Genomic DNA, 144,179 nt, shown 5'->3' with positions numbered 1-144,179 from the left:
TGTGCTAGTAATTCTAGTTGGGTACTTGTAGCTTCTGGCACAACCCTGACACTAGAGAGTATCTGAGTTGGTTATTGTGGAGTCGGTGTTTGTAAACTAAATCTCTCTTCTGGCATATTCTATATTTGACTTAAGCACTACAGATTTTTGAAACCTAGGAAGAATGTGAAAGTTATAGTTTGACAGTCATATGAACAGTTTATTGTTCGACATTTTTATCTTCTTTTGGGTTTTGTAGGTCAAGCGAACACTTGGCCAATTTACACCTGCACATTGGGATAAAGATGAATGGCGTCCCCTCCTTGGTCCCTGGCGATTCCTTCAAGTTCTCACTCTCTGTGTTATTTTCTTGACTGTGGAATTGAATACATTCTTTTTGAAGTTCTGTCTTTGGATTCCTCCTAGAAACCCTTTGATAGTGTATAGGTTGGTTCTGTGGTGGCTACTTGCAATACCAACAATTCGGGAGTACAACACTTACCTACAGGACAGGTATCTCCTACCTATTTTATTACAAGAATTATGAATTGCACTATATTTTTCTTCCATTTCCCAAATTCTGTTTTTAACGTGACTTCACTTTTCCCCCCAATACTCCACAATTATACGCAGGACACCCGTAAAAAAGGTGGGAGCATATTGCTGGCTTTCACTAGCTATTTGCATTGTTGAACTCTTAATCTGCGTCAAGTTCGGACATGGTCAGTACTCCACTCTATTCTTAGTTCCTCATTTTGGTGTCTTATCAATTTGTGTATTAACAGTTAATCTCATCTTTTTCTGCTATCCTTCAGGATTGTTTCCTGACCCCATGCCCAATTGGTTAGTAATTTTCTGGACATGCACTAGCGTTGGCCTTGTGTTATGTTTGGCTGCATGGTCATGGCAATTACATCGTACAATGAGGAAAAAACAGCAATGAGTTTCTGCAGTAACTCCATTCTTTATTCCTTTGTGTTATTTCGGGTAACCAACCCTCTTGTAAATACCAATTACCTTTTAACTGTACATGTTTTCTTCCTAGTTTAGGTATTACAGTTGAAAATATAGTGAACCACAATTCTTTATCACTAGGTCACAGGTTGGTAAATGCCTTGTTTGTGCTGCCTCAGTTTGCAGGTTCTTTCCTAAATAATTTTTTTACAGAGTGTATGTTGTAACTTGAAAGTTTTGCAATTTCAGTTCTATATCCAGGTACTCGAAATTTACCCTCTCCTCATTGCAGTTGGACTTTATTATTCCCATCCAAATTGTGTCTACTTTGCATGGCTCTCAAAAGTTCTTAGAAACTCGTAAATCATGCTTACGAGTAGAGTTTTTATCTCTTTCTTCCTCCACTTCTTACCTCATTTCCCCCTCCAGGGCTATTGTTCTCTCGAAGATCATCGAGTCTATGGGTGGTACAAGTTTCTGAGAACTGCCTTGACCAATAGGAAGCACAGTTAATTTGGAACAAAGAGAGTTCAGACTATGTTTTCTTGCATGAGGTATGATACATCTAGCATCTTTGACAGTGCTTCTTGAAAGTAGATGCTGTTAATATTAGTGGTTTTCAAGCTAACATAGCTCTAGTCTACCATCAAGGGGAGTGCACTCACTACTATTTTTCTTGTGGTTGACTTGAGAAACAATACCCATAGTCTATAGAAATTGAAGGACAAGAAACTATAGGAGCAATATTACAAGTGCTAGTATGAGCGGATTTCGTTCTACCCTAATTTGTGTCTTTCATAACTTCTTACCTAAAGTTATGTCTTTGGTAAGTTGGAATTGCATCATGTCCTATCTAATCACCTCTATTCAATATTTCTTTGATTTACCCTGCCTTTTGTGAAACCATCTATAGAAAGTCAACTTCTTACACCTCCACCTTGCGGGATTCATACATCCCTTGTTAATATATTGGAATGATCTCAATCTCATTTTTCACATCTTGTCCTCCTCCGAAGTCGTTTTACAAATATCCTTACTTCTAATCCTATCTCCCTAGTTTGTCCTTTGCCCACACATCCATCGCAACATCCTCATTTTCGCAACTTTCAAGTTTTGAACGTGAGTTTTTGAGTGGCCAACCTTCCTTTCCATACAACATAGTTGTTTTAACTAATAGTATGTAGAACTTGCCTTAATGACATTTTCTTATTACACAATTCTCTAGAAGCGAGTCTCAATTTCATCCATTCTACACCAATACATTGAGTGACGTCCTTGTTTATCTCCCCTTTTTTTTTTTTTTTTTTTTTATAATAGATTCAAAATAGTTGAAACTTCCTCCCTTTTAAATGACTTATGTATCAAGTCTCACTTTCACACCCGTCTGATGTATTACGTCATTGAACATGCACTTCAAGTATTCAGTCTTGGTGTTGCTCAACTTGAATACTTTAAACTACAGGGTTTGTTTCCAAACTTTCCACTTGACGTTAGCTCCATCGCAAATCTCATTAATCGGACTGTCATCCACAAATAACATATACTTTTTGACACCTCACCTTGAATTTATTTAACAACAATGTAAAAAACAAAATCACGAATTACATTAAAATAGGTAGAATATTTTGTATAATCTCATCAAGAAAAAAAAACAATATAAAGCAATACAACAAAAGAAATAACGGAAATGAAGAAGCCATAACTAAGTAAAATCCTGAACGATATTAATAATCACAACAAATACAATAATCAAAATACAAAAAACATATAGTTACGAAACTTCTTATTGCAAAAGAAATACTGTAACTAATATTATGTATGAAAGAATAAGTGAGACAGATAAATAGTAAAAAAAACACTTCTAATTCTTCTCCCCTCTTAAATTAATTAAGTGGACCTTAAACTAAAGTTTTGGTCTTCTTATGATGCATCCAGAATTATGTTTACGGTCTATCGAAAATTATTTTTCTATCTCATAAGAAAATTAATATAGTCCGCATATATTTTACTTTCGTTTGATCTAACTTATAAAATTGTAGTGAGTATGTTATTATCGATGGTGATGCATCTAAAATTATATAAGTTGATAGTCTATCGAAAATTATCTTTCTACCTTGTGAGAATACAAATATTGTCTACATATATCTTACTTTCATCTGATCTAACTTATAAAATTGTAGTGAGTATGTTATTATCGTTGGAGATGCATCTAGAATTAAGTTGATAGTCTATCGAAAATTACCTTTCTACCTTATGAGAATACAAATATAATCTACGTATATTTTACTTTCATCTGATCTAGCTTATAAAATTGTAGTGAGTATGTTATTATTGTTGGTGATGCATCTAGAATTAAGTTGATAGTTTATCGAAAATTGTTTTTCTACCTTGTATGAATATAGATATAGTCTAAATATATCTTACTTTCATCCGATCTAACTTATAAAATTATAGCGAGTATGTTATTATAGAATTAAGTTGATAGTCTATCGCATATTGTTTTTCTACCTTATAAGAATATAAATATAGTCTACGTATATTTTACTTTCATCTGATTTAACTTATAAAATTGTACTGAATATGTTATTATCGTTGACGATACATCTAGAGAAAAGACGTTTATGTTGACCTTGAGGATGAACGTGATGATACTGTTGAGCAGCAAATTGAAAAGATAAGAGAACAACTCATTCTTGATTCTTCCATGGACAATTTATTTTTGTAGGCCAAAATTCTAAGATTGTGATCTCAAGTATTAATATCTAGATTTGAAATGTATTATTTATTTATATTTTTTTTGAATTTTTTAACACATAGAAGTAGGTGTTATTTAGAGTCATAATTTCATAACAGTGTTTGGATATACAGGATCGTGATTGATTTCAAATCTCATATTCTCCAAAAAGTATGACTTGAAATTCTAAATCGTGATTACACAAAAAAAAAATATTAAAGGTAAAACTTGAGTTACAGGTTTATATTTTGTAAAAAAAAACCATCAATTAAAAAAAAACTATTTACTACTATTATTGACTAGTGAAACTTTATGAAATTATGTATATTTGAAAGTTTTGTAATCGCAAATATTTATTTATAAAAGGAACATAGAGCTATTATTTATCAATGCGGCGCCTTAGGATATTTTTAATATCTTGTTTGTGAACTATGATTTGCTCATTTGATAAGATTATAAAAGAATTAAAAATTTTACAATAATTTTCACAACACATGAGATTTTTGTGTTTACAAAAAAAAATACGAACTTAAGAAATTCGAATTACATACCCTAATAATTAAAGACTCAAATTGAGTAGTGGATGAACAAATTTAAGTAGAATCTAACATAAATGAGGCCAATACATATTACTTGTCATGTGCAAATTGGTGAGTATACAAACAAGGACAAATCCCATATCAATCTTAAAAAATCTCACTCTTCAATAATGAAATTTGGTGACCACACAAGTGATACATCTAGATACAAATCTACATTAAAAGATTTATTACTTGTAGACCTTCACACTTCAAGACACAATTTTGTGATTATACAAATAAAATAAATTATAAGTTGTACTCTATAAAGATGTGATTGACCATATTACTTGTAGAAGATCACACTAGCTTGAAGATATAAACTTGATGACCACACAACAAATATTAGGTACAATCTCCAAAATATAAATTGTCAAAATTGAGCTCTCTTTTTTCTAATCTTTTTTACCCCATCATGTTGTTGTAAACTCATTTTAGCTCAAGAAGCCTCTCCTTTGCCATTTCTGCCTGTTAAATGAAATCAACACATAAGACTTAGCAATCATGGTGCATGGCAAGTCGGGAATTTCGTCAAGAATGTTCATGATTTAATATGTATTTATAAAAAAAAAAATGTTTGACCTATCTATACAGAATAATTTTCTAACGAAGGTGGAAAAGTACCTGTTTTTTCCAATTAGTGAAGCTTGTAATGATAGAAAGGAGAATAGTTTGAAGTGTTGCACCACATAATATGCCAATCCATAGACCTTTTCCCCTAAGTTCTAACCAAAAACCCAATAAAAGAGCTATAGGAATTCCAAATAGGTAAAATGAAGCAAGATTGACATAGGCTCCAATATGTTGCCAACCACACCCCCTAGCAACACCTACAAAAAAATAAAAAATAAAAATGAATCAATCCACATTAACAATATATTATATATAGAAACCACATTTTGCACCAACTCAATTCTAATCTTCACTAGTCTGAGACGATCATCTGTTCAAGTACCCCTTCTTCTACTCGAGCCTCATCATAACATTTTTTTTTCATCTCATTCATATTCTAAAGGACTCTTTCATATTGCATTTTCCCTAGCAACTAGCAACACAACATAAACTCTTCAAACGGATCCTTCTTTTCTCAACTCGCCTTTTCTTAAAGTTTCATACTACTACTATTCAAGTGATACGTGAATTGCTCAGGAGAGAGAGAGATTAAGAGTGCAAATAAAACATTAAAAGTACTACATAGAGAGATGATTAGTAAAATGTCTAACCTGAAAGAGAAGCTTGTAAGGCATCCATTATGACAGATAATGAAAGAAGTGGAGCAATCTTTGCTACATAGTTCACAACTTCCATCTCACTACTGTAAATGAAACCAAAAATGTTTCGACAACCAAATAGAGTCGCGCTTATTAGTATAGCCTCCATTACTGTAAGGAGCATCACTGTGAAAACAGAAATACGCGCTCTTTGTGAATTTCCAGCTCCTAACTCGTTGGAAACTCTCGTGCTGATAATTAAACGAAACGTTAGAACTTAGAACCTCAATGCTCAAATATAACATACCATTAGAATCTTATAAGTTCATACCTTACAGCACTAGAAAGACCATATGGAATTGAATAAAGTGTAGCAATAGTGTTGAGGCTGTAAAACAGAATGTCACAAGAAGAAAGTCAGAGAACGAACTTATTACAGTCTGTTTCATCTAAAAGCTTAAACTGTTACAGTGATCGATAAACTTACCATACAGATAGCACTGAAGTTTCAAGCTCAGGATTTGGCAATAGCCCGGATAACAACACAATGAACTCGAATGACCATCCTTCAAGACTACATCAAAGAAACACATTATACAATTGTCTAACAATTAGTCAATAAGTTTTGGTAACTAGTGAAACATACCATATCATGACAGCTGAAGGGATAGCAAAACGAAAGAACTCTTTCGTTCCATAGAAAATCTCTGATGAAATTGGCACACGAGTTTTCTCACAAGCAGGGGAAAACCTCATGTATGACGCGAGAATTGTGACATTTAACCAAATGGATATGTCCATTGCGAATGCAGCCCCAATATTCTTGAAGCCAGTGTGAAAAACTAGTAACCAACATAGTGGTACATGAATAGCTATTGTTACACATGAACTTATGATTAAAGGAAAGATCATACTTTGCATTAGATAATATCGAATGAGGGGCTGAAGAGCTGCACTACCAAAGAGAGTTGGGATTAAACACATTATGAATCTTCCAGCTTCATGTGAAATCTGAGGATCTTGTCCGATGAATACGAGTAATCGTCCTATGTATATCCATAACATGGACAGGGGAATGCAAACAATAAATAGACAGAAGATAGCTGTGTATGTTTGTGTTCCAATTTTCTTGTATTGTTTAGCTCCATATGCTTGTCCACATAGTGTTTCTAGTGCACTTGCCATTCCTAGCTGCAAAATTACAAGTGATTTTTTCAGCTAAGTATATGTGATATGCAACTTGATATTACATATTTTTTTCCCTCAAAACAGAGATTTTATTTTGTTTAGATATTTGTACGTCATTTCATTAAGAATATAACAGCAATAACCAGGATTTCTATAATATGAGTGCACTGCTGAAAGAACAAAAATACATTAAGTGGGAATTGATCCTATTGGTAAATAACTAAGCTTTTAAGTTTTAACTAAGTGCACCATCAAGTCTTTTTGAAGTGTGGTATTAGATCAATTCTAGAAATATGTACGTAAAATATCTAGTTGTGAAGAAAGTTCACGGGCTTGCGTGCCATATAAATTACACATAAATTTGTTCCTATCAACAAGAATATACCGCGTATATTTTCATAAGTGGGAATTGGGGAAGGTGGATATATGATCTTACTCCTATTTGTGGCATGAAGATTGTTAAGTTAAATTATTTCTAAATATAGAAAAATGTGATTCTCTTACCAATAAGAGTTGTGATGAAGTGGAAACCGATGCAGGTACCAAACAAACGGTGTGATACCCAAAAGAAAAAGAGGAAGAGAAGATGGCGCTCTTTTTAGGAGAGACCAAAAAAGAAAGTGCACAACAGAAATTGAAAAAGATATAGTACTCACTCCGTCTCAAATAATAATTATCTTAAATTATTATCATTTTACAAGTTCAACACAAAATTAATTATTCTTTCCCATTTTACCCTTTATAGTAATTGTTCTTGACAAGACTATAAACATCTAAATCATGAGGTAATAACATACAAATAGATTAAATAATCAACCAAGAGAGACTACACCCTATGACATAATTAAGGGTAAAAGAGTCAAATCTCCACCTAATAAATTGGAAAAAGAATAGTAGTACTATATTTGTGTACTCTCTATGTACAAGTTACAACAAATAATTAGGTGATTTAATTGTTTATTTAGTTCAAATTAGGACGAATTTGTTTCTAGATTTAAACATGGATAACGTGTAAAAACAAAAGTATTTGAACTTTATAAAAAAAAAAAAGCAGCCGATAATTATTGTCAATTGTTTTGACCATGACCAAATTGATAAACACGTCGTACAAAAATCTTAAGTTTGTCTACCTAACGTTATTATGCTGAATTTAATTTTATATAATCGATCGTTAGGCTGCGTATAAGAGTTATGTCAGTATTAGTATAATTTTTTTTTTATTTATGTTCTATTTATTAAATTTTATACATAGCAAATGAATGATAATATGCTACCGAATATGATATTACTTAGATAAATAACTTAGTTCCTAACCGGCTACCAAACGATTCATGTATAGTGGGAACTGCCAAAGAAACAGGAGACAACAAAAGCATAAATCTTTTGGGCCCTTTTCTCTGTTGATGCTTCTTTTTAGTACATTATTTCTACGTATTTTTAGTATAAGATTATAAATTTAAATGTCATTTTTATTTCGTCAAGTTACATTGAAATGAAAAAAAAATTAAAAAAATACTTTTTACTTTTTAAAATTTCGTATCAAGAGAAAATTAGACAAACAAATTAAAACGGATGAAGTACTCATTAATGATATGGCAGCTACCTGATAGCGATACTTTATTTTGCTTTCATATTTTAGTAATATATGAATATTTCAAACTCCTCTTCTTCTTTTTTTGTCTCTTTTATTTTGGAAAAAATAAATGATAGAGCAAAAAATAAAAAAACTTCATGATTTAAATTCAAATTCATCTCCATAGATTCATTAACCAGCACAAGTAGGCATTGTTTAATATGTTGAATGGTGTAACCTGCCATCTGATCTAACTAATCTTATTATTAATATTAATAATAATGAAATTGTTACTTATTTATCATATCTTCAACACATAGACAATGGTTTTGCACTATGTTGCTCAGATTCTTCAAAAATGTCATCAGACACGTACTATCAGATCCTTCAAAAATAGTGTATTTTTTAAAGATAAGATACATAACATAATTTTTGAAGCAATTATCATATCTTCAACACAAAAGATAATGGTTTTGTACTATGTTATTCAGACTCTTTAAAAATGTCAGTAGAAGATACGTACTGTCAGATCCTTTAAAGACAGTGCATCTTTAAAAGATCAGACACAGATGCGATGACAACAACATGAATTTTTGAAGAGTCCGAACAACGTGAAATAAAAAAGGAGGAGATGGATATACATACAAGAAGAGTTAAGCCAGTGACAGTAGCAAGAGAGACAGCAATAGCAGTGCTAGATAGGTAAAGTTGACCTAAATGACCAACCATCATCATAGATATAACTTGTAACAAATATTGTGATAGTGTTACTGATGCCATTGGCCCAGCCAAATAACCAATCTTCTTTATTTCCATCCATATAACATCCCATTTCACTTCTTGATCTGTCAACACAACTTCAATATTATTTTCCTCTAATAATTTCTCTTTTACTAACAATCCCTCTTCTAAATAACTTCCCATTTTTTTTTTCTATTTTTGTTGTGTGTGTTGTTGTGTTGCTCTAGTTTTCATTAAAAGTAATAGAATAGAGTACCATTTATATAAACCTTGCATGTGAGGAGGAGGAGGAGGGAGTTGTTGGAGACCACTAGACCTAATTATGTAGATGTGTTAATTAGGCCAGGTGTGAGGGGATGGAGAAAATGGTCTTATTGATTCATACTTATTCGCACCAGGTGTTTACATTACGTTAAATAAATGAAGGAAAAAATTATTTGTTTATTTTGAAAGTTACTTCTGGTATATAATCAATCTGACCTTTATAATAGTGATTATCTTCAATCGATAACAATATTTTATTATAATAATTACGTTTTTCATGGAGCTGATTGTTATTATGTGCAGAGGCAGAGCCAAAGTTAGGAGTTTGGGGGGTTCTAAATCAATTTTGTTTAGGGGTTCACATGTTGATAAATATATATTTAATTAATTTTCTAATATAAATATAGGGTCTATGAAAAAGCTAGTGAGTTCGTCCGAACTCATGAACCCCCACCTAACTCCGCCTCTGATTATATGTTCTAATAATAACATTTCCTATTATATACAAATAAACAATGATTTATAAAAAGGTTCGAGTGTACTATTTGAATAAAATAAAAATGTACATAGTTGGCAAAGTTTCATTGTTTGAATTTCTCTTAATTAACCCTCAATTAATCTCCACCAAATGGAGTTTTTATTTATTTTCTATATCTACCCTAACACCATAGAAATAAGCATCTCCATTTAATTAGAGCCCAAAGACCAAATCTACATCTATTAATTATATTAATTGGAGTTTTTATTGAAAATTTAATGTTTCCCCAAACTAGCTAAGAATTTAAGTATACAATGTATATATCATTAAACAAAAAAGTTTGTTTTCTTTTCGTTAAAAAAAAAAAATTGGTCTAATTTAGTTGTAATTTAATTTATTAAATATGTCTCGTGTCATTGCCAATTGCCATACCTATTTATCACTATTTGTAGCTTATTAAAATTTTATTTTCTAAAGCTAAATTGTTTGTTTGATATAAATACTGCATAATTTTGACATACATATATATTTTATAATATTCCTTCTGTCGTAAATCATTTGTTGTAATTTATTTTACACGCTTCTAAGAAACACAAGTTAAGACTTTAAAAATATATATATTATGTTCCTTATTAATATTTGAACAATCGTAATATCATCTCATAGTTAAAATATTTGTAATTTTCAAAAATAGTTATTATTAAGGATTAAATGAAAAAATTAACTATTCTTTTCTTAAAACTTCTAAAATGTAAATAAAGATAATTATATTTATGATAAAATTACGATAGATAATCTGAGACGAGATAACGAAGAAATCATAGATCCATGTTAGGCAAATGTTTCGCATTATGATTGGTGATTTATAAATAGTTGACTTGGCTGCAGATGAGAAAGTGACAAAAATTAATTATATTATCGCTGTACATTATATTTACTTAAAACCTTAATCGTGCAGACAAAATGGAGAATATCTACACATTTTTTATAATTAGATTTAAGTGTATTTTATAATTATAAGCCATCTTTAAGATCGAAATTTGACTTAGTTTAATTTGTTTATTATATTTTTTAATTCATTTGAAAAAATATTTATATTTTTGGTAAATTTTTTGTAATATATTTAAAATCATAAAATTTAAATTTTTATAGTATATCAATATACTTTGAAGACCAATTTTATTTGACTCTCATAAAATAAAACATAAATATTAATTTGAGACGGAAAAATATAGTTGAACATGTAAGTCAAATGACATCTTACTCTTCGAACACGTACACTATTTCTTTTAATTATAAAAATGAAAATGGACGGGAACAAATATTTGTTGACTTTTCCTTTTTTGACCAAAAATCTCAAGTTGTTCAGATTTGTATTTTTAAAATATATTTCCCTCAACAATGTAGTTTAGAAAAAGTAAGATTTCTCTAATTTCATAATTTGATAAATTATATTCTTGATTGATTTTACACCTGTATGTGTCATGTGTGTACATGTTATAGTCAAATCTCAAATAGAAAATGATTTTTTTAAACAAAAAATAAATTGCATCTAACTTGTTAGATAGGACATGTTTTTAATTAGGGGACCATGTATGAGTTGTAAAGTTGTAAAGTTTACTTGGTAAATAATAAAATTGTTTACCGAAAAATAAGTATAGATAATATAATAATTTTAAAGTTATCATTGTTTGCAACAAATTTTAAAGTGACAGAAAATAAATTACAATCACAAAAAAATAAGAAGAAACATAATTTTATTTATCAAGATTGTGGGTACAATTCTGTTGATCCCTTGATACTACTCTCCTAAGATGATTTATCCATGATTTGAGGGTCGTTAGTGGCGTATTTCTTGAACTAGGATGATTTAGATTTGACCTCTATATGAATATTCCATCAATTTGTGGAATATTCAAGATCTTCGATCTATTTAAAAATACCCAAGAGTTTATGGGATCTTTGAGATGCCTTTTAAGGGAATTTAGTACCCTTTATATAGGCATAAACTAGGGTTTAGGGGTTGAGTAGCCTTCAAGAATTCTAATTGAATCTGAACACACCTTCTAGAGTCCCAATTCGAATTGAACACGTCTTGTAGAGTCCGCAAAATTTCAATGTCTACAAATGTCCCCTGCTTCAAGGCTTGTCGGAGTGTAAACTCGATGAAACTCAAAGACGAGGCTTGAATTACTCATTATTCCACATTTGCAGCTTCAAATTTTCATATTTGATTTAAGAGAGAAGAGATGAAGGGCAGATTTGGTCCCACTGGGCGTGCCAATTTGTTTGCAACAAATTTCAAAGTGACAGAAAATAAATTACAATCACAAAAAAATAAGAAGAAACATAATTTTATTTATCAAGGTTGCGGGTACAATTATGTTGATCCCTTGATTCTACTCTCCCAAGATTTATCCATGATTCGAGGGCCGTTAGTGGTGTATTTCTTGAACTAGGATAATTTAGATTTGACCTCTATATGAAAATTCCATCAATTTGTGGAATATTCGAGATCTTCAATCTTTTTAAAAATACCCAAGAGTTTATGGGATCTTTGAGATGCCTTTTAAGGGAATTTAGTACCCTTTATATAGGCATAAACTAGGGTTTAAGGTTGAGTAGCCTCCAAAAATTCTAATTGAAACTGAACACACCTTCTAGAGTCCCAATTCGAATTGAACACGTCTTGTAGAGTCCGCAAAATTTCAATGTCTACAAATGCCCCCTGCTTCAAGGCTTGTCGGAGTGTAAACTCGATGAAACTCAAAGACGAGGCTTGAATTACTCATTATTCCACCTTTTCAGCTTCAGATTTTCATATTTGATTTAAGAGAGAAGAGATGAAGGGCAGATTTGGTCCCACTGGGCGTGCCAATTTGTTTGCAACAAATTTTTAAAATAAATTACAATCACAAAAAAATAAGAAGAAACATAATTTTACTTATCAAGATTGCGGGTACAATGAATATTCGAGATCTTCGATCTCTTTAAAAGTACCCAAGAGTTTATGGGATCTTTGAGATGTCTTTTAAGGGAATTTAGTACCCTTTATATAGGCATAAACTAGGGTTTAGGGTTGAGTAGCCTCCAAGAATTCTAATTGAAACTGAACACACCTTCTAGAATCCCAATTCAAATTGAACACGTCTTGTAGAGTCCGCAAAATTTCAATGTCTACAATCATAAGATACAAATTAACTACTTGTCTTAATTTTCAAACAATTGAAAATTCACATTAATTTTTTTTTATCAAACTATAAATATTACCTCCCTTAAAGTAAATAATCCATAAACATTATTAGTAGATAAATGTGCTTTTTAAATTTTTCTATTTAAAAGATAAAAGTGCTTTTTAAATAGCAAAATATAAAAGTCTCATAGTTTTGAGAAGCATAAATTAAAACATGAAAATCAATAGAAAATGTAGATATAAATTTTGTTATATATCTAACTATTTTTAGAAAAAAAATGTTCAAATGATATTCATTGTTATGATATTCTTAATTAGCAACTATGCAATTTGTTATTTGAGTTATTCTGAAACTTCATATTTCGTAAAATGAATTGAATTTTTAATTTTTTTGTTAAAGAATTTGAGCATCGCTAATTAGGAAATTTGACATATTATTTTGATAGAAGCTTATAAGCTAGTGAGCCTCAAACGAATGTTACGCTCACTATCATAACGTTTTATCAAATTTTATTTCATAGAATTCAGCAAAATATCACTTCATTTGTAAGTTTCAAATTTCAACTTCCAACTACATTACGCAGTTCAATTTTTGATTTTATTAAATAGTCATGCATGCATCCATTAAGGTTGCGTTAGCTTAAAGATTAGACATTTTAAAATTGTATTTCGTCTCAATTTATGTGAAGATAATATTATATTTGAGGAGGTCAAATATTTTTTACTATAACTTTTTCTTTTTTTTAAAAAAAATTAGTTATATTAACTTGTGTGTAATATTTTTAAAATATAATTTTCAAATATATAAAATTTTATTTATAAATATTTGAAGAATTTATATCCAAATTTATAATTAAATTTAGAAAGAATTGCCAAAAACATTCTTAATCTCGGCACGAATTATTAGTTTCATCCTCGTACTATTGACAACTTTAAAAATACCGTTTTACTTGACTAACTTAAATACACATCCGATCTTGCAACATATATAACTGAAATACAACCTTAATTTTTCGCCAAGTTTTGGGTATTTTCAACACTTCTCTTGACTTTTTATTAAGAGTTTCATGCTCGTATAAGAATTTGAAACCACTTGTTATGTCATGTGACAGATCAAGGGTGTATCTAAATTTAATTAAATAATTAGAAGATTCTTTTTAACTCTGTCAATAAGTGTTTGACTCTTGTGCTCTGAATATCTTTACATAAATTAAAATAAATGGGAGTAATAATTTTAACTCAATCTCAAAATGTATTTTGTAGACGCAATTATTTTTCAAATTAAAAAGGAACAAATAAAACCTTAAAATATGGCTAGGTTACAAATTCTTTTTATGTGTACCTACAAAAAATAAAAAAAAACTTTTCATGTAGCTGGAAATTGGAATTAGAACTTTTGTACTGTATCACGTGGAATCTGAATGAAAAAGAATGATGATGTGGAAATGACATAGAAAGAGAAGTAAATAAAAAAATCGAGACATGGAAGAAAATTTTCTCCGTCTTATATCAGTTAAATCATTTTTTTATACACGTATATTAAAAAATTACAAATAAAAAGATAATATTACTAATTCAATGTTTTCTTAATTTAATAAGGTGAACAACTAATATGGGATGGAAAGAGTAACTTTCAATTCAGTCGGATTCTAAATAAAATGTGGAGACCCCTTCTTCATCTTCTTTTTTTTTTCATACAATGTCCGGTTAAATTTAAATCACATACTATAGGGCTCTTTTGGGGATGATGCTTTCATCTTGATTTTCTCTATACCAAGACTCAAATCCGAAACTTTTAATTAAAAATGAAGCAATTTTACCACTGCACCACAATTCAGATCGGTGTGCCAACTCTCTTCGTCTTTAATGCATTAATTCATTCTCTCTCAATGATTAAATTAAAGTGGTTCTGCAACACCTAACACTTTTGGGTAACGATAGGCAATTCAAACACAAGTGGGAAACAAAGTCCAAATATTACTCGCTCTTCGTTTTAATTTATATGATATAATTTAATTGAATATTGAGTTGAGAAAGAAATTATAGATTAGAAATTTGTTTATTTATAATAACTCATAGATATGTTATATTTGTATAGCTATAAATTATTTCATAAAAAATTAAAAAAATTAAAATTAAATTATAAATAGTAAATATATATTTTGGACTAATTAAAAAGAAAGACGAAAGAAATATTATTATTTATGGAATAGACAGAGTAGAGACATGTCCACTCAATTTATTATTATTTTCTGGCCATTTAGTTCTTATTAATTGTAATTTGTAACGTGTAAACTTAAGAACGTTCGAGGGGTGTTTGTTGACACATTTTAAACCACATATCAATTATCTTAGGAAAAACTTAGAGGTTGACATGAATATGAGAAAATTGAAAAATGGGATTGAATCGAGTTAATTTGGTTTGATGTTGTTGTTTTTGTTTCTTCAACAGGTATATTCTTTGGTTTAGTGTTCAATGTAAGGGTTGGTTTCTAAAATTTTGTGCATCGAATAGTTGAGTTTTTAATTTAAAAATAATAATTACTGTATATATTTAAGGGCATTTAATACTATACACAACTGTGTTAGGTTTGGCATCCCCTTGCTCCATTATCCTAAACAAACTAAGAGCTGTTTGAGTATGCCCTTGTTTACAAAGCCCATTCATGACTGTACCAAACAAAACTTCATTCATTTCGTGGCGGAATCAAAAATTTTAATAAGGGGATTCGAAATGTAAAAAAATAGATACACGAAGTAGCTGAAGGGCGTTCGACATCTATTATATATACCTAAAAAATTATTTTAACCATGTATAAATTAACTAATTTTCCGCCGAATGGGATTCGGATGAACCCTAGGGTGGCTCCGCCACTGCATCCATCTTACAAATTTTCTCTTTCACCAGCTTCCTAAACAACCACATAGCATCCTGAATCTTATTTTGTTCAAAAAGTCCCCTCATAAGAGTATTTAAAGTAACCACATTAAATAAAGATAATTATTTTTTTAAGATTAAAATCACAATAGATAATCTGAGACGAGGCAAGAAATCATAGATCCGTGTTAAGCTAATTATTTGCATTGGATTGGTGATTTATAAATAGTAGAGTTGACTGCAGAGAAAGTGACAAAAATTAATTATATTATCGTGGTACATTATTTTTACTCAAAACCTAAATCATTGCAGACAAAATGGAGAATTATATAAGCGAAATTTTACTTAGTTTAATTTGTTTATTTAATTCATTTAAAAGAAATATTATATTTTTGGTAATTTTTTTGTTTTTAATTTTTTCGTGATATTTAAAAATTTTGGGAAAAATTATGCAGAATATTAAACATTTAGCCTATATTAAGTATTATAGCTATAGTTTAAAAAAATTGTAATTCGCGATTTTCCCAATTCTTACTATTCGCCTGATTTGTATAAATTCAGAATTTGTATAATTTTATTCCTGATTGTATAAATCCAGAATTTTATGTATGCTTATTATAGTTATTTGTATACGATTTATGAAAAATTCATAATAAATTACCCTGTTTGTATATTGCAAGAGAAATATACAAACGGAGCTCTGAAAAATTCATAAATGTATAAATACAGAATTCATATATACTTACCCTATTTGTATATTCGCAAGCAAAATATACAAACGGACAGAAATATATACAAATCGTAACCTCCATAGCAAATGAAATTATAGCTATGGAGTACAATTATCGAAACTATAGCTATAAAGCTTTATTATGTCGATTATTTTTTATATTTTTAAAATTTCCTCAAAAATTTTATAATATTTTAGTGTATTCTATATAATTTTTATTTAATCCAATTGACTTTGAAGATCAGTTGTATTTGACTCTCCAGAAAAAAAAACATAAATCCTAATTTGAGACGAAGGAAATATGAGTTGAACATGTAAGTCAAATGACATTTTACTCCTCAAACACGTACACTATTTTATTATTATTATTATAAATAAATGAAAATGGATTGGGAAGAAATGTTTATTTACTTTTCATTTGACCAAAAAAATCAAGTTGTTCAGATTTGTTTTTTTAAAATATATTTCCCTCAAGAATGTAGTTTAGAAAAAGTAGATCTCTTTAATTTCATAATTTGATAAAATATATTCTGGATTGATTTTACACCTGCATGTGTCACGTGTGTACATGTTATAGTCAAATCTCAACTAGAAAATTATTTTTTTTTAAAAATAAATTGCATCTAACTTGTTAGATAGGGCATGTTTTTAATTAGGGACCATTTATGAGTTGTAAAGTTTACTTGGTAAATAATAAAATTTGCTTACCAAAAAAATAATATTAATAGTATATTTGCATATTTTTATAAGTATAGATAATATAATAATGTTAAAGTTATCCTAACATACAAATTAACTACTTGTCTTAATTTTCAAACAATTGAAAATTCACATTAAAAAATATTATCAAACTATAAATATTACCTTCCTTAAAGTAAATAATCCATAAACATTATTAGTAGTATAATTTAAAACATTATTCTTTCATGAATAAAAAATAAAAGGGTTTTAAATAGCAAAATAGAAAAATTCTATTATTTTGAGAAGCATAAAATTAAGAAATGAAAATCAATAGAAAGTGAAGATATCAAATTTAATTATATTTCTGGCTATTTTTAAAAGAATGTTCAAATGGATTCATTCTCATGATATTCTCAATTAGTAATTATGCAATATTATAATTTTTTATTTGAGTTATTCTGAATCATTACATTTTTTTAAATGAATTGAACCTTTTATATATTTGTTAAAGAATTTGTGGGTCAATAATGCTAATATATTAGGGAATTTGACACATTATAAAACTAAACCCTACGTATAAATATATTATGACGTTTTATCAATACTTCACCAAAAAATAAGCCCCGAGTGAGTCCCAAAAAAATCTCTTACCAAACAAAGTGACAATTTAATATGAGAGAGTATTGGTAACACTCTAAAAAGTCAAATTTTATTTCATAGAATTTAGCAATATCACTTTATATCTAAGTTTTAAGTTTCAAATTTCGATTATACTATAATTCGATTTTTTATTTTATTAAACAGTCCTGCATGCATCCATTAAGGTAGCGTTTGCTTAAAGATTAGAGATTTTGTCTCAATTTATGTGAAGATAGAGTATTATATTTAAGGAGGTTAAATATATTTTTACTATAATTTTTTTTTTAAAAAAATAGTTATATTAATTGTTTGTAATATTTTTAAATATATAAATTTTATTTATAAATATTTGAAGAATTTATAACCAAATTTGTAATTAAATTTAGAAAGAAGTGTTGAAACAATCTTAATTTGGCACGAATTATTAGTTTTACCCTTGTACTATTGACAACCTTAAAAATACAGTTTTACTTGACTAACTTAAATACACCCCCAATCTTGCAACATATATAACTGAAATACACCCTTAAATTCTCGCCAAGTTTAGGGGTATTTTCAACACTTCTCTCAGCTTTTTATTAAGAGTCTCATGCTCCTACAAGAGTTTGAGACCACTTGTTATGTCATGAAACAAATCGAGGGTGTATCTAAGTTTAGTTAAATAAATAGAAGACTTTTTCCAGACGCACTGTCAATAAGTGTTTGACTCTAGTACTCTGAATATATATTTACATAAATTAATATAAATGGGAGTAATAATTTTAACTCAATCTCAAAATGTATTTTGTAGACTCAATTATTTTTCAAATTAAAAGGAACAAATATAACCTTAAAATATGGCTAGGTTACAAATCCTTTTTATGTGTACCTACAAAAAATAAAAAAAACGTTTCCTGTAGCTGGAAATTGGAATAAAAACTTTTGTACCGTATCACGTGGAATCAGAATGAAAAAGTTTGATGATGTGGAAATGACATAGAAAGAGAAGTAAAAAAAAATGGAGACATGGAAGAAAATTTTTCTCCGTCTCATATTAATTAATCATTATTTTATACACATTTATTAAGAAATTATAAATAAGAAGATAATTTTATTAATTCAATATTTTCTTAATTTAATAAGGTGAACAACTAATATGGGATGGAAAGAGTAACTTTCAATTCAGTTGGACTCTACATAAAATGTGGAGACCCCTTCTTCATCTTTTTTTTTTTTTTTTTCATACGATGTATTAGAGTCTCGGTTAAATTTAAATCACATACTATAGGGCCCTTTTGGGGGTGGTGCTTTCATCCTAATTTTCACTATACCAAGACTTAAGTCCGAAATCTTTAATGGAAAAACAAAGCAATCTTATCACTGCACCACAATTCAGATCGGTCTGCGAACCCCCTTCATCTTTCATGCATTAATTCAATCTCTCTCAATGATTAAATTAAAGTGGTACCTGCAACACCTAACACTTTTGGTTAACGATAGGCAATTCAAACACAAGTCGGAAACAAAGTCCAAATATTACTCGCTCTCTGTTTTAATTTATATGATATAATTTAATTGAATATTGAGTTGAGAAAGAAATTATAGTTTAGAAATTTGCTTATTTATAATAATTCATAGGTATTTTATATTTGTATAGCTATAAATTATTTCATAAAAAATTTTAAAAATTAAAATTAAATTATTAATAGTAAATATATATTTTGGACTAATTAAAAAGAAAGACGAAAGAAGTATTATTATTTATGAAATAGACAGAGTAGTCAGTAGAGACATGTCCACTCAATTTATTATTATTGTCTGCCCATTTAGTACTTAATAATTGTAATTTGTAACGTGTAAACTTAAGAAATGAAAGAACGTTCGAGGGGTGGTTGTTGATAGGGCTGGTCATAAACACCGAAAAACTAAAAAATCGAACCGAATTGAATTATTTTGATTTTTGGTTTGATATTCGATATATATTTTGTATTTTTCGGTATTTCGATTTACCGAAATATATTATATTATAATATATATTAATATTATATTAATTATTAATATTAAATAATAAATATTATAATTTAAAATTAAAAGCAGAAGTAGGTCAAAAGTTTGTTTTTTCAAACTTTTCCTACTTTTCAACGTTACAGACCCACTTCTCAAAAGGCAAAACTTACCGTTCCCACTTCCCACATCTAGTCATCTATAGACTACAGCAGCAGCGACCGTTCCGGCGACCAGCAGCACGCAGCAGCTGCCAGTCGACCAACAGGCAGCCGCAGCACAGCACAACAACGACCGGTAAATTTCAATGTTATAACAAGGGTAAATTTCAATGTTAACAGCAGTTTATTATTTTGAATCATACAATAATTTTAAAAAAAGAGTAAAATAATTTATTTATTTTTTAAATAAAAAAATAAAAAAAAAAAAAAAAAATATATATATATATAAAATAAACAAAAAAAATTACAAAATTTTAAAAAGCCCACTAAGCAGGCCCATAACAAAAAATCGAACCGAAATAACATAAACCAAACCAAAATAATAAAAACCGAACCGAATCAAATTATTTCGGTTCAATATTCGGTACATGTTGTACAAGAACTGAAAACCGAAAAAAACTGGAAAAAAATCCGAAACTGAATCGAAATACCGAATGCACAGCCCTATTTGTTGACACATTTTAAACCATATATCAATTATCTTAGGAAAAACGTAGGGGTTGACATAAATATGAGAAAATTGAAAAATCGGATCGAATCGAGTTAATTTGGTTCTTCAGTTTTTTGGTTTGATGTTGGTGTTTTTGTTTCTTCAATAGGTCGATTCTTTGGTTTGGTGTTCAATGTAAGGGTTGGTCTCCAAATTTTTGTGCATCGAATAGTTGAACGTGGAGTTTAAAAATAATAATTATATATTTAAGGGCATTTAATTAACCAAAAATAAAATTCAACTAGCAATTGAACAAATTAAAATAGCAATAGATTTATTCAGATAGTTAACTTCAATTATTAATTAATCCTCAAGTGAAACTCAAACAAATTTTTGCCGATATATGTATTGTAAATTAAAGGAACCCGTCTTCGTCCTTATTTTTTTGAGCACTAGTTGGAGGCACAATATTACGTTCTTGATAAAGATAAATATGATCTTTTAAGCACGATAAGTGTTTTATGGTGAGACACATCATCACTTAACATGATTTTAAATTTTTTAGTATCTTATATTTTGATTTTATCCTCATTTTATTTTTCATTCGCACCAAAAAAACATTTTAAAAAGACTTAACCAGTTCAATATGGTACTCAATGACACTTTTTCAAAATCAAATACCAAAGTTTAATAAAATTGAATTTAAAAAACCGAACATCCACTCCTAAAAACATTCATTCTTGTTTGTTTTATTATTAAGATAGGAAAATTGGTCAATTATATCCCTAAATTATGCAAAATGAAATGATTTTATTCCTTATTTCAGTTTTGTAGCACAAACATCTCTCGTTATAAGCAAATTAATTTGAAAAAATACCATTTTTACTAACGATTACAACAACTCAAATGGAGAAGAGTCAATTTTGCTCATAATCTAATCAATTAAATGTGTCGATTTTGTTTTTCTTCCTAACAAGTCAGGGTCATCTCGACCATAAGGCCACTAAAGTAATCACTTGGGGTCCCAAATATTTTAGGACCCCCAATTTTCCTAATGATATATATATAGATAGATAGATAGAATAGTGTTTAGTTAATTGTAATCTCCTTTCTTACGTGGCTACTATTTTGTTGACTTATTTATATTTTGACGATTATCATGAACCTACATTATTATTTTTATATTTACTTTTTATCATTCCCCTTTCTATTATTATTCTCTCGTAATTGAATATTCTAAAGTCTACCAAACCGTAGAATCTTTTGCATTATGCAAAATCTATTGTTGTGTGCTTATAAAAAGATCAAATTTATTTTCTTGGGGTATTATTTAAATTTCAAATACTGCAACAAATCAATACTATTATAATATCATTATATCAACTTATCAAATTCAGATCAACTACTTCAATATTACTATATAAGTTTTTAAAATTTTTGAGTTAAGTTTTATTATTCTAACTTTATATTATATTTCATTGAAAATTTCATCATTTATATTCTTACTTCATAAGGTCTACATAAATCCTTCCTTCTTGAGGCTTCACTTTTAAGATATACATGGTGTGTATTATAGTTATTGAATTTATATATGATAACCAAACAAGTAAGACTTCATTATGAAATTTCGCTTTAAGCCCTCAAGCTTGTTGAGACGGCATGAAGTCAGAGAACAAAATGATTTATACGTACTAACACATAATAATTGAGCACAACAATGTTCAAAAAGTTGCAGGGGTACATAATATGATGTTTAAGTAAAAAGAGTAATCATAGTAACACGTACGTAACGTAATTTCAAATGATCATATCTCTATTGCTACATAATAAATCGAGCTATGATGAAATTAAATTTCTCGAAGTCTAAGTTTTTAATTTGAACTATCATACAAATGTCAAATTACAGATTTGTACTAAAAAAAATGAATTGACCATTCGATCACCAAATACTATCAAAGTGTTCATGGAACTCGTGATAAGTGCTTATTAATCTATGTCTCTCAATATGGGATAAAAATAACATTACATAATTCCAGTATTTATTTCAATTAAATATAAAATAAGCTCATCCTAAAATTAATCTCAAAATTAGTTATCCCTTATCATTCACACCAAACGAGCTTTAACATTTAAATTAATATAGTCAACTTTTGAAGACACTGCAAGTTTACCTTTTTCCATCACCTAGATATGTACTCCCTCCGTCTCATTTTATGTGGCACCATTTTCTTTTTGGTCAGAATGTCACATTTCCTTGATAAGTATTTAAAGGTACAATTCCTCTTTACCCTTGTTGGTCTCATTTAATCTTAAAATAATACTCCAATACATTTATGAGGAGAGAGAAAAGTGAGTCTACTTTTTAAAGGACAATGTGGTAAACATTTCAAAGTCTTCATTTATTTCTTAAACTCCGTGTCCGATCAAATATTGCCACATAAAATGGGACGACGGGAGTAGCATTTAATTTACTTGTTCTCTTTATGGTCTTCAACTGCTTATTACCCAACACATTTTATTGTTCTGAGCTGTATGGAATGTATATATCGTAAGTAACAAAAACCAAGAAACAAAGATAAAATAACTTTGTGGATTTATAGTTGGTTGAGTAAATTTATGAGCCTTCGTACCGCTTTTAACGGTAATAAATATGCATATTAATAAAAAAAGGCAAAATCTTTACTGACAAAACACTATAAGTCTTAGAGAGAGAGAGATACTTTGTCACGACCCAAAAATGGATGTGATGGCACTCGTTTTATCTCACCAAGACAAGTCTACCTAAACTCAACCATTACAATAAAATGCGGAATTTTATAATAAACTCAAAAATACCCCAAAATCTAGTTGTCACGTGTACATGCTTCTAAAGTATTACAATTGATTCAAAAGAAAAACACAAGTCTCAAATGACATTGTTCCTAAAATAGGACAAAATCATAAATAAGAGTAAGAAGGTCTGCTGAAATGACAAGCAGCTACCTTACAAATCTCCATAAGAAGTCTCAGACAAGGAGAAGAGAAAATATCACAAAGGTCCAGGCTAGTAACCTACAAAAAATGTAGAAGCAAGGGGTGAGTATCAAACCACACAGTACTCAGCAAGTAAACTTCTAAACACAAGCTAAGAGAATAAAATACGGGTACTCCTTACACACCAACCGAACCTCCACAACTACAACCTACATAAAACCAGCCCAACCCAACAGTTCACAGTTATATAGCACCCAGCTCAACAACAATCACTTTAACAAATTACCTATCCTCAACAACAAACTCAATATTTATCAATCACAACTTCCACAAAAAGGCACTCACAATATCAGCAACACACAAAATCAAGTTCATCAAATAGAGATAATCAAATATCAAGTACTTTTCAACCACCAATAAAACACATAATCATCAAGAATGAAGGATGTCATGGGATGCAATGCAATATGACACCATGAAATGATATGCCTCAGAATACCAAGTACTCTCTCAACTATATATACATAATACTCCTTGGAAATACATCAAGAGTTCATGACCCATGGGGGACTCGCGAGGTCCATATACCGACACGGACGATCTCCACGTGTTTGTGCGGACGATCTCAACGCGCTATCTAAATCAAACAAATTTCGCATGGACGATCTCCACGTGCCCAAATTATAATCTTAACATCTCATCATCCCTAGCATGAACGATCTCCACGTGCCCAACTTATACTCAATTTCATCTCAATGCATGTGCACAACAATATGATTTCAATAAAAGGGATGATGCATCTCAATAAAAAATCAATATGATATGTAATCACCTCACCTATCACAAGTATACGGGTTCAATAAAGAACACAATCACCCATAATAAATCAAGTCAATTAATCACATTGCCTTTTATTACCCCTTTTTCATCATTAGAATCGATCAATGTGGACAAGTCAACCCATCACCAAGTCTCATTACCCCCAAATACATATTACAAGGAAATACACAAATTCCATACACTTAACAAGGGTTTAGAAATCCACTTGCCTCAATTAATCAACAATTCACTCCGGGACTTGAGCCTGCCCTTTTCGTTGAGCTTCCAAATTAATGCAATCCATTCAAGTACATGAACATGATAAGTTTTCGAAACTAACAACACCCATATTAGTATAGGTTCTAAGTTTCAAGCCTAGGGTTAAGCTTCAACTTCTCCAATATCACAATTCTAACGGTATTCATGTAATACAAAATACTCAATACTTAATTTAATACAAAAAAATAATAATTCCAACACCATTTTGTCTTAAAAGACAATTATATTATATTCCGACCCTCAATTTACATCTTATGGTTAATCCATAACCACGGAAAACATATAGTAATTCCTCAAAAATTTCGTGACCTAAACTAACTTGAAACTGTGGCGTAGCATGTATTGAAAATAATTATATATTTATACTCCAATAATTAGCAATGTTTCTTGTCCCCTAAATTTCAAAGCTGCCAAGAACAATACAACAACATCATATGCCTTCACAACTACCAACCTTCAATTCCTTATAACTATTATACTAATATAATGATAATAAATATTTATTACATCCACTACGCTCCAAAACTCCATGAATCATAACAATTATCGATCAATGAAGGAAATCAATACCTACTCTAATTAATTTCATACGACAATTGAATTTAATACTATAATCAACAATTGGAAACTAATGATTGTAAGGGTAGAGTTGAACTCCATTACAAAAATAAAGTTTACTTACTTGAAGGTGGCGCCCTTCTCTCTGTTCGTGTTCTCCGCACGAACAACTTAATTTATTTTCTAAATTAATTATATATTAAAAGTAATAATTCCTAAAAATCTATTTTAATATTTCAAATTTGGCCCATTATTATTAAAAATAAATAAATAAATTATCCGCAAATTAATTAACTACAGTTAAATGACCATTCAAAATTATCAAAATGATCTTTTGAGGTCTGGGTCATTACATACTTAAGCTATTATTGTCAATTAATTATCCCTAATTGATATGGAAAAAAAACAATCTTATCATTTTATTATTATTATTATTATTACTTAGATAGAATAGGGACCGCACTACACATATTATCAATACACTTAATAATACGACTCTGTTTTCTTTAATTTAATTAATTCTCACAAAGTCCAATTGTTGGTTGAGAATTTATGCACTTTACGACTTGTGGAAATAAATTGTCCTGTGACTATAGAGACAGGTAGACTTTTCTTTTCTAATTATATCTTTAATCTACGATCTACAAATAAAAATAGGAGTATCTAGCAAAGTAGCACTTACGCAAGAGTTTGCCTATATCAAATAAATAACTACGACGAAAATATATTTTGTATAATCATATAACTATGCGGGATTTAGAGAAATTAATGTTTACACCGATTTTATAACTATTACCTTGTGGAATGAAGTGATTGTTTCTGATAGAACATTAGCTCAAGCAAAAATATTATTAAATAGTTCTAAAAAGGAAAACAAGAAGTTAAAAGATAAAAGGCTAAGGAAAGCCTAACAACGTATTCTAATAAAAGGAAACAATTACTATACCAAAAGAATATTAATTACAATAATGTTATGATTCAAATCACCGTGATTGGCATCCACACTAATTCTCCATTGGCCGAACCATTACTACTAACCAACTAACCCCAAAGCTAGACATTTAAAAATACAAAAGCAGGTTTCAATGCAGAAATAAACTGGAGTTCCCCTAAACTCTGAAAGTTTGACAAAACAATAATCAAAACATTTGCCAAAAACAACGCTTAGAGCCTGAAAGTCAATGTACCAAAACTCTACTAACGACAAGTCTAAGAACAAGGGGTACAACCCCGAAACTAAACAAGCGAATATCTAAAGTACTAGTCTAAGTCCGAACAGAAATGGAGTAAAAAGAGTGAGAACACGTGACAGCCTGGAAGAACTGGCTCACCCTTGAATTCGATCTCGATCAGTGATCTCCTAAATGAGGTCGGTCAGTAGCCGCCTGAAGATGTCTTGTACTCAACAAAGAAATAGCAAGTGTGGTATTGGTACACAACCACAGTGTACTGGTAGGATCACATGGCTACTCCCATAATCACAATATACGAAGACAATCACAATATAATAAGCACACATATATCGGTTACAATTAGTTATCATTTCATGAACAATGTACTATTCCACATTCTCAATAGCAATAGATATAACAATACAATGGTCTTCTCATGGAACTTATACCCAAACTGTTAGTGTGCTGGAACGTGACACCCGATCCCAATTAGTGTGTCGGAATGTGACGCCCGATTCAATCAGCACAACCACAATCACAATCACATCCATAATGTACAATACTTAAATCATATAGTCAAGTACACAAGTTCATGGCATACATTGTTCATAGTCAATTCATTGGGGTCGTTTCGACATTTTCATTCTTTGCATACATGCATGCATACAATATACAATCAATCGACATACAAACACAAATAGGAAATCAAAACCATCACCTACCTCGAAATCTAGCTTGAATCCTCCTAAGACACTTGATTCTTCCCTTTTCGGATTCTTTACCTTGTTCGTGGTCTAAAAATAACAATTAAATATAAGGATCAATAATTGAGGCCTAATTACCCGGATTACAATCAACATTATCAATCCTATGCCAAACTCAAGATCCCAATACCCAATTTAGGGCTTTTCCACCATTAACTTCAGATCAAAACCTTCCCTCAATAATAATTACCCAAGAATCTAAGTTCTACGGATTGAAAGACGGATTAGGGGAGTAAAATCCTTACCTTTAGTGCTAGAAGAGGTGGAAAACCTTTAAGAAAAAGTCTTGGGTCGTCTCTTAGCTCTCAAGAACGAAACTTGCAGAAAAATAACGTTTTTGGGTTTTAATCCTGACGTAAGTCGCGTCTGGGTCGCTACGGCGGACCCCATCCCGCCACAGTGGCCCCGTCCTGGCGGCTTGCGCGGAGACAGAACGTCAGAATTAGAGTTTCAAATCCCTATTTCACAACACACCTTCAACCCATGACATTCAAAAACTCCCCGCTCACGCTAAGATCAGTTTCGGGAGTTCTACTCGCCCGAATTTGATTTGGTAAAGTCGTACGGTTTTCTTAACATCTCAGCTATCCACTCATGTTATCAAAATCATAATTAGATCTCTCATTCATTATCAGATTTCCCTAGACCTCACATGACTCAGATTTCGTCCAAATCTGGATTAGGCTAGGAATTTTCAAGTCACTACTCAAAAGTTTTTCTGGTCCAATTCTTTCCCCATTGATTTTTTTTATAACGACGAGATCAAGTCGTTACAAATAATCTCAATGCAAGAAATATAGAATAATCACAGAAATAAAATAACAAGAAACTCTCAAAGTAATACCATAATTATAATATAAAAAAATAATTAAGGAGAAAACTAAGCAGCCGTGCTCTTTCATTGAAAAAATGATTAAACAAAAAGGCATAATCAATAATCATGTCCAACAGGATTTAAGCATATTTCTGTTTAATTATCCACTAACCACATTGGCCATTCTGGTAGAGGTTGCCAAATTTATTATCCCTTTTCGCTTCATTTCATTAAAGAATTTAATTGAAGAATCTGTTGAATAATATATTATTATTATTATCTCAAAAATAATAAGAATGATATTTGCAATTAATTTTGGTCAAAATAATTAATTATGTATTTATTAGAATTAATAACAACATTATCTGCTCTTATTTTTGGTCAAAATCTAACTGATTGCAAGCCTGCCTTTATAAGTTGGGTTTTGGAGATGTCATGGGTCCTCATGGGCAGGCATACATAATTTGTATGCTTCTGAATGAAATAATTTGGTATAGCTAATTATGTATGAGATGCATTGAACATTATGTAGCTTTTTGAGTACATAATTTGTCTGCTTCTGAATGAAATAATTTGGTATAGCTAATTATGTATGAGATGCATTGAACATTATGTAGCTTTTTGAGTGTTTAGACACAGTTTCAGCTTATCGAGGACATGACCTTAGACATGAGATAGTGGACAACAAGGATTAGACTAGAAGATTAGTAGGTAATAGTGCGCTATAATTGCTATCCGCCCATACTTGTAGTTGTAGTAGTATTATTCCGGTAGTTTCTTGTCCTTAATTTGATTTCTTTTGTTACTATAAAGTTCCCTATTTGATTTCTAGTTCATTGGAGACCTGTTTAGCGTAATCTTACGCTGTTTTGTCAATCAATTTTACTAATAATTAGATATGTTTTTTTTGTTGAAGAGTTTTATTTTTTAAAGAAGATATCATAAGGTTTGTATGGTGAAAGTATGTGTAGGGATGTATGGTATGTAACCTGCTTGAATTTGATATATTGATGTTGAAGCAAAGAGAAGATCATTTTGATATTTTCAGGCTTTGGCATTAATCATGTAATGACCCGGACCCAAGAAGATCATTTTGATAATTTTGAATGGTCATTTAACTATAATTAATTAATTTGCGGATAATTTAATTATTTTTAATAATAATGGGTCAAGTTTGAGATATTAAAATAGGTTATTAGGAATTATTACTTTTAATATATAATAAATTTAGAAAAGAAAATAAGAGAAGAAAGAAATAAAGTTGTTCGTGCGGAGAACATGAACAGAGAGAACGGCGCCACCTTCAAGTAAGTAAACTTTATTTTTGTAATGGAGTTCAACTCTACCCTTACAATCATTAGTTTCCAATTATTGATTATAGTATTAAATTCAATTGTCATATGAAATTAATTAGAGTATGTATTGACTTTCTTCATTGATCGATAATTGTTATGATTCATGGAGTTTTGGAGTGTAGCGGATGCAATAAATATTTATAATCATTATATTAGTATAATAGTTATAAGGAATTGAATGTTGGCAGTTGTGAAGGCATATGATGTTGCTGTATCGTTCTTGGCGGCTTTGAGATTTAGGGGACAAGAAACATTGCTAACATTATTATTATTATTATTATTATTATTATTATTTTATTATTTTTGTTTGTTATCAATTTTTTGGGGAATTAAGGGAATTGAATTGTTAGGAGTATATATATAATTATTTTCAATACATGCTACACTATAGTTTCAAGTTAGTTTAGGTCACGAAATTTTTGAGGAATTACTATATGTTTTCTGTGGTTATGGATTAAGCATAAGATGTAAATTGAGGGTCGGAATATAATATAATTGTCTTTTAAGACAAAATGATGTTGGAATTATTATTTTTTTGTATAAAATTAAGTATTGAGTATTTTGTATTACATGAATACCGTTAGAATTGTGATATTGGAGAAGTTGAAGCTTAACCCTAGGCTTGAAACTTAGAATCTATACTAATATGGGTGTTGTTAGTTTCGAAATCTTATTATGTTCATGTACTTGAATAGATTGCATTAATTTGAAAGCTCAACGAAAAGGGAAGGCTCAAGTCCCGGAGTGAATTGTTGATTAATTGAGGCAAGTGGATTTCTAAACCCTTGTTAAGTGTATGAAATTCGTGTATTTCCTGGTAATATGTGTTTGGGGATAATGAGACTTGGTGATGGGTCGACTTGTCCACATTGATTGATTCTAATAATGAAAAAAGGGTAATAAAAGGCAATGTGATTAATTGACTTGATTTGATTTATTTTCTCTAATTGCACGGGCTAAGGAGGTATCTTCAGAGGGGTTGAGAATTGGGTTCAGAGACACATGGTTTCAACCATTTTGCTTTGGTCATGGTAATAATGTCATGAGTTAATCAGATTGGTTAAAACGTTTGGATAAGATTTGAGAAAGAAGTCTATAGGCGTTCGATTTGAGTGTGGTAATAAGTGTTTTTGTGTTTTTGAGTTTGATATCTGGCACAGTTGGAATCATAATTCAAGTTTTTCATTGCAAGTCTACGTTTGTGATAGTATGTTTTGTCAAGGTATGAATTGGTAAGGTAAGAATTGATCGCTCACATAGAGTATTGAGCATTTGGAAGAACAAGTGCAGGATTTGAGTCGTAGAATTTGTTGCTATTGATTGTTATAGAATCCAAGGAAGTGTTTCACGTAATATTTTGGTTTAGAGGATTAAGGTAAAAATGTCAAGGGTTGTTGGCCAATCCACTCATAAGTTAAATAATCATTATGAGTGTCATCTCTAATCCACTCATGAGTGGATTAGAGATGACAATATATAGTAGTGATCGATGACAGTGGCAGCACCACTCCTAAAACTCCACATGAAGAGAGTACTGCTCGAGTATATATCAATCTCAGATTAGCTATATGAATGAACTCCTACAGTATCCATTCTGCCTTTTCCAGTCTTATTTCACTTTCTGTTACAGCAACTAAGTCTAGAATTACTTCTTAACTATTTTTCTTCTTATGTTAACTCAGAAACATGCCTCATATTGGGCATCTCCCTTTTTCTAGTATTGTAATGAAAATGATGCTCTCAATACTTCATATTTCACTGTCCAGAAAATGTGAATCTACCAATGTTAAGAGATCATGATCATTGATTAGCAATATCATGATGTGAGTGGTATAAATAATAGCGTCAATAACACGCGATATAAACAACACCAACCAGCATTTAAGTACCAAGCACTAAACTTACTCAGGTGCAACACCCTAAACCACACTAATTGAGTAAAAACATTCATATATAAGTTCTACTTTGAAGTACCTAATGAGGAAATAACCTTTACAAACGTCAGCCAAGTAATTTGTAACTATTGCTCAAACAAATCCATGAAGTCAGTCTCATGCCAAACAGCAAGGGACAATACCAGTTTGTCATAGGATACCACAACACAGGGTCGAAGCTGCATCACAAACTCTAGTGCTAAAAGAAGTCAAGATGCCTAAATACCTAAACTAAATAATAGTCATCTAAAATGTCTATATGCATCATAATATCAAATAATAGCTATATGGCTTTAAATGAGGACGATAACTAAATAGGTTTGAAAGGTCTTTTGCAAACAGAGTCGTTACTTCAATGCCCTTGCTGCTCTGTGCTTCCAGTAGGCAGTAGCCAGCCACTCAAGAGACAAGATGAACCAAAGAATATATAATATGAGCAAGCCACAAAATAAGAAAGGAACAAACACTGCAAAATTTTCGAATAAAACTACTACTGTGGCGAAAGAGAATGTAGTTGGTATTACACATTGAGTTCTCAAAAAAAGAACACATTGATCCAAAAGGGGAATCAACTGAGCCTACCTGTATGAAAACACAAATAGCAAGACATGGAATATCACTGGCCTAGATCTCAATGGAAGGTCCATTTCAGCAGCTGCTACTATACAGAACCATCTGGGAATGCATCCAGAGCATCCTGCTTGCCGTTGACATAGTACTCAACAACTGCTTTCATTCTAGGAAATTTGTCCGGGTGATAGTTTACATGAACTATAACTCGTTTCAACTTCTTCAGATTAGCATCTTTTCGTACAGTCTTGAATAGGACCTTGCTATTCATGAACAGGTAGATATCCATTCTTCTCCTGGAAGCGTAAAGGCCAATATACCCAGGATGTGATGGAAAAGCCAGTTCTTCATTGAAAACTGCCTGGTCCCAGGAATTTGGCTGAGTAGCAACCCAATCTAAGAGCTCGATTGAAGGAATCGTTGGCCGAATATAAAAGAAACCAGAATTATAAACCCATATCCTCATTGTATGTGCATATCGAGCCCAACCCATTGATGGTTCATCAAAAACATCATTGTAACCATAAGCTGTCATATTATTGTGACCATCTGACATTGATTCAACATCTGAATCACGATATAAATGATCAAAGGGATTTTGCAAATACACAATATCGACATCAGACAGGAGGACACCGTAACCAAGCTGCAAAAACTCCCTCAAAATTCGGAACTTCACAGCGTGGTTGCCTCCACTTTTTCCAATAAAATCAACATTCTCATCAGGGTCCCTTTTATAAACTGGAATGTCATTTTCCTTGCAGAACTCCACTATAGCTTCATCTAAAGGCACGACTAGATAATTGGGAATAACCACTTTTTTAATACTGTTGAACCAAACCTCCAACATGGATTTCACATTTGAATTAGTAAGTGCAACTATGACCTCTTTGCCAACTGCAATCTCTGCCAAGAGCTTTGCTAATCTTGGGTTCACTGACTCATCAGGCATAACAGGAGGGTTAGTTCTCAAACTTTTGACAGTTCCAAAAGGCCCAGCTTTCTGAGGTTGACTCGACACCACCAGTTGCTCCTGTGTACGACCATTTCCCTGCTGAGCCGCCTGAAGCTTTTGATTTAGCTCTCTCACTTGCTTTTGCAACTCTGCATTCTTCTTAGACAACTTCCTATTTTCAGATTTCATCATGTTTACCCGCTCCGTGGATTCACAGTTGGGCGAGTCAACCATTATTGGAAGCTAACTAAACTTCGAGTGCTATCATCATTTGGTTTTCCCAATTGTAGTCAAGCTCTCAAGTAGTTCAATAGTGAGAGGAAAAGGAGCTTCATTTCTCATTTCTTAGATGAAGTTTTGGTATCATATTAAGCAAAAAAGGACCTTCCCCTATTAACAAGAGTAGTTCTATTAGCAATGACATAGTGACTTTATCAGCTGGAAAACCTCTCTGGATGATTTCCTTCAAAAGGGTCATTGCTTCATTAGTTTTATTACTCTTGAGAAATCCATGCACAATAAGATTGGAAGTGGCATTGTCCAGTAAGCACCCATTGTCCTCCATTTTTCTTAGCAACTCTTTGGCTTCATCTACTAAACCTTCAATACAAAGTCCATTTACTGTTACATTGTATCTTATAACATCAGGATGCAACCCTACGGAATAAAGCTTATCAAAAATAGAGCGAGCTCTATCAAGCTTTTGAATTTTAAAAAACCCATCATTGCCTGTATTGTAGATCAAAATATAAGTATCTTCTTTTTGTTTTTCCCACCTGTGAAAGAGGGACATTGCTTTTTCTACATGTCCATTTTTTAAATAACCATGAAGCATAATGCCACAAGTGTAAATGTCAGGACTATGGCCTGCATTTTGCATCTCAGTAAAGAAATTTTCAGAACACTCAACTCTACCAACTTCAAAAAGGCCTTGCAAGATAGTCGAATACGTAACAATGTCAGGTTTCAACCCCTTTTGCGAGATTTCACAATATAAATGCATGGCCTCATCTAATTTCTTCTGCTTGCAATATCCATTGACTAATATATTGTAACTAAAGATGTCAGGCTTGACACCAACATCAATCATAGAGTCTAAAACTCTCCTTGCTACATCTATTTCATCGCGCAAACAATACCCTTCCATTATAGTGTTAAAGGTAACCACATCGGGATGTTCACCTTTTTGGACCATTATCTTTAACACTTCCACAGCATCTTCAACCATCCCTTTTTTACAAAATGCATCTACCAACATGCTAAACGTGTGCACGTTCGGGAAAATATTAAGATACATCATCTCATCCAAAAGCATCCTAACTTTTTCCCACTGATCAAACTTACAGAAACCATCAACCAGTGAACTATACGTAAGTACATTCGGAGTAATCCCTTTTCGCTTCATTTCATTGAAAAGATTGAAAGCAGCACCTATCATTTGGTCTTTACAAAGCGCATCTACAACAATACTATACACAACTGTGTTAGGTTTGGCATCCCCTTGCTCCATTATCCTCAACAAACTAAGAGCTGTTTGAGTATGCCCTTGTTTACAAAGCCCATTCATGACTGTACCAAACATAATTTCATCCATCTTACAAATTTTCTCTTTCACCAGCTTCCTAAACAACCACATAGCATCCTGAATCTTATTTTGTTCAAAAAGTCCCCTCATAAGAGTACTGAAAGTAACCACATTAAACTGAACACCACTCTTGAAAAAAACACCCAATACCGAAAACCCATTTTCAGCACAACCCAGCAAGCAAAAAGAATTAATCACAATAGTCAAGATATAATCATCAAAGGGAATCCCTAACTTCCTCATCTCTTCGAAAAACGAAACAACAACAGCATATTCTTTCATATTAATCATCACCCTTAACAATTTTGCGAACTCTACAACAGAAGGAACTGGTTCTTTACGGACCAATTGATGAAAAACACAAACAGCATCGTTTAAATTATTCACATCTCTGAATTCCCTAAAAATTACAACTTTACGCTTCTTAGAAACCGATGGCTTTTTGCGAAACGAAGGATATTTAGAGGGAATAGAAGCGCACGAATGAAATATAGCTACATGGCCATGCGATAAAGCAGCAAACAGTTGGATTAAAGGGAAGAAATTACCTCTGTTGCATAAAGGTTTTCTCCATGAATGATAGAGCATGGCTGCTCTGTTTTCTCTAAGGTTAAAAGTAGCTCAAATTAAAGAACTTAAAAATGACGACAATAGGGCTAGAACAGAGGGAACAGAGGAGGGATTTTACTGGATAATCTTTCGCCCGATCCTTAATCATTTTCAGAATCATTGGCCTCAGCTTCCTCAAATCTACTTTCGGTTTCGAACTGAAGAATCTATAGTCACTTTGTAAATCATCTTCGTTTGCTGCCATAGCTGGCGATTTCTCAAAGCCATTGCAGCTCCGAGCTCAACATCAGAGAGAAGAAGAAGAACGAGCGACATACCTTAGCTTATGTGGGCTTGTATGAGAAAAGAGGCCCAACTCTGAATTATGTGAGAGCCCAACCTTTTGGATCTTCACAATATTCAAGACGACAATTATATTTTAGTATAAATTATAGGAACCACATATTATAAGTACTAAATAACATCTTATCCCTTCTAGTTTTCTATTTACCAAAAATCACTTAAAAATGATGTTTGCGGGATACATAGCGTTGTGCACGGGATACATTAGGTTTGATACATTTCACATAGCAATATACATAGCGTTGTGCACAAGATACATTAGGTTTGGTACATTTCACATAGCGGGATACATAGCGTTGTGTATGGGGTACACGCGGGATACATAGCGTTGTGCACGAGATACATAGCGCTTGATACATTCCACATAGCGACGGGATACATAGCGTTGTGCACGGGATACATAGGTAAATAAGAGATTTTTGAAATTTTTGAAATAAGTAGGGATAAATAGATATTAAGTTAAGTAAAGGAGTGTAGTTAAGTAATTTGTCCTATATTGTATCTTGAAAGTTTCTCCAAATTACAAAAAAAATCAAATTTGTCAGATGCATTTTTTGATTGTCCGATATATTTCAAATGATAGATTACTTAATTCGAGAGGGAGTAGGAATTATCCGAGAAGGGAGAGATGTAATTTTTTAAAATGTTAAGGAATTTTAGAGATTATGATATTTTAAATTGTATATTTATGTATTTTCCTGCTAAAGTAATCGATATATATTATACAATTGAATGGATAATTATTGGACAAATTATTTAAGTACACAACATTACTTTACCTATTCTCATTATTTCCCTACTCTTTTATTAAAATACAAAAATCCCTTATTTTCCTCCAATTCAACTTAACCGGATACTTTATTATTTGGAAGCCAAATCAGACCTTTCCCATTCCCTAATTTTCGCCCTCAATCTCTCCCATTACAATTTCAGTTATCAAATTCAAACAATTTTGAGTTTCAAAAGAATCCTATCACTATTCAACCGGATTTAGAGTTCAAATTAGGTTTTCTCATTTTCTCCATTGTGATTTCCGCCTTTATTTTTCTTTTATTGTGTATCAATCGTTTTGGCTCTTGCATTATGCATCTAACATCTAACAAATCTCTATTTTTTTATTGAGAAGATCCTAACAACAAAGAATTGAGTTCTAAAAGGTTGCACGACCACAAATCAAAGTTCTAGCAAGAGAAAATCGATAAAAGAAGTACATGCATCTACTTCAAAAGATCTAAAACCCCCCAAAAAAAGGGGTAGAAAGGTTGCCCCTCCCATTAATCGACCAACATTACCCATGGTATGCAATTTTTATCATATATGTATCCCCTGTTTTTTTTTTTTTTAATCTGATGATAAATAATTTCTTATTTTTTAATTAAGTATCCTCTTTGAAATATGCAGTTGTTTTTCAGATACATTAATTTTTTGCGAATTTGTTTATTAACTGTTATTGTATCAAAAGTGAAGAGAACTGTATCGAAGTTAAGTACTCAAATCACATTTACTTTGTAGGTTATTTTTTGTCACTGTATATAAGGAATAATTGAATTTGTGAACCTCTTATGTTTTCTTATGTTTTGTTGTTATTTAGTATCAAATGAAATGAACATTATTGTATCTAAGATACTTGCTTAATTCACAATTTGGCATCTAGGTTGATTTTGGTACTGTGCATCATAGTCAATGATAATTCTCTATATGATACTTAAAAGAATAAAAATGGTTATGAGAATTTATATTTGTATCACATTGAATTATGTCACTGTATATACAATATAATTGATTTTGTGTACCTCTTATGTATTCTTGTTATTTAGTATCAATTAAAGCGAAACATCATTATATTTCTGTAATAGTATAGCATTTCTAGCTGTAAGTATGAATGTATCATGTACTTTTTTTATGTTTGATAAAAATCATTTTTATATAATTGCAGAATATGATTTATGTAATTAAACATATTCCAAAGAACTCCCTAAAGTTTGGTCCTACCTACAACTCCAATTTTATTGAAGATTTAGTCTTGTCAATAAAGGACCAAGGTATTGAGTTATTCAAGGATACCATATTTGCCCCATACCTAAATATCCCCAAATGCAACTTGAGCTGAATACCTGAGAGACGAAATCAACATTCCATCTATTAGTTTTCGGAGTGACCATCTTCGCAATAGATATGCAACACTGTTATGGAAGTATGGTATGGACAAGTTCAAGGTGAGATATGTTAGCGATAATGACGATCCTACAAGGCCGAAGAGTGGCTACACTACACCAGCAGAAGGCGTAATGATTAATGTAGAATAGTTATGGTTTATTGTATTGAAGATACGTTAATTAGTATTTTGTAATATTTCTTCCCGTTTCAACACAATTATTCTAAGTAATTATTAATTTGAAGACTGTTTTTGTCAAAAATTGTATTTCAATTTTAATTATTGTTCCAATATATATAGTTTACTATATAGTATCTTGTTACAAATTGTATCTTATACACCAATACTGCTGATACAATATAACCATCAGATACAAAATATCTGATACTATATATTTTACACTTGGTAAACAACAACTAATTTTCAATTTATTTAATATCTATTAACATGTGGTTGCCTTGATGTAAAATACAACATATGATACTATATTATTATTAGATACACAATATTCATAAAATTATTATGTATATAATACACATTTTATTATCAAATAACAAATTTGTGTATATGTTACAATTGGTACAAAACAATTAAGTTTCAATATATTTAGTATCCTTTAACAGGTTGAATCTTGTAACATTGATTTAAATCATAACAACTAACATTTTTTTATTATCAGATACAAAATATAGTTGAACTATAACGTATATGATACTAAATAAATTATCAAATAACTTAATTGTTATATACCCCAACACATGATACAATATGTTTTACACTAGGTATAAAACAATTCAATATATTTAGTATCAAGTGGTTATGTTGTTGTAAAGTTTTTAGGTACTGACCATCAAATCAGCAATGAAATGATTTTTTTTTACATATTCCTTTCATACTCTCCATTTGTTACTTAATTACATATGGTGGTTATTATAGGCTATGGGGCTTTCAGAAGTTGTTGTTCAGAGACTCGAAAAGTAACATTAGGAGAGATCGAAAGTACGCCATACATGCAAAAAATGCATATTCAACAGTTTGTCGCTTGCAACATTTATATAAAGTTAAAATCACACCAAATGATAATATCTTATTAGCAGATTCAAAATATCTAGAAAATTAGTACACATGAAGCAAAAAAATTCTAAAAAAGTAATCATCAAGAATCTTTTGGAAAGAAAGTACATGTTCTTATATTGTGACCTTCTTGTCTACAACGTCCACAACAATTCGTTTTTGTACTTAGCTTTTTGTCTGGATTTTTCTTCCTCTTTTTTCTTGGTCTACCAGGCATTTTTTTGTATCTTGGTGGCAAGACGACTTCTTCCAAAACACATTCTGGAGCTGTCCAATCACTTTTGTCTGGCATTGGTCCCATTGGAACTGCATAAGTATTTGTTAATGCATCATGTTTATAGTAATCAGAGCAGTAGAGGTGTACATCTTTAATATTCTTCTTCTTCAAAACGGTCATTGCGTGCACACAAGGTATCTCGTCATATTGAAATCTACCACATGAACAAGTTTTTCTCTCAAGACAAACAATGTAAATAAGATTCACGAACGAAATATTTTCCCCAACTACTATCCCATCACTTCTGTATCGCTCGTAACATCACTTTCCCATGATCCAGAATATTTCGAATCTTCACAAAATTGCATTCCAAAATTGTTTGAATCAAACTTTTACTATTTTTTCAAAGAACAGGGAGAAGGTTTCATAATTTGAAATTTAAACATTATAATTCAGTTAGAGGTTTATGAACGACTGATTGGTTGAAAGAAGAAACGTGCGCGTGATTTGTGGGAGTCAATTATAATTTTCGTTTTAATCCCTTATTTAACGCATAAAGCTGATAACAACAACTTAATAATTTAAGTATCCGCCTGCAATATTATGTATCCGAAAGACACTAAAAAAGGAATTTTTGGTAATTAATGAAAGAGTAGGGATAGGAAGTAATTTCTTTCTTATACTATGTGATTTGCCTAATTTTTACATAATTATTTAGGTCCCTTCTTGGAAAAATTACTTAAAAGGTGTCTTTTAATAAATAATTACTGATTTTAGTGATAATTTTTATTTATTACCATTTGTAGCAATGTATAGCAATACTATGATAAATCTGCAATATGTATTAAAAGTGAATTATGTATGCAATATATATGTATTATAACTATTTTAAAACATATTATGCCTGTTTGGTAAGAAATTGACACATTATATACATGTATCATACATGAGAGAGAAGCAAGCGAGATTTGTTCTGTATCACAAATATATGTGGATCCAAATAGCGGATCAGAATTATCATTAAGGGGTGTAGTAAAAATATAATTATGAGGCTAGTAGGGCAAGAACATATGATCTCAAAGAATTTTTACAGTCACTATACTAAACTTCTAACTTATGTCAAGATATGTCAATACTTGTATATATATTTTTTAAACCAAAATTTGACCTTTACACACAATGTAATTTTTCGACTAAGGGGTATCGCTTGACACCCCTTACCCTAGAGTAGGTACACCCCTGATAAATCTATTTGGATATAATGTATTTAGAATAAATTAACCTGACACTATATATTACAAGATACATGTATCTACTAATAAGATACGTAACTATCGTATTTGACTTTTCCAAGTGGATATATCAATTATCAACCACGTGAATTGTGATTCATCCAACAAAAGGGGGATTGCTCTAGCTGCATCTATTTTTTCTATAATAATAGAAAATCTTGAGGCTGGTCAACAAAACCGTCACACTACTTAAATCGTCCTACCTATCAATTCAAGAGGCAAATTCGAAATTAAAAGTTTACGATTTTCAATTTTGTTAATAATCATCAATTAATTTTGTTAGAGACTTACAAATTAATATACATATATATTTAATTAATTGTCTAATACAAATATAGAATATACCGAAAAGCTAATGGATTCGTCCGAATCCATGAACCCCACCTAGCTCCTCCTTTGGCTATAGGAGATTCTCATCGGAAGCGGATTCAAAATTTATATTTTATAATTTAAACATTCAAATTTTTATCATAAATCTTATATTTTTAAAATTATAATTTTATATTTATTATTTACTAATTTTAATAATTTTTAGCAGATAAATTTATGTAAAATTGGCACGATAAAAGACAAAGCAACTCATCATTAGCACAATTTTGCAGTAAATTAAACTAAATCCAGAAAAATTGATAACATGTGCATCACGTGAACTTTTTTAATTGTTTTATTTCCTTTCAATATTGGTTGTTTGGTAGAGTAGTAAACATAGGTCACATCTTCATAAATCAAGTGTTTGACAGTAATTAATTTGAATTAAGTCCATTAATTAGTTAACCCCTAAAGTCAGGATGTAGTTGAAGTTATATATAGACATAATAATAGAGAATAATAATTGGAGTTATATTTCTACAATTATAGATGCAAATGGGCATCCATACTAAATTATTTCACACTTAATTCATTTATTTTTACTTGTATTGACTTGACACATCCCTTAAAAGCAATACATAAAATTATAAGTTTGTTGTGTTGCTCTTTGAATATAATACATTCGATGCTTTCATAAATACATTCAAAAATGATTATAACTGATAATAAGGATAACTAAATTACCTTTTGAACTTTTAAAGTGAACACCTATTTTTAGTATAGTAAATAAGTAAAACTAAGCGGAGAAAGTAATATTTATGTGTATTTGACCTTCTAATTGAATTTGATTATACAATCATCCTTCTTTCTACCTCGAAAACCATACAATATTATTATTTCCTATGTTTGCTTTTACTTATTCATTTTAGAGTTTATATGTCTATCAAGAAATAGCAATTAAAATAATCATTTTATCATAATGCTCATATTAATTGATGTTTAATATTATATCTTGAAAAATGATTTGAAGAATTATAAGTACACTACAATAAAAGAGACATTACAATAGATTTATTTTAGCGGCAATACTTAATATTGCCGCAAAAATATTTTAACGGCAATTGAAATATTATTATTATATTCAATGTCACTAAAGCCTTTAACGACATTTATACAAAATACTAGTTATAAATATTTATATTTATGGGTAATGCTCATTGGCCAGAAATTTAAAAAGTCTATAATATCCTTTTTATTTTAAAATAAACAGATTTTTTTCCTCATTTTTTAATTAAAAGGGATTAAAGTTAAAAGGGTAAAAATGTTCAAAAAAATAAATAACATAGTGTGAAATATGTTATTTTACCATTCTGGCCAAATTTTCAGGCTAAACTCCCCCTCCCCTATATATATTATAGTCGCTAAATATAATATAATGATAATTATAATATTAACTAGCTACCACATTAGTGTGCTTTAAAAGTCTAATAATTTGACATAAATGACTTTTTGTCGACAAGAAATAAGTATGCGATCCAAGAAAATTAAAAGGGATTGTGACTACCAAAGTCTACATTTGTTACCTGCTCTTAACTTGATGACAATTTTGTTTACTTTATCACTCAATTTTAGAATTACGATTTACGAGTGATAAAATTAAATCATGAAAATTTTAGATATATAAATGGCCTTTTCATTTATATTAGTATTGTTGATTTTGATATGATTAATTTGATATTTTGTTTGATTTATCATAAATAGTCAAACAATATATGTGTCTGTGTATCAATATATGTTTCAAATTCAAAACTAATATGAAATTAGGAAAGAGAGGAGAGAGGCGCGCGAAATTCGAGAGAGAGGAGTTGTGTGTATATGTGTCTCTCAATTCCAATTAAGATACAAATTATATATCTGAGATACAGTTTGTTCGCCTCTCTCCTTTTTAAAATAGTTGTTGTGAATTGTAATTAGATAAATTATAACTACTATTCATAAATATTGTGCAAACGATATTTATTTATGAAAAATCTTCTTTATAACTATTGTTCAAACTATAACTATTTTTGAAAATTCCTCTTCATAATTCCTGCCAAAGTTGTTGTTGTAATCTAGGGATTATCAGCCCAATTATCAATACAAAGAGCCCTGGTGAGACTGAGCGGCCCACCAAATCTACAACCCAGTAATCCCACAGGCCTTGATCAGCCCATTTTGAAGTCATATTTCCACCTTAATTTGAAGCAAAATGATTTGTGAAATTGACATGCATACATAAATATTAGAAAAACTTGCGTAAATCTCAAAAGTTAGAAGCTAATTACTTAGATATACTCTAATGGTGCGTTTAAATATATATATGTATCTCGAGATTCATGAGGTTAAAATTGAGTGTAATTTGTTCTTGATATATTGTATCCAAGTTGATGCACATGTATTTGGGATACATAGCAAATTTCGCTTGCCTCCCTTGCCTCTATCCCAGCTTGCTCGCTACTTTCCTATGTATCTAGTATCTCATATACATGTGAATTACACCACATACATATTTCTAGTGTGACCCACGTGTATTTAGAATACATAACAAAATCTCGCTTGTCTCTCTTTCTATTTTAGTGTATCTGATAGCAAAAATATATGTAATTAAGTATATTTTCCTCAATATATGGTAGGAAACTCTTAATTAGTGGTAAGATACTAAGATACATAATATTTTGAAAGTATATATATATATATATATATTATAATTCGAAAATGTTACCTTCTCTCCAAATGTCACACAACTAATCCACAGCCTTGAACTCTATTTACAGCTTTTCTGGCCTAATATCAAAGATTAAAAAAAAAAAAAGGTCTATGTTAGTCATAGATTCATAGAAAGCAAAAAAATAATAATTAATTGTTGTTTATTCATTAAAAGAAAGGCAGCATATCAAACAAAACTAAGTTTGCTTTCCGAACACGGGGTGGGAATAGTCACTCATTCATCCTTAGCCAGAAGTCTCGATGTCAAGACTTGGATATGAGAGTCACCTTTGTTAGAAAAAAATTTACCTTTCAATGTGGGACTTCCTGACGCGAATTTGGATTAGTCTGACTCAATGTAGGTACCAAAAACCAAAAGGTAAAAAGAGTTGCTTTCACAACTGGTGAGGATTGGATTACACTTATATTTCTACTAAGTAAAAGGGAATGAGCAATCTATATGCATATACCTCCTTATCCCAATTAGTGCATATATTTATCGCGATAAGCGCCACATTTTGCACCAGCAATGCACAAATGATCCCCATCCATAGTCCCTAAAAGTATGAACATAAATCAAAGACAACGATCGATGAGATTTGATTCGGGGTAGTTAGTTTAGGAGATGTTAAAAGTGTAATAGAGATGTACCATGCCTCCAGTATCGAAAACGAATGCAAAGAGAACAGAAGAAGGTAATCCCACAACATAATAAGCTCCAAGATTGATAAATGCACAGAGTTTTTGCCATCCACATCCTCTAGCAGCCCCTGGAAAAAAAAATAATGCAAAATGAGCATACTCCTCTAGCATGTAACGTTGTCGTTCTTAATACAGCAAACGAAAGATCAGTCGAGTACTTTTCCACCTGAAAGTACACATTGGAAGCCATCCAAGAAATCAGATAAGGCAAGCAAAGGCAGTATCTTGGCAACGTATTTGATCACTTCTTCTTCGTTGCTGTATAGTTTCCCCCACACAAAACGAACCAAAATGGTGGTGCTCGCGATTATCAATCCTACTGAGATGGCCACTATCACGACTACATGTAAAGCTAATCGTGCTCCTTGTGGACGACCAGCCCCCAATTCATTTGAAACTCTTGTGCTGATAGAAACAATTAGTTATAGTTCATACATATTAGATCATGTGAGCACCGTGCATCGACTTACCTTATAGCACCACCAAGTCCAACTGAAACCATGTACACCATCCAACAAGTATTGAGACTGAAATGAATTTCAAAAGAACCTGTGTAAAGTTATACAAAGCAAAGTAAACAATATAAAGGATGTTAATAGAACACGAACCTTATCGATAACACTGATGTCTCTAATTTAGGATTAGGGAGAAGGCCAGATAACAGAACAACCATCTCAAATGACCAATATTCGAAACTGAAACCAGAGCGATAATACGTTAAAAAGGCCAGTTAATCCATAACAGATATGGCTAGTAATGGATTGGAAAGAATAAGAACATCTATGCATAAGCACGTTAACGACTAACAAGTAAGTACATTGAACATATTGATTAATGAAAAAGAATGAGATTACACTTACCAAATCATAACAGCAGAAGGAATGGCAAGCTTGATAAAATCCAGAATGTCGTCCAAAGCTTCCTTTGAAAAACCAGTCCAAGTTTTTCAACAAGCCGGGGAAAATTTAACATAACCAGCTAATAAAAACACGTTAATCCAATACGAAATGGCATTAGCCAAAGCAGCTCCCTTGATTCCAAGATCAATCTTGAACACGAAAAGCCAACATATAAGAATGTGTAACAAAGCCGTGAAACCAGAAGTCAACATCATGGGCATCACTATATTTTGAGTCTGTAGAAATCTGTTGAGGCATTGAAGGATGCCATACGCGAAAAGGCCTGGGATCATCCATCGATTGAATTGTCCTGCTTCGTTAGATATATCACGGTCTTGACCACAAGCTATGAGAATTGTGCTAGTGTTGAACCATATCAGTAAAAGCAAAATGCTCAAGGAAAGAAGAACTAGCATTGCTCTTTGTGTGTAAATGCCAAGCATGTGGTATTGCTTAGCTCCATACGCTTGCCCACATAGTGTTTCCAGTGCACTTCCCATTCCTAACTACCAAAAAAATTGTGAACTAGCACCCAATTAGCTCATTCGGGCACAGAGGAGGACTCGTCTATTCTACGAGTTCAACTGAACCTATTACTTTACACTCGAATAATGTATACATATAACAAAAAAATGGAATTCCCTATCTATGATTGTGATTTGAACTATTGGTTTACATAATTAAATTACAGTTAGGTTTGCGAGCAAAACTATAAATCCATCAGTTCACTAATCCAATTTGAATAACTCTATAGGATAAACCTCAACACGAGAAAATGAAGAGCAACAACATCAAGTGAGTGAGTTCAGTAGTTCCTCATATAAAATTATCGACCCCGGAGATATAGTAATAACAAGAACGGGACAAAATTGTTTCAAGCACCGAAATCAGACACATTAATCACACTATGAATCCACTAACTCTCGATCATGGATTCACCCCTGTTCGAGCTGCACACAAAACCAATCAACAACCATACAATAGTAAATTGACACATGTTATCACATTTTGAATCCATTAACTCTTAGATCATGAATTCGCCTCTATACATTTACTAAGGTAAAAATTTTTAGTTTTATTTTTTAAGTGTATCTACTTCTTCTTTTTTAATATCATGACACCTTCATTAAAATTCCTAGCTTCGCCACTAAGTGCAACATACAAATCCAATCAATAACCATTAAGCATGATTTGAACAAACAATAGCAACATGAATTCACTTCACTCTAAATCATGAATTCGCCTCTATACATTTAGTCAAGTCAACTTTTAGTTTTATTTTTTTTAAGTGTGTCTACGACACCTCGGTAAAAATCTTGGCTCTGCCACTGCTGATGCAACATACACATCCAATCAATAACCATTCAAGATGATTTGAACAAACAATAGTAACTAACAAAAGAAGTTAACTTACCAAAACACTGAATCCAGTGACTGAAGCAAAAGAAGTAGCCATAGAAGCACCAGAGAGAGGCAATTGACCCAAATGACCAACAAACATGATGCTAATAACTTGAAGACAATATTGCAGAATATTAACTGCTATAAGAGGGACAGCAAGTCCTAATTGCCTCTTTATTTCTTCAATGATTTCTCCTCTACAATATTCTTGTTCATTATTAGTAATAATAGTATCAAAATCATGGTTTGTTTCTTGATTTGACAATAATGGAACTTGTAGACTTGAGCTTTGACCTTCCATTTTTTTTTTGTTGATTCAAGAAAGTAAGAGGGATCTTAATCATCAATTTACTGGTTGATCCTTAGTAAACATTTGGACAAGGATTTATCACATTATAAAATTGTGGGGTTCCTACCATAGATAGAGATCTAACAAGACCCTCAATAAATAATACTTCTTTCGTTTTATTTTATGTGACATTGTTTGAGTAGACGTATAATTTTATTATATTTATCAAATTGTTTTTATTAAAATTATTTTAGTGTTTACTTTTAGCTAATAGGACCGAATAAGAGTAAAGTGGGAATGATGTATTAAATAGTTGTCAAACAAGGAGATTGTGATGGACTTTTTTTAGACGAACTAAAGAGGAAATGACATGATATAAATTGGGATGAACGGAGTAATATATTTTTATATTTAATACTTTCATTTATAAAAAGATATATAAGGTTGATACAATATCATATCATATTTGTGTTAGATATGGAGTAATAAAAATATCTTTAATATGTTATTTGTATGTCAAAAAGATATTGAATTTAGTATTATGTCAATAGTAACAATAATATACCTAGTGAAAGAAATTTTGGATGGCTAGAATATGGTATGCTGACCTTATCGCTACCTCATGAATGTAGAAAAACTGTTTTCGAAAAACCCTTGATTCAAGTGTAACAATTTCAAGAATAAAGAAAAGGGAAACAATGAAGAGAACTCAACAACTTAGAAGAGAAACAATGCAAAGCCTACAAGAAAATAATAATATGAACAGTAACAAAATAGTGCAGTAGTCGAAACACAATAAACATATGATGATAGATATCAAAAACTAGAAACACAAAAATATAGCTAGTACAACGACATACACCAATGCTTGAATCCTTGAAAGCAAGACAATACTCCACTACCTACTAATCTTCTACTCTAATACGTGACCTCCACGTCCTTCTATCTAATGTCATATCTTTGATAATCTGAAGTTGCGTTGTGCCTTATTTATTCATTCATCTCTAATGTTTTTCCAATTTACTCTCCATCTCCTCGTGCTTATTGCATCCAAGTTCCAATCCTCTTCCACCTCCTTAGTGGGACGTTTGCACATCCCCACTTCACATGTCCAAACAATCTCAATCTTGTTTCCCACACATTCATCTCAACATTTTCATTTCACAATATACATCTTATGAACATGAGAGTTTTTAACTGGCCATCACTCTACCCCATACAACAAACGTTCATCTATCTATACTCTATAAAACTCTCATGTTCAGAAGACTCCGGAGGCAAGCTCCTCTTCATCCATGCCGGATCAATACGATGTGTGATATCATCATCAATTTCCATATCAATATTACTATGACAATAATATAACAATTTTATTATTATTATTATTATTATTATTATTATTTACACAAAATTATATTTATTTTAGCATTAATTTTTATTATTTTACAATAATATTTTATTAGTGATTGATTTAGTAAAAATAAGGACTTCCAAATTATTCGCCAAAAAAGTTGGAATAAAAGCTAAAAAGCTAAAAAAAGTAATTTAAAAAATGCAAATGCTCTTCGGTTTTTCAGCAGAGTAAAAGCAGTAAACGGATCTCACATACCCACACAGTGGGCTCTTGTTAAATCAACTCTTCACATTTCAAAACAAACCCTAGCTGTCCTTTTTTTCATTTTCTCTCTCTACTCTTTCTCTCTCTACACTTCCATGGCTTCCCGGAGGCTTATCGCCTCTCTCCTCCGTTCGTCGGCTCAACGTGGTGCCGGCAGCGGTGGTGGTCCAATTTCCCGATCATCAATAGCAAACTCCATTGCTAGACCTGCTTCACGTGCATCCCCTAAAGGATTTCTCTTAAACCGTGCTGTACAGTACGCTACCTCCGCAGCAGCTCCGGCGTCTAAGCCATCAACACCGCCGAAGTCATCTGGTACTGAAGCTAGTGGAAAAATTACAGATGAGTTTACAGGTGCTGGTGCGATCGGGAAGGTTTGTCAGGTTATTGGTGCTGTGGTGGATGTGAGATTTGATGATGGATTGCCTCCAATTCTTACTGCTCTTGAGGTGTTGGATAATCAGATCCGACTTGTGCTTGAGGTTGCTCAGCATTTGGGTGAGAATATGGTTAGGACTATCGCTATGGATGGTACTGAAGGACTTGTTCGTGGTCAACCTGTGCTCAATACTGGTTCTCCTATTACCGTGAGTGATCAGAATTCCTTATCGTTTTTTTTTCATTTTCAAATATTCGTGCTTTACTTGTTTAAAAGTTGCATTTTTTTTTCCTGAAGGGTCAAAACTTGAATATTAGCGTTGTGGGAGCTGTATATATTATACATTGTTGAAAGTGCTTTCAGATCTTAATGCAGGAGATCTGTAGTTCTATTATAGTTCACAAAACTGCAATACGGTTGAATCATCTAATGTAATAGTTATCTGTTTAGGAAGAGTAAATCAATGAACAGTCGATCACACTTCAATCCCAAGTTAGTTGGGGTAGTCATTCTGTTACATTTGGCACATTGCATCCGAACAGCTTCTGAGAGTTCCAAACAACCAATCCCAAGTTATAGATTTTTCTGCACAAAACCTATACCTATCCTTGTGATTTGTTGCGAGAGTTTTGAATAAAATAGTACCTTTAAGTGGAAAGTGGGCTATTACTACTCAAGGTGTTGAATTCATCTGTGCTCATGATTTAGTGTACAGTTTGAAAGAGACTTGGCACTGCTAAGCTGTAGGAGTTTACTACCATGGGAGTGGATCACTCATGTATCACTGTTATACTGTTGGAGTTTATTACTATGGGAGTGGATCACTCATGTGGCACTGTTAAGCTGTAGGAGTTTATTACTATGGGAGTGGATCACTCATGTGGCACTGTTAAACTGTTGGAGTTTATTACTATGGGAGTGGATCACTCGCGTGGCACTGTTAAACTGTTGGAGTTTATTACTATGGGAGTGGATCACTCATGTTTTCTTATGATCACCAGAAGACTTCCATCACTCATGTCTCCCCACATTATTTTGTTTTTTCTCTTAGAATTTATGCTGGGGTATGGTGACTGTGCTTTGGCTTCGTTGTAATGGTATCTTCTAATTGTTTTTGCTCTTAGTATCTTCATTTTGGCTGCCGCCTGTCTTGTCCAAGTTTTCCTTGTATAACAGATTGTTTACGTTTAGTTGAGGTTGGACCTATTTAGTTTGTTTTGAGCTTGATGGTTTCCCCTTCTTGTGATGACAGGTTCCTGTCGGTCGATCCACACTTGGCCGTATCATGAATGTCATTGGAGAGGCAATTGATGAGAGAGGCCCAATTAGTAAGTCGGAATTTCTGTGGATATGCCGTATTCTAATTTATCCATTGGACTAAAATTCTTATCTATCCATAAGAATGGTTCTGATAATTTGCATCTTAATCTGTAAAATGGTTACAGCAACCGATCACTTTTTGCCAATCCATCGTGAAGCTCCTGCCTTTGTTGAGCAAGCCACTGAACAACAAATTCTTGTCACTGGTATTAAGGTACTTGCTTCAGTTCATATTTTCTTGGGCGGTATATTTTTGCACTCCATCCAAATTGCTGCATTCACTAATGATTCCTCTTCTACTGCTTTTTATTGAACTTAATAATGATGACTATTCTATCATTATTGTACTTTTGGTCAGGTTGTTGATCTTCTTGCTCCATACCAAAGGGGAGGGAAAATTGGGCTGTTTGGTGGTGCTGGTGTTGGCAAAACTGTGCTTATTATGGAGCTTATTAACAATGTCGCCAAAGCACATGGTTAGGATTGGTTTCTTTGTACCTCCTTATAGGTCATATAAAAGTCACTGCAAAGCTGATCAGTTGGATGACTTGACTATACAGGTGGTTTCTCTGTCTTTGCCGGTGTTGGTGAACGAACTCGAGAGGGTAATGATTTGTACCGAGAAATGATTGAAAGTGGTGTCATCAAGCTAGGCGAGAAGCAAGTTAGTTTAATCAAAATTATTTTCTCTGCCTCTTTATCTCGTATTGTTTTTATCTTTGCGTTGCTGACATATTATGATCTCAAACTATTTCAGAGTGAAAGCAAGTGTGCCCTTGTATACGGTCAAATGAATGAGCCCCCTGGTGCTCGTGCACGTGTTGGACTTACTGGTTTGACCGTGGCTGAGCACTTCCGAGATGCCGAGGGGCAGGATGTGCTTCTCTTTATTGACAATATTTTCAGGTTTACTCAGGTAGGCTTATCTTTAAAAGTCCATGTATAAATTTTGCTTATTTTGTAAAACCTGACTGTGGCACTATCTGCATCTTGTATTGAAATAGGCTAACTCAGAAGTGTCTGCTTTGCTTGGTCGTATCCCATCTGCTGTGGGTTATCAACCAACTTTGGCTACGGATCTTGGAGGTCTTCAAGAACGTATTACCACCACCAAGAAAGGTTCTATTACATCCGTCCAAGCTATTTATGTGCCTGCTGATGACTTGACAGATCCAGCTCCCGCTACAACCTTTGCTCACTTGGATGCCACAACTGTCTTGTCCCGTCAGGTATAATGCCATTGTTTGACCTGGTGCTGTAGTTTTATCAACTTTCTCAGTTGATGGAGTTTATTTAAATTTGGTCATTACATTTCTTTTTGGATGCCAGATTTCTGAGCTTGGTATTTATCCTGCTGTCGATCCACTTGATTCTACATCCCGTATGCTCTCACCTCACATTTTGGGAGAGGATCACTACAATACTGCCCGTGGGGTGCAGAAAGTTCTTCAAAATTACAAGAATCTTCAAGATATTATTGCCATTTTGGGTATGGATGAGCTTAGTGAAGATGATAAGATGACTGTTGCCCGTGCACGTAAAATCCAAAGGTTCCTCAGTCAGCCTTTCCACGTTGCTGAAGTTTTCACTGGTGCCCCTGGAAAGTATGTCGACTTGAAGGAGAGCATTAATAGTTTCCAGGTAATTAATCTCCTCAATCTTTAACTTATTTGTCAGTTTATATTCATTGTCGTTTGAACTTTAAAATATGAGATATTGTATGTTTGTTGCATCTAATTGTTGTATGGAGGCTTTCTCATGCTGCTAGTATGCTATGTGACTAGAAGTTCCTTTTACCTTCCCTCTCTTTTGTATGTGATGAGCTACTGAATTTATTAGTCGCTCTCATATTATCATACATGCTATAAAACCTCGTTGACATGTTAAAATCTTAATTATTCATGTGATGCAACTTTCCCTGTTTTTCTGCTGATAATTGGAGTTGAGCATCTGCCATTACTTTCCCTTGTCTACTGCAAGAATGTGCAGTGCTGTAGTATGTAATTGACCTTTCTTCCTGATTTTTATGATGCTGATGAGTGCTTTTCAAATTTTTGCAACTCCCCATTCCAAAAAAAGAGGACTTTTTTTTCTTTCTTTTTTGCCCTTGATTGAAGATTGTCAACTACTTTAGGTACCTTCTTTCTGTTGGTTGATCTAACTTTGTTGCTGTTTGGTCCTATGTTGATGAACTCTTTGTTAATATCTTTTGACAGGGAGTGTTGGATGGCAAATACGATGACCTTTCAGAGCAATCGTTTTATATGGTTGGTGGTATCGATGAGGTCATTGCCAAGGCAGAGAAGATTGCAAAGGAATCTGCAGCCTAGATAGATCATAAAAATCAGTGACTTTCTTTTGTTCTCTTCACCAAAATAATTTAGTTTGTGACATTTTGCTTTCTTTTTGGGAGGGCCAAGGGGTCCAAAATCTACTTTTTGTTTCATCTTTTCCAACGCGGGATTGTTATAGAGAGACAAGCTGCAGCCAAGGACGTTGTCGCCAAACCCCCTGCTCTGTTATGTCACATAATAAGGGGGTAAATGGCGAACTTGTATATGTTACTTCCATGTCTTTTTCGAGAATTTTTGATGCTCCAATTATCAAATGTCTTCTAAATCAACTTCTTTTACCAATTATTCTTCATTTCATGGCCGATATCATCTTTCTTTGTGCAGTGATCATCTTGTCTACACTACTATCTACACTTTGGGAGTCATTTATCTCCAGTAATATTTGCTATTCTTTAAGAGTTGTACTGATTTTCTGGACATGTGTGTTGGTGCAGCCAACTTCTTGTCACTTCCTAAGTATGTTGTCATAGATAATATCTAGTTGATTCACATAGTGGTTTCATAGAGAAGTACAGAAAACTCCCATAAACTTAAAATTTGTTCGGATCCTCTTACATGTTCAATTTCTTTTTGGTGGTTTCTTTAGAGATCTTTATCATTAATGCAACCTTCATTTCGACGCAAATTATTAGTTTTATCTTGATTGTGAACTATTGATGGCCCTAGAAACATTCTTTTACATTTTCGATCTGCCACATAAAAATTATTGAATTTAAGGGTGTTTTCAATACTTTTTTGATTTCAGGCTATTAACAAAACACCACATAAATACCTATTGCCTTAATTTGTATCCCCACGACCTTCTACCCAAGTTTACATTAATAAGTTGAAAGTGTGTGTCTTAATTATTTATCTGCAATACTTTTCTGTCTATCTCTACCTGTTCGAAAATTATCCATAACCAATCTCTCACACCTCCACATTGGGCATTTGTGCATCTTCTCTCCTCAATACTTTTCGGCCTATCTCTATTAGCCCTTTTGAAACCATCCATAATCAACCTTTAACACCTTCATCATTGAGACATTCGTGCATCTCCTCTTCACATGTATGAACCATCTCAACTTTGCTTCTTGCTGTCTTTGTCCTCCACCAAATCCACTCCCACCTTGCCCGAATATTCTCATTTTTCATCACCCTCTATATATACTCATATATCCAATAAACATCCTCATTTCCACATCTTTCACATAAATTGAGACGTAAAGATCATATAAAATGATTGGACACCACGATTATTTTAAAAGCAAAAATAATAACAAAGGAAACGACTAGAAAAAACCCAATCTTACTTGGCACCCTCACCCCTTCTCTTATACATGACTTCCCCATTAAGCAAATAGCAAAATCACAACTTCCATTTTTTCTTCAATTGACTTCTTCTTCTTTCCAAACATACACATCACAGTGGTTCCACCGTTAACAATGGCAGCACCGTCGTCAATGACGGCGAAAACAGCCAACGTCATGCTTACAATCCCTGAGAAGAAAACTGTCTCTCTAGATCTCTACCGTCCACTCCGAAACTACATAGTCTACAATTACTCTGAACGCGAAGCTCAAAATCTCGAAGATGATCTTCAAACGCTTAAGCAATTCCGTTCCGATATCGAACGTGGCCCTAATGAGTCATCTCTTCCTGCTCGCCGTGATCTTTTGCAGAATTACTATAAAGCCCTTTGTGCTGTTGAGTCTCGTTTCCCCATTTCACCTGATCAAGACCATATTAATTCTGTTACATTTACTTGGTATGATGCTTTCAAGAACAAGCTCAAAGCTGCTCAGCAGAACATCTATTTAGGTATTTCCTGCAACTTTGTTCAATTGGTTTTTTTTTTTTTGAATTTTGTGTACTTTTGTTCTAATTGTATGCTTGTTGATTGTACAATTAATAATTCCTGGGATACAGCTTTCTATTGCGCGCATTTACTCTCAACTTCTAAAGTAGTCTCCTTTTCCTAAAGTAGTCTCCTTTTCCCTTCATTTTGTGCTTTTTGTTGTTCAGCTTCTTATGCTACTCACTTGCGCTTAGCTTCTACATTGGCCTTGTTTCCCCTTTTATTTTTCCAAGTATTCAGCATCTTCATTCAATTGGGTCTTAAATTTTGCATCTTTTGTTGTCAGTCCTTGCTTTTTTAGTTTCATAGTGCAGTTGATGTTGGATAGTGTATAGCTTTCCATTGCTATGAGTAGATACATTGGTGTCCCGTTCTCTTTTCTGGATAAACTTATCTAACCGTCATTGAAATTGGTGGTGGTGAAGATGCTCAAGGAATTTTCTTGAGAGTACTATCTAAACTTTAGTCCAGTACTATCTGGAAATTAAAGGCTTTATTTTTTTATCTGTGCTTGAGGGTAGTTATGTCTAGCGTAGGAAGTGTATTGAATACTTATTTGCTGCCAAAGCCTAGATGAACATTAAACACACAGCCATTTTCTTCACACAAATTGGCTATATTTACCTACGAGTAATTATAAAAGCATGGTGATAATTGTCACTTGGTTAGGAAAACAGGGGTACATTAGTCTTAATTATTACGAGTTTGGAGAAATCAATGTTAAGCTCGAACTATTGTCATCTTATCATACAGTTCTACTGGTCCTTTTTTTTTTCTTGGGGTGTCCACAGAAAAAGCTGCAGTTTTGTTCAATCTGGGGGCAGTGCACAGTCAGATGGGATTGGGTTTTGATCGTTCATCAGTTGAGGGGAGAAGACAGGGATCACATTCCTTTATTGCTGCTGCTGGGGCATTTGCCTTCTTGAGAGACAATGTGGCAATGAAGGCATCAATGGGTAGCTCCAACACTGTTGATGTCTCTGTCGAATGTGCTGGGATGCTGGAAAGACTCATGTTGGCTCAGGCTCAGGAGTGTGTTTTTGAGAATAGCATTGCCAAGGGAAATACTCCTGGTGTCTGTGCAAAGATTTCAAGACAGGTTCATTTCTCTATTCCTTCTCTTAGTCTATGCCACTCAATAACTTCTGTATGAGATTTACTTATAAAGTAAAAAACTTATCTGTGAGATTTAGTTGAGTTCTTGACATCAGTCATATTGCTACATCATTTTTTTCTTAGATAGCTCGAGTGAGTTAGTACTTTTTCTTCTCTTTATTAGAATCTTCCTAAGATTTTTTAAGGTAATAATTTAGTCCATGACAGATGAAGACCTCTAATTTTAACATTTCTATCAAAAATCTAGTCAGCGAGGAAAGCTCCTATGGTCTGTGCAACTTTGTATTGTTAATATGCACATTTTATATTAAGTAATAAATAATGACAATCCTACATGTAATGAGGCTTGGATTGGAGTTTGGTTGAATAAACTCATGTATAAATTATATTAGACTATTCTACAGGTGTGGCATATGCAGCTTGAGAATTAGGGTTTGGTGAGAACAATTTCATATATTTTTCTTTTTGAATTTTAATTTGAACTCTGTATAGTTCACTGAAGAAGGCATGTCTGAGTTGGGTTGGCTAGTTCCTTCAGATATTGGTTCTTAGTTAATTGCACATGTTATTTCCTGTAGATGGCATCTCAACACGTATTATTTGGCTTATAAGTTGTAAATAATCACATTTGGCCAAACCAGTGGAGTTTATTTTAGGTCTTATTAAGTGCTTGGACGTAGAGATGCAAAATTGATGTTAAAATGAAATGAATGCCCCATCACAGGTTGGATTGTTTTATGAGGAAGTTTTGGCAGCATTAAATGTTGCACCTCTGAACCAGCACTTTGACAAAGCTTGGCTAGCTCATGTTCAGCTTAAGGCATCACTGTTTTATGCTGAGGCCTGCTACAGGTACAGTCTAGAGCTCCATGAAAAAGAAGAAATTGCAGAGGAAATTGCAAGGTTGAAGAGTGGTGTTAATGCCTTGTCTGAGGCAAGAAAAACATCTCCAAGGGGAGCACCACAGCAGCTCTTGGATGCAATTACTAAGCTAGAAGCTAGTTCAAATCTAAACTTGGAGAAGGCTATTAAGGAAAATGACAGAGTCTACCTCATGAGGGTTCCACCAGCCAGTTCTCTGCCACCACTTGCAGCATTTTCCTTGGTCAAGCCTATGCAGATGAATGATATTCTGGATGCAAGCAAAGAGAAGATGTTTTCCAGTCTTGTCCCAGACAACAGTGCAAAAGCTCTTTCTAGGTACACTGAGATGGTTGATGATGTCATCAGAACTCAAGCCGAGAAGTTACAACAGGGGAGTGAGCTAGCTCGAGTGAGGCTCAGAGAAATGGACTTGCCTGATTCTATTCTGGCCTTGGAGGGAAACTTATCACTACCTGTGGCTTTAAAAGAAGATGTAGAGGCAGTGCAAATTTGTGGTGGTCCAGCTGGTTTGGATGCTGAGATGCAGCAACTCAGAGATCTGAAGAGGGTGAACCAGGAGTTGTTGGTCCAAACGGAGGAGCTTTTGCAAAAAGAAGCAACGGAAGATACACAGTTTAGAACTCAATTCGGAACCCGATGGGCAAGGCCTCAATCTACTACCTTAACAAAAAACCTGCAGGACAGGTTAAATAGGTTTGCAGCAAACCTGAAACAAGCCGCAGAAAGTGATGTCAGGATTGAGCGTTCAGTAAGGGATCATGCAGCACTCATGTCAATCCTTGACTGCCGTCCAGTACGTATTTATGATTTGGACCTTTTTTTTGCATAACTAGTCATGTCATGTCTCATTGTGCCACTTCTAGTTGACACCTAGGTTTGGCAAGGGCTTTACTCATCAAAGATAAGATAATCAAATGCTCTGGCTCTTGGATTTATTTGTAGATATATAGTATTCGGTGTTACTTCTGAAGATAACTATCAAACCTATCTGGTAATAAGATGGTGAATTAGATTAATCTCTTAACAAGCTTGTACCACCACTAGCTTAGTAAGATGGTCAATGCTTCGATACCATATAAGTTGTATCTTCTCTCATGGTTCACTTCCAAGGATTTTCAACAGGTCAAATGCATACTAGATTTGTAGTCCTTGATCCTTAAATTTTGATTTCATTTTGAAACTTGGCTCCATCTGTTGCTTATTGTACATGTAAGTCATGTTATTGTTGCAAAAATATTTTATCACTGCATCTAGTGCTTATCAAATACAATGTGACAACACTTCTATTTCTCTCTGTGATAGCTGTCAAGTTATGTCCTGAGATGTGCATTCTCTTTTATAGATCGAATCTGCTCTTCCAACCTTGGCAAGACCAATCTTGTCTTTGGACGCCACTGAAGATGCCATTGTGGGAGCCCTGAAGCAGAGCCTGGTAACAAGGAATTAGTGTCGTTACATTTGTGTTATTTGGTCTTTCTGTGTTCCTTAGCCAATGGTTTATGTTGCAACATGTTTCTTGAGTAACTAAAGCCTGTTCTGTTGGAAGGCCTTACAGGCCAACATATATATCATCTCCTTTTTTTTTGGGTTGGTGGGTGGTGGTGGGGTGGGTGGGGATGAAAGCATAACTTATTTCCGTTTGAGAAGTGTCTAAATTTTTTCTGATGACGTTTGTCTGCTTTTGCTTTTTCGTCACTAGGAGATAAATTGAAAATTGATGTCAGCCGTGCATTAACATAATACTTTATTAGTGAATATTAATCAACCTTCATGGATGATTTTTGAGCACTTACTGCACATTGTTTCTAGTTTGAAATTCCTATAATGCCCATTTTGTGATTGAGAAGTGGTCTTTGAATAGTAAATTAGTAGACAATTATACTATGCAGGCATCTTTGGATATTAAGTAACGTAATATTTAGTATATTGTGCATGACTGCATGTTACTAAAATTACGGAAGGAAATTGTCCATAAATATTTGGATATATGAACTGTAGAAAGGCACTTCAGAACTTCACTCCAATCTGTTTTAGAAAGAATTATTTGTCCTATTTCGACGTAGAAGCTTTACATTGTTGCAACTTAAATTATTTTAGTGGTCTCCTTCAAGTCATTGTTGCTTATATTTGCAGAGGCAACTAGAAACTCTTGGTGCTCAGCGTGCTGGTCTGGAAGATATGCTGAAAGATATGAAGAGGAAGGTATAATAAGATTCCTCTTAAAATATGCTCTGCAAAGTTGAATTCTATAAGGTAGAGTTGGACTTATTTTTAGGAATAAAGCTTCGGCCATCTTTGGTCCGTTCTCATAGGAGAGTTGGACAAGTATGATATCTTTCACCCTAGCAGGTGATGAAGATATAATCCTTTGCTAGTGCACATCCTCTTATTCTGCTGCTCTATAGTTATTGAGTTTATTAACATGATATTAATAAAGATAAGTTCATACTATAATGATGTAAGCCATGGATAAACATATTTTGGCGTCAAAACTCACTGTTGGCTGTTGCCACCCTGAATGAATCCTTGGGTTAGAGGGTTTACTCTGTGCAGGTTGTTCCACCGGTGGATTGGATTTTTGTCCAACGGTTTCATATGTTCTTATCTTATTGATGAGTGAAGGGCCAGGAGCTGCAGTAGTAGTAGCAATAAGCCCTTCAATGTAAAAGTAGGAATGAGGCCCGCTCTCTTAATAATTCTGTTAGAATGTCCCATGTTTGTTGAGGGAATGGACAATTGTCTCCTTGTATGATTTTGAGCAATCCTCACCTCATTAGCTAGCTTTTGGGGGTTGAATAAAGCCCATGTTTCATTTCTGTACGTGGTATTACCTAATGTTGAGCCGCATTGTTTATTGTTTATGCTCCAGATCCACCCCTGAGCTTTTAGGGGGTGGTAGAATGTCCCGCCTAGGTTGAGGGAACGAGATGTTGTCTCCTTGTATAATTTTGGGTAATCCTCACTTCATGTGCTAGTTGTTGGAACTGAGTTAGGTGTAGGGTCCATTTGCTTTACAAATTCAAATGGATAGTTCAATTATATCACATCAAGCGTAGCTCTTCATTAAATTGAGAAACTCATTATTGGGTGGGGGGAGGGAGGTTATTTGGTTACGCAGCTTGATAATTCTTTTAGTTATGTCTCAGAATGTGATCTCGCAACTTCCATTTCTAGGGAAGTCAAAAAGTATTTTTTTCAGAGTATATGAAAAAGAGGGATAGATCGGGCCTTTTTATAAAGAAGCGGTGACATAGTTAAGACTACTCCTCTGGCATTAGTCGCTGGTCTTCATCATCTCAGGAGCAGATAACGTAATATGAATTTGCCTTTGTGCTAAGTTGACATTTGTGTATCCATATGCAACATGCTTATTTCTTTTAGCATTTTCTTTGCCTCTGCTTCACCATGAAGGGGTCTAAACATGCAACTTGACTTTATATCTGTTGTGTGATATTACTCAGGATGATATACTTCCAAAATTGATGGCATTCACGGGCTCCCAGGAGGATCTTTTCAGGAAGGAGATAGCAAAATATGATCATCTTTGTGAAGAAATTTCTCAAAACCTCGAGGCACAAGAACAGTTGCTTCTGCAAATTCAGGTTCAGAATTCACGTCTTTTTCAGGGCTATACCTTTTTGTTTTGCTGCACTTTTTCATTTCGACTTGGGAGCTTCTCTTAAGCTTTAACTTAGGAATACTTGTGTGGTAAATGTGAGGTTGTGTCTATTGCACAGTCCTTAGTAGGAGTTCCTTTATATATTACCATATTGCTAGCTTCAGGATTGCTCTTCAGAATACAATTTATAGGTAACAAAGCAAGGGATGCCAGGCATTTTCCTTTTTTGTTTCTTTTAATCCTTTGTGTCATCGCCTGGTGTTTGTTTTCAACTATGATTCTCTATTTCTTTTTACGCTGTCCAACACGGGAAGTTGCATTTTTTTGATCTGGAAAGCATTACAGATGTAATATAATGAAATCTGTTGCAGAGCATTGGTGGAACCAGGAATTTGGCGAAGGGTGTGCAAATTTTCTTGTTAGTAATGTTAAGAGCGTGCAAAATTAAATACATACTCATAATAGCTTATATTTAACCTCTGTACACCACATAATTTTCAGCAAAGGGTGTGCACTGGACCACCCTTCACCTAAGGTGGCTCCGCCCATGTTGTGGAGTCCAACGTCAGGCTCTTATGGGATGGGTGGTGCGCTCTGGACCACCCTTCGCCTAAGGTGGCTCCACGCGGAGTTCAGCATCGGTCTCTTATGGGATGGGTAGTCTCTTTATATGGTCTTTGGCAATTTACCTCTTGAGCTAGCTTTTGGGGTTGAGATAGACCCCAAGATCCATTGCTTTACATGGTATCAGCGCAGGACCCATCCCAATTCTTGTTATCCGATGTTGGATCCCTATATTAAAAATTGCCCACACTCTAGATGTCCAACCTTGGGCGTGGTGGTGGTGGGGTGTTGAAGAGTCCCACACCGGGCTTTTATGGGAGGGGTGGTCTCCTTATATGGTTTGGACAATCCTCATCTCTTGAGCTTAACTTTTGGGGTTGCGTTAGGCTCAAGATCCATTTCTTTACAACATTCTTAATTGGGATATCACCCATGGCATGCCTTTCCGTTCTAAACTTTTTTGAGTTACACATGTTAATCCACTTGTTTGTATCTAGAAAGTGTTAAAGAGAAATGTTTGGTTGGGGGAGGGGGGGGGGGGGTAAAGAAGTTCATAGCATGAGTGTTATTTCCTTAATTGCAGTTATATTTGTGGTGTTTCTTTTCTTATTTGATACTTGTTATTTCATGTGTTTGAATCCTGTGATTTGCATGTCATAATTAGCGCCTGAAATGAGTTTATATGGATAAATATGGTCAATGAAGATTTATTTAGCCGACCCCAACTTGTTTGGGACTGAGGTGAAGTTGTATTTTTGGAAATTAAGAGTTGTAGTGCACAATTATTGCATAAAGGCATGCTTAACCAAAGCATTGTATTCCTTCGGACCAGAAATGCTTCATGTTGAGTTTCCTTTGTGCAAGCATAGAGAAAAAGTCCCTCTTTTGGGAAAGAACAATCTACTTGGGCTGGACTTCATTATTCAAGCTTCATCTCCTTGAATGCTCTCTAACAAGGTGGTGTTCCTTTTGCAGGCTCAAAATGATGAGTTTGCTTCTATTTTCAATCTTGAAGACTATAAAGGTGTGTTTTTAATTCCCATAATCATTTTGCAATGTCTGCTGACGAACAGTGAAGCTTAGATATTCTTGATACACAAAGATCTGCTGTCCCAAGTAACTTAGGTGGGATAAATTTGATGGGCTGATCCTTTCATTCAATTTTTGCATATCAAAATGACTTCTTACTGCTCATTATGTGTCCTGTGGTATAATCAAAGTAAGTTAGGTCCCTTGATGTCATTTTAAAGTGATGCTGCAATTATCAATTTTAAAATTGACATGGTGAAGTGCTGTCCAGCCCTTACTATGATATGTTAGCCATTTATCATCTGCATTCTCTACTAGTTTATATCTTATCTGTCTACTTTGAATTTTCTTCTCGGGGTGGCTTATTCATATTTCTTCTAGTATGGCTGCTGATTTCAGATGTTCTAGTTACTGTTAATTTGCTAAGCTCATTCTTGTCGATGCCACAGCTTCCCGCGAGAGAATTTATAAGCAGATTGAAGTTGCCATTATGAAATATCAAGAAATCAAGGAAAATATCAATGAGGGATTGAAGTTCTATGTAACCCTTCAGGTATGAGAATTTTCAACTCTTTTGAAACGGCTCTTTCTATTGGAGTGGTTTGGGGAGGGGGTGGAGATAGGAATATTTGCTCACCCAGTGTACAACACAAGGAGGATTCCAACCATTCACTTGCAGTGGAACCTCTGAGCATATTCCACTTGTGATATAGGATCATTTGTGTCCTAGATAAGATATTTTGTTGGGAGAAGAGGAAGCTGGGGTGGGGATAAAATGAGCTAGATTAGAGTCGGTGATCGCTTTCCTTTTGGTTCCATGGAATTATAATGCAATTGGCTTGTATTTCTGGGACCTATTTTATCCCGTTGAGAGGATTGAGATGTGACTATTCCGTGGGTTACATTTTGAACCCCTCCCCGATGGGGGAGGGTTGGGTTGTGACAATTCCATCGGATACATTATTCCTCTCTCTCCATCTCCCCTGCCTTTGGCTTTACTGTGCGGTCCTTTACCAGCTCCACCAATAAAGAAATTATCAAGGTGAATTATTAGAAGAACAATCTGAGTTGTAACCTCTCATCTAATCCATGAATTACGCACGATAATAATTTACGATCACATTCTCGATTTTCACTCTAATTCAACTGTATGATAATCTACACTCATGTGCAAAGTCAAAGAACCCCTTTGGATCTTCTCATATAAGCCTAGTCAATGATGTCAAAGCCCCCGGTACTCCTGCAAATCTGGCAACGATCTTCAATTGTCTAACCTCATTTGCTAATGGTTGTATCTGCTTAGGTTCTTTGGTATGAGGCTTGGTTTGAGCCTTGTCAGGGATGGGAACTTGTAACTCAAAATTGCTTTTCTGCAATTCAAAGATTCATTTTAGTTGTGCGCAGTGGGACAGATCACTAGTCTTATTCCAGTTCTTCCTGAATGTCAAGCTTCTTGGATCTATCTGCAAATTTCCAGGATATGAATTCATATAAATTTGTCTTTTGTTGCACAGGAGGCGATCACTAATGTGAAACAGCAATGTAGTGATTTTGTGATGACAAGAAACATGCAGTGCCGAGAAATGATGGAAGAGGTACAGAGGCAGATCTCAGGTCTCAGTTTCCAGGATAATAAAAGTTCAAGTGGGTATACTTATCCTTCAGTTGGGCATGCTCATCAGCCTCCAAGATCCAATCCCCAGATGTCGACCGAGACTGGACATATACCTAATTCTTCTCGACCACACCAGGCTCCTACATACCAGCCTCCTCCTCAGCAACCTACAATGTCGGGATATAGTCAAACTTCTCCTCCTTATAGTTCTCCACAACCGCCTGCACCTCCTCCTCAGCAACCAACAATGTCTGGATATAGTCAAACCTCTCCTCCTTATAGTTCTCCACAACCGCCTGCACCTCCTCCTCAGCAACCAACAATGTCTGGATATAGTCAAACCTCTCCTCCTTATAGTTCTCCACAACCGCCATACCATTTTCCAGGTCAAGGTCAAGGTCAAGGTCAACCATATTCGCATCCACAGCCCTATCCTCAACATCAACAACAACCTCCACCTAGCCACGAGTACGGCCAACCTGCATATCCTGGTTGGAGGGGTCCATACTATAATGCACCTCCTCAGCAACCCGGAGCAATGCCTCAGCCTCCTTACACAACCCCTTCTCCATATCCTCATCCTCCTCCCCATCAGAGTGGCTATTACAGGCAATGATAGTTTTCCAATAATTTTCTCAGTGTGCATGCATCTCATGTTCATTTTTTGTTGTTCTCAAGTCGACTAGACCGGACGTAACGAGACTTCTTTGTTGTACCAGGTTTTAGCAAACATTGTTATACATTTGTAAGTAAGTTTGAATGAAGCACACATGTACAGGGTATCTCCTTGTAAAATTGATTACCTAAACTACAAGATCAATAATTTTGGAACTCTATGAGATCTGATATCTCGTGAATGATTAAGAAAAAATGTGATCTTATTTTTTTGTGGGTCTATTTGTTGGTCTTGCATATACCAATAGTAATTTGATATGTTATCTGTTAAAAATTTGTCTTATTTATGCCATTGTGGTTACAAAACATGCTCATTCATGCCATTATTTTTTTAATGGTGGTTTTGTAAAACAACTTTGTCCCATGGCCTCTTGTTATAGGTCTGCTTACCAAATCGAACAGGGAAAAGACTCAAATATGTTATCGAATTTTGAAAAAAAGTTCATTTATATCATTTTCGTTTGAGAAAAAGCTCATGCTCAAGTCAAATTTGACTTTTTCTCTTGTAATACGTAATACTTGCTAACCACCCTCTAAAAATGACATACTGTTCTTTTTGATACAAAATCAAATGAAGACATCTATATCTCATCAGTAAGGTTATCTACAAAATAAATTAAAGAAACAAACAAAGGGAAATTAAATATTTGAGTACTAGAAAACAAAAAAATGTTAGTAGCTGTTGGCAGTAGACAAGTACTTAGTTCATTTTATTTGACGTAGTTTGACTCAACGCAGAGTTTAAAAAATATGAAAAAACTTTGTAATACTACATAATTACCTCCAAAATAAATAAATAAATTTAATAGAAAAGTACACCTTTATGGACTTTCTTGCCAAATAAGTGAGATCTAATATTACTAAAAATGTTGATTGTATCATTAAACGTTTGTCAAATAAGAAAATGTATCATTTTTTTATCGATTAAAAAGAAAAATGTGTCGTAACTTGGGACAGAAAAAATAATATCTTTATAACTAGTGGGGGTGTTCTTATCGGGCGGATCAAACGGATGACAATGACACATTATCCGTTCGATCTGCCCGATAAGCATTTATAAAGATTACCCCTACGCATGCATGCACTAAACTCGTACCATCTATTCTATTTATATATATATATATATATATATATATATATATATATCTAATTATTATTCTCTCTTTTGTACCAAATATATATTAGCTACTTGTAGTTATATGGAGAGAGTAAAAATATTTAAATTTATGTTTGTTGCCTATTTTTTGGTAATTAGTAGTTATATTAGTTGTGTTTTGGGATTTAATGTTCATTCAATTTTCATATTTGGAGATTCTATACTTGATGCTGGTAACAATCAATTCAAAAACAACCGCTCAGTACAAGCTAATTTTACACCTTATGGTTCTAATTTCTTTCACCATCCAACTGGTAGATTCACTAATGGTCGAACCGTCACCGACTTTATTTGTGAGTAAAAATATTGTATTAAGATCTGAATATCGTAAGAAATTAATTTTTTTATTACTTATATTTAGTTTGATGAAAAATTGCATGTAGGTGAATTTATTGGGATTCCTATGCAAAAGCCAGTCCTTGAATTAGTAAATGGAAATTGGAAAAATTATCCATCAAATGGCATCAACTTTGCTAGTGGTGGTAGTGGTGTTCTACAAACAACTAATCAAGATTTGGTAAGAAAAATATATCAACATTCTTTTATCTATCTACACAGTATAATTTCTAACGTATGATATTATTAATCGAATAATAAATTGCTATACTAATTTATTTATTTTTACATTTGAAACATATATAGGGAGTGACACCAATTCAAGAACAACTTCAACAATTCAAAACTTTAGTCCAACAAAACAAAATAAACAAGAAACAAATTCAAGAATCACTCTACATATGCACATCAGGCTCAAATGACATATTCACATATTTCAATCCATTTAATGTCCCAAAATTTACCCTAAATGCCTATGTTCAAGCCATGTTAACTCAAATGACAAAGTTTGTTGATCAAATTTGTAAGTTAGGGGCTCGTCGAATCGCGTTGATTTCGTTAGGCCCCGTTGGTTGTATCCCAGCCAGAGCCCTCTTGCCTAGTGCACCAATTGATAAATGTTATGGAAAGATGAATAAAATGGTGAAGAATTATAATGTGGGATTAGAAAATTTGGTGAAGAGGATACCTATTAAGTATCCTAGTTCTTTTGCTGTGTATGGAGCTGTGTACAAAACTGTTCAGAATTTTAGAGCTAATCCTCGAAGTTATGGTAATTTCTTACACTTTTTTAGTTCCATTTACTTATATATACTATAGAAATAATGCTAGTTAATTTTCTAATGCATTTAATCACTTGTTTTTTTTAATAATCTTAATTTGCAAGAGTTTTATGTTATGGGGTTTGGTAGTGAGAGGGAATTTTAAGGAGAAACTACATGATTACCTAACCATTCCTATTATATTTATTAATTTTCCTTCTAGTTTGAAATAATTACATTTTATATCACTATTTAATAATTTCATATAAGATTTTAAGTTAGATACATGTTTTTTGCTACAAGATACTGTGAAACATGAAAAGAGGCGAGCGAGATTTGTCTATGTATCCCATATACATAGGAGAGTGGCGAGCGAGATGAGAGGAAGGCAAACGATATTTGTTTGTGTATCACATATACATGTGAATCCACTTGGATACAGTGTATCTAGAACAAATTACACCTAATTTTGACCCCATATATCCAGAGATTTGATACATGTATTTTGAGGAACCAAAATCTGATAAGATTTGTAATATTACAAACTAGTGTGTATCTAACTAATTAGCTCCTAAACTAGTGGAATTTATACAAGTATGTCTATTTACAAGTCTATAGAGATTTATAAACTAACTCATAATGATTTGTTATGATCACATTTATAGGATTTTCAGATGTAACTAATGCATGTTGTGGTAATGGAACTCTTGGAGGAGCATTGCAATGTGGTAAAGAAGGTTACAAGTTATGTGCAAAGCCCAATGAATACTTGTTTTGGGATTACTTTCATCCATCAGAGCATACTTATAATCTCATCTCAAAGACATTGTGGAATGGAACTTATTCTCAAATTCGACCTGTGAATCTCAAAACACTAGCCAACATGACCCTTATTAAGCACTAATTAAGAAAATTAATTTGTGTTTTGGAATCTTTAAAATAAAAAGTGAGGTCCTTGTCTTTTTATTTCAAAAATATTTATGTTATGGTGTTCATATGTATATTTTGTTATGTTCATGTTGTTTTTGAGCCTATATCAAATAAGAAAAACAACATAGACAGATTCAAGATTTAAGTTCTTGTTCAATAATAAGAAATTACTTGTCTTTTGAAATTTTACAATAGAGTGTGTAGTCCTTGAAATTTTATTTTGGTTTGATCGGTTGGTTATTCTTTAAAAAAATTATACTATATTAATTTTTTGATTATTCTATGATATGTTGTATGATAAAAATCAGATTTTTTTGGAATCGTCTCAATTATCTCAATTTCTTTGATTTCGATAAAATTCAATTAATTTTCGAGTAACTACATGCGTAGGTAGATAAAGTGAGGCATTATAACGTTATCTACACAAAAATATAAGGCAATACAAACCAAATTAGTGAAATAAACTTTTTTCTCTTCTCTTATTAATGTCTTTTTTTGTTCCAATTCATCATTTTGGTTGTTTTCAACAACAAAAAAAAAAAAGATTGAAAATAATTAACTTTACACTTCTCTCATTTAATTCTTAACGAGATTTTTTTTTTATGACATGACATGTTTAAAGCCATAAGTTTCAAAATTAAGTTTTTGTCATACAAATGTTATATTGTACCTCAACGTAACATACATGAGTCTGAAAGGGATTTAAGAATCAATTTTCTTTTTATAAACACACATAAAATTTATTACTTATTTTGACTTTTTACCTGATATTATAAGATGAATCTCGAAAGATAAAGAAAGATCTTCCTTCAAACTCTACATATTTTATATTTTTTTAAGACTTTGAAACATGTGCTAACCACCTTCTAAAAACAACATACTTAAAGAAAAAAAGTTATAAATAAAGTGAATTAAAGTTAATGATAAAGTACTAATAGACAAAAAATTCTAGTAGTCGGCAGTAGCTTTATAATAAATAAGTTATTTTCTTAGGTCATATAATGCACTAAACTCGTGTGTTCCGTTTCATATTTTTAGCTAATTTTTCTTATATAAATAAAACTCACACCATATGTTATTTTCCAAATTAAAAGCTATATAACACATTTAGTTATAATGGAAAGAGTTAAAAAAATTCAATTTATTTTTGTTGCTTCTTTTTTGGTAATTAATAGTATTATTAGTTGTGTTTTGGGATTTAATGTTCCTTCAATTTTCATATTTGGTGACTCTATTTTTGATGCTGGTAACAATCATTATAACAAAAATTGCACAGCACAAGCTGATTTTCCACCTTATGGTTCCAATTTCTTTCATCATCCAACTGGTAGATTTACTAATGGAAGAACTGTTGCTGATTTCATTTGTAAGTTCTTGTTATAATTCCCTACATTTTTCGAATTTTATGAGTCGTGGGTTCGATTCCCAAGAACAACATTCTGTATGAGGCAGGTGTTAGGATTTGGGAAGGGAATTGTTGGGTAATGCCATTATCCTGCCTATGACAAGGCAAGGCTCATGCGGGACTGGAGTGGTTCTGGTCGGAATCATGATCGAACATGATGCTCGATTTCCAAGAGAAATATTCTGCTTGAGGCAGGTGTTGGGATTTGGGAGGGGAATTGTTGGGTCATGCCAGTATCCTGCCTATGGCAAGGCAAGGCTCATGCGGGACTGGAGTGATCCTGGTCCAAGTCGGAGTCATGATCTAACATGACGTTTGCTTGGTGGATTTAGTTAAAGAAGTGAAGTTACGTTTTTGCTATTAACTATAGCTTTTGGCATGCTGATAAATGTTTGATCTTTGATCACAAGTTCAACAATTTAATTTTAATATAAGATCATGTCATTTTAAATTAGTATTTATAACTAGAAGGGGGTTTAATCAAATTCTTTTTATTCGAAAATTTATTTCGTGTAAATAAAGTAAAAATAATAGTCTTTTTTTTCTTTCTTTTGTGAGGGTATATATAAATTAGCATGAGGGAAATGTTTATTGTAGCGTTAAAGGTGGTTCAAAAATTGCAATTTCATGTGAGGGAATCTTATATTGTTTTTAATCTCATTAGTAAAATTTCTGACTCTGTTACGTTTACGAATTGGTGGAATATTGCAGCTCAATTTATTGGGATTCCTTTGCAAAGGCCATTTTTGGAAGCACAACTTGAGTTAATAAATGGAAGTACAAAAGAGTATCCATCAAATGGCATTAACTTTGCTAGTGCTGGTAGTGGAGTTCTATCAACAACAAATCAGGATTTGGTAAGAAATTAATTAATTAAGGATGTATTTATCATATAGTTTTTGTTTTATCGTTTATTAATTTATTGTGATTAACCACTAGGTAATAATCCAAAATATATAGGCATAAGACATAACCGTGTCTTTTTAATTTGACACCATCTGATATTTACGTTCTTCAATTTTGAATGTGTAAAAATAGACATAGATATCGTACGTGATACAATATAAATCAATTCATCTCACGTGCGGACATATAGGATGCCATGTAAAAATATGTATGTCTACTTGTTAACAACAACATCTTGTCTACTTGTTCAGTAGCGATATCTTTTTTCTTTTTCTTTTTTTAGCTTTTTCACAACGCGTGATAATATTTTAACAAAGAAGTGTCGATTGTCACCTATAAACAAGGGTGATAATAAACCTTAAGTGGGAACCTAATTAATAAAGTCCTACAGTAGAAATCTAACCTTGAGTGAAAAAACAACAAAAAAGAAAAAAAATAAATTTAAATAGCTTATTATGAGGTGCATAAATGTCTCTTTTAAACCAAAATTTTATCAAAATTGAACTCAACTATCACAATTAATTGATTTTGACCTCATATGCAAATTAATTGAAAGTGGTCAAGTACTTCACTCTAAACAAATGCTAAGTATACTTTCTTTACGTTAACGAAGTATATAACTTAACCTTTTTCGTATATATCAACCTTGACTTTATTTTCTTTATGTTTATCGAAAATATAATCTTTCTACACCAATAAATAGAGGTATGTATGAAATTACACTGAATATATTATGTTGTTTGAACTAGTGATATTAATTCTTGACTTTTGATACATATAGGGAGTGACACCAATTCAAGATCAAATTCAACAATTCAAAACCTTAGTCCAACAAAACCATATAACCAAGAAACAAATCCAACAATCACTTTTTTTCTTTGAGTCAGGCTCCAATGACATCTTTAGCTACTTCTATCCCTTTGATGCCCCAACACTTACTCCAGATGCTTATGTTCAAGCCATGTTAGCTCAAGTTACAAATTTTGTTGATCAAATTTGCAAGCTAGGGGCACGTCGAATCGCGTTGTTTTCGTTAGGCCCCGTCGGTTGTGTCCCAGCCAGGACCCTCTTGCCTGGTGCACCAATTGATAAATGTTATGGAAAGATGAATAAAATGGTCAAAAATTATAATATGGGGTTAGAGAGTTTGGTAAAAATAATACCAACTAAGTATCCTGGTTCATTTGCTGTTTATGGAGATGTGTACAAGATTGTTCAAATCTTCAAAGCTAATCCTAAACGTTATGGTAATTTCTTACATTTCTTCACTCCTCCTTCAAATACTACTATTTTATAAATGTTACCCCCTTGATCTGTCTCATTTCATGTGACACACTTTTCTTTTTAGTCCATCTCAAAAAATAATGTTACCTTACTATTACTATAATTAGAAAAAATCTACTCCGTCTGTTTCAGATCATGACCTATTTTTCTTTTTATTCTATTTCAAAAAGAACGATCTCTTTCTTTTTTTTTGGCAACACTTTAGTTTCAGCTTTCCACGTGACATTTTTAATGCCACAAGATTAAAGAGCATTTTGGTACATTTGATATAACTTTAATTTAGAACCACAAGATTGAGAGGTCATTCTTATTTTCTTAAACTTCATGTCAAGTCAAACTAAATCATTCTTTTTTAAACAGAGAGAGTAACTCCTTTTATTTTTAATGAAATGATTTACAACCACACGCATAGATATTTGATGAATGTTTTAGACCACAAGTTAATTTCAAGAGTTCCCCTTTTTTCTTCTTAAAAGCAGTAGTTTCATAGCTACCTGAAAACACACTTTCTTTTTTCATAAACATCCTGAAACACCATGTCAAGTCAAATAGTGTTACGTAAAATCGAACGATCGGAGTTTTTTTTTATTTTTTTATGTCCACACATCCACTAAACTAACGCATTATGATTTGTTACATAGGATTTTCAGATGTGACTAATGCATGTTGTGGTGATGGAACACTTGGAGGATTATTGCAATGTGGTAAAGAAGGTTACAAGATATGTGCAAAGCCCAATGAATACTTGTTTTGGGATTACTTTCATCCATCAGAGCATACTTATAATCTCATCTCAAAGGCATTGTGGAATGGAATTCATACTCGAATTAGACCTATAAATCTCAAAACACTAGCAAACATGACCCTCACTCAACACTAATTAAGGAAATTATTAATTTGTGTTTTGAAAAATCTTAAAATAGAGAGCTAGTGGGGTCTTTGTCTTTTTTTTTTTTTTTAAAAAAATGTTATGGTGTTTATATGTATATTTCTCTATGTTAGTTGCTTTAAGCCTACATCAAATAAGTGTGTAAAAGAGCAGAGACGAAATCAAGATTTACCCTCGTCAATAAATACACCTTATACGAAAGGTCATCTCATATCAATAAGAGTATCATTACTTACACCTTATAATATGTAGTTTGTTTTCTTAATATTAAAACTTTTATGTGAAATTTGTTCGCATAGTTAATAATTTTTCCTTGAACAATAAGTTCCACATATGACCTATCACCATGAGCTTATATAGAGATTCAATATGTGTGATCCACATCATTCCAGTATTTATGATTAATTCGAGCATTTGTGATTATCAAAATTACAAAAACTATAGGTAAAGATGGTAGACCAGCCCATAGACGAACAAAGATACTTAAGTACGGGCCCATACAATATAATCACTTCTTAGTTAATATATAGTAGGGAAAATTGTATATAATAGCAAACTATTAATTCAAATTAAATGCTATAAATATAGTTTGATTTAATTGTACCCCATAGCAAACTATTGCTATTTAACCTCTCTCCTGGTAAATCTCGCTCGCCACTCTCGTTCTCTCCCTCGCCTCTCTCGTTTTTTATACAAACGCAAGTGTATAAAGTGTGTTTGTGTTTGTATAAAGTGAGAGAAAATTGTATAAATACATATATTTTCGTTCCCCTCTCTCCCCTCTCCCAGATCTCACTCTCTCACTCGCCTCTCTCACTTTATACAAAAACCGCAAATTGTATAAAATGCGTTTGTGTTTGTATAAAGCGAGAGAAAATTGTATATATACATATATTTTTGTTCCCCTCTCCTAGATCTCACTCGCCACTCTCCCAGATCTCGCTCTCTCACTTTATACAAAAACGCAAATGTATAAAATGCGTGAAAATTGTATATATACATATATTTTCGTTCTTCTCTCTCCCCTCTCCCAGATCTCACTCGCCACTCCGCTCGCTCACTCGCCTCTCTCACTTTATACAATTGATCTTTTTGTATATGTATACCAAAGCAGATTATACAACTGCTTTCTTTTGTATATGTATAGCGAAATATACATATTTATGTTTGTTATGGAGCGCAATTATGCAAAGTTTGCTATAGCATACAAATATGAATTTTGTGTTTGCTATATGTGAAAGTTGCTCTATATAGTATGATCATATTATTCGTTTTGAACCGAATTTGTAGAATATTTTTTCTTAAAAGGCCTAAGATTATTAAGAAAGTACTACATTTTAAATGTAGTTCACTACATCTAAAGTGATTTTTAGTAGCAATTAAATTAACAACAATAGCTTAACTATCACTAAATATGTGTTTTTAGTGGTAGTTAGTATTTTTTGTAAATGTCCCTAAAACCTATAATGATATTGGATCAAATGATAATTAACTAATGCTGATAAAGATTTTAACACTTTTTATTAATATGCAAATCTATTACTGTTAAAGGTTATTTTTGTTGTAATGGATTTTTTACTTATCGATTTCTAATATGAGATTTGTGTTCGCACAACTAATTAAAACTTTTGTTTGGGGATAGTGCAATATACCAAGCTAGGTAAGTAATGCTCTTTACTTTTTATGCAATGCATAAGATATATCGCTCAAATTACACAATTTGTTACAACTCGTATGTAGGGTGTACAAAATCGAATCGAAAATCGAACCAAATCGCAAATTGAGTCTATCCGGAAAAAAACCCGACTAGTGGTTTGGTTTGACTTGGTTTGGTATTGGGAAAAAAACCCGACTATATTTGGGTTGGTTTGGTTTTAACTAAAAAAAACCAACCCGAGACCAAATCAACCCGACATTATATATGTAATTTTAAAATTTTATTTTATACATAAAAATATTTACTTTGATATAATTTTAAAATATTTCTTATACTATTTCATAGTTTTTATCTTTTGATATAGTAATTCAAGTTTAAAACTTAGAATTCGGAAGGGTCCAATAAAGATTATAGTTCATAGATGTTGATAATTATAATAAAAACTTAAATCAAAATCAAATTAGTACTAATGCAAAAAAAAATCAATTCAACACTAAGAATGACAATAATATTGAATATTTGTTCTTTAGTTTTACATTGGTTTAGACAATTAAAATACATAATCTAATTTTAATTTTCCTTAAATATTTAGTAATGTAACTAATACTTATTAAACTTATTTTAGCATGATTTAGTACTTTTAAATTATGATCATTTTCATTATGACTTTGCAATATTTATTTTATATGATGATTTCATTATTATTTTTTATTGAATATTTTTGTGTCATCGGTACTAATATCATATTTTGTGTTATTTTTTTAAGAAACACCTTAGATAATTGTATTTTGGTTGGACTAAAGAAATATTTGGAGCACAAGTTAATTATATGCTTGTATGCAAACTTTACCGAAAAATCCAAAAATCTGAAAAAATCCGAGGTTTATTAGTTTGGTTTGATTTATAAATTTAAAAATTCGACACAATGGTTTGGTTTGGTATTTGAAAAACCCGAGAAAATCTAAATTTTATTAGTTTGGTTTGGTTTATAAATTTAAATTTTTTACACAAATGATTTGGTTTGATATTTGAAAAACCTGAACCAACCCGGTCATGTACACCCCTACTCCTATGTGGTCAATCAACTCTTTTAATGTTTTAAGTTACTAAATATCCAAAGGATTATGTGTCTTCTTAACAAATGTTTCAATACCGAGGATTTTGAACTTGAGACCTTCGATTATAAATGAATGCATTCTATCCATTCCACCATATTCCTTGTTAGTTATTTTTAAATTGGAGAAACTACCTAATTACACAAACATTCCCACCATATTTACTAATTCTCCATATAGTTTGAAATAATTACATTTTATCTCACTAATTTATAATTTCATAGTGGATTTCGAGTCTGATACACTTAAATACATGTTTTTTCGACTAAGTACACAACAATATAGGGAGAGATGCGAAGGTTAACAGGAGGGAGGCAAACGAAATTTGTCTATGTATCTCAGATACATGCAAATCCACTTGGATACGATGTATCTAGAATAAATTACACTTAACTTTAACCCCAATATCTCAAGATCCATATATCTGAACATATATGAACGCATCAAAATCTTGAGCTATGTGAATTGATTGGCTTTTAGACCTAGTTTGGCTAAGGATTATGTCCTAATCTTCTTGTTAAAGTGTCGATGTAATATTAATCAATTGGTTCTTCTTTATTTGAAGTGGTTATCTATCCTTGTTTCTTGTATTTATCTTATTATCTATGACTATTCTTTTTCTTTAAACAATTGAACTTAGTGTAATCTTCTTGTCTTTAAAGCAATTACAAATTAATCAGTTTGTTCTTTTTTTAGGCACTTACTACCCTTATTTCTTGTTAATTATCTCTGGTTTTTTTCTTTTCTTAAATTGAACTCATGAATAGAAAAAGTGGACCATTGAAAAAGGAAAACAATAGTTTTGCACATAACTCTAATCGCATTTTCTTCTATTATCATATTATTTGTTGATGATATTATTTTTTTCATCGTTATTTTTATATGTTTTCTTCATTACATATTGTATTTCTTTTTTTACTAATTTGAATATACTTTACTTCATATAAGGATTTATCGAAAATAATTTATTTATCTTCGTGACTAGAAATAAGACTGCACACATATTATCGAATTCGGCTCCAAAACATACACTTTTGAGACACTACCAACCAATAGAGAGAAACTTCTCAAATTATTTATTTAACATAAAAATATTTTCTAACAAGTTACATCTAAATTGTGTCAGAAGAGTTTGAATGAAACAAATTTTGAACAAGTAAGAACAATAAAAATATAAAATAATCGAATAACTTGAAGGAGAACGCACCCAGTATATTTTTATGAAAAAGTCAAAAGTAATTGCAGAAATTGTATACCACTTGTCAAGAAGTTAGGATCTGTTTGGTAAATGTTTCTTTGAAATTAAAGAATGGGATTTCTTATTTAAAATTTTCATGTTCGTTAAGTAATCGTAAATATTATCTCAAAAAATATTTATATATTACATGAACGAATACTATAAGGGTTGGGGTTAGGTGAAGGTAGTAAACGTCGGAGATACAAGGATAAGGGTGAGATGATCGGGTGTGTTGGAGGGTGGATAGGAGTAAGATTTTTTTCATCGTGAATCAGTAAAAAATTTATGTTATTCAAATTTAAACGTGATTTATCAATTTAATTTTCACCGAACTAGCTTATTACAAATTGATGTTGATTACCCTAAGGTGGAAAATACTCAAGTTGTTATGTAAGCACTAGATAAGCATTAAGCACATTATCTTCCAAGTTGTTACTTTTACTTTCTATATAAGTTTTTAAAATTATAATAGGTACTTATCCTCACTCCTCAATACTGAGATAAAAAGATAAAAAATGATTGAAAATTTATAGAATGTTAATTTTCTCATAATGTATCTTGATTACTTAGAATTATTAGTGTCGTGTGTTGTGCATGCACCATTTAAAAGATTAGATAACTATGAGTCAGTAGGATTAGTAGGTTCATTTGAATTTTAAAGTAGCTGATAAAATATTAAATGTTGAAATTGATTTTATAAATAAATAATTATATTTTTTGAAATACAAATAATAAGTATGTAAGTAATTTGCTTAGTATGAAAATAAAATATAGTAGTATTATTTGCAAAATGATTATTAATGGTAAAACAGAAAACATATATCACTATTTTTTTATATATCAAAAGTAACAAGTATTTTTTTTATTTAAAATATGTGAAAGAAAAATATAACAGATAATTTAAAACGAAAGAATATATTTTCAAATACCTTCAATCTAGAATTTTTAAGTATTGCTTTGATCATAAATTATGGTTGACATTTGTTGACTTGTCAATCAAATATTTCCTTAATTTGTCTAAAATGCATGTACCAAATTTAAGTTAAATAGATCAACCCTTTTATTTATTGTAAGATAAAAATAAAAATGGCAGCCACATACTAACATATTAGTAGTATATTGACACTTGAAGTCAAGTCTTTCAACACTTCCAACAACTTTCCTTAACGTGTGATTTCCTAATTATATTTTATGAATTCACACCTTAGTTATATTCATTGGTGTTAATTTATTTGTCCTATTTTTTTGTTAGTCGGATTAAAAAAACATATTTTTCTTTCTACATACAGGTTTATAGACACAAGATCAATAAAACATTTTAACAGTACTTCAACATGTCTTTAGTTAAAGATTTGAAGATTCAAAAATGGTTTTTTTCTTCTATGAACTTCGTAACAAGTCAAAACTCGACAATTAGGGAGTATAAAATATTAGTGCTCCAAAAATATTACACCTCCATTCTAATTTATATAATATACTTTTAGCACCAAATAATGGTGTGGCGGAGAGGTAAGTACTAGTTCCTTCATCCTTAATCAGAGGTCTCAGACTCTCGGGTTCGAGTCCCCTATTTATGAAATCGCCTTTGTTAAGGAACGTTTTACCCCCAATATGGACTTCCGACACGAATCTATATTTAGTCAGACTCCAATGTGAATATGAAGTCACATTTGTTAGGAAGCATTTTACCTCCCAAAGTGGACTTCTGGCACAATTTCATCACTCTAATGTAAGTATTGAACATTGTGGACTTCCGACACGATTTAATCAGACTCTAATATGAGTACTAAACACCAGATGAAAAAAAAATAAAAAATTACCAAAATAAACATGACAAATATACATCAAGAACACCTCAACTAAATGGTTTTCTCCGAAAACCCACAAAGAAAAGGACACACGTATTAGAAAAAGAAGAAAAAAGACGAGAACTTTCCACTACTTTTAAAATATTAAATTTCATCCACAATTTAGCCAACACAAATTTCTCGTATGCAACCCCACACGCATTATACATCGACAAGATATTTATATACTCCCACTAATTTTAGTTTGGCACAAATAAATTTAGTTAGCGTATGATCATAAATTTTTAAATATTTTTTAAAAAAAATTTTGATTGAAGTTTCAAAATGTGTAACAATATAATGATAGTAACTAAGTATTTTTTAATATAATTTTTCATATATCACAAACAATCATGGCGAACATGCATCTCGAGATCAAATAACCAAAAAGAATATAAAGGAATCAATAGGGTCATATATAGATGATTTTTTCTTTACGAGATACAAAAGCTTAAGGTACATTATAAAATTTAAAAAGATTTTGCCAAAAAACTTTGACTCAAAGTTAAGGTAGTGTTCGACTTTAGATTTTCAAATATTTTTTAAAAAGATAATTTAAAATTAAATAAAAAATCTTTTACAAATAACATTCGACACTGATCGTCTCTCTTTCATCTTTTAAAACAAACCATATCCCCACTCCAACTCCCCATAGTTCTTATTCCCCTCACCCCCACCCCACCTCCCTCATATCATAACTTATATGCATATATAACTTAGTGCATATATTTTTTACTTATATAAAAATATAAGAATATAATTTTAAAAAATATTTATTTTCAATAAAACATTTTCTTGTCCAATCAAACACCCTGAAAAAAATAATCAGTAAAACCATAAGTAAAATTTTAAAAAAACTAATATACACACAAAACCTTATACCTTATTACCTCGCAGCCTTGCCAAACACACCCTAAATAATATAAATTTCAAATTTTAAAACTTTGTTAAAAGATTTACACTTAACCCATTTCTTTTAGTATAAGTGACTTGTTCATAACCAAGTAATTGACTTGTTCTTACGGAGTCGTTTGGTTGGAAGCAACTTATTTCAAATAATTATTTTGAAATAAGTTATTCTATGTAATACTTTATTATAACATCATTATGTTAATAATATAATAACTATCTAATACCCTCCAATTCAACACATAATAAAATAATTATCATATTTTATACGTCACATCAAACGACTCGTTAGTGAATTTCATACCTTAGTTAGCTTCCTACTAATTCCTCCCCTTTTCTATGCCGTGTATTTCGTCAAACTATTTGACTCAATAGTCACAAAAACGTGGGAATTTCTAAATTCAAATACTACTATTTTTTTTTCCTCACATATATATAAATCACCCATTCACACACATTTCTTCAAAAAAATAAACCCCAAAACAAAAAACAAAAAAAAATCTCTCAATTGAAACTCAATTTTTTCCAACAATTTTCTATGGGAAATTTTACTTCATGCCCAATTTTACCGTCAATTAAGAATTCGAAAGCATCGAGAGTTGTTCTTCCCGGAGGAGAAATCAGGCAATTTCGAGAACCGATTAAAGCAGCAGAAATCATGATGGAGTATCCAAGTAATTTTTTAGTGGATTCGAGTTCGTTGAATATCGGACGGAGATTTTCAGCTTTATCAGCTGATGAAGATTTGGAATTCGGTAATGTTTATATTGTGTTTCCGATGAAGAGAGTCAATTCGGTTGTGACGGCGACTGATATGACGGTGATTTTACTGGCGGCTAATTCTGCTGCGAAGAGAATTTCCGGCGGAAATGGTAGGATTTCGCCGGAGGATTCGCCGGCGCCGGAAAGTAATGTTGCCGGAGATCGGGATTCAGGTGAGGTTGAGGTGTTTCCGGTGGGGAGAGAAATGAAGTATAGGTTGGCGTGTAGATCGAGGAAACCTTCGTTGGCTACGATTATGGAAGAACCTATTTCTTTTAGATGAGAAATTTAATTTTAAGAAAAAAATAGTTTTTTTTTTTTTTTTTAGAGATTTTTAGTGTGAAAAGAAAAATGAAATTTTAATTATTATATGTATACACCTTTTTTTTAATTATTAAAAAAATTGTGTGATCATATTTTTGGGAATATATGGATTATATTACAATTGAAATGTCGATATAGTCGATCTTAATTAAGATGTATTCTTATGTATATTTACTATTGTGGCATAAGTCTCATAATCTTATTTAATGTTTGTTTATGTTGATAATCATGTACGTGTTTATCAGTAATGACGTAATTGCTTTAAAATATTTTTTTTGGGAGCTTGATGAACTTATTTATTTGTTTCGATTACCACACAATTGTTAGCAAAGTAATTTTTGAATCGATTGAAAGCTTCTTGAACTCCTCTAATTTTTGTCAATAACATGATAAATATTTTTAAAATCTCATTTTGTTCGCCAATAAAATTTCCTCGAACAACGTGTAATGAATTGTGGAAGAGGGAGAATTATAGTGAAAATTGATTTTATATTTATTTTGTATGGGATCCCTTATTGATACGACTAAAGATAGATTAATAAAGTAAAATTATAATTCATGTCTTAAATTTTAAATCCACCTCTTAAACCTTCACAAGAGTGACTTGGTAAGTTAATTTTTCGAGAAGTAAAAGAATATTCAATATTAGGTCGGTATTAGGAGAACACTTCCTTTGACCTTAAAATATAGTACTGTACTTGATATTTTATGTAGTATCTTTGTCTTGTGGTTGTGAGGCTGATGACTACGTATCAAGCAGAGATGTAACACGAGGACTTTTCAAAATTATCATCCATCGCTAAAAAATATAATATCAGTAAATAGGTCATATTTTGACTTGCTATAGTGTTTAATTTATGATCTAAAATAATTTTTAGATATTTGTATGATTATAAACTATTTTTAAAAAAAAAATTAAAATTAAATTATTTCTAATTATAATAAGATAATATTATTTTAAAATGATTTACAAAAAACTTTAACTGACATTTTATGATGTATTTTTCATCATATTGATATGCAAACAATTGTAATTTATAGTACTTTTCGTATAGTTTTGAATATCTAAATTTTTTGTTTAAAATATCGAATTATTGTAATCTAATTTAACTTTGAAAATTAATCAAATTGACTTTCGAAAAGTGCAACATGACAAATAAAAGTGGATGTAGGGAGTAATAATTGAGCGGTAATTTGAGTTATGACCTGCTTTTTAGATCCTTCATTTAAGTTCAACTCTTTTGAATGAGTCAATAACTCACTCGTTTATTAAAACAACTTAGCTCTTTACCCTACAAAAATAACATAAAATCTACACCGTAACATCCTATCCTTCCGCACTCTACTTATAAAATTACACTTATATATTATTTTTATATTTTAATCAATTCAAATTCAGTCTAACTTTTTTCAATTATACACCGCTAATCTTATCATTGATTAGAACATGACAAAAATCAATGTTTGTTAGTTGCGTGATGTATCAAAAATGTTGTGAGTTATTTCTTCACTAATTATTATCTCACCTTTCTTCTAAATAAAACTTTAGAAGAGGTTATGATGTAAATATATTCTATTTTAGGACTATGGGCTATGGGAGAAAGTATAACAAACCAAAACAACCTACAAAATGTACGTACATGTTATAGTTTGTTATTTAACTCAAGCTTTTCTTTCTTTTTTTTCTTTATAACAAGATTATATTATATTTATAGCTAAGGGGTTACAAAAGGTTCATTAACCCTATATGGGTTAGTAGTTACAATAAGATTTTCGAAACGAGCTAACTTATTACAAGTAGTAAGCTTAACTAGTCTAGTGGAAGTTACTCCATCCTTGTCTTTAGCAAGCGGACTTTTGACAATATTTGGAGGAGATTGAAGTATGGTAGCCCTGTTATATCTTGTTAGCTTGGAACCTTGCTTAATTATAGCTAAATTATAGTATAAAGTCAATAATTAAAAGTGACAATTAAACTTTAGTTGGTAAAAGAATCGTTTTTAGTGACAATTAATTAAACTAGTTGTATGCGTCCAATAATAAGATCGAAAATGTCTTGATCGAATGAGAAATAGACCAAGTCGCATATAAAAAAATGAATAGACTAGTCTCTTTTTATATCGACTTGATCTAATTTTAAAAAAAAGGGTAAGTGAGTACTTGTCTGATTTTGAGAAATTCACTATTTGGTTTGGTCCATGTTCCACACTTCCATTACCTTCATTTTTTTTGGTCGATTTAGGATAGACGATGTTAATCATAAAAGTATTCGTTTTTACACTTTGTAAATAGATATTGTAATTACTATAACATTTTTATCTAAATAAACTTTGCAATATCTCATAATTTATTTAAATAAACAATTATAATATATTATAGGGTATTATATGATTGAATTTAATTACTTTGTTAATATTAATATCTTATAGTATAGAGCTATTTTTTATCCAATTTTTAAAGCTCAAAAGAAAATACTAGGAAAGAAAGAAATTCCAAACAAAGTCCAAAGACCAATTAATTGGATCAACCCAAATATACCAAATAAGACTACATAGTCATTTTAATTCGAGCCCAAATATGCAGCTCTCATACATAACATATTTTCAAATTTTCAAAAAAGTTGTATGCGTTCATACTTGATCCTTTAAAAATTACTAGTTCTTTAAAAAATATATACTCTAGCTCTATGTCTCATATTAAATGATCATCTTACTATAAATATTAGTCTCATATTATTTGATCACTTATCAAATCAGTAGAGAATTAATTAAATATAACCCCTATAATTAATATAACTTTCGAAAATTTAAGCAAATTTGATAATTTCTTTTTTAAGAGGCTAATTAATATGAACAAAGGGAAAAATAGTAAAGTTGATCAATCTATTAATGATTTCTTAATCCCCGTATAAAATAAAAAGTGCACATCTATCTAATATAGAACATAGGGAATTTTTTTTTTAAAATCTGACACAGACTATTAATAGTATTTTTTAAAAGTCCGAACAACATAGATCAACGTCCAGTGGTATGAAGTATGAGGGAAACAAGAAGCATGCAAGAATAACCACTTAGGAAAACAAATCCTATGTTGGTGCTTGCTAAACCTAGTAGCTCAATCAATTCCAATATTAAAGAATGTTTCTTGTTTTTGTCATGGTACTCCCATAAATAATTCCAACCATTTTCATGTTTGTAAATTGTGTTGATCAACTTGTCCTTCTTCCTTAGTACATCTATTCTTTGTCGTAGAGTATTTAAACTTGAATCAACAATACTATAAGATGAATTCCCTGCAAAATATTAGAAAATAATTAAGAGACAAAATTTGTCCTCTAATTAATTCATTTTCTTATTCCATTTTCTAGCATACTTTATGAAAAAAATAAAATCTTGATAAAAGAGACATATCTAGGGAGAGTTCTGTTGATTCAACTGAACTCGAATGTTTTTGTAATTTCTTTTATTACATTAGGAGAAAGAGAGGGTAGATAGAGATGCTACGTTACTGATGAGGTTTGATTAATCCACCATTTAAAGATAGAAGGAAGATAGGGTAAACCTCACTTTTTAGAGTTGAACTATATATTTACTCATTTTTGTATCTATATATATAGACTTTAAACTTTGGATTCGCCCCTCTCGTATGACTTCAAGAACATAACAAACATATGAAACAAAGTGAAAACAAATTGAGTATGAACAAGTTGATGATTATTGATGTAATTAAAGAAATTAAAAGCTAAAATTAATAATGAAATGGTGGAATTAATATATTAATTACCTTCATGACCACGAAAACTTCGAGACATTATAATTTGATAATTTTGTAACTTATGCATACGCAATTTTCTGAAGGAACAAAAGAGAGGTGTTGGAGAGGCAGCCATATTTTATAAAGAATTTTGTAACTAAATATTTGTTTAGTGACACTCATATATATAGAGAACATCATAAGATATTTTATTGCTAGAAATTTATCTTGTAGAAATAGAATCTCTAAATTAAATAATAATAAACCTAATACTTTTGGCCAAATTAATAGCTTGAAAATTTTAATACTTTATACAACTTTTGACAAAGAATATTACATCATTACATATTTAAGTAACTAAAAACAATTTTCATTAAATTAAAAGATCTCCACATATTTGTTTTCTATTGGACAAAAAAAATTAATTTTATAAGGATGAAAGTTTATTAATGATATATTAGATGCCTTTAATTTTTAATTACTGAAATATAAATGTCTCCTGAACTTTTTTGAATTTAAAGGATTTTTTATATTTTCTGGATAATTATTGAAAATTAAAATCAAATAAGATTTTAATTTATTATTTTGGTCCAATAAGATTTTAATACCAAATTTTATTATAGGTGTATAATAAATTATCCCTATATCAGTCAAAAATATGGAAACTAATATTATTATAGAAAAATTTGACGGTAATATAATTAAAAAATCTTATATACCATGACTTTTAAAATGGCTAGCTATAGGATAAATTTTGGTGAGCTAACGTGCTATATACCACCCCTATATAGCTCTCGTGTCATTCTGTATTTAAATTTGCTACATTATTTTTAAGATCACATTAAATATATTATTGTATTTTATTTTTAAAAAAAATCACACCAGATATGTTATTGTTTATAGAAAATATTTTGAATTCACACCAGATATGTTACTGTATTTAAAAAAATATTGTGAATCCATACCAAATATGTTATTGTATTTTATAAAAATATTTTAAATTCACACCAAATATATTAGAAATATCTTGAGAAGACTGACAATAAATTAAAATAAATTTACAACGGACCACAAAATGAATTGATCATTTTTCTATAAATTCAAGGACACGTGGATACACCAAATTGACATGAAAATTAATCTTAATTTATTCAACTTCTAATTTTTGGATAACAAAACTTACCACCTGTATAATGTACTTATCACATTTATGTATAAATATAATTAAATAAAGTTGAGACACAATAAATTACTCAAAAAAGTGACCCTCCTATTTTTCTTGAATAATTAACTAGTAGTTCAAACTTCAAAGACATCTATATTCAACACCTCACCCCAATAGAATAAAAGGGGAAGCAAAATGAGAGAATTAGTTGTCATGCCATTAATTCATTTATACCCCTTTCCTCCGTCCCTAATTACTTGTCCATTTTGATAAATTAAAAAAAGACAATTCTTTTTACCTATTATACCCTCAATTAATTATTTTTAAAAAAGTAGAACTTTTTTAAAATCTTAAGTTTTTAATTCACTCACTTCATAATTAATAGGGGTAAAATGGTAAACTCACTATGTCAATAATTATTTTCTTAATAGGGTACATCAATTCAAAAGTTGTGAAGTAATTATAGACAAAGAGAATATAATAGAGAGGTTAAAAGTAATTAGCAAAAGAATCACGGAAACAAATGAGAGAATTAGTTGCCATGCCATTAATTCATTTGATAGGAAGTTGACATCTCTTAATTTCTTTATTTCCCCTCCTCCTAGTTATGAGATTCGATTAATTCAAATTCATTTTAGAAAAAGAAAAAGGGTGGATATAAAGAGATTCAATGGTATTCACTGAAATCCCATTTTCTAGAGAAATTTATTTCTCATAAATATGGTTAAAATTATTATTTACGTATGTTTATATATTTTTTTTAGATAAGGTAGGGAAAGAGGAAACGGAAAGGAGATTACAATGTGGGGAATCAAATCTTCACCAATAAGATGAAAGTTTAGATAGCCAATCAACTTATCTATCAAAGTTTCTCGTATGTTTATATTATAAATATTGAATTTCTTTAATTAATTCGTATGTTTATTAATTTTTTTTATATTTATATCTCTTTTGTGAGTATCTTGATTTAATGATTTTGCCGTACTGATTAAAAAAAAAAGCTAATTGTAATCTTTTACAACATTGATATGTTTGTGCCATGTGCCATGTGCCATGCAAGCAAAAAAGTGCACGTAGAAAAAACGAAAAAAGCAAAAAAAAAAGTGCACGTAAAAGATTTGTAATGTGTGATTACGTTTTTTAATATATTAATTACTAGTTGGTGTAAATTATCTGTTTTTAAATTTGTTTGGCATAAAAGAGATTCGACAACTTGTCGTATAAATAGGTGTGACAAGTGTCATATTATCGATCGTAGCATATAAGAATCCTTCATTTCAGTATTATTTATTTGGGATCTCTATTCAAATAGCCGAGCAAATTTACTGTAGCATAATAAAACAAAAAAATTAAAAATAGATATAATGAAATTGAATATGTTATGAGTCTATGATTTCGTTAATTTTCTGAAGAAAATTGTAAATCTTCCTTCTAAAATATACAAAATAAAACTAAAAATCGAATATGAAACTTTTTTATTAGTAGTAATGTTGCTTTTAATAAAAATATATATATTGTGTTAAACTTTTTTCTTTTCTCATTGTTGATTGTGGAAACTAACAGGTGTATACAAAGAAAATCCATTCGAATAAGTTAGGCAAATATAAAGTGAAATTTTGTTAATAGAATATTAAAAAGCTTCACATGACATGTAATTGGCTACCTGTTAATGTTATGGCAGGTGTAAAAAGGTAATTTTAAAAAACAAATATTTTTTGGCTTAAGAAGATAGGAGAACATTTAATATATTTTAATTAGTCGTTACAAGATAAAATTATTCTCCTCAAAAACTTGAGTCATCAATATAATTATCATATACAAATGAATATATGAAAGTAGTAGTATTTTTCGATAAAAAATGTTCAACTAACTAAGAATGGAATATTTTATTTTTTTTTGCCATTGTAATGGAATATCTTTGTAAAAGTCTCAATGAATTGACTAGGAAGAAATAACTTAAATATAGGGAAAAGGCTTAAATATGCCATTAAACTTTGAGAAAAAAAATTATTTATATCTTTCGTTAAAGAATTAGTTTATCTATGCTATTTTTGTATGACAAAAAGGTTCATCTATGTCATTATTTATTAACTGAAAATAGTTTCGATCTTGCAATACCATTTTTTACAAGTGGTCAATAATGATCCAGCCACATCATTAATTAAATAATTTTTTAAATGGTAAAAGACTCAAATATATCATTAAACTTTGAGAAAAGGTTCATCTATGCCATTTCGATTAACAAATAATTGCATGAATGAACCTTTTCTCAAATGGAAATGACTTAGATAAGCTAAACTTTTAACAGATAACATAAATACGAGTTTTTTTTTTAAATTCGATGACATATTTAAGTTTTTTCACTTAAATATATCATATTCCAGGGTGTCCCAAAATGAGAATCAAACATTTTAGCTTTGCTGATGATTTACTACTATTTGCCAGAGGTTATATGAATTATGTTGAACTTACTTTAAACTAAATTGTCAAAAAAGTAGTGTTTATTTTGGAGGAGTAAGGGAACAGAAAAATTATAGTAATTTTGAATATCTAGGGGTACATTGACAACCTCTTAATATCAGGGGCGGATCTAGGAGACGGGAGGGTATATTTATCAGAGCTCTCTCGATAAAAAATTATATAGTATTATATAGGATAGAGATTTTTTGTGTTTATGCATATATATAAATTTGAATTTCTTGAACAATATGCAAAGGATCAATTAGCTTAGTTGTCTAGGAAATTCAAAATGCACCTATGAATGAAAATTTTAAATCTGTCACTGCTTCTTATCATGAGATAAGATGTGTTTATCAATAACTGTAGGGTGGGTCTTCAATTGATAAACATAAGATTATGGAACAAGTGGCTAATAAATGGGATAAATTATTAGTTGAATGAGCATATGAGAAATCAACTCAATCAGCAAATCTAAGGGCAATTGGACCAATTGGAAGATTCTAGCAAAGACTTCTATTTTAGTCTAGCATGGTGTCATGTCCCACCACTTCACTGTTCAAATTCGGCACTGAAATAGGGGAGAAGAATCTAGAACTCTAAGTCCGTGACAATATGCTGAGTATTAGGGTGTGTTTGGTATGAAGGAAAACACATTTTCCTCAAATTCATGGAAAATGACTTCCCTTCAAAAATCAAGGAAAACATTTTTCAAAACTTTCCACCAATTTCAAATTACAACTTTTTTATTGAAAAAATCAAAAAAAAAAATTGATGAAAAAGTAAATTTAAAGCTTATTTTTTTAAAATATTTTTCAACTTCATTTTTTTATCCCACCCTCACCCTCACCCCGACCCACCCCCCACCCCCACCCCCCAAAAAAAGTAAACTAAAGTTTATTTTTAGAAAATATTTTCAATTTCAAAATTTTACCACCCCCAATCACCAGCTCCACAGTCCCCCCTCCCCCCCAAAAAAAATAAAATTAAAAGTTTGTTTTTAAAAAATATTTCCAATTACAAATTTTTATTTTCACCTAACCCACCCTCAACCCCTCCACCAGCCCCTACCCCCCCCCCCCCCCCATAAAAATGAATTTTCAAAGTTTGTTTTTAAAAAATATTTTCAACTTCAAAATTTCATTTTTTCACCCCTACCCTCGACCCCCCACCCACCCCCCAGCCCCAAAAAAATAAAATTTAAGTTTGTTTTTAAAAAATATTTTCAATTTTAAAATTTCATTTTTTCACCCCTAGCCTCCCACCCAAAAAAAATAAGTTTAAGTTTGTTTTTAAAAAATATTTTCAGCTTCAAAATTTTATTTTTTCAGCCCAACCTTCGACCCCCCACCCCCTACCAGCCCCCCACCCCACCCGCCCCCCTACCAGACCCCACCCCCAAAAAAAAAATTAAGTTTGTTTTAAAAAAATATTTTCAACTTCAAAATATCAATTTTTCACCCCTACCCTCGACCTCCCCACCCCCCTCACCCCGCCCCAAAAAAAATTTAAGTTTGTTTTTAAAAAATATTTTCAATTTCAAAAATTATTTTATAGTAAAAATAAAAGATATTTCTCAAAAATATTTTTTCATTCATAAATCAAACACTAAAAATCTTTTTCGGAAAATATTTTCTACTCACCAACCAAAAATGAGAAAATAAGTCAAAAATCAACTTGTTTTCCAGGAAAACATTTTCCTTCGTACCAAACACACCCTTAGTTTCACAATTGTACATTACATCAGCACCATATATGTATTTATCAATGTTGTGAATAAGAATATATGTGTATATTATATGTTAGACATTATTGTGATAATTATATTATATGTTAGACATTATTGTGGATGATGGGAAGATTCTCTTTTACAAATTTGAACTTGTTAATAAACAGAACATAACTATTTGGACCCTTAGAAGGACACGTCGTGTTGATTACAATTAGATATTTCTATAACAGTCATCCTAAATATAAAGGCAAACTTTTTTTTTTTTGAACCAACTTTTCATGTTATGTTATAGTATATGTTTGTTATAACAGTCAAACAATATCTAGACAAATGATGTCATTATAGAAAGATTTAACTGTATAAAGAGCCATATTGGATATACACTTCTGGCATTATGTAACCTTCTTATGTATGAGATGGGCTGGAAGTAACAGGAAGTGTAGGCTGCACATTCTTTTCTGTTGTTGGAGAATTCTTCAAATTCTCTGCGTCTTTGCTTTTACCCCATAGAAGAATATACAAGCCAATAATAACCAAAATGGACCCCAAAATGCTGTTAAAGCAACAAAAAAGAAGAAGATATTTTAGTAGAGTAATAGTATCAAGGAAAAAGACTCAAATATGTCATCAAACTTTGAGAAAAGACTCATTGATGTCATTCGTTAAAAGTTTGGCTCATCTATGCCATTTTCGTTAAAGAAAAGGCTCATTCATGCCATAGTTGTTTGATGACATATTTGAGTCTTTTGTCAGTTTAGAAGATAATATTTTAAAAGGCTAAGCATCTATTCCCTCGGTTTCAATTTACTTGACATAGTCTGAAAGATTGGCTTGGAGTAACAATAAAGTTATCTCATGTAACCTATAGGTCATGGGTTCATGGGTTCGCGTCGTGGAAATAGTCATTAAATATGCTTGCATTAAGATAGGTATGGCAATTCACCAAACCCTGCATGTATGTGGGATATTTTGTTCTACCGGTTCCCTGACTTGACATGAAGTTTATTTAAGAAAAAAAAATGAGTTTTGAAATTTATGATGTTATATATGTGCGGTTATAAGTCCTTCAAAACTTGTGGTTTTATACCTTTCACATCGCTTGTGTGGCTACCTAAACTTCTTTTTAAGGGTAATATGAAAAATTAAAGTTATATTATTTTCAAATTTTAGAAATGTGTCATTCATTTTAGAATGATCAGCTGTGAAAATAGTGACACATAAACTAAAATTAAGTCTGTTCTTTTTTTTTTTTCCCTTTTCTTGATTCTTATTCCATTTTTTGGTAAAAAATAATTTGTTAAAGAAAAGTAGTTCCCACCTTCCAAGGTGAATTTGTTCATGAAGTATGGAGATGTCAATCACAGCAGCAAATATTTGAATCAATGGACTAAATGCAGAGGTGAATACTGCACCCTTTTGCTTTACACACCATGACATGACCACATAGCATAAACCTGATCCCACCATTCCCTGTATACACACACATAATAAACATTACTATGGTTATAATCGATTACAGTCAGACATTTCTTTATCAGTCATTCGTTATAGCAATATTTCACTATAACACTCATGTTTCCTATGGAACCAATCATGGTTATAAGCGATTACAGTCAGACCTTTCTATAACAGTCATTCGTTGTAACAATATTTCATTATAACACTCATGTTTCCTATGGAGCCAATCATGGTTATTATCGATTATAGTCAGACCTTTCTATAACAGTCATTCGTTAATAACAATATTTCACTATAACACTCATGTTTCCTATGGAACCGATCTTTCATGTCATGTTATATTATATGTTTTGTATAATGATATTTCGCTATAGCAGTCAAAAGGACAAACAATGTTGTTATAGAGAGGTTTGATTGTATAATACTCTCTATGTTTCAATTTGTTTGTCTGATTTTGACTGGACATGGAGTTTACGAATGGAAGGAGTAAGGCATTACTCACAGCATATATGACAGTTGAGATCTCTAAAGTTCCTTTGAGAAACCATGTAGATGTGTTTCTATCAATAACCAAGCTCAAGATTGCAGATTGAATGGCTCCAAGAAATGACATTATTGCTGTGCTTGAATACTGATAAGGATAGTCCTTCCCAATCCTAGCTTGTATAAGAAACCACGAAGACCACACGAGGCTCCCCGCGAATAGAAATGATGAACCAACAATCCAACTCTTTATATTGTGGTTCACTTCAACTTCTGGTGCTGATTCATTCATCAATGGCATTCCTTTGTATAGAGTAAGTATTAAGGCTCCTCCAAGACAACATAAGGTTCCTAATGCCTTAGCTCTCCCACTTTTGCACTTCATATTTATGTTATCTTGCCTGCAAGATCATTCATGCATATGGATATGATCATTATAATGATTTTGAGTTGTCAAAAGTTAAACTAGGAGCCCCACTATGTTGTTAGTACAACAATTTGCTCAGATGGTCACTCAGCTAATAGTTATTATCTCAAAAAGTCATGGTGATTCCAGTTTTCTTCAACAAAGGAAGCGACTTTCTGAGATAATAACTATCAGCTGAGTGACCATCTGAGAATCAATCGAGTGGTGCTTACCTGAGTAGCAATGACATGATGAATGTGTTGATAGGAACCATATTGATGAACGCGCAACTAAATGTTGTTGAGGTGTATTTAAGTCCAATTAGGAAGAAATATTGAGTGAGCGTACCCCTGAAAACAGCAATGTTTTTCCTCAGAGTTTTTTTCGTCATGATTACTTTACTAAATATGATGAAGATATATACTTAAGCATATAGAATGAGGAGAAAAGTACTCACCCCAAAAGCGCGCTGAAAAACAGAGAACACACAACACGACCTGTCAAATTCGATATAAAATTCCTGCAAAAAGGCAAACTAACTAACATCTTAAAATGTCATACATACCTGATATGGAAACTAAACTGTTCTAATCAGTACATGATGTGTAAAAAAAGGCCAATACCTCTCTAGGAAACACGCGATGGGAGTTAAGAAAATCGTAGAAATTGAAAACCTATACGTACTTATCACCAATTGATTCATTCCTCTATTGAGTACTTTTTTGAATAGAGCATTTACAACAGCCAGAGCAAATTCAACAACAATCATTGCAGATACTGCCTTCCATTTCTCAAAGAAACTCATTTCTAATTGGAACGAAACTAGCACTATTTATATTTCCAGTATGTTAGCTTGCTTGCTCACATTTGGTGCATCGACACACACCAAACTTCAGTATATATATAGTAAAATCATCATGAAACAGAGTGAATATAAGATATGATTCTCATAGACACATACATCACATCATTATTATTTTTTTTATGTCAAGGCCAAAATTTCCATGTTTATAGTGGTTCTTTAAGCCACTTTCAACTACTATTTAATTAAATATTCTATGCATAATCAGCTAATGACCTTAGAAATTATATGCAAATACAACATTAAGCATCTTATCCTTCTACTTGTGGAAAGAAAGAACTAGTTTCTTTGGTTTCGTGTATTAATAAGTAATATATTTAGAAAGTGGGAGAAGAACAATGTGTCTAATCTATTGGATTAATATGAACAATGTGCAAGTGGTCTTTCCGTTTCAGACACTTACAATATATATACTCTGATGGCATCAAGTTACGAGACTAATTACTAACACATAAAAGTTCACAAGATCAAGATTTGGCATAGGAAATGTTCCATTTTCCATGTTGTTTGATGGTACAAGACTGGCTAGAGTCACATCATTTACTTTTTATGTTAGGAGAGAATATGTATGGACGTCAGGGTTCAATTGATGGATGGAAGGCTCACTAATAACCTCATAAATTTGCACGTTTTGTATTTCAAATTTCGATCTTTAGCAATTGAGTTTATGCCTAGTAGGACTTAGGTTCCTTAGAAATTGAAGTCATGTCCAGACATAAAGTGTATCGATGGAATATTATGATATGAAATATAAATTTATACCTTGCGAAAACATTATTCTTTTTGTCTCAACTTATATGATACACTTTCTTTTTTAGTCTGTTCATTTTTTTTTAATTTGACAAATATTACATTTTACCAATGTTGGGTCTAATTATTTGGCAAAAAGTTCACAATGGTATACTCTTTTATTGAAAAAATCATTATTTTAATGGTAGTTTTAGAAAATTGCAAATTCTCCATATTTCTTAAATTTTGTATCTTTACAAACTACATCACATAAATTGAAATGGAAGAAATATTTGTTATGAAGGACATAAATTAAAGACTAGCACAAAATAAGGGCAAAAGTGCCCTGTCACACAAAGGCGGATGCAGTGTTTTAGTTATAGTTCATTCAAACTAGTAATTTTGACTCAAACCTATGTATATATGTTAAAAATTCACTAATCAACACAAATAATAAATCTTGAGCCTAGTAAACCAAATGAGTTACGGTTGAATTTCGAACTCAATATCCATAATATTGAAATCTTGGATCACCTTTATAATCACAGTCAAGGGCGGAGAGACGGTGAAATCTAGGGGTTCACTGTTTTCTATGTCAAACTCATATTCTTTGCCTTTTTCTTAAAAATTAAATATTATGTTTGATAAAGTGAATAGAGACTTATCTTCCTTCCTATTATATGTTAAGACTCAAATTCATGAGCTCTAATTAAAGACGGAGGGAGCATAAATATCCGACCACAACCTATATTGTTACTTAATTTGTATTGTCTTTTTTTTGTATATAATTAGTTTCACTTTTTAAAGTATGCACCACATCTTTTTCATATTCTGTTGCCTTTATTTCAACTGTTTTGGTATATAATAAAACAAGTTTGTTCGTCCAACGTTGGATGGAAATGTTATATACTAATTTAGCTAGTCAAACAATTAAATACCTTTGTCTTCTTTTAATTTTATTTAGTTAAACAAACATTTCTTTTGAATTATAGATTAGATAACTCATAAGATAACATTTTTTAATAGCTAATTGCGTCTTCTTGTTATTTATTACTAATTCCTCCTGTGCATGAATGAATGGAACTCTCAAGAAAAATAATACCGCGTCCATTTTTAATCTATTTGATCTATAAAGAGGATTTTTAAATTTTGTGATCTTAGACGGATTAAAAAGAAAAAGAAAAAAGAACACTTATATCTCAAAAAGAGAAACCACTATCCCTTTACTTTTCTGCCCCCTTGTTTTTAATTATTGATGCGCATTTACTCCTTGAAGTATATATATACTCTAATGGTATCAAAGATGAAGAAACAGTACTTCAGTGAAAACACTACCCAGTTATTCCTTGATACCATTAGAGTATCTATACTCTGATGGCATCAAGGAGAAACATACAATGTTTCAGTGAATAGATTGTTCAATTATTGATATCATCAGAGTGTATATATATATATATATATATATACTTTGATGGTATCAAGGATAAAGAAGTAATGGTTCACTGAATAGAATAAGGAGATAGTCGCGTAAAATATTTAAGTTGTAAGTCTAATAAGAATAAATATATTGAATTGAGTCCAATTTGGATAAATATTTTTTCTAGCAAGTACAATTTGTATAGTTTTCCCAAAAGATAAAAGAGAAAATTAAATAAATGACATATAACTTTTGAGAAAATTCATTAAATAGGTTAAACAAATTGAATGGAAAGAATATAATGATTAATTTATTTTATATTATTGAAATAATAAATAAAGAGCAAATAGACTAGTTGCACCAGCTCATGATTCTTGGAGAGCGTTTTTTCTTCCACCGATGAGTGATTTGATTACTGAATTATGAAAGGACGCCATTTACATTTTTAAATAATGATTAATATTGTCAAAATAAACAATGACCACCATATATTAAATTAATAATAATGAACAATAATAATAAGTAAACAGAAGTCAAAGATAATATAGTTTTCTTTCATATCATAGTACGGTTGTAGAATTTACACCCACACATTTCAACAAGGAGAATATCTTAGTAAATTAATCTTTAAATTAGTAGCCATAATTATATTATTAAAATTAATTAAAGTAGTCAAAGTTCTTTGAGAATCACTAATATATTGGAAGTAGAATGTCTTAGAAGGTGGTGGAAATTAGACTTAAAAGGGAACTATGTCATTTATTCATAAATTGTGTGGTATGGATGCTACAACTAGAGAAACAAGTAGCTTCATTTCCTTAACAATCACTTTTCTGACATCACTACAAAAAAAATGTTCAATTTATGGGGGTTGTTTTGTCAATTTATGGCGGCTTAGGGATCCCACAAATTAAATTATGACGGCTTTTAAAAGCGCATCAATTACCGTTGCCACGAGCATATTTGTAGCGGTTTTATTAAACCTCCACAACGTCCCCCGCAAAATAACTTTTAAATTGTGGAGGTTTTTTAGTGTTAGTTTGTGACGGTTTAAAACCTTTACAATATAATCTCAATATTTTAAAAATTAGATTTGCGTGGGTTTAAAAATGTCATAACATGAGATTAATATTTACATAATTTGTTCTGTGGATTGTACAAAATTATTATTTTTATTTTAATAATTAATGTGCGATTTGATATACATCAAGCCTTCAAAATAATAAATAATTTTACTAAATAACACATTTATAGCAAATCAAATTTCATTAAACAGGTCTATATTAATAAGTTCCACAAATTCAAATTCATGTCAAATAAAAGTAATATAAACTTGTGTATAATAACTTCAACATTACAATTCTAAATACTTTAAAATCCACATCAAATAAACATTAAAAAAAGCATCTATAGCATTTGCTTGGTGATTTAAGCTGTTTTCATCCAATCTTTTTATCCAAAGTGAAATAAGTTCAATCTCCGCATCAGGCTGAAACAATGAAAACAATATACATAATTAGATAAATATATATTAATACATATCGTTCTACTTCTTGATTAAAAAAATTAAAATTCAATTCATTTTAAAAGCAAATTCATATGAAGCTTTGGTTTGACAAAAAGTTATTACATATGAAAGAAATTTACTTTAGTATTCTATCATACACACTAATAATGTGAATAATAACGACTTCATGATTTTTCCTACATAAGAACAAACTAGATTAATGTTTTTCAAAATCATGTATTGATGTTCATTCTATTTAACATGTTGGTTCTATCATTTCTCACTTCTTTTAATTTATATGTCAGACTTCCTCCTTGACCTTATATTTTCCTTTTATTTACCAAAAATAAATTAACTTCAACTATTTACTGTATTGAATAAGAATACATGATTGTAAAATTATATTGATATCAATCTCAATTTAAGATGCAAAATTCTTCTTTAATTTGTAATAGTCAAATCCAATGAAGAATAAAATGATTATACAAACCTTAACTAAACAAAAATAAAATTGAGACTTACCAGAAATCAATCAAAAATTGGGTACAAATGACTTTACGATGTGGTGAGAATTTAAATAACTCCGGAAACAGGTAAAAGCATCGAAGCATTAAATTAAACAACTTGTAAAATTTAAGATACCTAGACATTAAATAAATAATATAACAATATTAATTTTAAAATCTAATATAAATCATCAAACTTATATAACAGAGAATTACCTTTATATTCAAATAATTATTTGCACTCTATTTCACTTTGCAGAGCCTACAAAAAAATTAGCAAAATCACACAAAAAAAAAATTGAACCAAAAAATGAAGAGAGAAGAGGGGAGGGGTTACGGATAGAAAATGGGTTTAAGGGAAAAAAGAAATGAAATTTTTGTGAGTGTGTGTGTTTGTCTTACGTGGGAATGGGTGGAAAAGAGGAGTGGTTATTTGAGAGATTTTAGGGGGAAATTATGATTTTTTTTTAAATATTTTGGAGGGAGAGATACATATATTTTAATTGGGTTGTGTCCAAATAAAAGATAAAATAGTATTTTTAGTGCATAAAACAAACTTTTTAAATTTTTAATTTTTATTGATTATATTAGTAATAACTATTAATTAAATGTTTCACCTTAAAAAATCAACAAGTATTATAAAAGCTCAAATACATTTAAAATACAAACAAAATTAAATATAAATGAATATGATTATTGATTTGGCATCCGAGTTTATATATATATATAATTTCTAAAAGTAATGAATTAAATAAATTTTTGGGGATTGATAATCGCCACAAAAAATATTAAATTGTGACAATTTTCTAACCTCCTTAATAAAACCACCACAAAAAGATTTATATTGTAGGAGTTACATTAAAACGTTTCAAAATGAACTATTAGTGGGATTTCTAAAAATTCCCACAAATTATCCGCCACAAACTGAGCTTTTTTTTGTAGTGCATACTTCACTAGCATATATACTATTATTACTGTTAATTAAGAGTTTCTTATATCATATATTGAGAAATATACTTTGATACATATATTTCTACTCCCAGCTACACTAAAATAGGGAAGAGGTGAGCAAGATTGGGAAGGAGGCAAGCGAGATTTTATTTTTTTATGCATCTCAGATACATGCAAATCACACTAGATACATACGAGATACATGTATTTGTATGTATCTGGTGTGATTCGCATGTATCTGGGATACCAAATACATAGGAGAGTGGCGAGGGAGAGCGGAGAGAGGCGAGCGAGATTTGCTACTTATCACAGATATATATGTGAATCCACTTGGATACAATGTATCTTGAACAAATTTGACCCCATGTATCTGGAGGTACATGTTTCTTGATGTATCAGAACATATCTGGATGCACCAAAATCTGATAAGATATGTAATATTGCAAACTAGAGTATATCTAAGTAATTAGCTTCTTAACTAGTGGGATTAATTACTTGAAACAGACTCTTTATCTACTTGTCCAAAATCCAATTATTCCATTTTTTTCTTCTTATTCATCATTCGAAAATCAAGACAAATTAGGCACTAAAATATACTACTCTATATCCTTTTCATAAATTAATACACTGAATTTATTGTTATTGTTATTATTGTAATTATGCTCGAAACTACATATACAATTATCGTAGCATCTACATTTTAGGTCGTCTTATCTATTGTATTTGCTTGTCCATTCCATCAAATAATTCAAACATTCTTCTTCATAATTTAACTCGATTACTAAAGAAGACCTCACCCACCAAGTTCATTAGTGTTGCTACAAGCACTCATGAATAAACATCTAAATAATTGTGAATCATATATATGACTAAAGATGGAATCAGTATTTAAAGTTTTTAAATTCAAATTTTTTAATTCTTTTAAAATCCTTCATACATAAAAAATGAAATTCTTAAAACCTATACAACTATATTGAATAAAAAATAATAGCTTTAGCTGAACTCGTAAGTTATACTCTAGCTCCGCCCGTATTAATTAAGAAGACAATGGTATCACCTCATAGAGAAGCTAAATCTCATTTAGGTTTCTGCTGTAGAAGCAGAAGTTTGTGTAGGACCATTTGTAGACACAAAAACCTATAACCAATGCGCTATGACTAGAAATATCAATAAGACATACCACTCGATTAATATCATGAGTTAATTGAGCAGGTGATCTTTCAAATTAGATTTTTAGATTTGAAATTTATTTACATGTTTTTTGGGTTGAGTTCGTTTCACAAGACTTATCTAATGTGATTTGCCTTTCTTGTATTATTTGTGGCTATATTACACTAGAGTGTGATTTACCTATGCAGTTTGTAGACATATACTTTATGTGATTTAGGGGTATATTCCACCGGAGTGGGTTTACCTATGTGGTTTGTGGGTTATATTACACGAAAGTGGTGTTTATTTGTGCACGTCCAGAAGATAATGACAACATATATTTTCGTATCAATAAATAAATTTAAAATCTTGCTTCCTCCATTTTATAATATATTTTAAAAGAAGAGAGTCAAGTAAAATGAAGTGAAGATATTTATTTTAAAATTTTAAATATAGAATTTAAATTTAATAATTATAAAAAAATATATTTCTTTTTTAAAAAGGGGTTGACTCGTCTAAGCCCGTAGCCCACATAGTAATGGGTTGAACTTGATGTTTTTCGGCCCATCATTTGGCTAGCCCATAAAATCCAAAGCCCGTATGAGTTAGACAGCTCTAGAAGGTTCCAATTTGGGCCAGCTCTAGACAAACTATTGAATTTGGGCCAAGTGAATTTTTGGCCCATGATTAGTTGAAACCTAATGTGCAAGTGCTAATGTCTCATGTATTTATCGGATTTCATTGGGGAAAATTACGTGTATAAGCAACATATACTAGTTAATTACTTAACATAGTTATAGTTTGCCTTAATTACAATTCGCGACCTGCTTTTAGCTATAATTACGCGGCTAAATTTTTAGTTTTGTATAATTCGCACGTTTGTATAATTCGGAATTTGTATAATATAATTTGTATAATTGTTTACACTTGTGATGTTTGTAATTGTATAAATTCTTTATTTCAAGTTGATACAAAAATAACTGAATTATACAAATCCGTGAATTATACAAACGATGTAGCTTAAACTGTAGCTACCGCCCATAAATATGCAAACTATAGGTATGGAGCATAATTAAGTTTATTATAGTGGCTATTTGAGAAAATTCCTCTTTTTCTTCTTTTATATTGCGTGATTGATTGTGTGACTTTTATTATGAGTTTCTCATGACAATTAATTTTGATCATCCTTATAGCTACTCCACAAGAAATTGAACAAGTTTTCCAGAAATTAAATAAGTATAATCTTTACTTAGCTTATATAAAGTTTATAACTCAGTATAATGAGTATAGTAATTGTAAAATATGTATATATAACTAAATATGTATAGTGAGACTATACATTTGGCTACATGGTCAAAAATATTTATAGCCAATAGTTAATATACATGCATATATTATAAACTAATTATACGTACATATGCCAAACTATTAAATTAATTTTCCATTTCTTTTAAGTTAGATTATTATAAACCTGAATACTAGCATACTAAAAGGACAATGAAGATCATCAATAATCAACATATTTGGGATGATTAAAATTCTTCCGCATAAAGGTCTCAGGTTTGAGTTCAGAAAAAAATAAATTATTAAACGCCAATTCCACGGAATTGGCCTTGTATCATGCAAATTTGAATTAGTCGGACTTCAATGCATGTATCTAATATTGAGTGAAACATCAAGAAAATAAGATCACCAATATAATAACATCATTTTTAGCACCACCATGAGTTGTAGTTAGATGATTGAGATTCCTCCACTCTTAATCATAAAAGTCTCATATTCAAGCCCCCGAAATGAAAAAAAAAATCTTAATAGTAATCCCCCCAAAATAAATGCGTGAATATCAGACACCGAGTAAAATATAGAAAATAAAACATCATCTTTGGCATTATGATGACTTACTCCAATGAATCTCAATTTCACCCTATGCAACTAAACTAGTTGGTCAACCATACCTAATACAATTTGCCTAAGCTTACCTCACTTTAGCCTCCACAACACACACACCAAAATAAACCTAGCTATTATTTCTAATTTTTGGACTTTATAAATTGAGTTGAAAAATCAACTCTGTAACAATATATTCATCCTACAAAGTAAAATCAAATTCTATAAGATACAATCGAAAATTAGAATATTTCGATAAAGTAATTAATCTTAAACTATTTTCCTCATCAGCACTTATAATCTTGTGATATTACGAGAGTACTCTTTCACACAATATATATGAGTTCAATTCACATCGTCCTCCTTTCCTTCTCACATACATGAAAAAGAAGTGTGTGACCAAATAAATTATGGAGTATTAAATAAAAGGAGGAATTAAGCATGATTTTGACTTCATGCATTATATGAGATATTGAGATTACTAATTGGTTTAGGAGGGTTACCAACCAAACCAATGAAAGAGCCATGACTTTAATTTAACATATATTGATTTAATAAAGTTATTTCAACACGTAAAACAAGATTTAGAAATAGTTAGCCAACTAATCAATTGCAACGTACACAAATAGTTTTTTTTGGAAGATAACCAATTAGTCAAATTAAGCCCATCATATATATATATGAAAATGATATTCAATATCTATATTTTACTATTTTTTTGGCATAATCATCTGTATTTAATTTATTGAACTGAATAATTTAGATTTATGTGGCATTTGGCTAAATAACAAACTTCATAATTAAGGACTGCCTAAATTGTTTGTTTATTTTAGGTTTTTCTTTATTGATAATTAATATATAATCCTAAAAGAGAGAGAATTTGGTCTTCCTTTCTATTGAGTTCCTAATTCTTAATTTATTGAGACTAATTAAGTCGTTTTTCTTCAATAGAAATGACGTTTAAGCAAAGCATAGAGCTCTTCCCTTCTCGAGTCCGGCTCGAAAACGTATCCATTTTGGACATCACATACTAAAATGGACCCTCACTAAAAATATAGATCAAAACGAACACTTGACCTACAAATTGACTAAATCTTATTTAAGATTAATAATATCATAAGAAGTCGATTATATATATATATATATATATATATATATATATATATATATATATATATATATAAATTAATTTATTGAGTTGCTCGTGATATTATCTTAACCAAATGAAAAAACTATTGAAAATGGAATTAAAGGGTAAATGTTTCGGTATATACTCTTCCTTTTTAGTTGTTATTATGAGTTTTCATTTTCTAGAGTTAATTTCACTAATTTTTCAAATTGCATTTTTTTATATCTATATGATGAAAAAATATATTTAAAATGTCAGTCAAAGTTCATATCGTTCAAATTTAAAAGAAATAAATCTTAGAATATTAGTCAAAGTCCATATAATTTGAATCTCAAAAAAAAAAAATACTATATCAATTAAAAGGAAACGGAGTGAGTATATTTTAACCAACATACACGGTACAAATACCATGATCACTAAATTAATGAAACCATTATTAAAGATGTGTTGCATTCATCATGGATATTGTAACCAAAAAAATGACAACTATTACTTTCTCTGTCTTAAATTAAAAGGAAAAAAGAATAAATATACCCCAAATTATCATAAATGATATGCATGGATGGTGGGTAAAGGTTGAAAAAAAACTTTGGCCTTAGCCCCCAATTTAGGGGGCTCCATTTTTTTAGTTTATTAGAAATGAATAAATTTTTAAAAAAATAGAACTAAGACTCCAAATTCAAACGACATTAATGAGATGATTTGATATGACTATTACTTTTTATCTTTTCAATAAAAAAAAAAGAAAGATAATGTGTACTTTTTTTTTTTAATTGTACAAGTTATCTTTCTTTTTTTTACCTTATTCTTTTTCTAATTTTATTTTTATATATTCTATCCTTCTCTCGTCCTCTCTTCTATTTCTTCTCTCTTTCTCTTTTCTAATCTTACATCTCTCTTAATTTATGTTTTAAATTTGGAGAAAAATATATCGCAGCACTCCAATTCATTTTCAAAAATCAAGTCTTTATAGTTCTTGAATCCGGTAATATCATTCTAATTTTAATATTATTTTTATTTTGTGTCTTATGTTTATTATTATTTTTTTATTTGATATTCTAAATAGTGTTTAAAATATTTGTTAGGTACTCAATCAAATAAAAAGGCTTGATTCTTTTTCAAATGCTTACATTGCTTATAGAATAATGTCAACAATTCATGTAGCAGTCGCCTCAGCTGAAAGAAGTTTTTCAAAATAAAAAATAATAAAATCTTATTTAAGATTAATAATGTCTCAAGAAAGATTAAGTGATTTAGCTATATTATCGATTGAAAAAGAATCATTAAAGAGATTGACTACACAAAAATTATTAACAACTTTTTCATCTCAAAAAACTAGAAAAATATATTTAAAATAAAAATATATATAATTGTTTAATTTTTTTAAGGCCTCTAGTTTGATTTTGGCCTTTGCCCACCAACGAATTTATGCCGCCCCTGATGGCATCATACTTTTGAGACATTTGTCCTTTTTCCCTAAATTAAATTGTGTCATGATTTTTAAAAATAATTAAATTAATTTTTATTTTATTTTATTCTTAGTAATAATTGATCTTGAACCCTATATATATATATATATATATATATATATACATATATTCCAATTAATAAAATTCCTAATGTATAGGTTACTAAATTAAGAATAATTAACTTAATTTGATTATTATATGTGTGGCCCTTAGAAGTGGCACAGTTCATGGAGAAGTGGGGGGACATGGTGGGGTGGAGGATTTTTCAAATTTAGTTCATTATAAAAATGGTGGATTACTGTGGAGTAAGCACACACTAAAACAAGAATCCCTTTTGAATCTAAATATACCCTGTAATATTTTACTATAATTGTGTTCTATTTTTTAGTATATAAATAAATACTGTATCCCCAGTTCCTATTTGCAATTAGTATTCTTTTGGTTCTTGCTAATATCTTGTTTCTTTCAAAAAGATTTGATTTTTATGAAGAAATTAGAATCCCACAGAGAGAATTCTAAGGTTGAAGATAGATAATCCCTTTCTTGTAAGTCTTTATCTTTTACTCTGCAGATTTTCTTGATTTTTCTTCTTTATTTTGATGTTTGCTTGGTTATAGCTTGGTATTTATGTGAAAGATCACTTTTTGGCAAATGGGGTTTGTTCAATTCCCCTCCTTTTTTACTCCTTAATTTGTTTTGGTATGGATTCAATGCTTATATGGTTTTGCCTAAAGTTTCTTCAATTTTGTTCTTTGCTAGGGTACTTTCTATATTCTTGCTTTTGTCTCCTTTTGGCAATGTTTATTCAGGGATTTTCTTGGGTGCCTTTTTTTGGTCCTTTGTTGATGTTGTAATCTGCTAAGCTTATGTTGTTGCTGATTAGAGTTCTCTCATTTTTCTAAGTTGAACTCTGATGAATGTAATGTTCCACATCTGGGAGTAAATGAAATCTTGAGCTCCTGAATAAGGTTTGAGCAATCATCCTACTTTTGAACTAGCTTTTGGGCTGTGAGTTAGGCTCGAGACCTAATTTGACAATATCTGAAGCTAATCAGCTGTTTTGCTTTGTTCTTGAATATTTGGTATTCTTGTATGACTTGCCTTTGCTTAGCTGTACTGCTCTTCGTATAGTATGTTAGCTTTTTGATCATTCTTTAGAAACATCTTTTTTTTTGTGTTCTAAGGGAACTTCTGTTATGTTCTAATTTCAGACAGTTCTGTTACAGAACATATTGTTCAAGGCATAAGTTTGTGTCTTCTTCATATCACCAAAAGGATGGGAGATCACTTTGTGTTTCTGGTTGATCGTTTGCTGACTGAATCAACTTTGGAGGCTGCAATTGAGAGCAGGAATCAGAATCTATTAGCATCATGGACAACTGATGACCCGACAGCTTATTGCTCCTCCCAAAGTGCTGATGCTGTTTTAACTCCAGGAAAAATGGTGGAATGTAGGATATGCCAAGATGAGGATATGGATTCAAATATGGAGGCTCCATGCTCTTGCTGTGGTAGCTTGAAGGTTTGTGGACCCTTGTTTATAAGTATTATCTTTCAGTTAAAGTATGCAAAGATGTTATCAATTGGTGTATTGGTCTTTTGTCATGCTTGTGCTTGTGAGGGATTGATGTAAAATAGCTGGTATTTTTTGCTCAAAAGCAAATTTCTGTTATGCAATGCACAGTCATAGTTAGTCTTTTTCTCTTCCTACTAATTAATAATTCTGTTTAAGATGGTGTGAGATTGAGAAAGGGAGCCTTTATGTAGCTAGTAAAGTTGCTTCCATGTGACCAAGAGGTCACGGGTTAGAGCCGTTGAGACGATGTCTTGAAAGAAATGCAGGGAAGGCTGCATACAATAGAACGTTGTGGTCCGGCCCTTCTCCGGATCCAGCACATAGCAGAAGCTTAGTACACCGGGCTGCCCTTTTTTAAGATTGTGTGAGATAGGTTTTACTTTCACAGGCATATTTAAATTCCGATGAGCCATCAAATATTGTGAGTACTAACACATTCTGCCTTAGAGTGGATGTGGCCATATATAGGATATGCTACTTCATATTTATGTTTGCTTGTCAAAGAATTTGTTTAGAATTGTGTTTGAATGTGCTGTTCTTATAACTGTTTAATGCCTTCCAAACAATTTCAATTTGTAACTCTCTAATATTGAAAGTTGGCTCGTCTGGATACTTCTTCATGTTCCTCCTTTTTTGGGCCCTTGAACCAGTTTATTATTGCAAATTACTGTCTGCCCACTTGAGAAAAAGGTTGAAGATCCTGAGTTCTACCTTTGTCCTCATTGTTTTGCTTTGAAGGTCCAGATCCTGTATGGATTTCTTTTGCGTGTTGAATATGCTTTGAAATTGTTCTGCTTTTACCTTATCCTTCTTTCCTCGCCCCAGCCCCAAGAGAGATGAGGTTTGCATTTGTTCCCTCGCTCCTTGTAGTAGACAAGGTGGAGCAAGTAGAAAAGAAGAAATTTGAGAAACTTGAACCTTCTAATTAGTGGGGTTAGTGGTTAAGTACTTGGCCAATCCAAGCAGGCATTTGAACTCTCAACTAGTATCATATGTCTAGATGTTTAATAGAAGTGAAAGTTGGCTGTGATGGCACGTGTGTGCTGATTCCCTTATCCTTTTGTCCCCACATAATTCTCTCGTGTCTTTCTATGTTTCTCCATGTTCCACATAGCATCAACAATATGTAACATCTATTAAAACTGATCAATGCCTTGCCAGAAATCTTTCGTGAATGGTAAAGTTGACACAAGTGAACTAAGTTGTATTTACTATTGGACTTACATGATTAGTTTTGCACAGTGCTCTGTTGCCATGCAATTCCACTGATCAGTTTCTCTCTTCATGAATGTCCCTATCTAATGTGATATTTGATATACTCAGAGCAAACTTTGAGAGGGGAAAGAAAAGGGGAGTTACATGTTCTAGCCTTATTCTAATTCTTGTTTTGTGTTCATATACTACTCATTAAGTAATTTCAGATTTAAACTTGATCGTCTCACTTGCACTGCTCCTCCCTCCCCCACCCCCTGAAGAAAAAATAAATTAGACCGAGATATTGATAGGGCGGTGCTATATTTCATTAAACTGTTCTCCTTCCATTTCTAATATTCTAATATTTTCTGTTTGAACATGTTTTCCAACTGCTTTTGGATTGTCTTTTTTCTTCCAGTATGCACATCGTAGATGCGTGCAAAGGTGGTGTAATGAGAAGGGTGATACCATTTGCGAAATCTGCCACCAGGTCAGATATGTTCGCTATTTTTTTTGTCTATCTTACAGGTTTAACATAGTTTGCAGCAAAGCAATCACTTTCGCTGCATCAAAATCATCATTAGTATTTCCTGTTTGATTATTTGGGTACATTCCAGTAGTTTAGCGCGTGCTTGATCAATTCAGTTACTGTTGATTGCTTATTTTCTTATTTTTGCATTTGTGTGAATAGCCTTTCAGGCCAGGTTACACAGCACCGCCCTCGATTTTTCGCCTTGGTGGCATTCCAATGAACTTAAGGTGTCTTTTCTTCTTTCACGCTTTTATACATGATAGAAATTTGAATATCCCTGTGTCACATTTCCATGTTGCTTTTCTCATTAGATCACTTGAGAACATATGTATATGGTGTTTCTATTAGGGGGAATTGGCGAATAGTCAGAAGGAACTTGAATAATCAACGTGTGATAGCAGTGGTTTCAACTGATCACAATCTCATTAACTCTGATGAAAATGAAGTTTATACACCAAGAAGCATGATGTATTGTCGTGTATTTGCCATGATAGTAATCTCTCTCTCTCTCTCTCTCTCCATATACACACACGTCTGTATACATGTACACTCACACACAGTAAAAAAACCTGCTTACGAGAACACGGGTTCAAGCCTTGGAAACAGCCTCTTGCCGAAATGCAAGGTAAGGTTGTGTACAATAGGCTAGGCACTTGTGGTCGGGCCCTTCCCCGGACCCTGTGCATAGCAGGAGTTTTAGTGCACCGGGTTGCCTTTTGCTTACGAGAACAGGAATGTAAATAAATTGATATGCAACACAAAAAGTGATCACTTGGGAGAACATGAAATTATACGAAGCACTAGTTCCCGTGCTTGGCTGGAACATATGTCATACTAGTAGCAGCATGTTTTTTTATATGCCATAAACAAGTAATAACATCACTCACCCATTTTGAATCTGGAAGGATTTCTTTGTACTTTGGGAACCATGTTTGATAATTTCTTAATTTATATGCTGCATTCTAACTTCTTTTTTTCATTTTGCTTTCTTAATAGTTTATGCTGCTTCTAGTTATACGTCACGCTCTTCCTCTCATAGTTGATCAAGCAGGGGACTACTCACTTCCATTGGTTATGGTAAGGTAGTTGAATAGGGAAAATGGTAACGTATTGCTATTACACATAATGTCATCTCACTTGTTACGCATTGCTTGCAGTTGCTACTTCTTAGAGTTATGGGCATTGTTCTGCCCGTCTACGTCATAATGAAAGCAGTGATTTCTTGCCACCACCGGCAACACCAACAGGTGTGTGAGAATCTTTTTTCCTATAAGTTTCGCCTTGACATAATTTGCCTCCTAAGTTAAAGACATTCTTTGTTCAACCTTCATGACAGGCTACTTTGCCCATCTCTTCGTCCCGTGAAGAAGCTAGCCTGGTGACTCTGCAACAAGAACCTCCCATAACTGCTATCCAATGAAATGAATTTCGTTGCTGAACAACAAAGAGAAGTTTTTCTCCGAGATATAGGATATGCATCTGACAGCAGTGTCTATCTGTTATTACTCTCTCTTCCAGCATATGTTGCGGGAGTTGGCACCCCACACTTAGACTCTTGTTTGTCCTCGAGAACTGCTCCAAAGTCGTGAAGGATTGACCAGTCGGCAAGAAGTTATATGCTGAAGAGATCTGTGAGGAGAATTCAAAATAGAAGCATAAAGGTAAAAAAGAAAGGACTCAAAAGAGATGAAAAATGTCCAATTTTACAACTAGAGATATCTGAAGTTGTGAATTAGTCAGAAAAATCTATGTAGAGTTATAATATGTATATGAACACTTTTGAAGGAATACAAAAACTAGCAAAAAAAAGTTGTTGCTTTTAGTACTGAAAATGTTCCAAGATCATATTTTCAAAATATGATCAAAGATATATTTCAAAAAATTTGATTCAAAATCTATGATCAAACGTTAGTTAAGTCATTGGACAACATTAGATTGATGTCACGTCCGGTAATTTACTTATTTTGAACCGGAGGGAGAGAGTAATTATCTTCACTTTGCATATACTCAAGTATATTCTTTGTCCAACCCAGTATTTGCAAATACAAATTTTAGGGCTTGTTTGGTAAGAGGGATAAGAGATAACTATTTCTGAGGTTAATTTTAAGATGAGTTTATCCCATGTTTGTTTATGACAATTACAATGTGCTTTTAACATCTCTACAGGTAAAATTAAGGATTTAATATCTCTTAATTGAAAAACAAGTTCTTTAAAAAATTGAGGAAAATGATTTCTCCATTAAAAGTAGGAAAACAAATTTCACAAAGTAATATTTCATATTGACCATGTCCTTCATACCCTCCAACACACTTCATTACACCCCACCCCTACCCCTCCCGTGCCTCGCATAATACTTATCTAGATTATATAAAAACGACTTTTAGGATAATATGTTTTGCTTATGTACAACACACACAAAAAACATAAAAACACTCACTTATTTTCCTAGAAATCATTTTGACCCGGAATGGCAAATCCACCAATGGATAGTGCTTCTAGGTCAAATCAAATATGCATGGGCAGAAAACAAGAATCTATGAAATTCCTTCTATCTCAACTCAGAACCTGCAACACTTAAATTCCAGATACACCATGACAGTCTCCACTTGTAAAATCAAAGCGGAAAATCACAAAATGCAACACAACAAGAAGGTTGTTAGACCGTAGCTTGCTCGAAGGAAGAAGCTAATCAAGACAGGGCAGAATCCAAGATCAGATGGAGAGAGTAGCAGGGGTTGAAAATGCAGGTTCTCAAAATAACATCTTTGTTCAGTTACACTTAAAAAGTAAATCTGTACACTCCATTTGGGAAAAATAGGAGATGAAAAAGAAGTATGATTAAAAATCTTTAGCAGTAGAGATCCACATATGAATCATCTCAGTTTGTTTCCTACTTCGCGCCTCGTTTGACCTGTATCTGAATTATACATACACCATGTGTAGATCTGTCCCTTTAACACACTCAGTTCCAGCTTCTTCTTGGCCTGAAATGTTCGCGGAAGAGAAAAAAAACAATAAGACAGCAAGAATGTCAACCTCCAATGATCTCAAACTCCACCTCTTGAAAAATCTTTCAACTTTTTAAACTTCCTTCTACATTTCAAATTTTGCTTTAAAATTATGTTGTTTTTGTTGTTATACCGACTTGAATGATGTCATAAGTAATAGTCATATATTCTTCAAAGAGTGTAGATGTTTATACTTCCGATTCTTTTGCTGAGAACGCCAAAAGCAAGCCAACGCTCCAAATGCACAGCTCGCAACTGCAATTGCCAATGCAGCTCCTAGTGGAACCACAACTGCATTTGTTGAAGCTACCAGCTCCTCATTAACTGTTTTTTCAGTCCCACCACCTGCTTGCAGCTCTTTGTCCTTGTAGAGATTCACTAGCTCTTTCCCGTAGTAACTAACCAGAAACTTAAAGACCTCATTCTCGTTCCAATCAATCTTACTATTTTCATCGCTCGTTTTGCGTGGGTTGAGATAACATGACGGACAAAGTTGCTTTGGAGGCCAAGTAACTTTGGGAAATTCAGGATCACCTCCTCCTAGTGATTCATCTTTCATTAGTCGCTCATTAACTTGGTTGTGGGCACTCCACAACCAGAGGGCAAAATCACGTGCTTTCTTGAAAGGACTAGATACACTGGAATTGCAAACATTTAAAACATAACAGTTACTCGACCAGCCTGGACGGTCAGATAAAAAAATGTAACATTCAGAAAGATAAGTTGAGACACAAAAAGAACCTCTTCGATGTTTTACCTTGAACACATGCCATGAAAGTGTTGCCTACATTCCTCACAGACGAAAAAGTTGTATATAAAATCACAGGTAGTTCTGAATGCCAAGTCACTTTCTCCATCCTCAACTCTGACAGAGAGTGAGTGTAACAACACCCACAAACCGCAACTGCAAAAGGTATAAGCATGTGGGTGAGAAACTGCCAAAATAAATTAATATCATAACATCAGTTGATTAACTTTTGACATCCAATACCCTTTGCTACTATATCTTTTTAGCAAAAGCATTTTTAGCACTGAACTAAATAGAACCACTTTTTTGGGTTGCTGATTTACATTCTGCTACTTATCAAAAGAAGATGCATAAAAGACAGTGGTAGAGGCCGGCAAGAAAGTAACAGACAATTTATTAACGATACTTCGACCGTGTCAATCAACTGTGTTGCTGCAGGAGCACTGATCAATCCGTCACTGCCAATTGAAGTTAATATTAACCCCATCCTCCCTCCCTGTCTGCGACCGAACCGACCTAATTGTCCGTCTCCTTCTCATCGTCTCTCTCAACGTTTAACAAAACCCCGGACCATACATTTGCAGACGCAAACTTCACGCTCTAGGTATTAAGGCTATCAATGAAGCAAAGTGCTTTGAATTCATAGTATGCAGGCATTTAAGAAGAAAATGAACCGCAGTTTCCAGCTACAAGTGCTTTGGAGATTTCAGATTTGGGTCCACCTATAGATTATGCATCCACCATTTTAAGGTTTAAAATTTACCAGACTTCTACACCACAAGATAAACAAACCCAATTCTTCAACTTCGTCTGTAATTTACTATTTTAGTTTTTTCCAAATCCTCTGCATCTCTAACAGTAGGCTATTCTCAACATGTGTGTCAGTCAGGGTTCCAAGGAATTCTACAGAGGACTTCCTAAGTAGAATGACAAAAATATCATTCTACATCCTTTTCAAAAAAACTTTTATAACATTGAACTGTTTGGGAATTTCAATTATTTGCCATTGTAAAAAGTTTCGAGTCTGAAAAATAATCAAGAAAAGAAAAGTTAAAAACAAATAACAATGTTTAATATGAAGAAACAATATGGATTACATTCTTTAGGATGTCACAGCATTTACAAAGGATGTCCACTGATTCTTCTCCTCAACCAAGTCATGTTCACTAGACGTACATCAAAGTTCGAACCAGTGACGTGTGCATAACCCATACATCACAAGTTACGCTCTTACTACTAGACCAAAGCCTTGGGGGCATGCTGGAGTTATAAGTAAATCCATGTCTTGGATTTAAATAATTGATCTTGTTTTGGTCCAACATCTCTTGTATTTGGAATCACGACCAATTTTATATGGACTAAATCCACTAAATTTTACAGCCTTTCTACCTCCAGAAGGTAGAGGTAAGGACTAAGGTTTGCGTACACTCTACCCTCCCCAAACCCCACCTGTAGGATTTCAGTGGGTATGTTGTTGTACTGCCATTACAGCCTTCCTCCTGCAAATAATACTACTTTTTTTTTGGATAAAGGTGATGACCCAGCCAACTTGTGCACACCTCAAATATTCCACCGGGTACCAACTATTTCCCACCACCACATACACTGGGTAACTCCGTCTACCAAAGGCACATGGGAAGAACTCACCTCGCATTTTTTTTTGTCTTTATTGAGATTTGAATCCTGGTCTCCCAGGATTTTCACCTCTTCATTGACTGTTAGGACACACCCTTGGATGCAAACCAACATCAGAAGCAAAAGATAAAATTCAACCATACATGTTGACATTTCAAATACCCTAGCCACTGCCCCACTTGGCCCTTTAGGCCGACTAAACATGCTTCATCTGACACTTACATCGAAAAAATAGCTTAAAGAAATTTACAGAATGCAAATCCTCAACTTTAACATCTCAGTAATGAATTATCTGGCTATGAGTTTATCTACTTTACTATATTCTTCTAAACAACTTTTCTACAATCATAAAATCGTAAAAGTTTCACATATGATAAAGAGTACATGAATGATCCATTACCTGAAACCTCTGGTATCATTCTTGCTGCCACGACAATACATCTGCATGAAATAGACTGTCATAAAACGAATCGGAAATGCTTTGCATGGCACAGCAAAGCAAAATGCAGAATTCCTTCAAGCTATTAATATGTAAAAAGATGGGAGTATCTTCGTGCACAAGACAATTCCACTTTTACAAATTCCACCAAAATAGTGAAAGCTAGGGATCTGATGTAAGTCAAAATTAGAGGTAGGGTGAGGGGAGGAGCTATAGAACCACTAAGATATGTACAAGCTCAATCAAACTGAAAATTATTTATACATGTGGAGCACATCTCATCTAACTAACCCCTCCCCTTTCCCTATCTACCACCCACATCCCAAAAGAAAAATACTAAGGAAATGAAAAAGGGACTCAAAACTAAAACACAAAAAAGGTTGGGCAAGCAAAAGGTTAGCATTCTTATGCAGCCAATAGATAGTTACTGAAAAAAATAATCTAAAATAAGTTTATTAGTCCAACCACGGAAGATAAATGAGCTAAATCAAACTCAAAGACACATATCGCAGATTATTCTTTTTTTGACAAGGTACATATCACAGATACTTTTTTTTTTTGAAAAACTTAACATTCACAGATACTTATTTTATTCAACATATAGCAGCAATTCCTCCCCTTCCCACAACCTGCACCCACGAGAAAGGACAAAAAGAAAAAGGACCGAAATATAAACACAGAAAAAGAGATGGTTGGACGAGCAAAAGGCTAGCTATCATATATTACCAAGAGAACATTATGAAAAGAATAAATACTATGATAGTGTAGTTTCCCAGCCACAAAAGTATTTCAGAAACATTTTTCAGGATTCATTAACCTGCTCGGCAGAAGGACAATAAAGTTAACAATTTATTGTCTCGTAACACCATGATTTCTAATGACCAGTAACTACTATGTCATAAAACCTGTGTTTTCAGAATTAGTCCTGTTAAGATTTATGCTGAAGTTTTTCCAGAGAACTACAACTAGATTTAAGAATAATTGGTATAAGTACACTCCAAACGGAAGCACTTATAGATATAACGAGGGATGCACACATTCCTGTTAAATGTTAGGATATAGTAATAGTAGTGTATCTACTTCCTAGAATAAATAGATAATACATCTACTCAAATTATGGGGCACTCTTTCCACAGTAGAACATCCCAAAACATTTGCTCCATTTCAATAATAAAATTCTATATAGTTTCTAAAACTAAAAGAATTCAAATTCATGTACCAAATCATTTTAAAACTTTGATGTGATATTTCATCTTTCAAATATTCTTTTCAACCATTACCTTAACATTTTCTGCCATTACCACTAATATAATTACATAAGTAGAATTAATATTTAAAACACCTTGTCCATTTAAATGTCATGTATAACAAGACATAAAGCAGAACTGCAGAAGAAATAAACAAGGATTCTGCCTTGAGAAATCCCTGTACTTGACTCCATTTGTCAGTTGGACCCTTCTACTCATTACTTTGCCAAATGAATACTTAAACTCAATGAAACTCTATTTTTTGAACTCCTCTGACCATTGACCAAACTTATATGGCATTAAATTGACTGAGTTGGACAACTACGTGACTACACGCGTTTTGTAGCAAGTGACTACAATATTTCTATTTTTAAAATATTAAATTAACACAAGAAAACAATAGTAATATTTTTTTTAAAAAAAAAAAACTCAAATCATCTCACCTTCTTCTTCAGCCCCACCCACCCCTTCTCTCTCCATCTTCAGTCCCCAGCCCACCCCTTCCTCTTTTCTTCTTCTTCTTCAGATGAGTACTCACCCACTCATCCATCATTCTTTCTTTGTTTTCAACACCCACCTCATTCTATTTTTTTTCATCGCCTTCTTCGATAAACAGTACCCTTCACAACTGCCACCATTACCATAAAAAAATATTAAAAAGTTACCGAAACATCTAGCTAATCCATTTTCATTTTTATGTTCTTATATAAAATTTTCAAGATCTACTATATTTCTTAGATTATTCACAAACCAGTTTTTTTTAATTCAAAATTTCTGTGATATTTGAGTTTATCGATTCAAAATAAATGGAACAGATCCTCAAGTAAACCTAATGGCTAATGAATTTTTGTGTTTGAATTTTTTTTTGGGACAATGCAATTTTTTTCAGGGATGAGGAGTGCAAATGGAGAAGACGATGAAGTGGGGAATTGGGGGAGAGGAATTGCACCTTTTTAAAAATATTATTTATCTTTTTTAACAATAAATTTCTGATGTGTCATTAAATATTTAAAAAAGTTATGACGTGTCACTAAAAAAAATGGTGTGGAGTTCCACGTGTAGCTGCGTGTATCACACTTCCACAGATTATGTGAGAAAAAGGTTTAAAATATTGTGTTTAGTGGAGTGTCTCTCAGGTCATTCCGCCAATAAACAATAATATATGTTGCTGTTGTAGAAAAAAAAGGTGGATATGAAGAAAACTGCTTTATAATTAAGGTGTATTTGATTGATCGATTGATTGTGTGACAGTACAAGAACCCGTTTGGATTAGGTGATTAAAAGTAGTTGGTAAGTATCAAGTTCTTTAAAGCACTTTTAGGTGTTGAACCTAACTTTATAAATAAGTAGTTACATGTTTAGATCAAAGTACTGAAACTGGTACTAAGCTAATAAGCAATTAATGTGCTTGGTAAAGAGATATTGATTAGTTTTTCTCAAAAAAAAAAAGAGAGACATTGATTAGCATTTCTCCATAAAAATGATATAGAATGCCCCTAAAACTATAAATTTTTGGAAGTATTTCTACTTAAAAAAGGATGTATGTTGATTGTTGAGTGCAGAATAGAGATACAATTAAAGTTGTGTTTTTGGAGTAGTATTTTGGAGATAACATAAGGTATTAAGAATAAAATTGTAGAGATATTGATTAGCGTTTCTCCATAAAAATGATCTAAAATGCCCCTAAAACTATTTATAAAATATACATACAATTTTTGGAAGTATTTCTACTTAAAACAGGATTTATGATGAGTACAGAATAGATCTACAATAAACAAAGTTATGTTTTCGGAGTAGTTATTTGGAGATTACATAAGGTATTAAGAACAAAATTGTAGATAGCACGGTCAAACCAAAAGTGCTTATAAGTTATAAGACCATAAGGCGAGGGTGACCAACTTATGGCTTTTGACTTACTTTTGGATTTTAAACACCTTCGGTATTTATCAAACACATAGATAAGCCAAAAAGTGCTTATAAACTGGTTTAACTAGCTTATGAGTTATCAGTTTAGCCAAATACCCTCTAAGTTTCTTGCTCTAGAATAGAGAACCCTCCACTTCCAGAAAAGGGCATTGTCCAACTTCAACTAAATAAAGAAGTGAACAATGAACTAAGCAGTGTTATCAAAGGCGCGCTTTAAGCGCGCTTTAAGCGCGCTTAAGCCCTAAAGCGAGGCTCAAAACGTGTTGAGCGCTTCGCCTCGCTTTATGTGCGCTTCAGTGCTGTCATCAAAGTTCCAAGACAAACTTTTCCTTGTCAATGTGTCTCTTATGAAGAAGTGACACTAAACAATTGATATTTCACTTTATCATTAAAAAAATTCAATTTCCTTGGTCATATATTTGTCATTCATGTTTATAGTTATTAGTTTTGGACTAAACATACACATTTTATTTTTTTCTCCCTTTGCGCCTTTTTTCATTAAAGCCCACGCTTTATTTGCACTTTGCGCTTAAAGCCCCCACGGACCTTAGAGCTTTTTTGCGCTTTTCGCTTTTAATAACACTGGAACTAAGTATGCATCATCTAAAAATAATATTTATGTACTCACCCAATATCCACGAGGAACCTCTTCCCCACAAATTTGGTAATTTCCCAGTGTACCCTTTTTGCTGCAGCTGTCAGCTTCATTATTCGCTAGCAATATCTCTGAAGGACACAGATTATCAAAGTCAACTAGTATATCCGCACTTCCCTTCCGGCACCTAGCACAAATATCCAAATTTAACAAGTCAACAAAAGGCAGGATATGCTTTTACAATTCACAGAACACTGCAATGTAGGAGCTAACCTCTTAGAAGGATGATGAGCCACCAAAAGTTGAAGGAATTTTATAAGTGAAGCCCGAGTCTCTGATTTAATCATCTGCATTAATTGAGGACCAAAGCCATTGAAACTAAGTCATGCAGACCAAAGTTATCCATGAGAGGGAGGGAGAGAGAGAGAGAGTTAGATTTTTTACTCTTTGGTCTAGAATGATGCCAAAGGCAGTAGAGGTTGCCTCCTCAACGTCATATATAGCTTTGGCAATCTTCATAAGAAAGTTTTTACAGCAGTGAGAGACGCACATAAAATGAACAGCTTAAATTTGTGAAACTAGAAATCAGAACAATATCATATGCTCTCCAAGTAACCTGGCCAGGATCCGAAAAGTTCCTCTGAAGATGCTCATTCTCATACTTCTCATCATCGAAGCCATATGAGCTGAAAGTTCAAAGTCAATGCAATGGGAAAAAATAGTTGATTGAGTACAAAACTAGTGTAAAACTCAGATGTGAAAACAAATTTGAAGTGAAAACGGAACACACACAAACAAATGCTTGTCTTCTAATTTCAAGAGTCCAACTCAAGTCCCATACAACATCAGCCTATGGGGTGAGAATTTAGGATATGAAATCAGTCGAATACAATACGGAGTTGATTCTTTTTGGTGAATTTAAGATACGGGAGAAGACCAAACAACAGAGAAATTTATCCATGTCAGAACAATTTTTTGTGCAGTACATAATTCATAAACTCTGCCCGAGCTCTATGTGACACTTCCCAACAACATATATTTTACAGCTGATACAACATTAACGAAAAGCCACATGGAACTGGCTTTTATACTTGTCAAACAATTCTTTACCTTTTTATCCTTAAAACCCAAAAGTAACTTATCAGCTTTACAGGCTTCCTATGGCTATTTCATGTATTTAAGGAACCCTTCTTAGTGGATATTTCTATAATGTCAATGGCAATTACTATTAGAGATAATATAGTTAAAACAGCTTTTTTAACAACCATAATAGCTTAAGATAGCACACTTTATTTGTAACAACTAACTTCCCTAGATCCCAATGACCCAAAAGAAGGCAGCTCAATTGAATTATTAAGACAGATAAATGATCTAATTCTCAAAATTATTACTTCGTTACAGTAGCTACCACAAACACAATCAGCTTAAGAGGTTTCAACACCATAAGACAGCTAACTTTAGGAAATGACTTCACCAATAACTACAAAACCTATGAAGGAGATCATATATACCTTCCCAGTTGTTTGTTGATCCAACCTAAAAGGATATCAGCTGTGCGTCCTCTTTCAATGGTGAGTATTTCACTATTTTCTTGTTTTGGATCCCAACCTACAAACTTCTTAGGAGGGCCCCAGAGAAGCATTGGGTAATACTTCACAGAGAACTTATCACAAAGTTTAGAATTTATCTGTGCTGCCAAAAAGATGAAATAAGAGGAAAAATCAGTTAGGGGTATCATGTACGGTAAGAAAAAAGGTTACTTAGTAGAGTGAAAAAAGAAAAGGCAAATGACAAAAGAACGAAATATTGAAGAAAAGCATCTGCATAAATGGGAGGTATCAAGCAGTAAGTACATTAAAAACTCACTACAGGAGAGAAACTGTGACGATGTGAAATGATTAAAAAAGCAAGAATCCCCAATCAACGCGATATTGACTGAGCCCACCCGAACCAATTTAAATGAGAAGAGCAGAAAAATAAAGAAAGACTGATCGTTCGAAAGACTGATCGTTCAAAAGACTGACTGATTAAACTTGTCCCTTGTGGCAAAAGATATTAGTACTCATTTGGATAACTACAACACCATTAGAATAGCTTCGAATTGTCTTGTTATCGGTCCTTGCAGACTGATCTACACTCTCTTCTTCGTGGAGGGTGGGAAGTCCACCCAGAGACGCAGACAGAGAGACTATGACCTCAAGGCAACTTCCATTATAATTTTCAGACATACAAAACGGTGAATAAGAGGGAAAGAGAGAGCATAATCCATGGATTACAGTTGATTGAAACAACTACAAAGTTTGGAAAAAGAACATCAGAGAAGGATGAACACTTCTTATAAATCTCAGTAACCACCAGAAAAAAGGGAAAATATAATACACTTACTGACCATTGAAAAAATCCCATTATAAAGACGAGATTATGTACACAAATAGCGGATAAAGTAATTTTTGGAAGCATAAATGAAGCATAGAGTAATACCGTTAATGCACAGTCTACCCTCGTCATTAATATGATCCCTGGATGACTGGCATCTGCTCCATTGAAGAGTTTTGCAACTTTCTCATATTGTGGCTGCAAAAGTATTGCCTCATCATTAGAAATATCACAATGGAAGTTCATATAATAAGAAACAGATTCATACCTTATAATTTCTGCAAGCAGGGCACCTACGAGACGAATAAAAGAGCTTTAAGTGAGAATCACATGGATGCAGACTTGGTTCAAAATAATATATTACGAACTTAAGATAGAAGTTGAACACACATGGAAAAGTTGGTCAAACTATTGGTAAGCACACAGCAATGAAACAAGTATAGGTAACATCTTACTTTTCCTCAAAGTCATGTGGATGCTTAACTTTCTAATCTTTTCCTACTTCTATAGAATTTTGATATGAATTCCACCAGTGTCGCATATTACATTGCCCAGCAAAAAGAAGAACTAGAATATACAATGAACAGTTATTAGAATTCCTGGATTACGCAAACACATTGCTCGGTGAATAAAAAGAACACAACTAACAATTTACGAATCTAAAAATTAACCAAATTGACGGAGTCTGATGACCATAACAAGCTTCTCTTACTCCTACCAAGTAAAACTTTTTCGTCATTATGATGTCTATATTCAGACTACTCAAACTTTGTATGGGACAAACCGAATCCAAATACTCAGATCCAAAAAGCTACGATCTTTATAATTCCCTCAGAATCCTCTCAGTACATGGTTCCCCAAACTTAAAAAAGATCCTTTTAACATGTCCAGCAACCAGAACCAAGACAAGGAAGAAAGAAGTTTGCCTCATGAAATGAAATGGGTCATTCCAAAACTTCTCTTCTCCCAACAACTATTGAAATTTAACATTTTTCTGTTCTTTGAATACATATAAACATGCTAAAACCAGCACCAGCAATTTTCTCTCCAACTATGAATGTTTTTCACTTTCCAATTTGGATCTTTACTGGTATTTCCAATAGGACCCATGATCATTTGAACTATGTCTTGCATTCTATTTTATCATCAATCGAACCCCCTTTGCGTTTTTTTCTTTTTGTTATCAATGAACTTAGATGTCTCGTATTTCTCGAAAAAAGCCCATTGGACAGCGAAGCTGGAACTAAAATCATGTGAGATAAGGGTTCAAATCCCTTATGTGGTAAAACAAGCTAGGCCACTTTACTCCCATATGCAAGATTTATGGCCAGATTTATCCAGTATCCCCACTACTTAGACACAGGTAACCATGAGTACAGTCAACCCAAGTTTATCAGGACACCACAGGGTATAAATAAAACTAATTTAGGAATAAAGGGGTTGTTACAATTGAGATTACATAAAGCAACAAGCAAAAAAACTTCTAATTCTCAAAAAAGTAGCTAACCCATTGACAAAAACAAGGTAAAAAACTAACCAGTGTGCAAAAAATTCAACAATAGCATAAGGGGCAGGAGTCTCTTTGAGTACTGAATCAAAGTTGGTGGCGTTCAATTCAACAGCAAAGTCAGGCTTTTCACCATCTTGGCCACTAATCGCCCGAAGAATTACCCGCTGCGATCCGTTCGAAACTGAAACCGATTGTTCCAAAATTGACACAAATAGAGCCAAAAAGAGCAAAAATATTGAACAAGACATGGCCAAGATTCAGTAGAAGAGAAAAAGGTGTCTGTAGAAATAGATTTTCGAAGTTTCAGAGCTGAGAAAATCGATCTGAGTAATTTGGGTTAAAGAATCGATTTTTTTAAGATTTTGTTAGGACAGAGGAACAGCTTTACCTAACTCACTACTGTCCCTTTGCCCTCATAGGAATTTTCCTTTGAATTTTCTTTTAGGGGCTCTCTTATGTGGTATATGCATTAGGTTTTCTTTTCTAAAAAGAATAATTGTAATGTTCGGATTAACTCGCATATACCTCGATTAATTTAGGGAAAGGAGCAATAAATATGTTTCTCTTTTCTCAACACTTTTTTTTAGGTTAACTTGAAGAAGTTGAGGAGTAAGGTGTTTTTACGGTTTTCGTCGAGTTAATAAAGTAGCAGATATTTTGTCTAGATTAGGTTAAACTAACAATGACACAACTAAAGGCAAATTAAGATGGTATACATGTAATAAGTTTATTCGTTTTGACAATCTATCTATAATATAATAATCGTTTAACTATATATAATATATATGTATCCCTTCTATAAAAAATAATAATTTGTTGTATTGTTTTAAGTAAAAAGACTCAAATATTTCATTGAAATTTGAGGAAAAAAACTCATCTATGTCACTTTCGTGTGAGAAAAAGTTCATCGATGTCATTATTTTATCAACTAAAACGACATATATGAGTCTTTTCTTAAAGTTCGATGACATATTTGAGTCTTTTTCCTGTAAGAAAAATGATTTTATTAATGACGTAGCCAATTTATAATTGACCACGTGTAAATGGTTTTGCAAAAGCGATACCGTTTTCTATTAACAAAAAAAATGAAATGGATGAATCTTTTCTCAAACAAAAATAATATAGATTAGCCTAATTCCAAAATTTGATGACATATTTAAGTATTTCCCTTATTTTAATGAACATAACGTCTCAATAAATTGTATCATTTTTCATTAATATATAATATCACACATCAACGATTTAATTAACGAACATACAAGAAAAGAAAAGTATGGTATGAACTAGAAGCGTCTACTTGGGCCGTACCGTACAAGCCCAACACCTCACATCTTCCTTCAATACTGAAACCAGCATAACAAAGGTAATGTATGCCATTACTCTATCCCTCTTCGAATTTTTTTAGCCGTATGTTTATCGAAAATAGTCTTTAGGTTAAGGTATGTGTATATTGTATCTATCTTTCTTAGATGTTATTTGTGAGATTAACCTTCTTTTTTTTTTATCGAAAATAGTCTTTAACCTAAAACTTCAATCAATTTTTGTGACATTTTCTTTTATGGATTTCATACTCTGAAAAGCTGGTTGGACTACTTAATAAGTGTTATCACTTGCACACATTGAAAACTCTTTTTCTTAGTCATTGCACAGGATATGACACAATTTTAGCTTATCGAAGACATGACATTAGATACGAGAGCGTGGTGGGGAGGGGGGGGGGGACCAGGGTAGAATGGTTATAGGTGGAAGTGTGTTGTTTTGTTGTCCGTTCATATTAGTGGTCGTAGTATTGCTCATATAGTTTTTGTCATTCATTTGTTTCTTATATATACCTCGATTATCATCGTATTGTTTTGTTGTAGTTTCTGTTCTATTACTAGCTGCTATTGTTGTTAGTGTTTGTTATTTCATGTACTTGCATTACTTTCCTTTTTGGGACTGCTTTGGATTGTCTTCTTGAGCCCTCGGCCTATTGGAAACAACATATCTACCACTAAGGTAGCTAGAGGAGGTAGAGGTAAGGTCCGGATAAACTCGTACCCTCCCCAACCCCCACTTTGTGAGCCTACTCTTGGAACATTACTTTCTCCCTCTCCCATTTCTTTTCAGTACTCTTATCAACCATAATAGGTCTACGAAGCTTCCAATCTTACTGAAAGTTGTAGGTCTTCACTTTCCAGTATTTGAAATCTAGGCCAGGTAACATCACCCAAATAGGAACTGAATACAGTTCATACCATATCTGGAGTCCATGCCTTCACAATGAAAGTTTGTTGTCAAAATGAAATATCCCCTCCTGGATGACTTTGTTTTTCCCAATTCCAGTGTTAAATCAAACTAAAACAATTCTATTTTGCAGCATTGAGATTTCGTTATAGTCATTGAATGTAGCCATTCAATATAGTAAAATGGGGGTTGATCCCCTAACACATAGACGCTCAGCTCAAAACAGATGAAAAAGATGACAACAACAACAAGAAAATACAATAATCAAGGCTAAAGAATCAAGCAATAGGAATACAAATCTAAGAATACGAAAAATACAAAGACTAATATTGATCAAAACTCTAAGTATACTCAAGCAAATGCATGACATGAAAAAATAACACTTATAAGTGGTGAGTAGCATGAAACATTCATTCTTTAAAGATGTCACCAAGTTTCTCTCAAAAAGATTGCAAATTTAAGGCAAATACCCCAAATAATTCAATATATAAGTTTTTTGCAAATGCACCTACATTGTCCTTGCCACATAAATAGTTCAGCAAGACTTCTCCAATTGGATTGCTACAATACCAATACTTACATATCCTAATATCTTAGTCAAAATTTATATAGAAAACTAAGGTTGCTAAAAGAACACATGATCACATTAACCTTGATCCTACTTATTAGTCACGAAGACGCCAAGCTTTCCTGCAACGATCACAGTAGTCGCCATATCGAGAAACATCCCATGTTCAACCACACCTGCAAGCCTCAAAATTGCATCACTAGCTTCCTTTAAATCACCCATATCACTCTTGAAATACAAGTCAACAATATAATTCCCATTATCAGTAACATATGGTTCACTACTTTCCCTAACTACTCTCAGCTTCCCAACACAACCAGCTTCAATAAACAACATCTCAAGCCTTCTCAATGTAAATTCCCAACAAAAGGGTACAATCTCAACTGGCATAGCAAGGCCAGTTCCACCCAAATGACTCACCAATTTTGACTCATCAACAATAACAATAAATTTCTTAGAAGCAGCTTCCACCATTTTCTCCCTTAGTAATGACCCCCCTCTTCCTTTAACCAAATTCATTTGTGGGTCAACTTCATCAGCACCATCAATTGCCAAATCAAGAATTGGGTGTGCATTCAAATCTGATAAAGGTATCCCTAATGAAACAGCTTGTTCATGGGTAATACTTGATGTGGGTATTCCTACAATGTTCTTCAATTTCCCAATCCTTAACAATTCTGCTATACGGTCTATAGCATGTTTAGCTGTGGACCCTGTTCCAAGACCCAAAACCATGCCAGACTCAACAAACTCAACAGCCTTATATGCAGCAATTTTCTTTAACTCATCTTGGGATAAAATGACAGGTGATGGGGTAGGAGTAACCATCAAAGATGGCTTCAAATTCTTGGTTTTTTCAGACCCAAAGAAATGTGGGTATGCAATAGCCATATCTCTAAATTGCAAAATCAAGAATCAAATGTTGGTTTTCAAGAAAAAATTAAAGCTTTCACCTTTAAGGGTAAAATCAAGAATCAAGTGTTTGTTTTCAAGAAAAAGATTAAAGCTTTCACCTTTAAGGGTAAAATCAAGAATCAAGTGTTTGTTTTCAAGAAAAAAGATTAAAGCTTTCACCTTTAAGGGCAAAATCAAGAATCAAGTGTTTATTTTCAAGAAAAAAGATTTTAGCTTTCACCTTTAAGGGCAAAATCAAGAATCAAGTGTTTGTTTTCAAGAAAAAAGATTAAAGCTTTCACCTTTAAGGGCAAAATCAAGAATCAAGTGTTTGTTTTCAAGAAAAAAAGATTAAAGCTTTCACCTTTAAGGGCAAAATCAAGAATCAAGTGTCTGTTTTCAAGAAAAAAGATTAAAGTTTTTACCTTTAATGTGTATAAGGGTTCTCCAAGGAGAAAAGGGGTTAGTGGGTATGTTTGATTTGTAGGCTGGTAAAGAGAGATAAGAGGAGATTTAGGGCTAAAAGATGTGAAGTGAGGAGAACCAAGAAAGTAGGAAAGGGATATATATTGGAAAGGTTAAGAGAAAAAAAGAGGGAAAAAGCTTAAAGATGGGATAAGAAGAAATCTTGAAAATGGAGGGGGCATTTATGGCCTTATTTGGCAAAATAAAAGGAGAGAGAGGAACATAAGCGGATGAGGTAGCTTCTCCTTTAATTACAGATCTCAAATTCAAATTCCGAATATGAAAGAATTTAGTAAGGAGCGGTTTCATCTAAACAGGGTCTTACATGAAATGAATAATATTTATTCTCAAACATAGGTGGACTTAGAAGATTGTATGGGGTTCATCTAAACCTTTTCGATAAAAAAAAACTACACTATAATATTTAAGGTATTATATATATTAATTTTGAATCTTTTAATTAAAAATTAACTTAAAAATTTATTTTTTTTAAGAGAAAAGGGGAGGAAATTGAGAAGCCTAGGGAAGGAGCGTATATAAATAGAGGCCAGCTAGAAAGCGCGGAGGTGGGGAGTGATCTTTTTGTGACCATACAACAAAATTTAGTTACCAAAACAATTCAATTTATGTGTTTTAAGAATTCAAAGCATGTGTGGTACAATAAACTCCATTGGAAGTGTGTTAATAGAGGACGTTGATTAACCTTTCTTATGAAATACAACATGTTGCATCAACTTAATAATTTGTAGAATATGTTGTTACATTTTATTTTGTATTAATATTATTGGATGATAAGGTTGAAGTGCATAAATACATGATTTCTGGATCATCATTTAAGGGATATTCATTGTGCATAAAATTTATAAGTTTATCCATTTTAAAATTACTTCAAACATGTGGTATTTGAAATCTTATATGATTGAGGTTTAATTATTATTGTCTAAACTTTATGCACATTTGATATATGATTGAATTCAGTTACTTTTCACTAAATTAAGATACATGTCTGATTTAAGTTATTTTTATTTGAACTTCAACTTGTGATAATCATCTTCTTGTTAAATTAGGTCTTAGGCCTAACTCACACCCCTAAGACCTAATTTAACACTTCTTGACAATACATTTTAATTATATTTAGTCTTTCAAAAAAAACAAAAAAGAATTTGTGGTGACACAATAATTATGCTCGACACTCTCTTTATGTTTTACTTCAAGATGTCGAGAAACTTCTTTTCAAATCACCATCATTAACATGTTTAATTTTTTATCTGATGACTAGTATATATATTGAGCTTTTTTAATCGATCAATAATCACTGTTAATCACTATTTTTCGCAACTCATAAGCTAGTGATATATCTCTCCAATACTTATTTGATAAGATAAATGCATAAACAAATAAATAAATAAATACTGTAGTATTCATTGGCTGTCACTTAGCTTTAGTACAATCAATTCCCAGCATCTTCCACAAATAAGCAAAGAAATAAGTTAACCATCTTTTTCCAGCTTAGTACGCGTATCAATAAATCCACTATCAAGTGTTTGCATTTTTTATACGAGCTATCATCATTTGTTAATTAAAATACGTTTCGAAAGTAATGAGTCAGCTTGACATGTACTGGATGAAATGTTATGGGCAAATTAAGTTATCACACGACTTTTAGTGATGATATTCAAATACTTGATCTAGTCAGCTTCGAGGTGTGTTTTGATAAATAATTAGTATAGTTCATGTAAATGTGTTTTGAATAACGCAAACATTTCATATTAGAGATAGTAAATTTGCAAATTAAAGATGTTTTTGACAATTATCTCTATATTATATTATGTTTTTTGAGTTTAAATGAAACTGATCTTTTTTATCTTGAATTTATTTGAGTTGTCATCACTAGGGCCTACACGTGATGAGATAGATTTTGAATTCTTGGGGAAATTTGAGTGGTGATCTTTTTCAATTTTCTCGTTTGGTCAGAAATTTTGAAAACATTTTCTCGAAGAAAACAAGCTAGAAAATGATTAGTCTAATGAAAGCAGGAGAAACAAATTCTACAAATAACATTCTGTATTTATTGTGTCATCCTACCCTTCAACATATCTTATTTTCACTACACCGGTCCACTCAGCCTCCATCACACTATCCCACAACTTTATCACCCCACCCCCATCTTCCATATTGTTTGTCTAAATTATATACAAATATTTTTAAAGTAACTTTTTATTATTATGTATCGAACACAAGAAATTAAGCCAAAAACACACTAACTTTTCTAGAGTACATTTTCTAAGAAAATATTTTTCCTTTCATAGAACACATCCTAAAGATTCAAACTTTTTTAAAAATGTACACTTTTTTGGGATAAATCTTGACTTGGGGTTCTCTTGTTTCTTAAAATGTTTCAATCTTGAATTGGGATTTTCTTATTGTTCTCAAGGACACTGAAAAATATTAGGAATATTGTAATTTTTATTTATTTATGAGCTACTTTAGTGATTCTTTATTTGCTTTGTACTAAGTAGACGAGATGAAGATTAGAAACAGCTTAGTTTTGTACCAAATTCTTATGAATCAATGGAATGATAATCTTTATGTTATTTTACTATAATACTATGTCATAAATTAATACTCCCTCCGTTCCATATTATAAGTCACTTTTTCCATTTACACTTGCATTAAGAAATAAGGTAATTTTACCCTTATGCCCTTATTTAATGTTTGTTTATGACAACTTTATAATAAATGATGAAATGTTAGATTTCAAAAATAAATGCATTTCGATGACTTTAGATTTTACTTTTTGGAGCCAAATTTTTTCACCAATTGATCCAAAAAAAATTTAAAAACAAGTTTTTCCCACCTCAATTTTCCTATATATTTTGTGTAAAATGTTTTTTTTTTTATATATATAAATCCTCAAAGCAAACATGACAACAACACAAAATATTCAAATTTCATTACTTCAAATTGATCTAAATTTTCCTTCTGAATATGATGTTATTGATAATGAAATTAGACGACAAATGAATTTTAGTTCTAGTTCGACAAATCATTTGTTTTTTTATTTAAATGATGCATAACTCCTTTCTTTGGATCTTGATTTTTCTCAATTTGGCCTTCACATGTTTTGGTTGAGTCTTCTAGTTTTACATCCTTTGAGCTTTTTGAAATGTCATCTTCCTTGATAAAATTTGTTGAAATTTCAACTTTCAAGATTATTTTTGAAATTTTTTTCATCTTTTATTTTTAATTTGTTTGTTGATAATTTTTTTCAAAATCAAATTTTATAGAATAAGTAGTGAATAAAGAAAGTAGTTAATTAATGAATGAAGTACAATGAAATTAATTACTTGTAAATTTCCTAGGTTAGTCAAAGTAAATACATTTTCAAGATTAATTAATTAATCAATCAAGGGTATAATGGGCAAAATATGGTAATTTATGCGTAAATTTTATAAAATGACAAATATTATGGTCAAACTATTTTTAGAAAGAGGTGACTTATAATATGAGACGGAGGGAGTAACATTAAAGACTCATAGTACCTCAAGACTTATATTTTACCTGACGCTCAGTAAAGTGTCCTGCTTCGATTTTTTCTTCAATGTAGGTAATGGATTCACACCAATTCTTCGAATTTTTATAGAAAAATTACAGATTTAAATCGTCATTAATCATTTGATATAATATTCAATACAGGTGTATATACGTCTTTTAAAATACCAATGCATAAGTGCTTGGAAGATCGCTTTTTAAATACTTAATAACTAAAGATTATAAAGTATTTAATATTGAGTCACTTCAAAATTAAATTCAAACACATGAGACTGAACCTCAAATTTGCGGGTATAAAATTTCAAACTTCATACATAAAAATATGAATCTTTAATGTCCAACTCTATCACGCACAAAATAGAATAAATAATTAGCACAAAATTAAATAATTCACACCATGAATGGAACTTTAAAAAATCACAACAAATTAAAAAGAATCAATTCTAAAACCATATATATGCACTCGAAAACGAAGAACGTTTTCTACTTTCACATTAATGAAATTTCAAAAGATAACTCAAATAATTAAAAAAAACAATCTTAAAACCATATACTAATTTTAAAAAATTCATCAAAATAACATTTTTTCTTCTTCATCCCCTTCTATTGTTTTCTTTTATTGTTGCTTTAACTAATATGAATACTTGCCATTAGCCAAAACCCCTTTAGTAAACTCTTAGGGGTCGTTTGGTGTGAAGGATTACATAAAATAGTCCTGAGGTTAAATTGTAGTGACACTTAATTTGTTGTTTGGTTGCATGTTCAATATAACTTATCTCGGGATTATAATTAGTACCGGGATAAGTTATCCCTCCCCTTGGTTGATATAGTAATCCGAGATAACTTATCCCGGGATAAAATAAGTAAATGACAAAAATATCCTTTTAAATCTTTTTTATACATCACTTTTCACATTTATAAAGGATACTTTTGTAAACAAATAAATTGTTCTTAAAATTTATGCAAAGCCTATTATTTTGAATACAACAAACCAAACACTCAATAAAAATAATTTTAACATAATTTATCTCATCATAACTAATCTCATCATAACTAATTTCATCATAAATGATCCCATCATAACTTGAATTCAAACCAAACGCGTGAAGACATGTAAAAGCACAACAATAGTTGATGTGGGCACACTCAATATAACAAGTACAACCATGCCTAAAACCAATCTTGGCCTTGTATTCATCAACAAATATTGCAATAATCCCATGGCTTCACAAATACTTGCATTATAATTTCCATAAAAATTCTTCTCCGAATCCATCCATTCATCTGGTGGCTCATAATTCCTTTCGATCATCTTCATATCTTGAATTCTTTTTCGAAGAACAATCATGTTCTCATCCACATTCCTATCATTATAATAGTTTTGATCATGTGCTTCATCTCTTCTCATAGCCAAAGTAGTCATTGTTCTTATTATATTTGTTGATAATCTTCTTATTTGAGGAAAAAATGGTTTGGTTGGAAGAATATGTGATGTTGAAAGAATAGAAGAAGTTGATGATGATGCCATTTTTGGATTTTTTTGTGTCCTTTGAGAATATTGTTTTTTTCGAAGATTATTTATCATCGTTAGTCTATTTCATAAAGAATTTCCTATATATTTTAATTTATGTGAGAATGGAGTACAAAAGTCAAAATACATATTTGAAAGCTATACGAAAAATCTTACAAGTCAATATAATGCTAATGTAACAAAATATTATTTTTGACAGGTTTCCAAACGGTAACATCTTCAGATAAAATGAGATCAACAGAATATCTGTTTATTCAAAAATAATTTAACTTTAATGAGAGGATCTATAACTATATGAACTTATTTAACTTATTTGAGATCATAATAACAAAAAATCCCTGATAAGTTAAATATCGCAACATAAATTGAGACGGAAAAATGTGTCTTAAGAAATAAGGAAGGTGGCAAAACCGTGTTTTACAAGAAGAAACAGCCAATAATGAGCCAAATTAGTCACATCATTAAGTTAACGTGAAGTATATTGATTGCGTGCTCCAAAATGCATCAATTAAGTTATGTTTCCTCAGGTTTAATTTATTTATATATCTGATTTTAATTTAATATGAAATTTTAAAAAATATTACTAAATTCTATGATCAGAAACTAAAGATACGTGAGAAATTAAAATTTAAAAGTTGTTACAGAAAGAAAAATACTTTTATTTTTGATGTTTTTTTTAGTTTGACATGTGAAGCAATTTAATAAGGTACTATCATTTTTTTTATGAGGTTAGTAATCAATAGTAATTGTATTAGGGATTTATCTATAATTATTTTATAAATAATATATAATTATGTAATTTTCTTTTATACTGTCGATATATAAAATTTAAACTCGATTTATGTCTTTGCTAGGGGGGTGAAACATTTGAATTAACTCTCAAATAATTAGTCACACTAATACCTGCCTTCTAGCCTTCTTTCTTATTTTTAATTATTCAAATTGTTTATTATAAGCATTTTATACAAAATTAAAATTAATTTTAGGGATTTTAACGATCAAACTCCATGCACAAATTTCCCATTATCATCCTATATATGTTCAAACAAATATAATAAGCTTCTAGATTAGAGTTTCAATATTTCCAGTGTTATACATTAATTAAAACAACTTTTTTTAATCCAATTCTCACGTTTTAAAATAGTGTCTTTTTTTCTAGAAACTTTTTTTTTGTACCATAATTTAGATATGGTCAAAATAATTATACTGATTCTAGAAATATATGCATAGACTAGTATAATTGTTCATGTTCTTATGATTAGTGTGTCCTAAGACCTTGTCAAAAAAAGAAAAATAAGTGGAAGAACTTGTTAATTATTTAATCATTTGATAATTATATTTTTTAAAAATTTATTTGTTTCTTTAGTTCGTTTAAAAAAAATGTTTCTTTTGTGACTTTATAAACTCTTTAATTTTTTATTTTTCATGTGACATGTTATTTAAGACTATAAAATTAAATAAATAAATAATATATTTTATTTATTTTTAATTTCAGATTACGAGATTCAAAAAATTTATATAACACAACCATAGATTTTTGAAGGCACATATATAACTCTTCTTTTTAACGATTATAGATGCACCTTTCTTAATCAAAAGTTTCAGATTTGTGTTTTGGGTATAAAAAAATATATGGAGCGCTATCCTCTGAATAGGGCCCTACCAGACACAAATTCATATTAATCAAACTGTAATATGGATATCATATACTAAATAAAAAATATAAAAAAGAAGGTTGTAGATGCACCTGTATCAGTGCTGGAAATCAATTTAAGGGACTTAATTTTATTTAATGTGTTATAATCTTTGGGTTGACTTTTGATGATTTGATGAGGAAATCACTATCTTGGAATGATGTGTTCTAATTTTAAAATTTTATAGTTATACCCTCTGATAGTCATATTTTTATTACATGTCTTTAAAAAAATGTTCTTAATAATAATTATTATTATTATTGTTATATATGAGTATTATTTTTCGTTCACTTTTATTTGTCATGTTTGGATTCAGCACAATCATTAAAAAAAGTAATTGACATGACTTTTTCGGTGTACTGCCTCTATTAATTGATATTTAGTACTATTAGATCATGAAAAATAATTTAAAAAATCTTGGTACGTTAAAAATGACAAGTAACAAGTGAAAATCTTTTTTAAAATCTCGACAAATAAAAGTAAACAGAGAGGGAGTACTAATTAAAAATATAATTTCGTTAAAAAATAATCATATTAATCATTATTTTTTAAAGACATGTAAGACTCTAAATAGACAAATAAATATAAACGAAATAAAAAAATATACATCTAATTAAAAATATTTTAAAATATGTATTTAATCAATAAGGATCGAGTAATATGAAACAGATTCAATTCCTCAATTCAATAGTGAAAGAAAAAAAAAACGCGCACCAATCAAGTTGGCTGCTTGCCTTTTTTCACGCGGCTATATATGCTTCACGCCTTATTGCTAAAAGACTTTAATACCCTCACATGAAACCAATATCTATAAATACATATATATCTAAGTTTAAACAAAATTCAAAACTCATTCCTCAACACAAAAAATCAAACAAAATGTCAATGTCAATATCAATATCAACTTCTTCTCTACTTCTTCCTTCACAATTTTCACCAAAAAGAAGGTCATCAAGAGCTTCGAGAAGAACTACGATGATGGCAATAAGAAGAGAAACACATGATCAGAACTACAACTCTAATGATTCTGGTCGTGTAGACAAGAACTTAATAGTCCTTCGAAAGAGAATCCATGAGATGGAGATGATAGAGAAGAATTACGAGCCTCCTACTGAATGGATGGATTGGGAGAAGAGTCTTTACGTAGATTACGATTCGAATATTTGTGAGTTAATGGGATTATTGCAAGCCCAACTGATGGATACAAGGCCAAGTTTGGTTTTGGGCATGGTTGGGCTCATTGCATTAAGTGTACCCACTTCAACTGTTGTGGTTTTGTTTCATTTGTTAGAGTTGGCAAAAGGGATTTTGGCTAATGGACTACATATTACTTAAATAACTTCCTTCGAGGCATGCAATAGCTGGTCTGGACATTACGGTAAAAAAAAATCTTTCATGGGATCTTTTTAAGGCTAGCTTTCCATGTTGAAGACTAAAGTTCTTTTTATATGTACATTCTACAAGCATTAATTAGGATTTTAAAAAAAAACACTATTTTTTTCATTCTTTATTCAAATATTGTATTTGTATGTGTAAGCTCTACCTGGTTTGGGAATTAATAATGCTTCTATTTTTTGTTATATACATAGTTAGAATGAGAACTTTTATAATAATATAGCTAAGTAAATCTCTTTGAGAACACTTTTCTTTCCTAGTATAACCATCTGGTATTCAGTATTTAATTACTCCGATTAATTTAAATTAATATTGTATACGACACATTTTAAGAAGGAAACATTATAATTACTAGGAGTATTCTTCCTATTATTCCTCGGACTCGCACTCTAGACCTTTGTTCAAGGGTGTTGCACCACCCTTCTTTAGTGTTTGAATGCACTAGAGACTTCAATGTCAAAAAAAAAAAAAAAAAAATACCTACAAAATTTTTTATTTCGTATAAGTTTTGTCAAACATAAAAACAACAATCGTTAAAATACATAAAATACTTCAATCGATTGTCGTCTATGAAAAATATATAAATAAATATTTCCACCTCGTAAAACGAGAATATTTACCTATTAACACAACAACAAACACCATCATCCTGACCAAAAATAAGACTGGGTATACATAGAGCCACAAAATAATCCAAACGCTTGCATTTTTTGCTACAATCTCGATTACTTGTACATGTCCCTAATAATTTGCCACATATATCACTTGAATCCTTCACCTGCTTTTCTACATTAAAAAAATAAAATAAAAAAAGAGTCACAATCAAAGAAAATTAAAAATAATAATATATACATCATTAAGATTTTTTAATTATATATATTGTCAAATAAAAACATGTTAAAATATTGATATCGTAATAATTACCTTTGGCTTGACAAAGAAGAAGAGAAAATAAAATAAAAAGAGCAGCAATTTGATGTTTGTATGATGCCATTTTTAATATTATTTTTGGGTTTAATAGTTGCTCTTTTGTCACCAAAATTCTATGAAAAATAATGTTATTAAATTGAACGTAGTTGTGATGAATTTATAAGAATGTAGGGTCGAAATTTTAGTAACTTTTTTTTTTGTTTACCATGATACAGCATTACTATACTTTTTTAAAAAGGAAAAATATTTAAATAATGAGTTAGTTTAAAGTGTAATTTTCCTTCTATGATAAATTCTATAATTTATTATAACAAATTTACTTATCTCCAAATATGGTGCAGATCTTTTGATTAAAGAAAGTAAATAATAGAGCTTTTGATTTGCCGTCAAACTCTTGATTTGTCATCAAACTTTTCTTTTTTAAATTAAAATAAGAGGTTCATTAAATCGATTTCACGTGCAATAGTATAAAATTTTCTTTTCTTACAATGTCACATGTCAATAATAAATTGATATAGTTCAACAAATAAGTATAGCTTCTTAGTTTAACTAACAAAAAAATATGAAGTGTTACGTTCTTCTTTTAACCCCTGTATCACATGAAGTTATTATTTCTACTAAACATATAAAAAGACGATTAAGTATTCCATGACGATTAATACGTCTTTATTAAACACAAAAGATAGAGATCACCAAACCTAAAATTAAAGGATGAAATATGGCAATGGCTTTGTTAAGCTACAAAATTTATTTGGTAATATAGGATATGAATGATTCAACTTCCTTGGTTGTCACAGCTCCGGGACTAAAGGAACTCTTGATCTTATTGCTCAACTCGACCGCCCTCTTTCGCATCTCTTCTCCTTCTGTTGTATCCATCAAAACTTTGATAGATTTTTCGATTGAATCAGATGTCACTAACTCATCCTTATGAGTCCAATTACAAAGTGAGATTCCAATTTTTAAAACTTTAGTTACAAGGACAGCATTATAGGGTTGGTCCCACTCATTTGGCCAAGCTATTATTGGAACTCCCATACTAATGCTCTCCATACAAGAATTCCACCCGCAATGACTTATAAATCCACCAGTAGACGGATGCCCCAATATTTCCAATTGGGGCACCCAATTTCTCACCATCATTCCTCTTCCTTTCACCCTTTCTTCGAACCCTTGTGGTAATTCAACCGTGTTATCATTATCATTATTATTACTATGATCCCCTTTTCCTATTACCCAAATAAATCTTTGATTACACTTTTCTAGACCAAATGCAAGCTCATTTAGTTGCTCTTGTGATAATTTAGTCCCCGTACCAAACGAAACATATATTACTGAATTAACATCTTGATTGTCAAGAAATTCAAGACATTCATGACTAAGAGGAGCCTTATCATGATGTGATTGTAGCAACATATGAAGTGGACCAAGTGCCCACAAGGGCTTCTTGTTTTTCGCATTAGCAAGTAAATCTAAGTACTTACCTTCAACTTCTCTAGATGAAATCATGAATTCTCCTGAGTTGAAATCCCACTCATATAAATCTTGTTCAAAGTCTTCCATACCCGGTGGAAAACAACTATCCATAGCCGGAAACTCTTCATGCATTTGCTTAAGCAACTTTTCATGATCATCACCATCATTACCAACATCAACAACAATACTTTGTCGAAGGAGAGAGTATTTGCTTATAGCTGAACCTGAGTGAAAAATACAAGTCTCAACATTAGGTAATGTATGAACATCACCTAAATAGTCCTTCATTATAGAGTCATAAATTATGACCAATTTCTTTGTATTCATGGAGAGTTCAAGGCATGTTCTCTGAAGAGACTCTGATTGTTTTTCTAACAACTCCACAATCGAAAGCATACGTTCATCATCGTAATCTTCTTCAGTGCTTCTCTTATATTCATCTTGTGAAAGCAAAATGTCATTAAAATGAATATTTTTTGCTATCTCAAAAGATTCACCTTTAAGGCGCGGTTTTAAATCTTTGTTGAATTCAGGAAGGCAAAGTAAGTGTACCGGTATATTATGGACGGCGATGAAACGAGAAAGAAGAAAGAGTTGATTGATATGAGTAAATCTAGAAAATGGCACCATGGCTACAATTATTGAGTTTTTGGTAGTAGCCATTGAAGAGAGAAAAAAAAATCAATCAAGAAGAAATGAATATTGCAAGTGTTGGCTAAAAGATGTGGAGGGATCTTATGTAAATCGACCCTCTGTTAGTAATTGTTTAATATTGACTTGACACAAAGATTAAAAAATAGAAAATGATAGGGTAATCTTACCTAATCATAAACATTGAAAAATGAACAGTATTTAATAGCAAGGGTAAAATAAATACAAAATGGTTGATTATTCATTAATTTTATAATCTAGACAAATATTATTAGATATTTCAAAATAATATAATAGACAAATAAAAATGAACGGAGAAAGTATCTAATTCCTTTTTAGAGACTCATTCATTTAATCCGATTCAACAACCCGACCTATTTTTATTATTGTCATAATTTGCACGTGCTATACTGCTAGCACCCCCTGCCAATTCTATGAGTCTTTATGGCTCTCGTGAGTCGTCATCACTAATATTCCCTATGTCTCTAATTACTTGTCTACTTTTTTTTGTATAGTTGTTTTTAATTACTTGTTCATTTTGACAAATCAAGAAAGAACAAATTCTTTTTACCTATTTTACCCTCAATTAAATGACTAATTATTTTGAAAAATGTAGAAATTTTCATCCACTTCATAATTAATAGGGGTAAAATGATAAACTCACTATGTAATTAATTATTTTCTTAATAGGCATCAATTCAAAAGTGAATAAGTTATTAGAGACGGAGGGAATATTATTTTTATTATTGTCACAATTGCACGTGCTATACTACTAGCACCCCTTGCCAATTCTATGGTCTTTACGGCTCTCGTGAGTCGTGGTTATTAATATTGTGGGGTTTCTCTGACCATGAAAAGCTCGTTAAGTTTGAAAATCGAAGATAAGTCGATGGTAAAATTAATTTATTGGTATTGGCGCATTAAAGCTTTATATTTAACGATTTATTGGTATAAAAGTGAATTATTTAAAAAAATTATTGGATAATTTGTTAATCAGTAAAGAATTATTTCCTCCGTCTACTTTTAATTGCCATGGTTTTCTTTTTTAGAGTCAAACGATAAGAACTTTGACTAACATTTTACGATATATTTTTTCATCATATTGATATGCAAAAATTTGCAATTTATAATACTTTCATATAGTTTTTGAACATCTAATTTTTTTTTTTTTTAAATATTGAATTAATATAATCTAATTTCACTTTAAAAATTAGTCAAATTGACTTTCGAAAAGTGCAACATGACAATTAAAAGTGGACAAATGAAGTATCTAATTACATTTTTACCCCTTAATATATTAAATACATTTTATTAACCCTGAATTTCTATTTAATATTTTGATGCTACTTATATGATTTGATACATATTTGTGAGTTAGGAACTTGGAATTCTTATTGGTATACTAGCTAACTAGTCTGAATCACAATGAACGAGTCTTCACTTCTTGTTGATAAAAATGTAGTATGTTTTAGTTTTGAAATATTAAGTACGTTATATTGGTGAATATTTATAAAATAAATGTTTATGTTCATGCACCCTCAAAACTTAGGTTTATTTTGTATTTCTAGTTGTGATTTACACTACAAAATTACTAGCTTAAGTAGAGCTAGAAAAATTATTTTGTTTGATGGCAGATAATTATATTGATGAGTGAAAGTAAAAAAAATAAAAATGAAATGATTGAGTCAATATATCGCCCATTAACCGTCTGATAATTATCAATGTGATTCTAAATCGATGATATCTTAGTAGTTGGTTTACGGATTAGTATATTTAGAAATTAATATCTGATAAGTTAAATTGTTAAACATTATTAGCCATACTATAAGCGATTTTATTATCTACTTACATTTTTATTCCTTAGTATATAAAATGCATCTTATTAATCGTAAATCCTTATTTAATATTTTGTCGCTTCTTATATGATTTGATACATAATTGTGAGTTGGATTTCTTATTAGTCTACTAGCATTATAGAAAAAAAAAAATTTTAGTGGCAATAAATAAATATAAACATTAACAAAAAGTTCTAAAACCTTAATCGGCATTATCTAATTGTCATTAGATCCAATGTTGTTATAGACTTTAGCTAGGACATTAACAAAAAGTGTTAATTGCCGCTAAAAATACATATTTATAGCGACAATTTATCTATTGACATATATGCAACTTTGTTTGCAAGCCCCACCAGATATACAAATAAAATTTATACAAATACCTAAAATTCTTTATTGCATTTTTTTAAAAATTGTAGTCGCGATTCATAACTATATGAGATTATAGTTGTATTAAATAACACACCAGTATTATTTGCCAATTCACATAAAAAAAAATTATAAACTACTCCTACTAGTCTAATATCAAAATTTTAGTACCGCCCCACACGAAAAATTAATTCTTATATCAACAAGGATTACTCAAACAATTAAGGAAACTTATGGAAATCCTAGTAAAATAAAATTAAGGTAAACTTATTGAAATCCTAGTAATACTCAAACAAGGATTATATATGACGATTATAAATAAAACAAAAACCTCTCTACAAATTAAAAATTAGAGCCCAATAAATTAATTCCTCCTAATCTCCACAAAATTAACAAGAATGGGAAAGAAAAGCCAAGAATGTGAAAGAAAAGCCAAGAATGTGAAATGTCAATCCGTCAAACTATAATCGGCAACATTGATCGTCCAAATCGTTTCGACTATTATGCTAATCCATTATTTGGATGCAAAAGGCGAAAAAATAAAAAAATAAAAAATTTATTCCGATTATTCTCAACCTTCATTCCGGCCTCAACCCTTGTCTCGACCTCAATTCGACTTCGGCTTAGAGCATTACAACAATATTAAGCATAGTAATATTGTCACATTAAAGAGATTCGAAATTGAGCCGAGTAAGAGGATCAAGAAACTCCGATTTAATAATGAATCGGAATTTCAGTTAAAGCATTCTCCTTTGACTGAAATAGGAATATTGTCCATATGATGAAAAAATGAAGATTCGGGGTTTCAATTCATGATTAAAATTCAAATGTTTGACTGTCAATATTTGAAAGGTAATTAGGATAAAAATAGTGCTGTAATTCTATGGAGCTTTTAGATATTGTTAATTAAGAGTTATATTATGTATACTTCCTTCTTGTTAATTAATAGAATGTTTATCCTTCTATTTATAATTTATTATTTTAAGTAGGTTTATTTTGCTTTTATTTTCATATTTATTAAGTATATACCTTCTCTATATCAATTTACATGACACAATTGCAATTTCAAGATTCAACCAGTTATGTATATACATTGTTACATATATGATATATATTGCCCCAATTTCGAGATTTCCTAGGCTCTGCACCTTTTTTTTTTAATAATATCTTGTTTAATTTAATATTATTACTCACATTTTTTTCGTATAAAATTATATATTCAAGATAGATGCACAATCTAACGTGAATCCATGTGACACAACGTGAGTTCAACCCTCAAAAACATTAAAAAAAAAAAAAAAAGGTCATCTTGTCTTATCATAGAATATAAAAAGGTTAGTTGTTAGTGGTAGCCTCTAATTCAGCACTAATTTATTTTGTTAATACATTTGCATATCTACATATACGTCCTTTAATTTATATCAATATACATGACATAGTTATAATTTCGAGATTCAACTAGTTATATATTCATTCTTATTGATTCAAATGGCAGCTACCAACTCAGTAATTGTTGCCATCGTGCCACATCCTGAATTTAGTCATGTCAATTCGCTTTTCCTCCTTGCTCGCCTCATTGCCTCACATAATATACATAGCGGTACACTTCATTTGTTCAGTCTTAAAGGTGAATATTTTGGGGACACAAACAATATCCATTTCAATGATCGTATGATTTTGTGGGTGGAATTCCTATATGGAAAGCATTAGCATGGGAGTTCCAATAATAGCTTGGCCAAACGAGTGGGAACAACCCTATAATGCTATCCTTGTAACTAATGTTCTAAAAATTGGAATCTCACTATGTAATTGGACTCACAAGGATGAGTTAGAGACATCAGAATCAATCGAGAAATCTGTCAAAAAATTTGGTGGATACAACAGAAGGGGAAGAGATGCGGAAGAGGGCGTTCGAGTTGAGCAATAGGATCAAGAGTTCTGTTAGCCCCGGAGGTGCGACATCTAAGGAAGTTGAATCTTTCATATCCTATATTACCAAATAATAATTTTGTAGACATACTAGTTTGTCTACAAAATTATGTCTTTTATCTTTTTAGATGAATCTTAAGTTTTGAATTATTTGTCTCTTAATCTTTTCCGTTAAATAAAAGATATACTAGTTTGTATGCGTTCTCAAACTTTCAAGAAATATATGAAGGGATGAATGAGATTCCTTTCCCGTTAATCAAAATTCAAATGTCTCGAGTTTGAACCATGAAAATAAAGAAATCTCTGTTAAGGAGCTTTTTTTCTTCAAATGAATCTGTCACGACCCAAAAATGGGCGTGATGGCACTCGTCTTATCTCGCCAAGACCAGTTAGCCTAAAACTCAACCATTACAATATAATGCGGAAAAATTCATAATCAACTAAAACAATACCCCCAAAATCTGGTTGTCACGTGTACATGCCTCTAAAGTATTACAATTTATTCAAAAGAAATATAAGTCTCAAATGACCTTGTTTCTAGAATAGAACAAGATCATAATTAAGAAGAAAGAAGGTCCGCTGAAATAAAAAGCAGCTACCTCACAAACCTCCACAAGTAGCCTCGGACAAGGAGAAAAGAAAATATCAAAAATGAAAAGCAGCTACCAAAGAAGAACAAGATCAAGTAACCACTTAGCTAGCGATACACCCAAGCCAACAGAACCTCTAACAACACTATCAAAATGCTAGATCAATAGCTATTATTGTAGACAACCTTTAAGAGAGGTAGAGCTGGACCAATGCTCCCTTCATTCAATCACACATATTCGAAACGTGATCTCGACAACTAGATGAATATTAAAATTATCGAACAACTGTAAACACCCATGGTAGCTTTTCTATAAATTCTCATAAGCAAGGTGGTATATGTAGACCAATAAAATACTTCAACTGCTCCAAGACAACACCAAATATGTCATATCTAAAATAATCAAGTCTTCCCAAGCATCTTATCCTACCAAGATAACATTACAGGATCGGTACATCCGATCCACCACTAGGAATTCACCCATAGATGTGGAAACACGAGTAGCATACACAGTGAATCATAATGTCCAGTATGAAGAAGGTGGCCACATAAGAATACACGAAAGCAAGGTCGAATAACACAAGATACTCCTTCCATAGTGCCCATATAAATAAAATTACATTCATCTGGCTTCGTTTATCAATTTTTAGCTACCAACAATATTACAAATACTAGATTCATCAAACCCCACATATTTCTCACATTACTCCATTAAATCTAACACTCTTAATACCAACAAACATCATAACTACATCAGTCATTTACCTTACTCTCAAACTGTCACTAGTATCAAAGTATTTTTATCAAATACATTATCGCCTCCAAATTTTCAAACTGTGGCGCTCTCTCTGATAGCATCCAAGGAAGCTCTACTCCATTGAAGGACAAGGATGAAGCTTTAGAAACTCCAAGGAGGCCCATAACAAGATCTCAAACCCAAGGAGTTCAATGATAAGCTCAATGGGCTTCAATCACTGATCCAAATGTGTCTTATTGGGGAAGAAGAGCTCAAGCCCAAGGGAGAGGAATTGTCCAAATGCTACAATTATTTGGTGGCCCAAATTCAAGCCCAAGATGAGGAATTTTAAGGGCCATTTTCGTGCAAATAAGGTCAAGAAGAGTCCAAGAATCAGCCACAACAAGAGTTGCTTTCTGCCCAAGTTTTGAGAGAAGACTAGTCAAACTTTCCAAGATTGTTAAGATTCTTTTCCTAGTTGGGATTTACCTTATTTATTTATTTATTTATATATAGGTTATTAATATTTTCCTTAGTCTATTTATGATCTCCTAAGTACCATTTAATGCTTTCCTAGAAGTACTAAATTTGTTCCTAGTTAGGTTACTTTATTTCCTTTCTAGAGTAGGATTCCTTGTAATTGTCTTTCTAGGGTCCTTGGACGTTTTTTTCCCCTTCTCCTATATATAGGAGTCCTTTTCATTCATTAAAGACAATTTACATTGATATTAATAATATTTGAGAGAGTTCTTTGAACCTTTGTGACTTGTTCTTTGAGAATTTATCTTTAAACCTTTACTATTCATAGTTTAAGGTATAAGGTAACTTCTTCTTGTGATATCTTTGGTTTCTTTTTGGTATTCTTTAGAAGGTGATTAGTTTCTACATACTAATTATTGTCTTTAGTTACTCATAAAGCGATCAAGATCCGAATTTATCGTTTTGATTCGTTTTCTCAAGTAAAGGCGTTAGATTTCTTCCATAAATCTATACGTTGTTACTTGGATCTTTTCAAGGCCTTAGAACATCTAATCCTTGGAAATTCGTGGATCTTTCCTTCGAATTTCCCATATCTTTAGTTAGTTTTTTTTGTTTCTTTTCTTTGTGCTTCCGTATTCTAATAATCAATTCTCTATTTGTGATCTCCCTTAACCTTGTTGTTATCACTCTCTTTCTAAATAAGCATTTTAGGACAGATACGGGTCCCACCCAAGGCTAACACTAATTTCGAATCTAAAAGTATTTTCCCATCAATATAAAGTTATTGAATCACGTACAATGTCAACTCCACGTAATCTTTCAGATGCCAAATTTCGACTAACATTCAAAACCATCATATACCTCATACCAACACTTAAGAAATTCTTGGTCACTCCAATAATTCAGTAAACTTAAGCTCATAACCTCTACTCATTATCAAATGCCTATGTAACACATCATAACAGTCTACATCGTCCTATCAACAAAGTAGTTTTTATCCCTTCAAAATCTTCATTAACCATGTAGAACTATAGGTCCATACCGTTGAACATTAATAAGTTACCTATCATAATTTGAACAATTTAGCTCGACATAGCCATATAGAATCTTTCACACATCATTGTTTGTCACCCAAACAAAAACTCATTCTTTAGAAAAGTCGATGGTAAACCTCTAGTAAGTCTGTACCGAACCAGTTCATATCTCACAGTCATATCTAAACTCATAGGCATAAATCAATACAACTTTCAACTACAAACCAAGGGTTTGCACGAGAGGTCTTATTCCTTCACTTTTCTTAAATTCTTCTCATGATGCAAAATTCTAAATATCTTGAACTCTTCAATACACCAGACTCTTGTTCCTTTTATTGACTCGCTTACCAATCTTATTCTTTGGCCAACAACCCATGACATTTTTACCTTATCCTCTAAGTCAAAACATTACGTGAAATTCTTCCTTAAGTCGTTTAACACTCAAAAGTAACAAACTTATAGACCTAAACCATGCATAAGTCCTTCAAAATGGTCAATACTCGATGCATTCGATAATTTCTTATCTTACACATTCATACCCTGTTAAGACATACTACCATGAATGTAGACTCGCAACGAAAAACTTAAATTCACATCCCAATTGTACAAATTACCAAAATCGAAACCAGAAAAGAATTTATCACTACAATCCAGCTGAACGTATGTAGACTTCTTCCTCAAATCTTACCCGAACAACTTTTAACTGATATGAACGATATGTAACACTATCACCATAACCATAGCAAAACAGATGGAACCACGTGTCTTTGAATTAAATTCTCAACCATCTAAAGATACATTTATAGTCTTTGCAATCAGAGTAAATGTCATTGTTTTCGCTTCTTTTCGAAGGATAAACTTTTTCCACTAGTTCTCTCCATTTATGACTCTAGCTCATTTCAATTCTATTCGAGCGGTGTCCCAACACCTCCTACCACTTTTTCTACGACCATTTTACTCACTAAATAGTAGCAAATCACAACATTAGATACTCGTAAGACATCATTACAATAAAAAAAATTGTTTAATCCACAATCTTTAACATATAGTTGCATCCCAATCACAGACTCTTATTACCATTACACTCAGTTATCCCTTGTCATCACCACGAAGTCACCATTGTCATCGACATGACATCTCAAACCCAGTTATACCAATCAAATTCAAAGGACTAACTTAATGTATACACATTTTCTTACTAAAATCTTCAATTACCTTCACACAAATATACTCTTTAAGACTTTATTTACCCATAAGCCTGTCATTCTGGTATCTATCCATTCCCTTGGACCTTAAGTTGAAATCACCGGCCCTCATTTTAACCTTCGGGATATACTCTCAACTTAACGCATTAATAATGTATGAACGATCTACCACTAAAATCTTCCTTATACACATGCTTAACCCTAAACATTTGCAGTAACAACCTAGCTAGTTGGTTTCTCAAATGTGAATGCAACATCGAGTCTCATTATATGAACATTTGATACACTTATAACTCTTTAAGTAGTTAGTATTCACGCTTAACAATCGACATATCCGTCTTCATATACCACTAGTACCACATTGTGAAAGTCTGTTAAATCTACGACTAGAATACAACATACACCTCGAGAAGATTATACTCAAATAGCCCACATATTTCTGACCATTGAATAACTGCAATACACTACTAAATTTATTTGGTCTCTCATCCAAAGTGGTTCATTCGTAGATCGGGTCAATAGTAGGAGTAACACACTCCATAACTCTTACCAAGTAAAGATTGACACTATTATAGTAGTCGTACCATGACCCTCTTTGATATACACTCAATATATGAAACTACAATAGAAATTTTGACCTCAATTAGCATAACATCACTCTCATCATTCACTAAGTAGCCCATATATGTTATGAAACTTTTAATAAATGTAGCTTCTAAAGTTATCGCATTCAGTATCTAAACATTCTTTTTAACATTTCACTTTTAATTGTCAAACCACTCCAGATATTGCCTATACCACACAAATATTGATTCCACTACTAGATGACTAGCCTAAACAAAGTATAAAATGATCATGAAGTCCCTTAAACCAATGTTCAACCTAATCCTCCAAATATCCTCAAAATGTTTCGTCAAGTCATCACCTAACTCAATCTATTCGAGTCGTTGAACATTCCAAATCTGACAACACATCAATCCTATAAACCAATCACTTCCATATATGCAACAAATCTAACATCCAAGACAACACAACACACCAAATACCCACATAAGGAACTACGCACGAGTCATCACATAATACAGAGAGAGTGGAATGAAGCGATACCAATCTGAATAGATAAAGAATGCACGACAGAGATTCAAAAGGTGAAGATTTTTCCTAATAGTCACTATAGCCTCTCGAAGATAAGTACAGACGTCTCCGTATCGATCCTCGAGACTCTACTTAGACTCAGCTTGTACACACGTGAGACCTATGAACCTAGGGCTTTGATATCATTTTGTCACGACCCCAAAATGGGCGTGATGGCACTCGTCTTATCTCACCAAAACCAGTCAGCGTAAAACTCAACCATTACAATATAATGCGGAAAAATTCATAATCAACTAAAATAATACCCCCAAAATCTGATTGTCACGTGTACAAGCCTCTAAAATATTACAATTGATTCAAAAGAAATATAAGTCTCAAATGACCTTGTTTCTAGAATAGAACAAGATCATAATTAAGAAGAAAGAAGGTCCGCTAAAATGAAAAGCAGCTACCTCACAAACCTCCACAGGTAGCCTCGGACAAGAAGAAGAGAAAATATCACAAAGGTCCAGGCTAGTAACCTACAAAAAAATTGTAGTAGCAAGGGGTGAGTACCAAACCACATGGTACTCAGCAAGTAAACCTCTAAACACGAGCTAAGGGATAGAATACGAGTATTCCTTACACCCCAACCAAACCTTCACAACACAATCTGCATAAAACTAGCCCAACCTAATAGTTCACAATTTACAAGAATATATCTCAACAACAACATTCTAACAATCATATATTCTCAACAACAAGCTCAATGTTTATCAATTACTACCTCCACAACTACAACCTGCATAAAACCTGTCCAACATAACAGTTCACAGTTTATAAAGCACATAGCTCAATACAACACTCTAACAATTTCATATCCTTAACAACAACAGTTTCATATCCTCAACAACAACACTCTAACAATTACATATCTTCTA

The 144,179-nt window shown here is 31.8% G+C and overlaps 15 protein-coding genes and 1 pseudogene across 18 annotated transcripts in view; 8 read left to right on the top strand and 8 right to left on the bottom strand.

Annotated features, from left to right (window-relative positions):
• Positions 1-1,200, top strand: part of LOC125813371 (CDP-diacylglycerol--serine O-phosphatidyltransferase 1-like) — a 9,573-nt gene extending 8,373 nt beyond the window's left edge. Inside the window, exons 11-14 of the mRNA XM_049492870.1 lie at positions 239-492; positions 613-701; positions 795-966; positions 1,075-1,200. Of these exons, the coding sequence (XP_049348827.1) occupies positions 239-492; positions 613-701; positions 795-922 (471 nt within the window). The 3' untranslated portion in view covers positions 923-966; positions 1,075-1,200. The remainder of the gene's footprint in view (positions 1-238; positions 493-612; positions 702-794; positions 967-1,074) is intronic.
• A 3,410-nt stretch (positions 1,201-4,610) lies between these two features.
• On the bottom strand, positions 4,611-9,150 carry LOC125813370 (protein DETOXIFICATION 14-like). Its single transcript, XM_049492869.1, has 7 exons — positions 8,863-9,150; positions 6,103-6,647; positions 5,944-6,030; positions 5,788-5,844; positions 5,469-5,707; positions 4,870-5,075; positions 4,611-4,713 (listed from the first exon to the last, which is right to left on the bottom strand). Exons 1-7 carry the CDS (start codon positions 9,139-9,141, stop codon positions 4,675-4,677), a joined length of 1,452 nt encoding a protein of 483 aa, XP_049348826.1. The 5' UTR covers positions 9,142-9,150; the 3' UTR covers positions 4,611-4,674.
• Positions 9,151-31,748: 22,598 nt separating this feature from the next.
• LOC125813421 (arabinosyltransferase RRA3-like) lies at positions 31,749-32,882 on the bottom strand. Its single transcript, XM_049492926.1, has one exon. It carries the CDS (start codon positions 32,880-32,882, stop codon positions 31,785-31,787), a length of 1,098 nt encoding a protein of 365 aa, XP_049348883.1. The 3' UTR covers positions 31,749-31,784.
• A 7-nt stretch (positions 32,883-32,889) lies between these two features.
• LOC125813365 (putative pentatricopeptide repeat-containing protein At1g12700, mitochondrial) lies at positions 32,890-34,821 on the bottom strand. Its single transcript, XM_049492862.1, has one exon. The coding sequence runs from the start codon at positions 34,819-34,821 to the stop codon at positions 32,980-32,982; it is 1,842 nt and encodes a 613-aa protein (XP_049348819.1). The 3' UTR covers positions 32,890-32,979.
• Positions 34,822-42,937: 8,116 nt separating this feature from the next.
• Positions 42,938-46,255, bottom strand: LOC125813380 (protein DETOXIFICATION 16-like; annotated as a pseudogene).
• Positions 46,256-47,830: 1,575 nt separating this feature from the next.
• On the top strand, positions 47,831-52,161 carry LOC125813367 (ATP synthase subunit beta, mitochondrial). Its single transcript, XM_049492865.1, has 9 exons — positions 47,831-48,433; positions 49,478-49,553; positions 49,671-49,759; positions 49,904-50,021; positions 50,106-50,209; positions 50,303-50,461; positions 50,550-50,774; positions 50,875-51,186; positions 51,762-52,161. The coding sequence occupies exons 1-9, from the start codon at positions 47,942-47,944 to the stop codon at positions 51,873-51,875; spliced, it is 1,689 nt and encodes a 562-aa protein (XP_049348822.1). The 5' UTR covers positions 47,831-47,941; the 3' UTR covers positions 51,876-52,161.
• A 1,116-nt stretch (positions 52,162-53,277) lies between these two features.
• On the top strand, positions 53,278-63,424 carry LOC125813360 (vacuolar-sorting protein BRO1-like). Its single transcript, XM_049492858.1, has 9 exons — positions 53,278-53,700; positions 54,529-54,836; positions 55,578-56,531; positions 57,081-57,170; positions 57,872-57,940; positions 59,200-59,340; positions 60,897-60,945; positions 61,400-61,503; positions 62,465-63,424. The coding sequence occupies exons 1-9, from the start codon at positions 53,325-53,327 to the stop codon at positions 63,179-63,181; spliced, it is 2,808 nt and encodes a 935-aa protein (XP_049348815.1). The 5' UTR covers positions 53,278-53,324; the 3' UTR covers positions 63,182-63,424.
• A 1,015-nt stretch (positions 63,425-64,439) lies between these two features.
• On the top strand, positions 64,440-66,397 carry LOC125813420 (GDSL esterase/lipase 6-like). Its single transcript, XM_049492925.1, has 4 exons — positions 64,440-64,689; positions 64,780-64,913; positions 65,039-65,504; positions 66,159-66,397. The coding sequence occupies exons 1-4, from the start codon at positions 64,440-64,442 to the stop codon at positions 66,395-66,397; spliced, it is 1,089 nt and encodes a 362-aa protein (XP_049348882.1).
• A 1,142-nt stretch (positions 66,398-67,539) lies between these two features.
• On the top strand, positions 67,540-70,898 carry LOC125813419 (GDSL esterase/lipase 6-like). Its single transcript, XM_049492923.1, has 4 exons — positions 67,540-67,789; positions 68,540-68,685; positions 69,516-69,981; positions 70,660-70,898. The coding sequence occupies exons 1-4, from the start codon at positions 67,540-67,542 to the stop codon at positions 70,896-70,898; spliced, it is 1,101 nt and encodes a 366-aa protein (XP_049348880.1).
• A 7,252-nt stretch (positions 70,899-78,150) lies between these two features.
• On the top strand, positions 78,151-78,860 carry LOC125813399 (uncharacterized). The gene has a single exon (XM_049492903.1). It carries the CDS (start codon positions 78,211-78,213, stop codon positions 78,715-78,717), a length of 507 nt encoding a protein of 168 aa, XP_049348860.1. The 5' UTR covers positions 78,151-78,210; the 3' UTR covers positions 78,718-78,860.
• Positions 78,861-88,234: 9,374 nt separating this feature from the next.
• Positions 88,235-91,017, bottom strand: LOC125813377 (WAT1-related protein At3g30340-like). Its single transcript, XM_049492879.1, has 6 exons — positions 90,836-91,017; positions 90,670-90,732; positions 90,446-90,562; positions 89,826-90,207; positions 89,184-89,335; positions 88,235-88,418 (listed from the first exon to the last, which is right to left on the bottom strand). Exons 1-6 carry the CDS (start codon positions 91,015-91,017, stop codon positions 88,271-88,273), a joined length of 1,044 nt encoding a protein of 347 aa, XP_049348836.1. The 3' UTR covers positions 88,235-88,270.
• Positions 91,018-102,250: 11,233 nt separating this feature from the next.
• On the top strand, positions 102,251-107,014 carry LOC125813386 (uncharacterized). 3 transcript variants are annotated; one of them, XM_049492888.1, is made up of 8 exons: positions 102,251-102,363; positions 103,030-103,340; positions 105,007-105,078; positions 105,280-105,347; positions 105,469-105,613; positions 106,117-106,197; positions 106,278-106,367; positions 106,457-106,586. In XM_049492888.1, exons 2-8 carry the CDS (start codon positions 103,095-103,097, stop codon positions 106,538-106,540), a joined length of 786 nt encoding a protein of 261 aa, XP_049348845.1. In that variant the 5' UTR covers positions 102,251-102,363; positions 103,030-103,094; the 3' UTR covers positions 106,541-106,586. The 3 variants fall into 3 exon arrangements, with proteins under 3 accessions (XP_049348845.1, XP_049348846.1, XP_049348844.1); XM_049492889.1 differs by having other exon boundaries at positions 102,271-102,363; positions 103,045-103,340; positions 106,117-106,202; XM_049492887.1 differs by having other exon boundaries at positions 102,273-102,363; positions 103,045-103,340; positions 106,457-107,014.
• Positions 107,015-107,714: 700 nt separating this feature from the next.
• Positions 107,715-119,033, bottom strand: LOC125813368 (sulfhydryl oxidase 2). 2 transcript variants are annotated; one of them, XM_049492867.1, is made up of 12 exons: positions 118,633-119,033; positions 117,364-117,388; positions 117,201-117,293; positions 116,231-116,406; positions 115,336-115,405; positions 115,164-115,232; positions 114,993-115,066; positions 114,753-114,906; positions 110,913-110,953; positions 108,887-109,033; positions 108,324-108,767; positions 107,715-108,105 (listed from the first exon to the last, which is right to left on the bottom strand). In XM_049492867.1, the coding sequence occupies exons 1-12, from the start codon at positions 118,851-118,853 to the stop codon at positions 108,084-108,086; spliced, it is 1,536 nt and encodes a 511-aa protein (XP_049348824.1). In that variant the 5' UTR covers positions 118,854-119,033; the 3' UTR covers positions 107,715-108,083. The 2 variants fall into 2 exon arrangements, with proteins under 2 accessions (XP_049348824.1, XP_049348823.1); XM_049492866.1 differs by having other exon boundaries at positions 107,847-108,767.
• A 2,220-nt stretch (positions 119,034-121,253) lies between these two features.
• Positions 121,254-122,806, bottom strand: LOC125813385 (probable ribose-5-phosphate isomerase 2). The gene is made up of 3 exons (XM_049492886.1): positions 122,719-122,806; positions 122,378-122,595; positions 121,254-122,318 (listed from the first exon to the last, which is right to left on the bottom strand). Exon 3 carries the CDS (start codon positions 122,288-122,290, stop codon positions 121,490-121,492), a length of 801 nt encoding a protein of 266 aa, XP_049348843.1. The 5' UTR covers positions 122,291-122,318; positions 122,378-122,595; positions 122,719-122,806; the 3' UTR covers positions 121,254-121,489.
• Positions 122,807-130,397: 7,591 nt separating this feature from the next.
• LOC125813402 (uncharacterized) lies at positions 130,398-130,914 on the top strand. The gene has a single exon (XM_049492905.1). It carries the CDS (start codon positions 130,415-130,417, stop codon positions 130,868-130,870), a length of 456 nt encoding a protein of 151 aa, XP_049348862.1. The 5' UTR covers positions 130,398-130,414; the 3' UTR covers positions 130,871-130,914.
• A 1,444-nt stretch (positions 130,915-132,358) lies between these two features.
• On the bottom strand, positions 132,359-133,999 carry LOC125813418 (zeatin O-glucosyltransferase-like). Its single transcript, XM_049492922.1, has one exon. It carries the CDS (start codon positions 133,997-133,999, stop codon positions 132,608-132,610), a length of 1,392 nt encoding a protein of 463 aa, XP_049348879.1. The 3' UTR covers positions 132,359-132,607.
• Positions 134,000-144,179: the final 10,180 nt, after the last annotated feature.

This window comes from Solanum verrucosum, unplaced genomic scaffold, assembly GCF_900185275.1.
Source record: "Solanum verrucosum unplaced genomic scaffold, falcon-dt-bn FXZP01000203.1, whole genome shotgun sequence".
In the NCBI taxonomy this organism is placed as follows: domain Eukaryota; kingdom Viridiplantae; phylum Streptophyta; class Magnoliopsida; order Solanales; family Solanaceae; genus Solanum; species Solanum verrucosum.
Note: the sequence above shows the minus strand (reverse complement) of the source record. Positions and strands in the feature narration are given on the sequence as shown.

What these genes read in the sequence shown, in the direction of transcription:
- LOC125813370 (XM_049492869.1), bottom strand. Translation starts at nt 9,141, where the DNA reads ATGGGAAGTTATTTAGAAGAGGGATTGTTAGTAAAAGAGAAATTATTA. An exon ending in CTTACAAGCTTCTCTTTCAG is followed by an intron (nt 5,076 to 5,468) that starts GTTAGACATTTT and finishes ATTTTTTTGTAG; the next exon opens with GTGTTGCTAGGGGGTGTGGT. An exon ending in TCACTAATTGGAAAAAACAG is followed by an intron (nt 4,714 to 4,869) that starts GTACTTTTCCAC and finishes TTCATTTAACAG; the next exon opens with GCAGAAATGGCAAAGGAGAG.
- LOC125813421 (XM_049492926.1), bottom strand. Translation starts at nt 32,882, where the DNA reads ATGGTTGACTCGCCCAACTGTGAATCCACGGAGCGGGTAAACATGATG.
- LOC125813365 (XM_049492862.1), bottom strand. Translation starts at nt 34,821, where the DNA reads ATGCTCTATCATTCATGGAGAAAACCTTTATGCAACAGAGGTAATTTC.
- LOC125813367 (XM_049492865.1), top strand. Translation starts at nt 47,942, where the DNA reads ATGGCTTCCCGGAGGCTTATCGCCTCTCTCCTCCGTTCGTCGGCTCAA. An exon ending in TGATGAGAGAGGCCCAATTA is followed by an intron (nt 49,554 to 49,670) that starts GTAAGTCGGAAT and finishes AAATGGTTACAG; the next exon opens with CAACCGATCACTTTTTGCCA. An exon ending in TTCTTGTCACTGGTATTAAG is followed by an intron (nt 49,760 to 49,903) that starts GTACTTGCTTCA and finishes ACTTTTGGTCAG; the next exon opens with GTTGTTGATCTTCTTGCTCC.
- LOC125813360 (XM_049492858.1), top strand. Translation starts at nt 53,325, where the DNA reads ATGGCAGCACCGTCGTCAATGACGGCGAAAACAGCCAACGTCATGCTT. An exon ending in CAATCCTTGACTGCCGTCCA is followed by an intron (nt 56,532 to 57,080) that starts GTACGTATTTAT and finishes TCTCTTTTATAG; the next exon opens with ATCGAATCTGCTCTTCCAAC. An exon ending in AGTTCTATGTAACCCTTCAG is followed by an intron (nt 61,504 to 62,464) that starts GTATGAGAATTT and finishes TTTGTTGCACAG; the next exon opens with GAGGCGATCACTAATGTGAA.
- LOC125813420 (XM_049492925.1), top strand. Translation starts at nt 64,440, where the DNA reads ATGGAGAGAGTAAAAATATTTAAATTTATGTTTGTTGCCTATTTTTTG. An exon ending in AACCGTCACCGACTTTATTT is followed by an intron (nt 64,690 to 64,779) that starts GTGAGTAAAAAT and finishes AATTGCATGTAG; the next exon opens with GTGAATTTATTGGGATTCCT. An exon ending in AAACAACTAATCAAGATTTG is followed by an intron (nt 64,914 to 65,038) that starts GTAAGAAAAATA and finishes AAACATATATAG; the next exon opens with GGAGTGACACCAATTCAAGA.
- LOC125813419 (XM_049492923.1), top strand. Translation starts at nt 67,540, where the DNA reads ATGGAAAGAGTTAAAAAAATTCAATTTATTTTTGTTGCTTCTTTTTTG. An exon ending in AACTGTTGCTGATTTCATTT is followed by an intron (nt 67,790 to 68,539) that starts GTAAGTTCTTGT and finishes GGAATATTGCAG; the next exon opens with CTCAATTTATTGGGATTCCT. An exon ending in CAACAACAAATCAGGATTTG is followed by an intron (nt 68,686 to 69,515) that starts GTAAGAAATTAA and finishes TGATACATATAG; the next exon opens with GGAGTGACACCAATTCAAGA.
- LOC125813399 (XM_049492903.1), top strand. Translation starts at nt 78,211, where the DNA reads ATGGGAAATTTTACTTCATGCCCAATTTTACCGTCAATTAAGAATTCG.
- LOC125813377 (XM_049492879.1), bottom strand. Translation starts at nt 91,017, where the DNA reads ATGAGTTTCTTTGAGAAATGGAAGGCAGTATCTGCAATGATTGTTGTT. An exon ending in ATCGCGTGTTTCCTAGAGAG is followed by an intron (nt 90,733 to 90,835) that starts GTATTGGCCTTT and finishes GCCTTTTTGCAG; the next exon opens with GAATTTTATATCGAATTTGA. An exon ending in ATCATGTCATTGCTACTCAG is followed by an intron (nt 90,208 to 90,445) that starts GTAAGCACCACT and finishes ATGATCTTGCAG; the next exon opens with GCAAGATAACATAAATATGA.
- LOC125813386 (XM_049492887.1), top strand. Translation starts at nt 103,095, where the DNA reads ATGGGAGATCACTTTGTGTTTCTGGTTGATCGTTTGCTGACTGAATCA. An exon ending in CTTGCTGTGGTAGCTTGAAG is followed by an intron (nt 103,341 to 105,006) that starts GTTTGTGGACCC and finishes TTTTTCTTCCAG; the next exon opens with TATGCACATCGTAGATGCGT. An exon ending in GTCGTGTATTTGCCATGATA is followed by an intron (nt 105,614 to 106,116) that starts GTAATCTCTCTC and finishes CTTTCTTAATAG; the next exon opens with TTTATGCTGCTTCTAGTTAT.
- LOC125813368 (XM_049492866.1), bottom strand. Translation starts at nt 118,853, where the DNA reads ATGTCTTGTTCAATATTTTTGCTCTTTTTGGCTCTATTTGTGTCAATT. An exon ending in ACTTTTCGGATCCTGGCCAG is followed by an intron (nt 115,233 to 115,335) that starts GTTACTTGGAGA and finishes TTTCTTATGAAG; the next exon opens with ATTGCCAAAGCTATATATGA. An exon ending in GCTCATCATCCTTCTAAGAG is followed by an intron (nt 114,907 to 114,992) that starts GTTAGCTCCTAC and finishes TATTTGTGCTAG; the next exon opens with GTGCCGGAAGGGAAGTGCGG.
- LOC125813385 (XM_049492886.1), bottom strand. Translation starts at nt 122,290, where the DNA reads ATGGCTATTGCATACCCACATTTCTTTGGGTCTGAAAAAACCAAGAAT.
- LOC125813402 (XM_049492905.1), top strand. Translation starts at nt 130,415, where the DNA reads ATGTCAATGTCAATATCAATATCAACTTCTTCTCTACTTCTTCCTTCA.
- LOC125813418 (XM_049492922.1), bottom strand. Translation starts at nt 133,999, where the DNA reads ATGGCTACTACCAAAAACTCAATAATTGTAGCCATGGTGCCATTTTCT.